Genomic DNA, 126,429 nt, shown 5'->3' on the forward strand with positions numbered 1-126,429 from the left:
ATGGTTGGTTTAGTTTCCTTTAACTTTGCTATTAGTGGTCTGTACCACAATCTACTCCTGGCCTTGGTTTTGCTGAGAGAATGGAGCTTCTCTATCTTCTGTTTCCAGGTATATAGTCAATTTGATTTCTATGTAGGCTATCAGATGATGTCCATATATACAGTCACTTCTTGAGTTGCTTAAGGAATGTGTTTGCAGTGAACAAATTGTTGGCCTTGCAGAATTCAAGTAGACAATGAAGACACTAAAACAGTTCAAGATTTTGCACACCTGGGCTCAATCATCAATTGGACCACAAACTGCAGTCAAGAAAACAGAAGAAGACTAGGACTAGAAAGCACAGCTATGAAGGAACTAGACAAGATCATAAAGTGTAAAAACATATAACTGAATACCAAAGTTAGGTTGGTCCACACCACAGTAGTCCCCATTTCTATGTATGTATGTGAAAACTGGACAGTAAAAAATCTCCCTGCGGATCGAGGTGGGCTGCAGTAAAAAATAGTAAAATACATAATACAGTAAACCATAAAATATCACAATCCCCCCAACCCACCACCAACATAAAACATAACATTTAGTTACAATTCAAAAACAATAAAGTTACAAATTCAGGTTAAAATTAGTTTAAAACAGTTAAAAGATAGGCAGACAATTAAAATGGGTATGGGCAGATGGGTGATCTTGTTATTTTATTGTATTTTGCTGTATGGAATATGCCATTGTTGTAAGTTGCCTCGATCTTGTTGGAGAGGTGGGATATAAATACATTATTATTATTATTATTATTATTATTATTATTATTATTATTATTTTGTGAGAGAAGAGCAGAGAGCTGAGTAAGTTCTCAACCCATTGCCTATTTATAAGAGCTTGGAAAAGTTATATTTTTGGACCAGTCCCAATCAGCATGGCCAACTTTTCCAAGTCCTGGTTATTTAGTCAGTGAACCCCAAATAGCAACAATACATTCTAGCTGGTAGAAAGTGACAAAGAGTCTAGATTACTGAAAAATGTCAAAAAATGGTCTCTACGGGGTGTGGAGGGCATTTCCACCATGTTTGGAGTCCCATTGGACTCACCTGTGTCAAAATGAAATTTGTAAAATTTGCCCATATTTTTTTTTGCCTCAAAATGCTCTCTAGGGTTCAGGAAGGTGCCAGAACATGAACCCATGTTCTCTACAGGGCTTTGTGGTGTATTTGAGGGTAAAATGTTTTATTTTTTTAAATAGGTGCGGTGTGGATCCAGCCCTTCAAGGCCTTTAGGAGTGCTAATGATAGCCATTTTGAAATGGATGGTGTGTGGAAGATGTAACCTACTTTGTGCTGCTGCAGAGGACAGGATCCACACCAATGGATCAAAACAACAAGAAAGACTAAATATTAGAAAACTTCCTGACAAAAAGAACCATTCAGCCATTGAAGAGACTGTCTCAGAAAAAAAGGAACCCTGCCCTGCAACATATGCAATCACTAAAATAAGCAATCTCCAGCTCCCTTTAAAATAAGCAATGCTTTAGTTAGAAATTTGTATTTTAACTCTCACATTTAGTCTTAAATATTATGCATTTTGGTGTTCTTTACTTTGGAATGATTTGCATCTTGTCTTTAGCCACTCAAATGCATTACAAATGGTTTGTTGTAATTACAGAAATAATAGTGCTGTAATAAATTTTGGGCAAAGTCATCTTGTATTTTCAATGTTTCTTTAATCCTTGTGTAGCATTATAAATATGTAGCAGAAACATTTATATTTACCACCATTTATAGCTCCATATATCTGGTATTTTTCATAATGCTCTAAGTTCATGAAGCACAGCAGTACTTAAACTACTGTGACTGATGTATTTTCACAGCAATCCCATCTGCAGATAGCCAGTCTCAAAGAGACTCACTGTCAGTTCTTCAGCAAATAGAAAATCTCTAGAGCCTGAAACAGCAGATCTTTTTCACATGGGGGAAAAACTGTGAAGAACATTCAGCTAAATGCTCTTATGGAAAAAGCAATGAAATATGCATTATTTTGAGATATAATCCAAAACACTAGAGGGGAATGCCGAGAAAGTGGCTTGTTGCCTACATGGTGAAAATCTCATGGAATATTAACAAAATCAAAAAATCCGAGACTAACAAACATATATCTATATCAGACCACCTCCATCCCAAATCCTTCTTAGTGGCCTTCCCGAACACAATGCTTTACAAATATGTTGGAAGGCACCAAGTTGCAGAAGACTGCTTTTTTTCCATTTATGAAAAGCACTCAGTCTTTGGTAATTCTCCACAATTACACAGCAATCTGGACTCTTTGTCAGAATCCTACCAGCTAGAATGTATTGTTGCTATTTGGGGTTCACTGAATAAATAACCAAGACTTGGAAAAGTTGGCCATGCTGATTGAAACTGGTCCAAAAATATAACTTTTCCAAGCCCTTATAAATAGGCAGTGAGTTGAGATTTTGCTCAGTTTTCTGCTCTTCTCTCATGACATAATAATAATAAATTTATTTATATCCCGCCTCTCCAACAGGACATTACAACAATGGCAAATTTCATACAGTAAATTACAATAAAAACATCCCATTATCTCTTCCCTCATAAAATAATACATAACAATACATCACAACAGGCTTGCAAGGTGCCCCAATAGGGTTTGTATAGGAAGCGCAAACGTAATAGGTTGCATGCAGGGGTAGCTGTGTTGGCCATTTAACAAATCCAAACAAAAACCCATCAGTGATACTTTTATTGGCCAGCCAAAATGCACAATATACCTGTTGCAAGCTTTTGAAGCTCCATGGGCTTCTTCATCAGACCAGATGTTACAAACCAAAAAGGAGGAGAAAAAAAACAAACAATTGGAGAATTTGGTCAAGGGCAGTAATTATTGCACAGTTCTTCCAAACTGTCATGGTGCTGCTTCTGTCTCTTTATGCTGGTCTCCATCACCCTGTCTTCCTGCCCTAATGCCTTCCCAGCATGCCTTTCAGCCTGTATTTATTTTTATTTTTAGTGCAGTTGCACAATCAATGACAAGAATAAAAAAGAAAGAAAAACAGCTTGCTTGGGAATAGCAAGGGCGAAAGGAACATAATCACCCCTGCACACACCATATGACTGCCTGCATATTGGAACTGAAGCAGGAGGAACTTATCACATGTGCATTAACAGTGGAAAAACAGTGCAATTGGGAGGCATTGACTGGGTTTGCCCATCATTGACAAGAAAAGCATAAAAAATGGATGAACTACAGACCACCAGCTGGACAGACTCAACATCATACAGTCAGCCCTCCATATCCACGGATTTTGTATCCATGGAGTCAAGCATCCGTGTTTTGAAAATATTTTTAAAATGTTTAAATTCCAAAACGCAAACCTTCATTTTACCATTTTACACAAGGGACACCATTTTTATTATGCCATTGTATTTAACGGGATTTTGTTATCCATGGTGTGTGTGTGTGTGTGTGTGTGTGTCCTGGAATCAAATCTCAGAAGATACCAAGGGCCCACTGTAGTAGGTTTGTCCATAGATGCTGCTATCCTGCTTGAATTCCACTTTACTACCCTTGTATGATAAAGTCCACAGACTGTAAATTGTGAATATCTGTCTGAGATGGCACTGACAGCTTTAAAATATGCTTCAGTACAGAGTATAATTTCTTTTAAATTGTATAATATTCATGAGAAGGGATATTAGCATAATGAATCACTTCTGTTTCCTGTGGCATGTATATGTAGTGTCACTCATGCTCACTGAGAATGGTATGAAACATAGCAAATTAAGTACCACCATTCACAGCCAACATGACCTAAGGATGCAAAATCGAATGCTCAGACTCCTCTAAATCTTTATTACTAGCACTTCCCTACACATTCTAATCTAATCTGTGGCCCAAGAGTTAAATATACAATGTAGAGAAGGGTGGTACAGACTACTCAAGACACATTACCTTCTTTGTGAAATTCTTGTAGAAGATGTATTATTAACACAGCTTTGTAAGATCCTTTCCTCTGGGAATGCCAATCAGCTACATGGGAGGAAAACGATTTACACTGAGCTGGTTTGTGTGTTGACCTTCCTGGCACTGGTGAGTACTTGCTCCAGTCGATTTCAAATTAAAGGGATTCATTGCAATAAATGTTACAGGGCTTGAAATAAGGCTCAGCAGGCACACTGACTATTAGAACTCTTTGTATGAGTAAATGCACACACTGTAGCCTAAGGAATCTTTAATAACAACATCTCTGTCATCAAGTTAAACACATCCCTACTATGCCATGGAGAGATATAAGAGCTAAGCATACTTCCTCCCTCATTCCCTTTCTTTATCCTTAGGGCAAAAAGCAGAGATTTGAAACTGTATCCACAATGTACTCACAGGGAAGGCTGAGAATTTAATTGTTGTTTTAAATGATTAATTTAGCTAGGTCTACTAATTTATCCTTTAGGGGGATAAAAAGGAATGTGAGATTATAAATTCATATGTTGGAGAAAGAGAAACTGATAGATTCACTGATTGAAATACAGGCATTTGGGTGTTTAAAACATTGGGTTTCAGTCTCATGTAATCAATCATGCTACTGAATTAAGGTTCCTACCCCTACCTTCCCCTCTGACATTCTCCTCATCCTTAAGAGCTACATGGCAGCCAGTGTCAGTCTTCACTGAACATGCATGAACAGTGAAACAGAGAAGAGGAGACCAGCTAAGCCTGTCTCTCCAGTGAGCCGTAGCATGTCGAAAAGCATAGATCTGTAAGTCTGGCTATCAAAATGCACATCATAAGAAAAGTGGAGGCTGGTGAAAGAAAAAGAAATCTATAGATGCATTTTGGGAGATGCATTCTAGTGGTCTTGCCAAGTTGAAAATCATTGGACCTATTCAAATTAACTAGGGTAAGAATTTCATTCCCCCACTTTTTAATTTTTAAATAACAACTTAATAAAATTTTCTAGATGATCATTAATAAGATTACAAAAACAAAAAACAAAAACAAAGCAACCCCCCCAAAAAAACAAAACAAAAATGTATGGGGGAATCTGGAGAAAGTGAAAGTGAAACAGACAAATTAGTTTATTTCTAGTTACTCAAAACTTTGACTCCTTTGAAGATGAAGGACAAAATATGATTTAGCAATGTGGATGTGGTGTGTTAGAGTTGAAGTTAAGTAGTTTGTTCCCATTTTTGCGGAAGACACAATGGAGATTATCACTCTTCATTTTTTGCCTGATCTGGGCACTGGCTGGGACCGGGCTTGAACGGGTGAAAATGGGTGTTATCGCACAGCAAAAAGCCATCAATGCTGCCAGGAGACTACAAGCTGTCCCCCAGCCACACTTAGCTCACTGATATTGAAGAAAGGAAACTTTCTGTCTTTCTAAAATCAGAGGGCTAAGCGCATCTGGGAGACGGCTTGTAGCCTCCCGGAGGCATCAGCAGCATTTTGCTATGCCATAACACCCATTTTCACCTACTCCTGTTCCCAGCTTATGCCTGGATCGGTTGAAAAATGAAGTGTGATCATCTCAAATAACAGTAGGACAGGAGCCTCATATTAAAGGCCCTAACTTTATTCCTTTATTCTTCGTGTACAGCAAGAGTAAGTAACTGCACTGGGGCCATTTTTCATCATCCTTGACATACACTGCACCATACTCCTGCCTGCAACAAGACCAGAAATAAAATGATTTCACTTCTGCTTTCAATTTTGGCCTTTTTTATTTTTGACATTGGGCTGTCTTTGGGGTGGTGTTGGGAGCAAAACTGTTGCATTTTGTAAAGGTATTGAGTGTGGGGAGGAATTGTAATCACCCAGAATTGTTTTTACAATTTTGGGGATGTCCAGAGGCCACAAAAAGGGTTTGTGGGCCACAGGTTCCCCAATCTTGATATTAAAAAACACATTAGGGCTAGAATCCAATATGGTTCAGCATAATATAATAATCTTTCATGCAGACATACACTAGGCTAATTGATATATCACCCTGCCATAAACTAAATTTACAACTTGAAGTTGAAGGCTTTCACGGCCTCCATCCATAGTTTTTTGTGGGGTTTTCAGGCTATGTAGCCATGTTCTAGATGAATGTATTCCTGACTTTTTGCCTGTAATCTGTGTGTTGGTCTGTTGGTGAATGCCAAGGCCTCGGGGTAGAAGGCTATGCAAGGAGGATTGCAGATGAAATGTCAGGAATAAATTCTTCTAGAACACTGCCACATAGCCCAAAAAACTCACAAAAAACTGTAAATTTACAATCTCTGAAGACCCCCTGCATGGATCAGAGAAGCATCTGGCTAGGGCCCCTGTAACCAGATGTGAAATGATTACATTAGTGTTGAGATCTGGGGTCCTCCAGAGGTGATGTATAAATTTATACTTTTTTGTGGATTTTTCAGGCTAAGTATGTGGACATTTATTCCTGACATTTCATCTGCATGTGCAACCCTCCTTGCATATCCTTCTGTCCTGAGGCCTTGCTATTCATCAATACACCAACATCTTTAGGTCAAAACACTGCCATGTAAAGCAAGCTGAATGAAATGAGTCCATGAAGCCATTTTGATTATTATTTACTGTGTCGAGTTCATGGCTGACATTTTATAAAATGACAATTAGAATTATAGCCATTCAGGGTGGGTGACATTAGAAGAATCACATTCCTTCCTGTCTGCCCTTGCCCCAGCCTTACCTCTATTTTATATCAACGTTATAAATGTTATGTGCTAAAATGTCTCCCTTGGGATGTTGTCAGTAAACAAATAGTCCAATAATGAATGTCTCAGTTAAGCAGTATGTGCTGTAATTAAAAACAAAAACAATTTTTTAAAAAGCTTCTCTGTCCTGTGAAATGTCATCTGCATTTCAGTTTTTTGAACATATGCATTAAATCCAATTAATGGAATAGAAGTGAGCAGGGTAATTATGTCGTCATAAACTTCACTACATTTGGTGGCAAAAGTCCCACCTCTGAAGAGTTAAAAAGAGCCTGCACCAATCCATTCTCCTTTAAAGTTTCTATGGTAACAAGATGCAATCTATAATGATATTGTACTTAATCAAACATTTCCTCCAGACCAGAACAGCCAGTTCTTCCTCTTTTAATCATGAGAGTTCACTTCAGGGGAAGGAAGAGAAAGAAGTGCTTAATTTCTGGACAAGAGAGGTACCTGGCCTGGAGGCTCTGCAAAAGTCATTCCCTCTGCTCTGGGAACACTGTCCCTGATCCTCTAGATGTTAAGATATTTGTTGCCATTCTGCACATATTAAAATGGTTCTTTTTTTCTCTTATTGCTTGCTTGTAAAGCTTGCATTACAGGGAAAAAGAACTAGTGCTTTGAATGTATTGTGGTTTTATCTATGCCTGTTTTTAATCATGATGTGAACTGCCTTGCCTCTCAGTATGGGGTGGAGGTGGGAAATTAATTAATTAAATTTAAATTAATTAAATTTAAATTAATTAAATGAATTTTAATTAATTATGGGTCCCTAATAAATTAACATTTCTTTCCCCTCTCTGACTGCCATTCCATATTTCACAATGGTACACCAGAGAACAAGACACAACTTTCTTGGTGGCTTCCAGCCTCTGGAACTCCCTGCCACGGCAGGCTAGTAAGGCCACTTCTCTGGCTGCATCTGCACTGCAAAAATAATCCAGTTTGACACTATTTTAACTGCCATGGCTCATTGCTATGGAATTCTGGAAACTGTAGTTTGTTGTGGTACCAGAGCTCTGCTGTAGTGCTGCAACAAACTACACTCGTCCTCTCTGTTTTAGCCAGATAAGCCTTTGGTATCTCACTTAGGCTTTTGTAGAAGGATTCTTTTGATAATATGAGTGCTTTTTCTTTTTTCTTTTTTAAATATATGTGCATTTCAATTGTATTTTTAAATTGGCTTTTTAATGTTTCACTTGTATTTGGTTGCATTTGAATTTTATTACTGGTAGCCACCTTGAATGCTACTCTTTTGTGGCAGAGAGGCGGACCAGAAATGAAATAAAGAAATAAATAACTGTTGACCTCATGCCTGAACTGAGACAAGTTCCTGAAGCAGCTTACAAAATTTAACAATAGGTCTCTTAAAATTGAAAATACACAGCATAAAAGGAAAGACATCTGGAAAGAAGGAAGGCAAGGAGTAGGAAAAGCAAGGGAGCCCTTCCTTTTACCTGCAAAATTATTGCAAGTATTCATCCTGGCAAGGAAGAAGAAAAGAGACTCCCCACTGCTATCCCATCTTTGGCCAACTCATGGGGTTGAGTTAACCACCCACTTGAAATTATGTTTCTTTCCTCTGTGGTGAGGTAGAGGAAACACTCCCGGTTTCTCTTGAACCCCTGGTTGGTTTTTAGAGGCACCACTTTTGCAATTGCAAGACAGCTTTCAGTTGGAGCTGAGTTCCAGGGGCCAGGTTGGGCCTTTTCCTGCCGGGATATTCTTCACAAGAAGAAGGGAATCTACCAACACCTGATATGCCACCTCTCCATTCCCAGTATGGCAGCTAATGGAACCACTGCAAAATGGCAAGCCACCCTGTCATTCAGAGTGAACCAGTTATCATTTGTTGATGTTGCTGGACTGTAAAGCCCAGCATTCCATACTATTAGCTTTACTGGCCAAGGCTGCAGTCCACTGATAGCATGAGGGCCACATGTTTCTCAACTCTGGTATAAATTGAAGTGCTGAACATGGAAATAGACAGTCTGACTAAGCAAAGCAAGGAAGACAAATCAACCAAGCATGTGGACATAGAGAAAGTTGGAGGTTAGAGCCAGAGAGGAAGCCACAAGGGGGTAGGCTTGAATAAAGATGATGGAGCAAATCATCACTTGCCTGCAAACCTCTAAATTTATTATCTAAGGAGGTAATCATAACATATAGTCCATGTCAACCACATTTCTGCTGGGCGTTAGAGAGATACTTGAATATAGAAAGCCTCTGACAGTGAAGCTCCTTTTGACAAAGGCTTTTCACACCCACGGCCCCATGCTTTTTTCCACATCCTGTGTCCATTTGGAAGTGTTTTTTTTTACAGCTGCACTGTAAGGATGCTGAAGGTGTTTTTAGAGAAAAACAGATATTCAGTGTCAGGTTGCAACAGTGTGTCTGTAGTAAACAATGGAATAGATAAAGTATGAGTTATGAAAGAGTGGATTGTACTCTAGCTAATTCTACTGTAGCCATGTGTTATTACCTACACCAGGCAAGATAAACAGTTACTTTCAGAATCTCTTACTAAGCATACATGGACAGCAAAATGTGACAGCACGTAAGCCTGCGTCACCAAAGCATTTTAAAAAACGCAGATCTCTACATTTCGCCACCAAGTTAGAATTCATAATAAAACTGGAAGCTAGTGAAAGAAAAGGTCATCCTTCAGTGCATTTTGGCAAGAAGGTCTCTATGAAGTTCCATTTTTTTTTTTTTTGCAATGAATACTTCACGTGGTTGTTTCATTTCATATGTACATATTGTTCATTGTGAATTTTAAAAATAAAAACTTATTGAATATTCTTTTTGTGTGTGTGCGTGTGGTGTAGGAACCTACCCTGCTTAGTACTAAAGAAACCTGCAAATGTAATCTCAGAGCTGCTGTAAATAATTTTTGAGAATTCTTGGAAGACAGGAGAGGTCCCTGCAGATTAGAGGGCAAATGTTCCCATTTTCAAAAAGTGGGGAGAAGAAGACCTGAGCAACTACTGACCAGATTCTGGAATAGATAATTTAAAAGTCAGTCTCTGAGTAATTAGGAATGTGGTGACTACTAAGATGCAGCATATGGATTTCTCAAAAATAAGACATGCCAAACTAATCTTATCTCATTTTTGGTAGAATTACAAACATGGAGGATCAGAGGATTAGTGTGAAAGTAGTATACAGTCGGCCCTTAGTACCTGCGAACTTGCCATTCGCAGATTCAAGCATCCACAGCTTCCAATAGTAATATATTGGGGGGAAAGATGGGGCATTGACAGAAAATTAATTCAATAATCTCTATAGTAAAACACTACCCTTCAGACTACAAATCCCATCACTCTCAGCATGCCTGGAGTGATAGGAATTATGGTCCAACATATTTGGAAGACTGGTGGAAGGCTGTTATAGATCTCAAAGTCAAAACATCTTTCTGAAACTTTGTCTTCACAGACTAACCATTTTCATTGCACGATATGATATTAGCATTGGAATATTTTTTAAAGACTACAGATAAGACTCTGCATATTAATGAACTTCATCTCTATAATCTTGTGTTTTTCTGTGCAGCAGATTTGTCTTTCAGCATAGAATCTGAAAGCACCTTACCTTATTGGAGTATCCTGTATGTGACACAGATAATATGTCTCTTTGCATTAACTTTGTTCTCTAAGAATCTGAATATGGCTAGGCAGCTCTCAAGAAGAAAAAAAGTACATGGAGGAATGCTACCTATAGTTATGACCCTTCTAGCATATATATTTGGAACTGAAGGGCAATCCACATGATTAAAACAAGTCCCATAAACAGAGCTTGGTAAAGTTATTGGGTGGGTGGGGAGGAGACAGAATACAACTCCCCAAATGGCTCAGCCAGCATTTACTGGTATCTCTTAAAATATTTATATCCCACCCTTTATCATAGGATCTTAGGTGGCATACAATATAAACAGTTTAGGACATTTCCAGATTAAAATCATAAATAATTTAAACAAAGTAAAAAAAAATGTTTAAAAAACTACAGCCATTTAAAACCATGTACATTTTGAAAGTAAATTAGATTCCAAAGGCTTTATTAAAAAGCCATGTTTTGGCTTGGGGTTGGAAAGAAACCAAGGTGGCAGCAGTAGGACCTTCATGACCACTGAACATGGTGTAGGGGGGAGTTCATGGAATTGTAGTCCAGAAGTAACCATTCTAATTTCTTAGTACAGATCCTATTTCCTTTCTAGTTCTTTTGTCCTGTGGACCTCAGAAGAAAACATTCGGGTCAAATAATACATTATATTAAATACAAAGTCTACACTTGCACTGCAGTAACAATCCAGTCTGACACAATTTTAACTGCCATGGCTCAATGCTGTGGAATTCCAGGAATTGTCATTTGTTTTGGCCCAAGAGCTCTCTGACAGAGAAGTTTAAATATCTCACAGAACTGCAGTTCCCAGAAATTAACAGTATTGAACCACGGCAGTTAAAGTGGTTTCAAACTGGATTATTTTTGCAGTGCAAATGCAGCCCAAGATCTCCCAGATCTCAGGACCTGCCTTGCTTCTTTTTTTCCAGTTCTCAGGAGAGTGGGAGGAATCTTAGGGTGAGAGCACTATTTTGAAAATTGTGCATAGGCATAAATTTTCTTCAGTGCATGTGTATTTGCATGTGCTTTCCAGTTGCTTGTCAACTTACAGTGATCCCATGAATTTCATAGGCCTTTTAAAGGAAAGGGATACTCTGAGATGGTTTTGCCAGTTCCTTCCTCTGAAATATAGCCTACAGCACCTGGTGGTATCCCATCCAAGTACTAACCAGGTAGTCTCCTATCCCTGGTGGTCTCCCATCCAAGTACTAACCAGGACTTTCCCTGCTTAGCTTCCAAGATCAAATGGGATCTAATGCTTTTAGGGTATTTAATCGCCCTTCAGTACTTACTTAGACTTAAAAAAAACAAATTGTATGCTCTGTGCTTAATGACATCATTGCAATGTTAGCATTACAACATCACCATGGCCTGCCCCCTGTAACATCACAGGAAAGTTGTACCTGTCTCTTTGGTTTTGGCCCTGTGGGCCTGGGATAGTTCTGACTTTGCAGCCCTAAACAGTCCTATTCCCTTGATCCTCAGGTGTAACCCTGCTCCCACATCTTCCCTTGTGTAGCAGTTAGTGCTGGTAACTGCCATGCGGGGAGAAGTTTTCATGGTTGGGAAGGGAGGTATTGAACCTCAGTCCTTGCTTGCTGTGTTCCAACCCTGGTTTGGGCCCTACAGTTACCTCTTTTTGAGTAGTCCCTGCTCTTGAAGACTCCTTGCAAATGCTCATCCACTGGCTCCCTCTTTTTTCACAGGGCTCAGCCATCTTAGTTTCTAGGAGATTAGGAGTGCAGTAAACCTATATCCAGGACATGATGAACAGGGTCATCCAGAGCTCGAAGTGCCTGGATTAAGATGATGATGATGATGATGATGATGATGATGATGATGATTATTATTTTATATAGCGCTGTAGATTTGCACAGCCCTGTACATAAAAACAATAAATATATAAGAGTAAACCTGCCTATGGCATACAATCTAAGAAATAATAAGATAATACATATAAAATACATAGCAATACAGGAAATGGTTCAATAAAACAGGCAACAAAAAAGAACATCAAATAGCAAATGATAATCATGCAATGCCTGGGAATGCTTCTCTGAACAGGATGGTCTTCAACTGAAGCTGGTTAAAGAAGTGATGGCCCTTACTCGTGGGGGAAGAAAGTTCCAGGAGTGAGGGGCAGCAAGTGAAAAGGGGCGAATCCGAGATGGGGCAGACAAAATCCTGGGCTGGGACAGCCAACCTTGACTACCAGAACGGAGGGCCCTTTCAGGTATGTTAGGAAGTGTCAGATTGTGGCTTCCATGTCAGTGGGGTGGTGAATCTGCTCTGGGTTTTTGTACAAATTTTAAAGAAGCTATTCAGGGTTATGCATCTTCAACAGCTCCCTTAGGGTATGTACTAAGGGTGGGGTGATAACTCCACTGGTATTGGAGCCACCACTGATGCTGGGTGTTTTCCCCTCCCCATGTTGGATGAGATTCTCCAGCCTTAGGGATGCCATATCCTAGCGGCCCCCGGGACAATCCTGCTTTTGGAGGACGCCACCCCGCCCCGGCCCAGGTTGTCCAAAATCCCGGCTTTGTGCCTGGCCGCCGGGCCCGCTCATGCGGCCATTGCCGCGACCACTAATGCGTGCGGCTGGCGGCCACCCACCTCCTCCTCCTCGGCAGCGCTGTCCTCCTCTGCCTCACTGTGCCACGCGGCACTTGCCTGGGCAGGCAACAACGCACGCTCGCCCCGCTAGCGCGCCTGCACACGGGGCTAGAAAAGAGGAGCTCATTCTATTTGGCCAGCCAGCCAGCCAGCCAAAGGGGACAAGCTCCTCTTTTCTAGCCCCAGCGGCTGCAACAGTGCACACTTCCCTGCTAGCGTGCCTGCGCAAGGCGCTGGAAAGGGGGAGCTCATCCCCTTTGGCTGGCTGGCCAATGGCTGAAGAGCAGGGGCGGGGCTGTTTCCAGCCCCAGTGTGCCATTGGCCAGTGCCAAAGAGCTTTGGAGGAGGAGGACTAGGAGGAGGGGGAGGAGGCAGAGAGGAGGACCAATGAGGGTAGGCCTCTGGGCCAGGGGGAGGGGAGAGCGCCATTTCCAAATGGTGCTGAGGAGGAGGAAGTGGAGAGGTGAGTGGCCACTTCGGCTCTGCCTTATTTCTTTTATTTGTTAATTATTTTTTATTCTTAAAAATAAACAACCCTTCCTTTATATTTTATTTTTATTTTTATTATTAAAAATAAACAACCTTTTTATTTTATATTATTTTTATCTGTTTAGAAATAATGCCAAAATGTCCTCCATTTTGATCATGCCTAAGAAACATGCATTTATATTAATATTTTTAAAAAATCATCAATTTTTTCATGTGTCCTCCAATTTTAAAAAAGTGTCCTACATTTGAAAATGTTATCCTACATTTATCCTACATTTGTCCCGGTTTGGAGGTCCTGACTTATGGCAACCCTATCCAGGCTATAAGTTAGACAGCATCCTAACATGAGCCTGGCATTGTTGATTCTGACTGACAGCAAATCTCCAGGCAGGCTTTTCTATCACCTGCTACCTGGTTGTTTTAAGTGGAGACACCAAGAATTTAAACTGGGCCCTAGAGTCTGAAAAGGATGTTAACACTGAGTTATGGTCCTAATGCATGAGTAAAACAGTATCACTGAGTCTTTATTAGTACAAGGAACCATGAGTCGTTTTGCAAGGGGCTCTGCTTGCAAATTCACAATACAGGGGAACCAGAGCTTAGACACTTTTAGTTTTTTTGACCTGTAATTCCTAGAATTCCCCAGCCACATAGCCATGGGGAACTCTGGAATTTACACTTCCTCTAAATGCCCCAGGTTTTAACAGAACCACAGAATTAATTTTGTTCAAAGTGCTCTACTGTGTCAGAAAAAGCTGTGATATGTCCCTCTTTGCCTCAGCTTTCAGCTAGAGAAAATGTGGAAGTAAAAACATTAGCAGAGGTGTTGTACTCATGTCTCAGAATTGTGTCAATGTCAAAACAGGTTACAGCAGAGTCACTTTCATTTGAAAAAAAGGGCAAGAAGGCATTGTTCTGCAGTGGAAATGACAAAAGGTGAGGCATTTTATCTTCAAGCTTCTGAAATAGTATTATCAGAGGAAAAGAAAGAGCAGATTCTTCATAATGCCCTTGTAGCTTTTACACAACATTGCAAAGAGAGAACACAGTATGTAGGAAAAGGTGGAATGCTACAGACTAGTTTTAACTTCCTAATGGCACCTTTGTTTCTCTTTCTAAAGAGCAATTTTAAATTTAGTGTTGAACTAGAACTCTTGGAGACAAGTGTTTATACACCTTCTCAGCCCTGAAAATCTACTGGGTGACCCTGGGCAAGTCATACTTTCTCAGCCTAAGAAGAAGGCAATGACAAACATCCTCTGAATAAAGCTTGCCAAGAGGTATGGTGCCATCAAGACATCCAACTCTACTACTCCTCTCCACCCCAATCCAAGGAGGCTGTCAAGATTCTAAACCAGTGTCTGCCCTCAGTTATAGACTGAATGACAACAAACAAACAGAGAAGATTTTCACACGACATCGCTATATCGTTCCTTTAATGTCCCAAAGTGTAGTGGAATCATCATAACAGATAGACGATTCCAAAAGATTTTCACATGAAGCTGTTAGTGTTCTTAAAATGTTGATATATCAGAATTCAGCAATAAATGATTACAAAACAATTTCAAAACAGTTACATTCACACACTGGACACAGTAACGTTTCAGCAACGATTTAAGAACACTAACAGCCTCATGTGAAAATCTTTTGGAATCGTCTATCTGTTATGACGATTCCACTACACTTTGGGACGTTAAAGGAACAATATAGCGATGTCGTGTGAAAATCTTCAGAAACTTAATCCAAACAAGACATATCTGTGCCTGGTCAGCTGAAAAGCAGATCAGGGAATAGAGATTGGGTTACAGTCCCCATAAAGATGCAGATTCGCAGTTTGGAGGTCCAGGTTTCTGATCATATCACTCCTCTCATACAACAGCTCCACTGGCTGCCAGTTTGTTCCTGGGCACAATCCAAAATGCTTTTAAAGCTCTATATGGATCAGATCCTGGTTACCTGGCAGACCACATTTCTCTATTTGATCTTGCCTGAGCATTGAGATCCTCAGGCCCTTCTATCAGTCCCACCACCTTCAAAGGTACAGTTGGTGTGAACACAAGAAAGGCCTTCTGAGTGGCTGCCCCCAGGCTCTGGAACTCCCTTCTCAGGGAGGACAGAATTGCCCCTGGCTGCTGTCCTTCTGGCACCAGGCAAAGACATTTTCATTTTGGCAGGTTTTTTAATGGAAAGTTTTTTTTAAAAAAAAAAAGGGTTTGGGGCATTGTATTGTTTTTAGACTGAACTGCTTTAATTGCTTTTTATCTTTTGATGGTATTTATCTTTTTAAGTGTAGTCCTAAATAATTTAATATTGGCAATACTTTTAATGTTCATACTTTTTGTATGTTTTTAGCTGTACAGTCAGCCCTCTGTATCCATGGATTCTTTATCCGCGGCTTCAAGCATCCATGGCTTGAAAATATTCAAAAAATATATAAATTCCAAAAAGCAAAATTTGATTTTGCCATTTTATATAAGGGACACCATTTTATTACACCATTGTATTTAATGGGTCTTGAGCATCCACTGATTTTGGTATCCACAGGGGGGCCTGGAACCAAACTGCAACAGATACCAAGGGCCCACGATATATTTTTTAATCGTAAGTCCCCTTGAGTTCCAATTTTGGGAGAAAGGTGTGTTAGAAATACATATAACAACAACAACAACAACAACAACAACAACAACACCGTATGATAGGGTTGTCAGAAGATGGAGTCAACTTGAAGGCACAAAACAACAACAAATATTTTAAAAATCCAGTGTCAAGGCTCTGAGAGGTGTACGGTTCCTTTACTGTCTCTTTTTACTAGGTGGTCTTGTTTTCACAGTTGTTCATACACCAAACGTTTCATTTATATCCATAAATGATAGCCAGGACAGTCAGAAAGACTGTTTCAGCAGAGGCATAAGATGCACCAGGACCCTAGAGATGGTGAAATCCATCCATTTTGCTTTCTCTCATATTTGATTTTTTTTTTTAAAAAAAAACATTTCTGTTCCAAATATATAGCTAGCAAATTTTGGTAAATTCTTAAAAAATGAACTGCAGCAAAACTCTCCCCCATTTGCATCAGATAAATTCAATAGATATACCTGTTCTCTTGACAGTGAGCAGTGCACCATATTGCACTGGTTATCCCAAATAAAGGGGGAAAATGATAAATTCTTATAAAAAATGAAATGAAGCAAAATTCTTACCATCTCACTTACATACTCAAGACCTTCTGTTCCACAAGTCCTACAAGCCTTGCTTTTATCTACATACTCAAGACCTTCTGTTCCACAAGTCCCTTGCTTTTATCATGGGCTCATGAGTTTGAAGTTGTGGGTTGTTTGGTTTTTTTTGGGGGGGTCTACTCTGTGTTGACCAACATAATCATTTCAGATTATTGAAATGGCATTTCACTGCATCTACTGTCCCAAAGCAAATAAATATATAAAAAATGTAAGAAAAAAGCAGTACCATGGTGCAACATAGAATACAGCACAAACAAACCCCAGGCTGAAACCTTATTGATAAGTTCTAAATAGAGTAAACTCAATGAATCAAATTATTGGATGGTGATTCAACATTTAGGTAAAACCAAATGGTTCAATTTGTTCACTCTAATAAAGAGTAACAGTAAGATTTCAGCCACAGAAACTACCAAGAAGACAACTCAATACAGGTTGAGTCTCTCTTATCAGGAATTTCAAAATCTGAAATACTCCAAAATCCATTTTTATCCTAGGTGGCAGAGATAGTGACACCTTTGCTTTCTAATGGTTCAGTGTACAAAAATATAGGAAACATAAATAAATTTAATGTTTAGACTTGGGGCAAGAAAACCCCATGACCGTTTCACTTTAGTGCTGCCATAAGTTAGAAACTTTAGACCATACTAAAGTGAAACATGTAATTAAAATTAAAAGCCATTAAAACTAAAGCAGTTTAAAAAGAACTAATAAAACAGCACAGCACAGAAAAGTCCCTTTTCCCTTGAGCATCCAGCCCTCAGTGGCTGCTGAAATGGAAAGGCCTCCACCTGCCTATGAACAGATAGCAAAGAGGATGCCAATCTAACCTCTCTGGGAAATGAATAGCTTATTTATTTTAATAGCCTATTTGTTAGACTTCTTTTATAGTAGTAATCCTAGTGTTTTAAATTGTTCACATGTTCATGACTTACAGAGTGTTGTGGAGCATAAATTTCATCTCAGTGAAGCAAGGCAAGTTTGAGATAAAATTCAATTCAAACAGGGACAATTCAAACCTCATTAATACAACCATGCCATTGTATATTGCCTGATCAGATGGTATTTTAATATGCTTGATACGTATAAGGTCATGCCTGCAGTTTTTGGACAATCTCATGTCAGCAGAAATTGCAAGGAGAAGGTTGTTTATGCAATGAGAGCCACATAGAACCTTTCAAATAAGGCTTAAACTCAGCCAATGATCAATGGCATACTAGTACAGCTATGAGTAGATATGCACACTTGCAGGATAGATTTAACCGTTTGATTTACAAATGAGCATGTACTGTGACATTTATGCCAGCAATATGTTATGCTTTGAAGTGACTGCTACAGAACACTGATCAGAAAAGTGTGACAAAATGTGAAGGTTTCTACACCTTGTGTTTAATGGAAACTAATGGAATTTATCTTTCTGCTAGTACAGTATGAGAGCCACATTGATGCAATGAATAGAGGGGTGGGCTTACACTTGAAAAATCTATGTTCACGTCCCCACGAAGCCATGAAACTCACAGGATTACCTTGTGCCATGCACATTCTCAGCTTGTGCTACCTTATAGGGTTGTTATAGTGAGGACAGTTGTGAGGACAATTATGTACCTCACCTTGAGTTTGTAAGATCATCTAGTTGACCTCAGGTGCATCCACCCTGCAGAAATAAAGAAGTTTGACATCACTTTAATTGCCTTGACTCTGTCCTACAGAATCCTGGGATTTATAGTTTTGTGAGGCCCCAGAGCTCTCTGACAGATGAGGCTGGATACCTCATGAAATTACAAATCCCAGGATTCTACAGGATGGAGCTATGACAGTTAAAGTGGTGTCAAACTGCTTCAGTGTGGCATATGTCTTAGAATCTATTGCTGTAGAAACCCTAAGCAGGCATCCAATCTTTATTTAAAAACCTTTAGCAAAGGAGGGTCCACAACCTTTTGAGGGAGTTTCTTTCACTGTTGAACAGCATTTACTGTCAGGAAGTCTTCTTAGCATTTAGTTGCAGTCTCCATTCTGGTAATGTGAATTCATTGGTTTGGATTCTGTCCTCTGGAGCAGCAGATAACAAGCTAGCTCTGTCTTCCATGTGACAATCCTGCAGATACTTGATGATGCCTATCAATCTCCTTTTCTCTAAGGCTAAGCATACTCAGCTTTCTTAACCACTGGTATCCAGACCTTGTACTATCTTGGTCACTCTTCTTTGAACATCTTCCAGCCTACCAATATTCTTCTTAAGCTCACTGGAGGAAAGGCAGGATATAAATGTGACAGACAGACAGACAGACAGACAGACAGACAGACAGACAGACAGACAGACAGACAGCTATTCCTAATGTGAAGGTATTTGAAAAGCAGTATGACATAATAATGATAAAAATTAGAATAAGAACCAAAGTGTTTACTATTGTTGCATGTAGCAACACTTTCAAAAATTATATCCGATCTCAGTGCTGTGGCAACTGGTCATCATGTGTTTAACTTTCTTCCCAACTATAATATCTAGAGAATTGCCTACCTTTCTTATGTCATTATGACTGAGTATCTACAGTTCCACACCAATGGTACCCAATAATATGGCATTTCTTATGATCTGCCTCAATTGGTGCTCAGGTTAACAGGACTGATAAAACAGAAGAAAAAAAGTCTGTTCTATGATTATATTACCTGACATTTTATTTATTCTCTAAGTCGTCTGTTTTCTTAGCTGGATTTGACTGCTAACTTACACAACACACAAGACAATGTAGGATCTTGGACAAAGACAGCTGAAAATATAGGTCTACGTGCAACTGTATTTCTGAACTAGAGCAGACTCTTTCTGAAAGTTACAGTCCGCAAGATAACTTTTCCAAGATGTAGTAGAGAAATGCTAAAGATCTGAGGCTGAAGTCTTTGCGACTGATATGAATTACATGAATTACACAGAGGTCCATTTTATTTTATTTTATTTTTAAAAAATATGGAACGCTTCACGAATTTGCGTGGGGCCATGCTAATCTTCTATGTATTGCTCCAATTTTAGTATATGTGCTGCCGAAGCGAGCACGCAGAGGTCAATTTTATAAGTGATGAGTAAAAGATGAAGAACAAGTTGCTAGGAGTCATTCTCTTCTGGAAGTTGTTGTTACATGCATACTAGCCAAAATATTCTAATACCTGGAAATCTAATTATAAATCAAATCATGGTTTCTGTTGGACTGGCACCTAAAAGCATGTCAACTACAACAAAAACTCCATTGGATTAGATGCAGTACAAAATCAGTGCAGGAACCATTTTTGTTTGCAGAACTGTATTCACTATTTGAGTTTGTATGAAGCTTTGGAGAAGGCTGTTCTCTTTTCCCTACTATTTTCCCATGCTCATTTGGGAAAGGCCTTTTTGGAGGCTGCTCCCAGACTTTGGGATTCCCTCCCAAGAGATGGTAGGATGGCTCCCTCCTCCTTCTTCTCTCATCAAGGGAAGACTTCTCTATTCCTATTTTAGGAATTGCCCGTGATGGGCTTTTAATGATATGCTGTTTTGTTGGATTTTTTCAAATAGTTATATAGTTTTTAAATGAATTTTGAATGTTTTAAATCTCTAGGTTGTTTAATTGGTTTTTTTTTAAATTGTGTGTGTGTGTGTGTGTGTTTTATCTGTAGTGGATTTAATAATTCATAAATTGCCTTGAGTTCTATGGTTAGGAAAAATACTACTGCTACTAATTGCTGCATTCATGGCATTCAGAGTTGAATCCTGGATTATCTCAGGTCTGTTCACTTCAGTTATTCACACTGCCAACAATCTTTTTTGAAAACTTGGGGAAAAACCCGGTATCGATTATTCTGGGTAAAGTGGATTTTTGGCAGCCCCCCCCCCCACCCCCCAAACTTAATTTGGGATAAATGTGAACAACAGAGATTCAACCTGGATTCATCCTGGATTATTTTCACCATCTGAATAGGGCTTTAGTTCATCTGAAGGCAGAAGAACAGTGAGCCTTGGCATCAGTCTTGCCCTGCTTTAGTGCTAAGGCCAATTAAATATGGTCAACCTATCATTCCTCTTCTCTGAGAGTCTGTGGGCTTCTCTCTACACATACAGAAACTTCTCTCTCTCCCAGAACATTCTTTCTTACCAGTCATGTCACTAGGTGACCTAATTCCTTCACTCGCTCACATTTATTTTTAGTGAATGTCAGATAAAATAAGAGCATCATTGTGCAGAAAAGAACAAATCAAAGGCCTGGACTTTCTTTTTAGATGCGCACATTCTGTGGGGAAATTAGCACTGATTTATAATTACAATATCACTGATAATAATTGCCTCTGAGGGGGAAAATGGTTATATTTCAGGACTAGGGAATCAACTGAGCACTGTTCCAAATAACATAAACTCCAACATATCTCAAACTAGGTCTTCTCGGTTGAATACTTTAAATATATATAATTGGATAGAGTGAAACCTCCCTATTTTTGCAAGTGATGAGAGAGATTCCAGTTCATAGCATAAGTGTTAGCTAATGATAAGAAAACAGTATGTGTCCTCATTTGAATGTGAGATGTTAATTATTAATGAATGATTAATTTATATGAGCAAAATTCATATACTGTAAATATAGTATAATAAAGCACTATAGCACTATATTCCACAGTGTAGCATTATAGCACTATCTTTCGTGACTGCTGCCACACTGCAGAATTAATGCAATTTGACACCACTTTAACTGTCATGGCACCATCCCAGGGAATCCTGGGATTTGTAGTTTGTTGTGGCACCAGAGCTCTCTGGCAGAGAAGGCTAAATATCTCACACAACTACAAATCCCATTATTCCATAGCACTGAGCCATGGAAGTTAAAGGGATTTCAAATTGCATTAATACTGCAGTGTATGCAGTCCACTTTAACTCTCACGGTAACATCCTATGGAATCCTGAGGATTGTAGTTTCATCAGGCTATTGAGCTCACTGGCTGAATTTTCTAAGTGTTCCTCCTTAACCTGCAAATCCCAGCGTTACAAAGGATGTTGCCCCGACCGTTAAAACAGAATACACTGCAATAATTATATAGTTTGATAGGTCCTATGTCAGTCTACCTTTCAGTACACTTAGATCAGAATGTCACAGTTTCATTTTTAACTTGGGTTGTGCACAGGGTGCATATTATACTTCTGTGGCAACTGGTATTTTACTAGTTTAAAATACACCTTCTTGCGTATAATGACTTGCATCGAGCATACTTTAGAGAAGCTGCATTGTAATGGTAGTTCAAGCCAGGCCATCTTAGCAGTAGATATTAAAGGCAACAACATACATTAGTGAAACTTTCCAAACATCATTGAACACCTTCCGGTGACTTACAAAGACCTTTCCTTTGAATTAGCTTGGCGCTCTGAATTTGCTTATTAGAGATGTGCTGGGCACTGTAGTCAAATATTGATCTTTTAGAAGGACATTCTGCTGGGTGGGACAAATTTGGATGAAATTTGCTGGAATAATTGCCTGCTTCTAAGAGATGAAGCCTGATAAATTTTAGACAAATAAGGGTAAGGGTAACTTTTTTTGTGGTTTTTATATATATACTGTGTGACCGGGGAAGGCAGGAGTGATTTGCACGTGGATTGTTCTGTTGCTAATGGCAGGCCTCAGGGTGGGAAGGTCTGCAAAGGAAGATTAGTGTCTGCTTGATTAATGCTCATTGTGTGCCATTAGCAACAGAACAATACACATGCAAATCACTCCTGCCTTCCCAGGGTCACACAGTGTGTATGCATGTGTGTGCACGTGCACACACGCACACACAACTCCTTTCCAGGCAAACATTCTCTGAAGATGCCAGCCACAGATGCTGGTGAAATGACAAGAAGAAATTCTTCTAGAACATGGCCACATAGCCCAAAAATCCCACAAAAAACTATGGATGCCAGCCATGAAAGCTTTTGACTCCACATTGGTAAGAGTAGCCATTGGGAGTATAAAAAAAGAATTCACATCTCTTTCTATTGTCTTGTGTGTTTGTATATACTTTGCAAATTGTAGCGTTGCTCCTTTGTTTCTTGATTGTGGATTCCTGCATGGCAGGGGGTTGGTCTGGATGACTTGTGATCTCTTCCAACTCTATGATTTTATGAATCCTAGGCATGTCACAAGAAAAAATTCAGAAAGTTTGTCCGAAGGTAATTTGAGTGTCTGGAAGGAAATTATGCAAGGAAATTTTAAAATGTTTTTTGGGAGAGGTGAAAGAGAATTACATAACACAAACTAGTCAGACAGCCTCTCCCTCCTTCTTTCCATAGCCCCTTAGTCCCTGAAAAATGAAATTTTGGGAATCTAAAACCACAAGATGGTAAACTCTCCCTTTTGGTGTGCTAGTTTACCCTTTAATGACCTCTGACAGCCAACCACTTCCAGTCCCCGAACCAGGAAGGACAAACCAGTAGATTTCATCACTTCTCCATCTCAATTTTCAGCCAAATTTTCTGCATCTGTGCAGAGGAAGACATTGACCACCCCATTATTCCTGTCATTCAGCTTAGAGGTTCCCCTAGATAAGCAATCTGCAATGTTTCAGAAAGGTAGAATAGTTAGGATGTTACGATGAATGAAATGTAGAGTGAGTTGTTTCCCCCTATTTTTAGGCTCACCAGCAAATTCAGAGGTTGCCACAAAATTCACATAAAGAACGGCTGAGTAATAGTAGCTTAAACAGTCTGAACTGTTTTGCACTTAGAAAGAACATATCTTAAATTTCTCCTTCTGGCAGTTTAGATCATATCAAAAATTCAAGGAAATTTCAAGAATATTGGTAGCCACTGAAGCTGTTTTGATGAAGGACTTAATATGTCCCCTGCAACCTCTACATATCTGTTGTCCTATCTTCTTTCTCCATAGGGACAGTTTCTATTTTGATTTTGTTGAATTGTTGTACATTAGTTTAAATTATTTGCAATTGTTGTCAGTTGTGCTATTTATTGTAGCTATATGCTCTAACCTTTCACTGATAAAAAACAAACAAACACAGAAACTGGGACACATGGGGCCAAACAACATCAGTGAAATCAAGATGGCAAAAGTTACTGATGAAGAAGAACCCACAAACTAGGAGAGGCTGCAGCAGTTTGCTGTCACCTGAATTTATTGGGAAGGGCAAGATTCTGTGTTTGAGTTGGGTTAATTGAGTAAACTGCTTTTGCACCTTGAATTCAATTGAAGTAAGCTGAGGACAAAGGGAGAAAGTGGGAGGAAGACAGAGAAACTGGGACATTTTAAAAGCAGCTAAAAAAGTGGGATGATAGGATTCATTGGTACTGTCCCTGCCAAACTGGGACAGTGGAGGGTTTGTTGTACCCTATTCCATTTTTAGATCCAAGGGAAGGAAGGAAGAAAGGAAGGAAGGAAGGAAGGAAGTTAGTTTAAGATACTACATGAGACAGTAGCATACATTCAGTGATACTTTTCCTACATGCCTTGTTTGGATTAAAAAGAGTGGCATACCTTAGGAGCGATGGGTTGTGGGCTGGAGACAGGAATAACAGGTTGATAAATGGAGGATGCAGACAAGATTGATGCTAAATGGGCCTTGGTGCAACTCTATTTTATCATAACAAAGCAGAAAAGTCACATGGAGAAAAGAGGTGAGTTCTGCATTTGTGACTAACTGTGCACAAGGTAAGCCTTTTCAACAGTTTGTTTTGTTTGTAATGAATTAATTAAATTATTAGAATTTCAAGTAGATTGGAGTAAGTCCATAATTCTGATTTTCTGATAAACTTGAATACTTACTTTGCTGGTTTTGCTTTTGCTGCTACAATCACAAGATAAGTTCACATCTTAAGTAGTTGGTTGTGAGAATGGGAAGTGTAGAATTTAGAAGCATATATGATAGTAAAGCTGATATCAGCTTTATTATTCTCCCAATCTGCACAGGACTGAGCTGCAAAGCCATGGGAAAGTAGCTGTGTCTCTGTATGTGGATGTGTGGGGGCAAACATAGTTGTAAATGCGCACAGCACATGAGACCAAGGAGAATGCGTTTACTGCTTATGTGGTACCAAAGTTACGGTGAGCACTTTAGGCACATTTGAAGGAAGGTATATGTGCTTTAAACACACTTTTAAATCAAAGTGTTTTAATTCTAGAATAAACCATTAGCTTAGTGAAACTGCTATCCTGAATAAAGATGAATTAATTACAAATGTGGAGGGAGTCAGACTAGTTTAGTGGTTTGAGCATTAGACTGTGACTTTGGAGACCAGGGTTCAAATCCCTGCTCACCCATAGAAATCCAGAACAACCCAAAATAGGTTTGCCTTAGGGTCACCATAAGCTGTGAAGGACTTGAAGGCACAGAACAACAACAACAACAATTTGTACAGATCTGATTCTCACCCTAGAATACATCTCTTTCTCCTTGAACTAATTAGTTACTTGCCATTAATCCCTGTGCCCAGTAACAAAAGTGTAACCAAATCACATTATGATTGTAATGTAATGATGGATACTTAGTTAAACTATAATTTTAAATTTTAATTTAATTTTATATTTATAAGGGTATGTCCCCACTATGTGTAGAAGAGAAATGCTGAAGAGTTGCCTTGTGCTATGCCTCGTGCTGTTGATTCAAATAAATTCTGATTTTCTTTTAAATAGTAAATTTAATTACTTCTGGAAAAGGGAATATGAGGAGTTAATTTCCCCAAAATGTTATGACTGTAGTAGTAACCAACTATAACTGTGATTAATTGCCTTTTAAAAATAGCTTTCCAAGCTTTGTGTGTGTGTGTGTGTGTGCGCGCGCGCACACATGTGTGAGTGTGAGAGAGTGATCCATTCCAATGAATTTACTGTAGTAGCTAAAGGCCATGAAAAATACATTAAAAATATACAGAAGAATACAAAATGTACAAAATACAACACAATGATAGTATAAGCACTATCAAATAATGTTACAGTCAATAGTATAAGAGATTTTCAAAATTACCAACATGAAAATCAAATTAATACTCTGAGTCTCCAAGACAATTTATGGCAATTTTATTTAACTCTCTTTTTCTAATCTTATTTTGCAGTGAAAGCAAAAAAAGCCATCTTGTGGGTCACATAGCCATTGGTACCACTCAAAATAAATTGAATCAATTCTGCAAAAGGGTTGCTACATTTATGAGTCAGCAAGGGTTTCAATACAAGAGACAGATTAACATGTAGTGAATAATGTCTTCCACCTGACATTGGCCACAAATATACAGCTTGTTTCCAAATGGCAGCTTATTACAGCATCCATCTAGACCAGCCATAGGCATAATTTGACATTGCAGTTCAATGTATGTATGTATGACCATGGCCAAAATTGATGTCTCAAGACACAGAAAGAAATAGGCACAGCTAGCATCCTAGGTTTAGCTATACAAATGCATTCTTGGCCACTGCTGAAAGCTGGGCATCCAGACTCAAATCTAAGTCCAGGAGTATGCCTAAACTGTGAACCTGAGATTTCAGGAGAACATTAAATCAATCAAGCTGAATCCCTAGTCCCTGATCTGCCTTCAAGCAGACCTGGGGAACTTCTGGCTTGTCTAGATTAAACTTGAGTTTATTTGCTTTCTTCCAGTCCATTACTGACAACAGATACTGGTTTAGCACCAAATCATCTTCCTTGGAGTTAGATGGAAAGGAGAAACAGAACTGGATGTCAACCAACAGGAACATACTCCTCCAGCCCAGTTCCCTGTGTAGATCATCCACCAAGGCTCCCAAAGCTCTTGTAGTCCCATAGCCAGCCCATTATGCTAGATCGAAATGGATCTAGATAATCTGTTTCATCCAGGAACCCCTGGAAATGGAAAGCCACCACATGCTCTAAAACCTTGCCCAAAAAGCGGATAGAGAATGGCTGGTAATTATCTAGTGCAGGGCATTCGGAGTGGGTTTTTTTTTCCAATCAAGGCCTCACCACAGCTTCTTTTAGACAGGATGGAACCCCTAGAACTGCCAGGAATCCATCCAGATCCATAAACCTCCTTGGCACAGACCATCTTTATTGGCCCCTGCCAAGTCCCTGTGAGTCTAAACCCCAACAGATAGTGATCTGCCCAACAGAACTATATAAAGTTCCTCCATACCCAGATCACCATCATTGTGCCCAGCACAGAAAATGTGGTCCAAAATGTATAGAATGTAACTTGGGAGAGACCTATGGTTGCCATGGATGATATGAAATCCTGAGCCATTCCCAAAAGAGTGGTCTCAATGCAAATGTTGTCGTCTCCTGGGACATCACAAACTACAAATCTCAGTATTCCATATTATGGAGATATAGCATTTAAATAGTGTCAAACTGCATTATGTCGGCAGTGCAGATTCAGCCTTGAAAAGAGAAGAATAAAAGCCATGCTGCTTCTTTCTCCATCACCCTCAGAACAGCCTATACAAACTGGCAAGGTCTTCTTAGCTGCATTCCTCTACCAGCTTCTGTCTGTCACACCCCCTTCCGGGGGCGGGGGGGGGGGATTTGTACCCTCTTGCTTATATTTTTGTGAGCAATTAGTCATTCATTAAGGATGAGAATGTGTGTTAGTGTGGCCTTCTTACATGAATAATGCTTGCCCAAACTCGTTTTCTGTGAATTACATCCCCAAGCATTTCTGCTTTATCTGCTCTTTCACTCAATAGAAGAAATGATGCAAGGTTTGTTTGTATGCTTGCAGTTAACTCTCAGGATCACTTCCACGAAAGTCAGCAGAACTCTTTATTTGAAGAAAGGGATGCTAGGAGCACATCACAAAGCAGGACAGTTTCTCACTTGATTTTTGCAGACACAGGATGGCCCACAAGGGCATCGTATGTTGTAATACTGAAACAGGCCAAGAAAAAGATTGTGAGCTTGCACTTTTTTCATTGTCCAACACAAAGACATTTGGCTTTTTACTCTATAAGAGACACAAGTCACATTTGAGTTCTGTATCACACTATACTGTTAGTTATGCATTTCAAAGGCTTAAATTTGCAAAATGTACATGGAATATAGCATCCAGTCTATAACAATAGTACGAATAATACATACAACAATCTCACTCTACAAACTGTAGGCAGATTTTCCATGTATGCTTGCACATGTTCTTTGGGTCCTTTCACACTACCCAGTTTAACTGCCAAGGCACCAAAAGGTGGGATCTTGAAATTTGTAGTTTAGCAAGTTTTATTTACAATTATTACATGGAGTTAGACCTTCCAAAACTACAAATCTCAGGATTCCAAAGGTTGCAGCCATGGCAGTTAAAATGGTATCAGTGCTAAAATGTGCAGTGCAAAAGGGCCCTACCCACATTCCCACTTTGGAAACCAAATCTACAAAAGTTTCTACATACCTTCTGCTTTTCTCAGCTAAACTCTGGTCTAATCTGCACTGCAAAAATAATACATTTACCCCACTTTAACTGCCATGGATCAATGCTATGGAAATTATGGTATTCTTAGTATGTTGCATCACCAGAGTTCTGTGGCAGAGAAGGCTAAATGTCCCATAAAACTACAAACACCAGAATCCCATAGCATTGACCCATAGCAGTTAAAGTACTGTCATGTCAAACTGCATTATTTCTGCAGTGCAGATTCAGCCCAAGATATCCTGTGTGTGGTGGCTGCAACACTAAATTCAAATTAATTTTTAGCCATAGAACTTTCCAGACAGAACTAGGCAAATCATTATTACTTTTTACCTTACCGTATCCCTTATCTGCAATGCTTGGAAACAGAAGTGTTTCAGAGTTCGGATTCCCCCCCCTAGATTCTGGAATATTTGTATAATGAAACATCTTGGAGATGGGACATAAGACTAAGCATGCTATTCATTTATGTTTCATATACACTTATGCACATAGACTGAACGTAATTTTATGCCCCCCACAGCCTTAGAGAGCACTCAAAAACAAAACATTTTTTGAATTTTAAAATGGGAGAGTCCTAAGGGCCATGATTTGTCCATAAGCTACAGTCCCCTCATTCCTGATTAAGCCAGAGGGGAAGAGTGGAAGTGTACGATGCTTTACTACTGGGGTTTCAGGCAACCCCATGTAAGCAGTGGAGGGTTTAGCATGGGGTGCTCAAAGTATCATCTTCCAGATGTTGTTGGAATGCAGTTCTTGCATTCACATCACCATTGGCTGTGCTGGTTAAGGCTAATCGGAGATGAAATCCAAAAACAATTGGAGCTGAAGAGGTTCATTTCACCCATTCCATATGCATCCCCTTGCCTGGGACAAAGGTAACAATTCTGAGAAGAAGCTAAGCACTACATTTAAGCCATAGAACTCAGCATCTATAACTGGAATGGTCACATATTCTTTACGTATGTAACCCTCCCTTGATTTCCCTCCTGTTCTTCTGTTGTGTATGTTCTTAGATTGTAAGCATGTTGGAAAATGCATTTGTCCTTTTTTTCTTTTGCATAGGTCATGTACATGAATGGTGCTACCTGAATAAATGTATCTTGCAGTCTTTCCTTATCTAGGGTGAAATAAATAAATAAAATAAAAAATAAATGGTTTATTTATATACCGCCCTTCCAGAGATCAGGGCGGTTCACAACAGATAAAAAGTACATAAAAAATTTCAATATACAATATTAAAATACAAACTACAAAAAAAACAACAGCAAATGCCCCCAGGTTAGGTACCCATTGTCTGTGCGGTCATATGGCGGGGGGGGCTTATAAGGACTAATCGGGGAATGCGATGCCAAACAGGTGGGTCTTCAACTCCCGCTTGAATTGGGCCAGGGAGGTGACTGAGCGGAGCTCTATGGGCAGCGTGTTCCAAAGGGCCGGGGCGGCGATGGAGAAAGACCTCCTGGAAGTGGAGGATAACCTCGCCCCGGGAACCCTAAGGAGTTGCTGCCCAGATGTTCTGAGGGTGCGAGGCGGAATGTATGGGGAGAGGCGGTCCTTCAGGTAACCTGGGCCCAAGCCATTTAGGACTTTATAGGTCATTACCAGCACCTTGTATTGCGCCCGGAAGCGAATGGGCAGCCAATGGAGGTTTTTTAGAACCGGTGTTATATGGCTGGCCCTGGACGTGCCAGTGACCAGCCTTGCAGCCATGTTCTGCACCAGTTGAAGCTTCCGGGTTAGGTACAAGGGCTGTCCCATGTAGAGCCCATTGCAGAAATCCAATCTCGAGGTTACCAGGGCGTGTACTACAGTTTCAAGGTCCCTCTGGGTCAGGTATGGGCGCAGCTGGCGAAGAAGCCGAAGCTGATAACAGGTGCTCTTGACCGTCGCATTCACCTGAGCAGTCAGGTGAAGGGACGAGTCAAGAAGCACCCCCAGGCTGCGCACGGAGTCCTTCACAGGGAGCGTGACCCCGTTCAGGACAGGTGGAACCACCGCCATTCCTGGACCAGGGGAACCTATCACGAGTACCTCCGTTTTCTCTGGATTTAGCTTTAGTCGGTTTTCCCTCATCCAGCCCATTACTGACTCCAAACAGGCCACGAGAGGAGAGACGCCATCCTCGGTCACTGCATCAGTCGGAGACATAGAGAAAATGATCTGGGTGTCATCAGCGTACTGATAACCCCGCGCCCCATGTCTCCGGATGATCTCTCCCAGCGGTTTCATGTAAATGTTAAATAGCATGGGAGACAGAATGGCCCCTTGAGGGACCCCAGTTTTAAGGGGTCTCTCATCGGAGCACACGTCTCCCAGCTGCACCATCTGGGACCTCCCGGAAAGGTAGGACCGGAACCACTGGAGCGCAGTGCCCCCGATCCCCACCTCTGCCAGGCGTCCCAGAAGGATACCATGGTCTATGGTATCGAAAGCCGCTGAGATGTCCAAGAGCACCAACAGGGACACGCTTCCCCTGTCGATGCCCAGACGGAGATCATCGACCAAGGCGACCATGGCCGTCTCAACCCCATAACCTGCCCGAAAGCCAGTTTGAAATGGGTCTAGATAGTCCGTTTCATCCAAGACCCCCTGAAGCTGGATTGCAACCGCTCTCTCGATCACCTTCCCTAAAAATGGCAGCAGTGAAACAGGCCGGTAATTATTATGCTCCAGGGGGTCGAGGGAGGGCTTTTTTAACAAAGGTTTAACCACGGCCAATTTGAGAACAGATGGAAATTGCCCTTCCCTCAAAGATGTATTAATTATCCGGTGCAACAATGAGGTTACAACCGGTCCCCCCTGGGCTGCTAACCACGAAGGACAGGGATCGAGAGAGCAGGTTGTCTTCCGAACGCTTCCGAGGATCCTGTCCACATCCTCGGTACTAACCGACTCGAACTGATCCAGCTTAACTAAGTCCACGGAGGCCCTGGACGCCTCTACATTAGGTTCTGCCTGAATGTCGGCGTTAAGACCTTCGCTTATACGAGAAGTTTTATCCACGAAGAAGTCATTAAATAAGTCACAGCAGGCCTTAGAAGGTTCCAGGATCTGGTTCGGGGCAGGAGGGAGCTGAGTTAGCTCCCTGACTACCCTGAACAACTCTGCCGGACGCGACTCCGCGGACGCGATACGAGCACCATAGAACGAATTCTTTGCTGCTCGTATCGCCTCTCCGTAGTCCTCTAACCGTTGGGCTAGGAGAGTCTTGTCGTGTGAGCGAAGGTGTTTCCGCCAACGGCACTCTAGCCGTCGCAGCTCCCGCTTCCTTGCCCGGAGATCTTCCGAATACCAGGGCTTACGTTTGGAAGCGGGTCTGAGAGGGCGCTTGGGAGCGATACTGTGTATAGCCCTCGAGAGACCGGTATTCCAGATACCAGTCAGGGCATCAACAGAATCGCCGTCGCTTCCAACCATGTATCCCTCTAGGGCTTCCTGGAACCGGCCAGGTTCCATTAGCCTTCGAGGGTGGACCATCCTAATAGGTCCACCACCCCCGGGAGGGATCTGGGTGGAGACCTTGATTTTCGCCTCAACCAGGAAGTGATCCGTCCATGGCAAGGGGGAAATATCAGATATTTCCGCCCACGGATTTTCCACATCAGAACAGAAGACCAAATCGAGGGTATTACCCGCACAATGCGTAGGACCCTGAATTAGCTGGGACAGGCCCATGGCAGCCATGGTGTCCATGAATTCGCGAGCCGCACCGGGTGGAACATAGCTGGCCGTGAGTGAGATGTTGAAGTCGCCCAGGACAAGTAGCCTGGGCGTCTCCAACATCAGCTCAGCGACCAGCTGTGTCAGCTCGTTAAGGGAGTCCGTTAGCGCACGGGGTGGCCGATACACCAACAGAATCCCTAGACTGTCCCTAGCTTTAAGGGTCAGGTAAATACACTCGATATAGGACGTCTGTCTAATGTGGTTCCTAGTGAGGGACACGGTGTTCCTATGTATCAAGGCCACACCCCCCCCGCCCACCTAACCTGGGCTGGTCCTTCACCGAGAACCCGGCAGGCAGGGCCTGAGCCCACACTGCATCCCCTTCAGGCCCCAGCCAGGTCTCGGTAATGCAAGCCAGATCGCAACTACGGTCCTCCAACAAGTCGTGGAGGATGTGGGTCTTGTTGTTGATTGATCTGGCGTTGCACAGGAGCAGCGACAGGGTTTGTGGCACGGTTGGAGCGACCCTCAGGTCCCTTAGGTTGGGAGGGGGACCGGAAGGAGAGATGGATATGAGGCATCTATCTCGCCTTCCCCTGGAACGCAAGTCCCTCCTCCCACCACCATACCTCCCCCTGCCCCACACTACCTCAATAGGAGCTCCGCTCAGAATGATGTCGTCCCTTTCCTCCCCAGCCCACGCATTCCCCCCGTCCATGCCCTCCCCCCACCCACCCTACACAAACAAATAAAGGGCAGAGGTAGGACACTGCAGACATCCTCTGCCCAGTCTAACCCACAGCTTCCCTAGCCCCGTAAAAGCTCCGCAGCTGCGCAGCTGCGCAGTTTCGGAGTCCCTCTGGGTGCTCCGCAGTCCGTGGGTGGCACTCCCGGGGCGGTGCGCAGCTGCGCACCTCCGACACCCCGGGAGGAGGCCACCCGGCTGTAGCGCGGCTTGGGCCGCGGGCTCCGGCGAGGAAGCAGGGGGGCGTGGCGGGGAGGTCCGGCGTGCGGCTTAAGAGCTCACCGCTCTCACCAGGTGAGCTCCACTCCCAGCCTTCCCTCCAGAGTCTTAAAGTGCCCCTCACTCCGGCTGCCGCCAACGGGCCAAAGCAGCTTGTGGCAAGAGTCCCTCTGGGTGCTCCGCAGTCCGTGGGTGGCACTCCCGGGGCGGTGCGCAGCTGCGCACCTCCGACACCCCGGGAGGAGGCCACCCGGCTGTAGCGCGGCTTGGGCCGCGGGCTCCGGCGAGGAAGCAGGGGGGCGTGGCGGGGAGGTCCGGCGTGCGGCTTAAGAGCTCACCGCTCTCACCAGGTGAGCTCCACTCCCAGCCTTCCCTCCAGAGTCTTAAAGTGCCCCTCACTCCGGCTGCCGCCAACGGGCCAAAGCAGCTTGTGGCAAGAGTCCCTCTGGGTGCTCCGCAGTCCGTGGGTGGCACTCCCGGGGCGGTGCGCAGCTGCGCACCTCCGACACCCCGGGAGGAGGCCACCCGGCTGTAGCGCGGCTTGGGCCGCGGGCTCCGGCGAGGAAGCAGGGGGGCGTGGCGGGGAGGTCCGGCGTGCGGCTTAAGAGCTCACCGCTCTCACCAGGTGAGCTCCACTCCCAGCCTTCCCTCCAGAGTCTTAAAGTGCCCCTCACTCCGGCTGCCGCCAACGGGCCAAAGCAGCTTGTGGCAAGAGTCCCTCTGGGTGCTCCGCAGTCTGTGGGTGGCACTCCCGGGGCGGTGCGCAGCTGCGCACCTCCGACACCCCGGGAGGAGGCCACCCGGCTGTAGCGCGGCTTGGGCCGCGGGCTCCGGCGAGGAAGCAGGGGGGCGTGGCGGGGAGGTCCGGCGTGCGGCTTAAGAGCTCACCGCTCTCACCAGGTGAGCTCCACTCCCAGCCTTCCCTCCAGAGTCTTAAAGTGCCCCTCACTCCGGCTGCCGCCAACGGGCCAAAGCAGCTTGTGGCAAGAGTCCCTCTGGGTGCTCCGCAGTCCGTGGGTGGCACTCCCGGGGCGGTGCGCAGCTGCGCACCTCCGACACCCCGGGAGGAGGCCACCCGGCTGTAGCGCGGCTTGGGCCGCGGGCTCCGGCGAGGAAGCAGGGGGGCGTGGCGGGGAGGTCCGGCGTGCGGCTTAAGAGCTCACCGCTCTCACCAGGTGAGCTCCACTCCCAGCCTTCCCTCCAGAGTCTTAAAGTGCCCCTCACTCCGGCTGCCGCCAACGGGCCAAAGCAGCTTGTGGCAAGAGTCCCTCTGGGTGCTCCGCAGTCTGTGGGTGGCACTCCCGGGGCGGTGCGCAGCTGCGCACCTCCGACACCCCGGGAGGAGGCCACCCGGCTGTAGCGCGGCTTGGGCCGCGGGCTCCGGCGAGGAAGCAGGGGGGCGTGGCGGGGAGGTCCGGCGTGCGGCTTAAGAGCTCACCGCTCTCACCAGGTGAGCTCCACTCCCAGCCTTCCCTCCAGAGTCTTAAAGTGCCCCTCACTCCGGCTGCCGCCAACGGGCCAAAGCAGCTTGTGGCAAGAGTCCCTCTGGGTGCTCCGCAGTCCGTGGGTGGCACTCCCGGGGCGGTGCGCAGCTGCGCACCTCCGACACCCCGGGAGGAGGCCACCCGGCTGTAGCGCTTTTTGTATAAATAATTTTTAGGCTTTCTACATACCGTATATTGGAAGAATCCTAAATGCTTGTATTTTTCCAGAACACTTCATAAATACTTAGTAAAGTGTGCACTCCCCATTCTTAACCATAAAACAAGTATGTGGTTTACTGTAGTCAAAAGCATTTTTGTGCATAGTGACATAATGAAGAAAAGCATTTAGCTTTTATTGGTTTCAGTGGGACTTAATCACAATTCCCTTTCATTGTACTGGTGGCGCAGTGGTTAAATGCCAGTACTGCAGCTACTCATTCACAGCCGCAAAATTATGTGTTCAATACCAGTCAGGGGCTCAGGATCGACTCAGCCTGGCATCCTCCTGAAGTCGCTAAAATGAGTATCCAGCTTGTTGGAGGCAATTGGCTTACACATTGTAAACCGTGTAGGGAGTGCTTAAATATACTGATGTGTGCTATTGAAATGTACTTGCTATTGCTATTACTACTATGCTCAACTGATAACATAACTGTAGTCATCAGTTGGTGTACAGCCAAATCTTTGATTTAAAAGCGATGGTGTGCTTTTTTCATAAAAATAACTTTAATTTCAGTGAAATGGTACATGTAATAACACTACAATGGACCCTTGGTATCCACTGTGGTTTGGTTCCAGGATTTCCCCATGGATCCTAAAATCTGTGGATGCTCATTTCTTGTTATATACAGTGGCATAGTAAAATGGTGTCCCTTATATAAAATGGCAAGATCAAGGTTTGCTTTTTGGAATTTATATCTTTTTGAAATATTTTCAAGTTGTGGATGGTTGAAACCATGGATAAAGAATCCATGGATACAGAGGGCTGATTGTAGTTTCAGTTTACAGTTCTGTAAATTCTACATATACAGTATTGCAGTTATCAATATTATACCGAAGATGTACATTTTGTAATGCATCATAAGGGTCTTGCAAAATGTGTTGTTAGTGCTTTTGTATTAGAAGTGCACCTTCAAAAAAATGCATAGTAGCTATTGGGGACAGGGAGCAGACACAACTTGTCTTAATTTACAGACAACAGTCCTTTATGGGAAGACCAGTCAGAAGACAATTTTCGGTTGCAATGTGTCCTCTGCTTTAAGCATTGCTCAGTCCAAAGCCAATTTAGGAAGAAAAACCAAAAACAAGAAACTGTAGGCTAGGTCCTTGAACTTATCCACCAACACTTAGTACCTGGGTAGCTGACAGAACAGTCACACAGGTTGCCTGACCACAGACTATCATGCAGGTTTGTCATATATTATATTTCCAATTAAATTACACCACTTCTTTCTAAACTTGCATCTATACTGTGGATGGGAATGCTCTCTCTCTGAAAGTATCAGGTTCATAGTTCGGGAGTGCTTTTAGATCCAGTGTTGCTCCTGGAAAGCCAGGTTGCTGTGGTGGCCAGGAGCACCTTGGCTCAGCTTTAGATGCTGCACCAACTATGCCTTTTTCTGAGGAAGGCAGATTTGGCCACAGTGGCTGATGGCTTAGCTACCTCCCAATTAGACTACTGTGATGTGCTCTATGTATGACTGCCTTTGAAAAATATTCAGAAGCTGCATATAGTGCAAAATGCAGCAGCCAAACTAGTGTCAGGTGTACATTTTAGGGATCATATATACTCATCTTGCAAGAACTATACTGGCTTCCAATTTTCTTCTGAGCTCAAGTCCTAAACAACTTGAGGCAAGGATATCTGGAATATCACATCCTCCCATATGAGCCTGCCAAAATTTCCAGTTCTTCAGAGGAGGTCCTGCTGTGTATTCCAACACATCATGAAGTTAGCTTGGGGGTAACTGGGCTATCTCTGTAGCAACACCTCAACTAAGGAACTCTCCACCCAAGGAAGTTAGGCTGGCCTCATCTCTTTTAAGCTTCAAGCAAAAGCAGTGCTGTTCTGCAAGACAATCCATATTTGAAATTACTGTTTTAACTATTTTAAAACTGAATTGTAGGATTGTTTTTACACTGCCTTTCAGGGTTTTTAAAGAGCATGTAATGTGTTTTAAAAAGTTTTTATCTTGGTATTTTTTAATTGATTTTTATTTGTTCATCACATTGGGAACCCTTGTGGGCTGGGTGACAATACAGAAATAAAACAACAATCAGGAGATGGAATTAGAAGATACAAATTATATAGTTACCAGAGTCCTCTTTTATCCTCTTTTGTTCTTTCTATCTTTATGTTCTTTTGGTAATTTATTTCATCTTTGGGGGCATCATTTGTGTGAGTCACACTAGCCAGACAACAATGAGGATGGACTTCCAAGGCAACAAGATGCTTTGAGAAGCAGTTGTACTCAGGACTGCAACAGTGGTAGAAACAGGTAATATCTTTCTTCCAGCCTACTAGAACCTTGGAATCATCAGCCCATCCAGCAACTGTAATTGCATTAAAATTACAAGAACCATAAATCCTGACTTCAATGGCACATTCTATTTGAGCCTAAGTCCAGTTCCTCCAATTTCCAGTCAGTTATTCATTGGCTGGACTCCAACTACCCCAACTTCACTAAACTCTAGAACAGTACTTATGAGAAATGCATATTCCCCCCATGCATTGCAATAACCTCTCCCTCAGCCATTATGCTTAGATGGGGAGTGGAGAATACTGGTGAAGCATCTGGCTATGTTCTCTCTGCTGAGACCTTTAGAGTATGCCAATGGCTGTGGGGACATAGCCAAATGCTTCTCTGATCCTTCCACCAGTAATGGAATGACCATGGGGGTGGGAAGCTATTGAACCACAATGGTGAGCCCTGGGTGTGGAGTGACAGGAGAACTGTAGTGGAAATTCACATGTAAGACTCTTACACTGTGCTTAACCATGCAGTCTTAATTTTATTTATTTAAACACATTTAAATCCTGCCTCTCTGAAGCTCAAAGTGGCTATGAAGCTCTTCTGAGTAGTTATGACAGAAGTGTTTGCAAATCGATAACCTATTTCTCAGGCAATGGAGTATTCGGTGATTACTTCATCTCAGCTGGGGAGTCAGACTTGGTTTCCCCCACTACTTCCACCTCAGTTGGCTCATCAGTGTTCAGCTCAGTATTGGTTGAGCTTATCACCTGAACGGATCCCCCATGCCACACTGAAGCCAAGTGTGATGTCAGAAATAAAGCATTGGCCTGCTGTGGCACAGTATTTCCCCACTCTTCTCTGTGTTCTCATGAAGTCTGATTTCTGTAGGATGGTATTAATGATCAATCTCTATGTGCATGGATTCCTCTTGATACAAATTGTCTAGGATTTATGTTCATGGGCCCCACTGGAGTACAAATTGTCTTGCCAACCCAGTCATAGGCACAATCGTAGGTGAATTCTCTCTTTTCAAATACTGTACTTCTGAGAAGATTGTTAGTAAGTAATGATAGTGTCTGATCTCTCAAAGAAGGTTAATCATCTGACATAATGAAGATAATAATAATAATAATAATAATAATAATAATAATAAATTTTTATTTATATACCGCCCTGTGGCGAACCAATCCGGGCGGTTTACAGCATTAAAATAACATACAGCATAAAAACAGTTTATTTCCCTCCCCCCTTAAAAAGTAATTAAACAACATATCTAATTTAAAACCACAATAACTAGTTAAAATAACAATAAATTAACAAAATAATACCAACCAATAAACCACTGCAACTTCAGTTCTAAAGAAAAGGGGGCTTTGGAGATATTACTGAGGAGGGGGAAATCCTAAGATCCTGAGGCCGGGATATTTCAGTCTGGGAAGGCCTGCCTGAAGAGATCCGTCTTGACAGCCTTTTTGAAGCTGTCCAAAGATGTTAATTGACGGATCTCATCCGGCAGGCCGTTCCAGAGCCTAGGGGCGACAACAGAGAAAGCCCTCCGGGAGGTCGCCGCAAGCCTCGATTTTTGAGGCTGCAACAAGTTCCTCCCAGAGGACCGGAGAGCGCGGGGAGGATTGTATGGGAAGAGGCGGTCTCTGAGATAGCTTGGACCCAAGCCATTTAGGGCTTTAAAGGTAATAACCAACACCTTGTACTGGGCCCGGAAACCAATAGGCAGCCAGTGGAGGGACCTCAAAACCGGAGTGATATGGTCCCTTCTGGATGTTCCTGACACAAGCCTGGCTGCCATGTTTTGAACCAGCTGTAGTTTCCGAACCAGGCACAAGGGTAGCCCCATGTAGAGCGCATTACAGAAGTCAAGGCGTGAGGTTACCAGCGCGTGCACAACTGTCTCGAGATCCCTTACTTCCAGAAAAGGGCGCAGCTGGCGTATCAGCCGAAGCTGATAACAGGCGCTCCTGACCGTCGCATTAACCTGATCTATCATCAGGAGCGACGAGTCAAGGAGCACCCCCAGACTGCGAACGCAGTCACTAGAGGAGAGTGTGACCCCGTCCAGGACTGGTGGTTGCAACCCAATTCTTGGTTTCGGGGCCGCTACCGTGAGCACCTCCGTCTTGTTCGGATTCAGCTTCAATCTGTTTTTCCTCATCCAGCCCATTACCGCCCGAAGACATTCATTGAGAGAAGAGATGCCATTAGAATTCGAGGCCGATGAACGAGACATGGAGAAATAGATTTGGGTGCCATCAGCGTACTGATAGCACCCAGCACCATAACTCCGTATGATCTCACCCAGCGGCTTCATATAGATGTTAAACAACATTGGGGACAAAATAGCTCCCTGAGGGACTCCACAAAGGAGCTCCCTCTTTCTGGAGCTACTGTCCCCAAACAGCACCCTCTCGGACCTGCCTGAGAGGTAGGACCGGAACCACTGCAATGCAGTGCCTCCGATACCTAATCCCCGCAAGCGGTCCAGGAGGATGCTGTGATCTATCGTATCAAAAGCCGCTGAGAGGTCTAAGAGCACCAACTGGGTCACACTACCCCTGTCGATGCTCAGACGCAGATCGTCAGTCAAGGCAACCATGGCAGTCTCAACCCCAAAGCCTGTCCTGAAGCCAGTTTGAAATGGGTCTAGATAATCGGTTTCATCCAAGACAGCTTGGAGCTGAAGAGCAACCGCCCTCTCGATTACCTTGCCCAAAAATGGCAGCAAAGAAACAGGCCTGTAGTTGTTCATATCCAGGGGGTCCAGGGAAGGTTTTTTCAGAAGCGGCTTAACAGCCCCTTCCTTCAGACAAGATGGAACATGCCCTTCCCTAAAGGATGCATTGATGATATCCGTGAGGAATCTCCTCGATGCATCCCCCCCCTGGACGGCCAGCCATGATGGGCAAGGATAAATGGCCATCTCCTCTGGGAACTTCTCACAGAGAATATTTATTGGACTGTTCCTTTTAGTATTCCCAGTTTTCCGTTATTTCTATTTAGTGTGTCATCTTTAAAGCAGTGACACGGTAAACTGCCTCAAAGGAAGTACACAAGCTTCCAAAGGCTTCCTAGTCATCTCACCAGCTTTGTTCTTTGCCAAGATATATGTTGATGGGCATATATCTTGCTGTTCCAGTAAGGCTCTTGTGTTCCCTGTAAAGTATGTGTTTTGATGTTTCAGGATCAATGTATTCCTTGGCCCATCCAAAGTCTGTTATGTGAATGACACGAATCCTTTCAGCCAAAACAGAAAGAGGTTAACAAACACAAACACACACACACACACACACACACACACAGAGCCTAATCCAACCTGGTCTCTATAAAACATGCCTGGTTGGCACATTCATCCAGGAGCAAGTCCTGAATGGCAGCTGTTTTACCATTCACCAACCTGACATTGAGCAGGTATTGAATTCTCCTCTAGAGTTTCCATCACATGATACTCTTATCATTTTTATCAGGAAATGTGAAATGCCCTGTGTGGATAGCATGTGCTCTACTACCAAGTCACAACTGCATACCATATGCCAACCCTGCCTAGACACAGTCTCTTCACCTCTCACTTCATCCCACTGGCAATTTTCTTTACTGTCATGACAGAATATCGTATTCCACAAAAAGAGAAGAAAGTTAGCATAATATTAATAACAAAGAAGTATAATATTTCCAGGTGTGTGTTTGTATTTATGTGTGTGTGTAGGTCAGAAACCTGGATAGTAAAGGCATCTGAGTGGCCTAAATGCAACAGCATTTTTTTTTTAATTTTAATTCAATACTTTTGGAGTACATGTTGTTTTTTGAAAGGTAAAAGGACAGATTTGTGTCAAGATACTACCCAGTTGATGTACTTGAGTTGCTGATACATTTTTACTGCTCCATTTTAAAATGATACAAAGGGTAATGTGAACGTCAACAAGATTAAATTACCAAGGACAGCTTAGATTGTGGCAAACACAGTGTGAACTTCGATTCAGTATCGCATTGATCATGCGATCCGGATCTGTTCAGCTCAAATACTTAAGTGTGAATGATCCCTAAATCAGCTTCGGTTTAAACTAGTAAAAATGCAAATCTCCCCAAACTGAAAGATAAATGGGGAGGGGGGAGGTTAACATGAGAGATAATAAAATATAGAAACTCTCAGAGATTTGTAGAACAGGTTGTTAGATTATTCATTTGTGAGTCTGAATATCAGACACATATTAGCAAAAACCAGTTGGGTTGAAGCAAAGGAGCGAGAATTTTGTTCAGTTAAAAAAGTTATCAAAAATTGCAAATTAATTCATCAAAATGAGGGAGGGACCTTGAAAATGGGGGGAACTAGAAGGAAAAACTGATATATTCATCCCATCCATCCTAGTTAGGACAAAATATAAGGATGAGATCCTGCATTGTCAATGAAATTTTTTTGTTATTGTTTCGTGCCTATAAGTTATTTCTGACTTATGGTTACCATAAGGTAAACATACTATGGGTTTTTCTTGGCAAGATTTGTTCAGAGGAGGTTTGCCATTGCCTTCCTGTGAGGGTGAGAGCATGTGACTTGCTCAAGGTCACCCAGTGGGTTTCATGGCTGAGCTGGGCATCAAACCCTGGTCTCCAGAGTCGTAGTCTAACACTCAAACTACTATGCCATGCTGGCTCTCCTGTCAATGTAACTACAATAATGAAATTCCATCATTGTAGTTATATCTGAAAATGCCACCCCCAAAAATCCTCTCTTTGCAGTCTGGCAGTGCCCTGTCCAAAGTGCTTCCAAGATACTGGAGATACTGGAGATTGGGAAGTGACATCTGCTATGCTCTCCTGGTTGTGGAGTGCACTGAGAACAGGAATCAGAAGAGATCCCTTGGGATCCTGTGATAATTGCTTATTCCAAGGCACCCTGCAACCAGGAGACAACTGCAGGTGTCATTTCCCAGCACCCTGATCTCCAGTGTGTTGAAAATGCTTTGGTTGGGGTGCCACCAGGCTGTAAAGATAGGCTTTTGTGGTCATGTTTGGTCATTCATAACCAGAATAACAACAACAACAACAACAACAACAACAACAACAACAACTATTATTATTAATGTCATGTGTTAGAATTTTTCCATTGACGAATAATTGCCCGCGATTGCGTATACTTTATTTACCCATGCTTGTGTTCTTAAGTGGAAAAGAGGGAAAGATTTCTTGGTCACCTCTCTCTTAAAATCATTGCTATACAGAGCAGAGACACTATTAAATTGAACTCTAGCTAGAATTTGGGGGCAAGGCTGTAATCCTTCTTATTGTAACTTAACCATGCCAGGGCAAAGACTTACTGAGATCTAGTAATAATAATAAATAAATAATAAAAATTTTATTTATATACCGCCCTTCTTAAAATCAGGGCGGTGCACAACAAGCATACAATGATACAATTATACAAAAAATGGATTAAAACAGTTCAATAAAAATAATAAAATTCATGCCAGCGAGACAGTGCTGGTGGGGGGGGGGGGGATTCATGTCCAGAAGCTTCAGCATAAAGCAGACCCCGCTGTACATTATTTATCTTTAAAGCCTAGGCAGAGGAAGAACTAGAAGACCAGATACTTCCTCAGACTGTGCAAGTTTAAGTGTACAGAAACCTTCTGTGAGAGCCTGCTAATGATCTATTATGTTGGAAAGCACAGAAATTGTTCAGTGAATGTCTGGATACAGCTGCACTGTGATCTCATCAAAGTCCAGAAACTGGCAAGGTCATTAAAAGGCAAGATGAGGGAGGGAAAATCCAAAGAAGATACAAAGCTTCAAAAGAAGGCTTCGCTGACCACATTAGTTCTTAGCAGACATCATTATTTCCCCCTGTGACTCACCTCTAAAACAATGCCCTTGCATGGAGGTTCTTACATTTTATTAGAGCTAGTCTCATAATGTCAGGGAAAATGTTGAGCCTCCAAGGGACCACAAGATCCACATTTTTCTTCAATCTTTGTACTTGCTAGAGAGGAGAGGCTGCATTCAAGCACCACTGAAATCTGAATAAAAAGTTTTGGATACCACAGAAAAGAAAGGGGATACTATAGAAAACAACCTCTCATGGTGACATTCAGAGCAAAGGTGTATCAAGTCCAGCATTTTGTTTTCACTATGGGCAGCCACATGCCTATGTGATGAACACAAACAGGTCATGAATGCAATAGCATGACCCAGAAAGTGGTACTGAGAGGTATACTACATCTGATGTGGAGGTAATGTGTGGCCATCATGATAGTAGCCACTGAGCATTATCCTTAATGTATTTGTCTAAACCCCTCTCCATGGTGAGTGATCCCTACTTACCCTGCAACGTTTACAAGCCACCCACACATACCCTCCAATGTTTCATAGGTGAAAACAAGGATACAGGTGGCCAAGCAACATCAGAGTTTGATCAAGATGGCAAAATTGTTAATGAGGCAGAACACACAAGCTAGGTGAAAAAGTTTCTTTCCCCCTATTAAACTGAGTGCAAACTGCTTTTGTATTTTAAACTCAGGTCTAATTTGCACTGCAGAAATAATGCAGTTTGACAGCACTTTATTTGTCATGACTCCATGCTATGGAATCCTGGGATTTGTAGTTTGTTGTTCTACCAGAGGTCTCTGACAGAGCATGCATCTACACTGTAGAAATAAGGCAGTTTGACACCACTTTAACTGCCGTGGCTCAATCCCACAGAATCCTGGGATTTGTAGTTTTGTGAGGCACCAGAACTGTTTGGCTGAGAAGGCTAAAGGCCTTGTAGAACTACAGATCCTAGGAAACTGCATTACTTCTACAGTGTAGATGTATCCAGAGAAGGTTAAATATCTCATAAAACTGCAAATCACAGAATTTCATAACATTGATCCATGGCAGTTAAAGCAGTTTCAAACTTCATTAATTCTCCAGTGCAGATTAGACCTCAGTTTCTAAATTGAAGTAAACCAAGTACAGGAGGGGAAAGTAGGAGGAGAGAAAATGGGACATTATGAAAGCAGCTGAAAAGTGCAATGACAGAGGATTGCTTAGGACTGTCTGTGCCAAATTGGGTCAGTTGCAGGATATGCCTCTCATCATTTTTTGTATATCTGTCCTTTCTTCTAGTGTTTGTAGTAATGCAAATGATTATGTGATGGGCTAAGGAACTAAACTGCAAATTTTTTGGACAGTTTTCACTCAGGTCCTGAACTAGAGCTGCTAGAGTGGAAACTGGAGAAGGTTTCTGTATCTTTAGTGGTTGTATCGAAAAGGGATTATTAAAGGTGTTGGTTGTTATCCTGTTGCGTGACAAGAAACACCTCTTGAAATTCTCTCATCTACACAATGATTAAAGATAAAGAAACCCTAGAGTTTATTGCACAGGCCCCTGGAATGGGGCTTGTGTGTTACAAAAGGGGTCGGGATAGGGCTGGAACGAGTGGGGGATGTATTTTACCGCAGGAAGTCCCTGTTCCATTCTGTTCTATTCCATCCCCCATCCATCCTACAGGAGGAGATTTCTGAGAACTGTTCAGCAACCATTCTCAAAAATTGCCTCCTGTGGGACAGATGGGGAACGGAATGGAAGGGAACAGAATGGAATGGGGACTTTTGTGTGCGAAAAAATGCATCTCCCACTCGTTCCGCATTCGTTCCCGGCCACTTTTGTTCTGTCCCCAGTCCGTTGTGGTGCGATAAACTTCCCTAACTTTCAGTCTGACAACCCTAATATAAACGAAGTGAGACTGTTACAAGTTCTAAGGAAACTTCCAGCCTTTCTGTTGCTGCCATCTTAATCTCTTCATTCTGAGGATTAAATCCTACTTTTGGAACAAGCACCTACCATTGCGGAAGCCCCAAAGTTCTCACTTACTGGCATAGTTTAGACTTCCAGTTATCCCCGCATCAGGCCAGCTTGGTCACCAAAGATAAAAAGTAATGTATGATCACATAAAAATATGTAGTTCAGATAGCAATACTCTTTGAGCACCTCTTTGAGTCCTGAAGGCCTTGATAATTTCATGAAGTGAAACATGAAAGTTACAAACTTACTGGTTTTTCCTTCTCATTTTTAATAATTTTTTTGAAAAGAAAAGGTTTTTGGTGGGAGGTTTAGTGGTTTACCGCAGGTGGTGGTTTGGGGATTTGCATGGGCAATTTTTCACTGGGATTTTTTTTCACTGGAAAAAATATTAAAGATTTTTAGGGGTATTTTTTAGGGGTTTTGGTGGGGTAAAAAAAAGGGACAGCACATTTTCCATCCTTGTTTTATATTTAGTGATAGGTAGTTCGTGGGAGAATAGACATCCCAATCTGTTAAATCTCCTGGGAGTAAATTAATGTACCATCCAGTACCTTCCTTTGTTGCTTAGACAACTTCTCATTCTTTGGAAACTTTGTCCCCAGTATTTCAGTCCTCATCTTTCTGTGAACTAAATTCCTTCAGAGATTTGAAAGAAACTGAAAAGCCCTTCTCAATACCCTTTAGGATTTGACAGTATAAAGCAGAGTAGGAAACTTTTGGCTTTCCAGATGTTTTGGACTACAATTTTCATCAGTCTGTTAGGTTTCATTTTCCATCCTGAAGAAGTATTGTCTAAAGCTACTTCTAAGTGTCTGAAGATTTTTTTTTCTGTTCAGTTTCCTTCATAGTAAAGTATGTGCCTTAAGATGCTTGTTGACTTAAACCAGTTCCTTGGATATTATAGGATTTTCATGGCAAGATACACTCAGACGCATTTTGCTATTATCTTCCTCTGGTAGACAATGGTATTTCTTGCTGGTTCCCCATCCGAGTACTAACCAGGCTTGATTCTGCCTAGCTTCACAGATCAGATGGGATCTGGTGCCTTCAAGGTATTTAGGGTCTGGTTAGTTTCTATTCCTAGAGGTAAAAAAGGAAAAACACAGAAACAACCACTGTGCTTTTTGTAAATAAAAATGTAAAAAATGAAGAAGAATTTCACATACTCCTGAAATGTCTTAACACCATCCAAATGGACAGTGTGAGAATTTTTGGGGGTGATAGATGTCTAAATCCAGTTGAGTAGGCCCACTGAATGAATGGGTTTTTACATAAATATTTATTTATGATTCAGCAGTTGATGTAGTCTAGTTGGAATTAGCAACTGGATTTAGACCAACATAGACCAAGTACAAAGATCAACTGTGGATCTCTTTTCAAGAGTGAATGTTAAAAAGTGTCCCTAATAAGTTTCATTTCCATCTGGCTAATTATAAACTTTCTAAGTTTCCTGTAAGTAATAAAAGTCCAAGGATCATCATATGCTAAGGTTTTTGTTTTGGTTGCAGCATTAGCAGCAACAGCAGCAGCAGTGGAGGGGGGAAGTATATGACTGGAATGGTTTGGCATGAAATCAGCTCTTGCTAAATGCATTCAAAATATTTTAGTTCTTTTGTAATGTCCTTTAAAAATTGTCTTCCCCCTGCTGTGTAAATCATGCAACAAAGCTCAAATCAAATACCAGGTATAAAAGGCAAACTCTGCCTTCAGGCTCTTAATGAAGTCTATTTGGTAGCTTATTCTTCTGAGTCATGCTGCATTGTAGAAAAGAGGTAGGATATGACCTTTTAGTAACTAACTTGTTGCTGCTGGTGCTACCTTAGGAAAAAGCATGAAGAGCAAATAGTAATTGGGCTTAAAATATCTCTTTATTATCTTTAATTTCCTTTTACTTGATTTCCCATGTACTTTTTGATGAAAACTGGATGTGGCTGAATGCTTTACCTTATTACTTTCAAAATTCAGACCTTATAAGAGTTGCCTTATGATACTGAATGAAATGATAGCCATAAAATCAAAGGCGTAAACAGAAAAGATTCCAGCATTTTGAGTCAATATCTACGTAACCTCTACATTTGCAGAGGGACCAGATTTTATATACTGTATTTTTGCCACAAGCCTGCTTATTGGTTGTACAGTGTGTGTGTGTGTGTGTGTGCGCGTGTGTATAAATATATACATTTCAATGATTTATATGCTATTTATACATTACAGTTACACTACACTGGAGTTATATCAAGAGTGTTTGTTTGTTTGTTTAATTTATACCCCCACCTTTCTCCTGGTAGCTTATCAAAATTATTATCACAGCAGTCCTGTGAAATAGATTAGGCTAAAAGACAGCGAGTGGCTTGATGCCAGCTAATAAGTGGTTACATGAAAAGAAAGACTGCACTCTTGCACTTTTAGCACTCGTATGGAAGAAGGAATTAAAGCAGATGGAACATAACAAGCCACATACTTGGAATTTCCTTTTTCAGACAACTGTTATGTGTACAGGGGCCCTGTCCGCTTTCTCATGTGGCCATCCTATTTTATTTCTGAACAGAGATTTTGACCAAAGTCTTCCTAATCCTAGTCCAGCGTACTAAACCTGGAAAAGGGGTGGGCAAGACTGTGATGTGCAAGAGCCAATTTTTGTTCCAGTGATCTTGCTGGGAACTCACTGGTGCTTTCCTTTCCATTGCATTAGAAATGAAATGGCATCATCTTTAGTTACTTTTAGTTGCTTTTTAGGGACATGTTTTGGCAAGAAAACAGTAGTTGGCAGAGTAGTAGAGCTAAAATGTGGCATATGAGGGCAGTTTTGTTACGTTTGGACTGATATCAGTTGAAAATGTTCCTGGAAATTGTTATTGTTATTGTTGTTGTTATTATTTTATTTTCTTATATCCCACCTTCCTCCCAATATAGGGACTCAAGGCAGTGAACAGCAGGTTTAAAGCAAAACAGTTTAAAAGCAATACAGCATTAAAATGTATAAATATAAAATTAAAAACAAACAATTAAACCATTTTAAAAGTTAAAACAGTTATGAGTTAAAACAGAATATATTAAAAATACAAACCTTAAAATTTAATTAGCACAACATTCCCAGCCCTTATCAGTTAGCCAAGGCCTGCCAGCACAAGAATGTCTTTATCTGCTGCCAGAAGGAGAGCAGGGATGGGGCCATCCTGGCCTCTCTAGGGAGGGAGTTCTAATGCTTGGGAGCAGCCACTGAGAAGGCCCTCTCTCTTGTTCCCACCAAATGCACCGGGGGGTGGGTGGGTGGGACAGAGAGAAGGGCCTCTCTGGATGATCTCAATACTCTGGGGGAGCCTTGTACTTATTATTTTTAACTGGGCTGGGGGAATCAAAGGATTTTGTAGTTTGGTTGATTGCTCTATGGGCTACAAAAATGGCATTTGGGGTACACGTGGGCCATAGCCTTTACTTTTCCCACCCCACCCCTACATCATGTTTGTTGATTGCTACCCATTTGGGGCTCAGTCAGTTTTGGCATAAGCCTTGTCAGTGGCCAAACCCTTCTAGGTGCAAGATCCAAGACAGAAGAAAGAGTATATTTTCTGACATTGAAAATTATCCAGTATATCCAAAGGCTGTCATTTGTTAATTTCTAGCACCACACAGCAGCTTGCCAAATGGCCCAAAGGTTGGGCAGATTCTAAGAGATCCAGTAAGAAAACATTGGGAGCAGATATTATTAAGAAAATGACTTTCAACTCACAATCTTGTGCCTGTCTAAGCACTATGAAAAGTTGGGCTAGATGATGATGATGATGATGATGATGATGATGATGATGATGATGATGATTTATACCCTGCCTTCCTCCCAGTACAGGGACTCAAGGTGGCTTACAAGTCTAAAACAGTCCAAGTTAAAACACTATAAATATGCAAAATACATTATTGTTTTAAAAACAATTAAACAATACAAACAATTGAATGCTATGTTAAATATGTACCATAGAGATGAACTCCTCCACCCCCTAATGTAAACATTCATGGGCCCATATGGATTGGGACAGGGGAGAGGCCTCCAGGCCTTCTCCCACAACTGTTTTTTTTAATTTAATTTGCCCCACTCTTGCTACATTGAAAGACTATAAAACATCCTTAAGTAGCACTTCCCCTATCAATGCATGATAGTCTTGATCATGATTAAGCCCATGCATGCTTCCTTGAGAGCAAGAAAGCAAATACATCCAACTGTATGCTACTTATTTAACACAGAATGCATGGTAAAATCTTATATCACTGAAGCCTCCACAGAGGGCGAGAGGGAGGGGGGAGGCTGCCGCTGGCGGCCCCCGCGGGCCCCTTCCCAGCCTCTGCGGAGGCTTTGGCCTCCACAGAGGGTGAGAGGAAGGGGGGAGGCTGCCAGCGGCGGCCTCTGCAGATAGGGAGGGAGGAGGCCGCGGGGAGGCGGGGAGAGTGGGGCGGGTACGCGCAGGAGGCACCGCCTCCACCTTCGCCTCCTCCGCCCCAGGCCTCGCTGCCCTCCTCTTCCTCTGCCTCCTCCACGCGGCCATGCGTGGTGGAGGAGGAGGAGGGCAGCGAGGCCCTGCGGACGCCCAGAGCAGCGCAGAAGCTGCAGCGGGGGTGGCAGAACCGGGCTGGGGCTGTGGAGGTCTCAAGGCCTCGGCGGGTTGAATCCGGCCCGCGGGCCATAGGTTGCCGACCCCTGACCTAGAGGTTCCTAGAGAGAACATATTAATCAAACCCACAAATAATCAAATCCACAAAAGTCAAAGCTGCAAATGTGGAGGAACAACGGTAATGCAACAGTAGCCCTAGACTGGAAAGAGATGGTATGGAACTGTCCAATTCTAATTTCTGCAGGTGCAAAACCACTTACAAAGTCACAACTCCCCAGTGAGATTCCAGGCATAGTTTAGTATATTTGCATATGACTGCATTATAAGACTATTGATTTTTGTAGGATAAAGAAAGAAACAGTGGGAATCCCGAGAAGCAGCATATAAATAAACAGAAATTTAACATTGCATTTCTAACACAAGAAGCTTTTTTTAAGCTGGTGCCATCTGTATCTGTGAAATATTTTCATTAATTGGATTTCAATAACTGGAACTGTGCTATTTAGATTCTTTGCGCTGATACAAGAGGTAACATTTGCAAGGCTATTGACAATGGGACTTACACTTTCTTTCAAGCTAACCTTGCATTATTGATCCAGTCCCCATGATCCCTTGGCATATAGTTAAGATTATGTCTCATCATGCCTGTTCTGGGTAATTGAGCAAATGCTGAACATTGTCTAAGCATACCAAAATATAACTGATGCTATATAAATGCTGAACACTGAAAGCAAGTGGGCTCTCCTTCTGAGCAGGAAATGTGTCCACTTGTGGTTCCTTTGGCTGGTGATAATCCTGTGCTTTTTGCAAACTGTCAAGGACAAGGAAAGGCACTTGAGTGTGCTTGAAGAGAGATAACAGCTTGGTGCACTACTCTGTAGTCATACTGAATTTGGGTGCGGCAGCTTAAGTGGTTAGGAGATGATCGAATGAGGCAGCTCTAATCCACTTCCCATTTCTGAAGGCCTAAAGTGGAGGGCAGGGCCTGACCTTCTGTCATCTTCATATACTGTCCTGCAAGAAAAATAAATATCCTCACTGTATTATTCTCACTGCATTTCAAAGGCATTTCTACCTGATGAGAGAATGTATACACAGCTCTTTCATAGCTCTTATCATGCAAGTAATGAAATAACTCAGGTACTGAACAAAATATTTAGGAGTATAGCAATGTGTGGACTGTATGCACCCCCTGGACCTAAATTTTGTGTCCCATGAACTAGTTCTGTTTAACCCAATTTTTAAAAATTAAATTAAAAAAAACAACACCTAACCCAAACTCTTGAAATCTCCAGTTTTACACCTGTGTTTTCCAGTTTTATTTTGGAGATCCACATGACATTTACTTCACCCTGAAGTTTCAGTATTACCAAGGACATTGCATCCCCAGTCACCAGGTCAATTTAAATTAACCCAGTATTTTCCAAAATTAAACATACAGTATCTATATTTATCTTGTGTTTTTTACATTCTCAGAACTACTTATAAGATGGTCATGGCTAATATATATACAACTATTGTTTCCAGAACACATATTTAACAGAGACCAGGCGAGGGAAAGAGGAATGCTAGTGCTAAAACAAAATGATCCTAAAGCTTAAGTAGTGCTCAAAAATTAGGGATTGAAGGGAAATTTCACTTGGGGGCAGAATTCTTATTAAGGGTGCAATGGCCCTATTTTGCTTCCCAATGGCTACACACCTGACCTACGTGTTGGATAAACCATGTTTCATTTATAATTGACTTTACTTTTCCTCTCTGTCCTTTATAATATCTGTGTGCAACCCAACTATTAATATCACATTAATATCTTTCAGTTCACATTAATATCTTTCAGTTTCCTTGAGCAGTGATGGGGCAACTTGCTTTGAGATTCTTAAACTTCCTAATCAAGCAAACATACACTTTTAGTATGGATGGGGAAAAAGAATAATTAAATATACAGTTCAGGTCTACATATGTGTTACTTGGGTGCAGGGCATGCAAGAATTCGAAGAGTCTGACTATATTCCCAGCATTGCCTCCAAAATCACACTTACAGGTTAACACCACACCCTTATGTAGATATCCCGATCATGTGGAGTTATAGACAGTTATGAGACCACCTGCTCACCTGCTTCTTTTGCAGATGCCTACAGTCAATGAACAGAGTCACAGATGGCAGGAAAAAATTGTCTGTGCCCTCAACCAAGAGCATTATTTGGCCAAGAGCATTAGCTCCTCACCTGCTTAAGACTTAAACTAACATATGAATAAAAGGTGAACAGGGATGTAACCTCACAAGAATGTAACAATACATACAGTATCTTTTAGAAGGCCTTAATTTGTGTGATTCCACCCCACACCCACCATTGTATGAATTTCTATTAATCATTGACAAAATTCAGCTTGGATTTTGAGCTCTGTATTCTATCTTTATGGTCTTCCTGGGTTTTCTATTTTCAGCCTGTTTGTTTTAGTTATATTATTTCTTTTCCCAACAATGTAAAATACAAATATAATTTAACAACAACAAAGAGAATATGGCAAGAGAATTCTTGCAGAAACCCTGGCATGCATCCAAGCTGTAAGATAAAAATTTCTCAAAAATATAATGCCAGGGCTGGGTGATGCTTTGTAAATAGATGGTTCCATTAACAAAACAAGACAACTGCCAAGTATAACACATAACAACCAGTGAAGAACAGCTTTGGTTATTGTAAAAATCATAGACGAAGGAAAAAAAAACCCACAATAAAATAAATAGTCAGCTCATCTGTCAGATATTGGTGGGTGATTCACCGAATAGTAATACTATTGTTTCTAGTTTAGAAGCACTGAATGGGGGATTCTGGGAACTATAGTTCAACAAGCAACTTTTCCAAGCACTGTTTGAGACTAAACTGAGTGGAGGTTATAACGTATAACCAGAACTGTATTTCAAACATCTTTTGTTAGATCTGTGTCAAAGAGAAATGTTGAAAATCACTGTGCCTGGAAGAGAATCCATTGACTGATCCACAAAAGCAGTAGCTGTCAGTTTTTTTTTTAAATGCCCAAGTTTGAAAAATTCATACACTTCAGAAAGGGTTTAACTGACTGGCCACCATTTCAGTTATGTTCAGTGCACAACTGGTTTGGAAGAAATTATATTTCTGGAGGGAAAGAAAGCTAAACATTGATACACAACTTTGAGTAGTCCTCCAAAGGGGATGAGGATGAGGTGGACTATGTTAGAAGGGCCTCAGTCTTCTATTCGATGGTCACCTAAGGAAGGTTGCAATGAGGCAGAGGGTTCTTTCTCCATGCAAAAATGAACTGGGGCAAAATGTAAACCCACCTTAGCACCCTCTATTATGCCTGTGGAAAATTCATATCCTCCAACTGTCCTGATTTGGCAGGGATAGTCCTGATTAATCCTCTGTCGTCTTATTTTTTCAGCTGCTTCTAAAATGTTCCACTTTCTCCCTCCTCCTTGCATTTCCTACCTTCATCCTCAGTTTACTTCAGTTAATGCAAACTAAGTTCAAAATGTAAAGATACAGTGGGCCCTTCATATCCACTGGGGTTTGGTTCCAGGACACCTCATGGATAACAAAATCCATAGATGCTCAAGTCCCATTATATACAATGGTGTAATAAAATGATGCCCCCTATATAAAATAGCAAAATCAAGGCTTGCTTTTTGGAATTTTATTTTGTGGGGGTGCAATATTTTTAAGCCGTGGATGGGTGAAATCATGGCTGCAAAATCCATGGACATGGAGGGCCTACTATAGTTGGTAATCAGTAAACTCTGTTGCTTGGATGCACATGTCCCAGTTTTCATATGTGAAGTTTTGGAGGGTACGAAAATCCTGCATTGATAGATCCATTGCTGGTGAGAACTCAAGGCATCCTGGGAAGAGGACAGGGATGCCTTTGGTTCTGCTGAATGCAAAGCTCCTCCATTGCTGTGACAGGCCATCAAGTGCAGCCTGTTAGCTATGGCAGTTTGGATTTGAAATTCCAAAACATCTCCAAAATAAAATTGGAAAATGCAGGTGCAAAACTTGAGAAGGGAGGAAGTTTTAAAAGATAAAAAGCACCTTTTGGCTTAAAGAAATACTGTAGATCTCTCAGTAGCAGAGACATATGGGCTTTCTGTGTTCTCATTCAATTTCACGCCATGTTATTAGCTCAGATTGGCATTTTTTCTGTTTTGTTTTTTTTTAAAAAAATCCATGTGAGGTTGCCCATATTTGCACATGCTTGTTAACTTTGTCTGCTCCTTGTCTTTGGGTGCCTAAACTGCATTTCTAAATGTTTAACTGAATGCATTAAACTGAATGAGTTTCTTCAATGCAATATATTTGGGGACTGAAGGAAAATTTAATGGGAAGTGCCAGAATTCTTCTCCCCTCCCCATAATCCCTGATATAGGTCCACTTTTGGACATAGCAGACTCCCCCCCCCCCCAAAAAAAAAAGAAGAAGAAAAAAAGAACCAGAATCCAGGTTTAGTTGTGTTGGACAGGTCTATATTTTTCTGTGTTCTATTAGAAAACATACATATTCTTTGGTTAAACTCAGCAGGGTTCTTCTTCTTTTTGTTGTGAAAACAGATCACAGCCCAAGGAATGTTTCATACATGAAAAAAAGCTAAATAAACCAAGTTGCTTCCCTTATTAGAAACTGTGTGAACACTATCCATCAGTGATATAATTCACTATAGCAATTTGTATGCACATATAGGGCCATTGCTCAAGATGATGAGCACATGGGATTCACTTGCTTCCAAGATAAAATCATTTGTGAAGATACAAGACTTTGTAGGATTAAGGTACCATGAGAAATGGACCTTGATTAACACCAGCTTCATGATCTGCTTCCAATTTGAAAGAAGGTAAACTTGGACTATTCCTTTTCTGCAAGTCTGAGCTAATAACATGGCGTGAAATTGAATGAGAGCACAGAAAGCCCATATGTCCCAGCTACTGAAAGATACTTTATTTCCTTTAGCCAAAAGGTGCTTTTTAGCCAGGAGACAGCCTAATCTTTTAAAACTTCCTTCCTACAAGCCTCTTCCTGCAACTAATCCTTTTTTTGCCTTCTGGCATACTACTTTTGATAATGAGCCTGTTGTCATATCAAGCTAGAATGTATCACTGCAATTAAAGCCTTTTCAAATAATGCATATTGTTCCTGGTATAATTTGAAATCCACTTTAACTCTGATCAGCTAGTGCAAGGCAAGGGATTTTATTTTTTCTATAACAGCACAATTTACTGCAAAACTACAAAACTAACAATATTTTGTTCAAACTGTGCTGAAACTGATAGAGGAGAATTGAAGTTCGCATATCCCTGTCTTCCAGGATAAGAGAAGAATCCTTAGCTCACTCAAATCTGACACTTTCATGCTGACCCAGTGTCTTGATGCAGAGCTAAGAACTCTGATATACATAGAGAATTCCTTTCCTACACAATTTGTCTATTAACTTAAGAGAAGAGGTATATGTCCCCTATAGCAGCTTCTCTTCCAGGTAGAGTAGCTGCTTCATTGAGAATAATTACTTCATTGGGAATAACTACTTCATTGGGTTTGGTGTGGACAAAAAATGTCTTGATTGTGTTCATATTCTGTTTTGATGCTAGAGTAAACCAGTCTTTCAGGTAAGGCATTAGTTATACTTTTTACATACTTTTCTAAGGAGGTCTTCAGTACCCATCTCTAAAATCATGCAGAGTTACTAGCTGCTTTAAATCTGGTTGGGGGAACAGCTCCATTGTGACCCTTAAAAGCAACCAGAATGACCATGGACTACTTTCACTGCCACTGGGTTCTGAGTCTGGTTGAAGGTTGGAGTGATGCAGCTGTAGAAAAGTAAACAAACACGAAGTCTGCAAATGTTCTTGTTTTGCTGTCAAGTCAACTTTAACTTATGGTGACCCAATGAATGAAACACATCAAAAAGCTCCAATCATCAAGAGCCCTGCTCAGGTCCTGAAGATTCAGAGCTATGGCCTCCTTGATTGAGTCAATCCACTTGTAAGGCAGTCTTCCTCTTTTCCTATTGCCTTCCACTTTGTTGTTGTGTGCCTTCAAGTTGTTTCTGACTTATGGTGACCCTGAAATCAACCTATTGTGGGGTTTTCTTGTCATGTTTCTTCAGAGGGGGTTTCTTCTGAGGGAAGGGAATATATAACTTGTGTAAGGTCACCTAGTGGGTTTCTGTGGCTGCATGGGGATTCAAACCCTAATCTCCAGAGTCCTAGTCCAACTCTCAAACCACTATATCACAGTGGCTTTCCTCCCACTTTACCAATTGTTATAATCTTTTCTAATGAACCATGTCTTCTCATGATATGGCCAAATAATTATAGCTTCAGTTTGATTTCTAAGGAAAGTTCAGACTTGATTTGTTCTAAGATCCATTCAACTTCTTGGCCATCCATGGTATCCATAGATTTCTCCAGTACCATATTTCAAATAAATTGATTTCCTTCTTGTTGACTATCTTTACTGTCCAGATTTCACAGTCATAGAGATAAGAATTATGATGGCATGGACAACCCTGGCTTTGGTAAAACATGTAAAACATATATGCTAGCCATTAGTACAGGCTTGCAAAAGGGTAATGAAGCTGAACTTGCTTAGAAGTGATTGGTGGTTTTCCCTTCCCACATGGTAAATTTATTTGCAACTCGGAGAGTCTTTCTCGATCAAGACCTAGGATGAATTTAGGTGTAGGGGCAAACATAAATTATAGTGTTAGAAACCAGACAAGGCCCTGTGGCATCTGGGCAATATCTATTCTTGGCACAAGGGAAAAAATCCCACCCTCTACACCCAATCTATGATTTAAATCAAAGTATTTTTTTAATATAAATAGATTCCAGACCAGGTTTTGTTTGCATGAAATATTGAAGACTTAAGACAGAGGCATGAGATCACTGTCTCAAGAGAGATTTAACATCTTCATAGGAAAAAGAATGTGATTAATCTTAAACAATTTTCTTATATATATGGTGATATTTGAAAAAATAGATTCAAGTATATCTGTGTTCATATTGCATAAATCAGTTCTTCTGCTAGAGTCACTGAAGCAGATTTAATATTATAAAAACCTGAAGATTAACATTAGAGTGTGGGCAGTGTTAATACTAATAGAAAAAAAAATCCTTGTTCGAAAACACTCAAAAGCGATAAATAATCTAAAGCTAAACTAGTAAAAGAATGGTGTGTTGTATTTCCTGTTATGTCCCACACACTTTTTAAAAAATCCATTCCCAGCTTGCTTATAAATGGCACTGCATATGTATCCCACCTGCAACTTCCTTCAAAACAGATGCATGGTATGTTACCTTAGATGTGGGAGAGTTCTCATTCAGAGGGAGATTTGGCAGTTTGGTTTTTAGAAAATGATCTCATTTTGTCCAGCCACCAGTGGAAATGGCACTATTTGCAAAAGGGATCCTTTGGTCTCTCTTCTCTGAACAGATTCCAGCTTGTCAATATCCTTCTTGAGTGCAGGGGGTTGGACTGGATGGCCCTTGTGGTCTCTTCCAACTCTATGATTGTATGATTCTAACTGAATTTTTCCTCTACCTTGTATCTGTCCCCTACACTGAAGGTTTGGCCAATTTTTGAGGACCTTGAGTTGCAGCAGAGAGGAGAGGAAGGTTTATACAAGCAGTAGATTGCTTATGTGGTATAGAATAAAAGCTTGAGATTTTGAAAATTAACTTAAGTGGAAACATAAAGAAGGAATGAATTAAATGTAAATATGGCCAGTAGAAATGCTTCTTCAGGGGTGGTGAATATCCTTTTGATTTTACTACCTCTCTTCCCCCAGCTTCTCTGAGTTGAATGGAAGATCTCCCAATACTAGACATTATTCTGCAGTGTTACTATAGGGGTGGGGTGGGAAATAAGAGTGCTGTCTTCCCCAGATGATTTTTTCCTTTAGTCTCCACATTTCTAGCATCCCTACAAGCAAGGGAGGTCTTTTTTCTGGTCAACTGAGGTACAATATATTGGTGTTTTCACTTCCTCCTTCCTGCGATTTTCAGTGTAACAATCAGAAGCAGGGTCCCTGTTGCAATTCTTCCTTGTAATAGAGACTGCTGGCAGGGACATGTGGCAACATCGGGTATGCTATGTCCCAATTGACAGGAGAACAGACCTCCCTCACTTGCTGCAGCTGCAACCTGGTAAGGAAGGACTGGGAGATTTTTTACAATCATGGTAATAGTGTCACAATCATGAATACAGTGGTCCCATGGTATCTCCTGGGGTTTGGTCCCAGGAATTTCTTTGGATACCAAAATCCATAGATGCTCTAGTCCCATTAAATGCAATGGCACAGTAAAATACAAAAATATACATAATGGCGAAAGGCTTGTTTTTTGGAATTTATATATATATATATTTAATATTTTCAAGCTGTAGGTGGTTGAATTCATGGATAAAGAAACCATGGATATGGAGGGCTGACTGTACTTAGGGATTGTGACTGTGGATCATTTACGAATGTGTAACATCTATAACTGTGGTGGTAAATTCCAGCCTGTATTTTTAAATGCTTAGCTGAAGTTTTAAATTACACCGGTGCTAGAAATTTGGGGACTGGAGCAAAATTTCATGGGTGTGTGTAATATTTTTTTTCTTGGGGCCCCACTATGCTCAGTTTTGCCTCCCCTGCCCCAATAGCTGGAGTCTGAATTATCCCTTCAGAGGCTTGGCACTGGAAGACCTCCAGTACAACTTGGAACAGCTGCAGAAAGATCATCTATTACGTTGAGAGTGGATTTGGCATACCTGCAGCAGCCAGTCCATCAGCCACCCTTTGTAAAATGAAATTATAAACCACAAAATATATCTAACCAGAACACAAGGCTTTTTGTTGCAATCAGTCTTTTCTATAAGGATGACAGAACTTCACAGATTTAATATGTTACTTATTGGTTTTTTTCTTACTTAAAAAATCCCATAGGATTTATAAGAGTGGTATAATACTTTTAAAACTTTGCATAAAATGCCACTAAAACTATTCTTTAAAAGTAACAAGAAAATGTTACACATTTTCCTTGCAATACATTACAGTACTTTTGAAATGTAACTGTTACCCTCTTGTTACCACTCCTCCCCAAATTAATAATTATAGGTTAATATGTCACTTGTGAACTCTGCTTATGACGTGATATATAAATATGCCCCCCTCCGCAAATTCTGGATAGCAGAAGTCTATCTGAATATTGTGCTTAGGAAGAGTGATCCTACAAGTGAAATGGAGCAGTCTGATATTCATCTTACACTGGCTGATGTTGTGCACGATGTAAAAGAAAAAGTGGGAGTCTCAGGATGTAAAAAAAAAAGGAGGCTTATTATTCCAAGAACTAACCCAATATACTTTGACAAGAAATATTTGTATGGCCTTCTTAAGTTTTACCTGATGTTTGAAAAATATTAGTTGCATTTGCAAGATTTGGAGATGTGTCTAAAATCGCTGCAGGTAGGTTCTGAAACCAATTTATAAGCATATAGAGATTCCTGTACTATATGCATATTTCTCTGTTTGTATTACTTTTCACAGACTTTATTTCATGGGTAATCTGAGGTTTATGTGCACATGCAAGTTTTGTACATATCTAATTTATTTCCTTTTAAAATTATCAATGCAGGTATGGTCTCCTGTCCCACCTCTGTTTTAATAGCCCCTGAAAAAGGCTACATAAATATCTCTTGGCAGAAATCTGTTGGACCATATTTTGGAATAAATATATATTTTTAAATAAAAACCCCAAGACCCTGTCTTTTCATCATATCAGATTTTTATCTGTTTCTAGTTTTCCTCCAGTTATTGTTCTCACTCAACATATTTAAATATCTTGGGGGAAATGAAATTGCAATGGTTGTAATGCATGAAGTTGTCCTATAATAGAGAACGCTTGTACCAAAAATGCATTCAAATTAATGTTGAGATTTCTTTGTGAAGGAGGCAAATCTCAGTGGAACCAGAGAACAGTGTAGAAATATGTTCTCTCCAGTGTGCTCCATTAGGGCAAGAATCTCAGTGTGCTAAATGGGCAAGATAGTGCTGAACTGTAGTTTCCACACCACATGCTTAGCAAACATAGTGACCTCCTGCAGCAAAACTTGAAAGATCTAGAAAGCAAGCAGGATACTTTCAGAAGCAGAAGTAGAAAATGGCAATATTTCACTTGTATTTTGAAAGCAGAAAAACATCAGGCGTGTGCATAAACAAAATATATTTGTCATCATGTCATGGTGATTAGCTGGCACCACGGTTGACTGGAAACCCTCTCCTTTCTTCACCCACCAGTACAAGAATACTTTCTCAGGATGAATCTTTTCTTAGAAATAAGAAAAATTAACCTCAGTAGGAAATGGCAGAGCAGAATGCAGAACCATGGCCTAGTAATACTATTCAGAACAAGACATTTGGGAACAATTGCATTGTAAAAGGTCACAATACCTCTGTATGACCATGATCTGACCAAGCACTGGATGTTCCTGATTTTTGCCAAAGGCAGTGAGTAAAATTAGAGGCAATTCTGACAAAACAAGGATCATGCATAAAATGTTTTTCTGCAGCTGGAACTTTTTAAAGTGTTGCTTTGTCTCTGTTGAAACACCATTAGTTAATGGTTCTTTCTCATCAGACATCTTTCAGAGTGTTCTGTTTTGCATCCCCCCCCCCTTTTTTTTTGCATTATACTTGAATTCTTTCCTGAAATACATTTTATTCTTATAAAGGACTTTGAGGACCTGGGTAGGGGGGATCTCCTGTATCCCATTTGTAGTACAAATGGGAGGGTGGGAGGGACTTGTCTTGCTGAAAAATTTATGGCATTTATATGCTGCTTTACTTCTAGTGGGGGACTCATGTTGGCTCACAAATTAAATAATAGAATCTCAAAGTTGGAAGGGACCACAAGGGCCATTTAGTTCAACCCCCTACCATCCATGAATACACAACTGAAGCACTCTTGAAAGATGCTCACCCAACCTTTGCTTAAAGACCTCAAAAGATGGAAAGACCACCAGTCTCTGAGGCAATCTATTTCATCATCAAACTGCTCTTACAGTACATTTAGGTGGAAGTTATTTTCTTATAATTTGAACCTGCTGGTTTGTATTGTAGTCTTTGGAGCAGCAGAAAACAAACTGGCTCCAACTTCTACATGACATCCTTCAGATATTTATAGATATGTATCATGTCACCTCTCAGTCTTCTCCAAGCTAAATATATCCAGCTCCCTAAGTAGTTCCTCTTGGCTTGGTTTCCAGACCTATGACAGGGACGTAGCCAGGATTTTAGGAAGGGGGGGTCCAGACTAATGGCCACCATTATAATGAGGTTTGGGTGCAGTGGCGCAGCAGCACACACCATTCATTTTTCTGACCCCAAGAACCCTCTCCCCCCCGGCTATGTCCCTGCCTTTGATCATCTTGGTTGCCCTTTTCTGGACACTTTCCAGAAATGTAGTCCCCCCTCCTGTATGTGACTTTAAACCATCAGACTAAATGTGTATTCTTCAGAAAAACATAGAACAAGGCAGATGAAGCAGTGCTTTAAAAAATAATAATCTTAAAATCTTTAATAGTTTTTTTTAAAGTGTTTAAAGCCCACTTGCTACAATCACTGCTGAAAATGCAGATTATCACTTTGTAGCTGTTGTTGCTATGTGCCTCCAACTCAACCCTCTCTCTTTGGGCCCAGTTTGTGTCAATATTTACTCAAAGTGGAGAAAGCTGCTCCTTCTCTTGGCTCTTCTAAGACTGGAGAGGACAACTGAACCGTAACAAACATGATGAGCTCGACCAGAGAACTCTGGGAATAAGCACTGACCACATGTTTATTTTTATTTTTTAAATATTAGGTTTGTAAAACACTTCTAATAGGAAATTATCAGTTTGCAAATAAAGCACCTGAACAAACAGGACAAAATAAAACTGCTTTGGGTCACTTTGGAGGTATGCTATTTAAATGACATACACATCTTAAGAGGCCAGAAGCTGCGCCAAAGCTGCGCTCCAGTCCTTAATGGCTTTGGTGCAGCTTTTGGCCTCTTAGGACACATGCATCATTTAAACAGCATACCTCCAAAGTGACCTGAAGCAGCTTTATTTTGGCCTGTCTGTTCAGGCCCAAAAATACTATGCACAAAGACCAATGAAACCACAATGTTCTACTCTAAAAATGCTGCCCCCTCATTCCTTTCTTATGTCAAAGTATGTTGATGGTGTAAGCTAGAAAAATCAAACACAGATTGCACTGAGCAGTTACTCAACAATATTAAACTCTGATACTAAAAACATGTGTAAAGGATTTCTGAAATGATGGAGGTATGATAGTGCACTGTGTTACTTATCCTGAAGTACATCACAGAAATATTCATTAGGTGCCTCAGACACTCATAGAGCCTTACTGTACAATGGGGAAGAGGGAATTGTTGACCTACCATAACCTGTAGAAGGCTCAGAGGGTTTTGGGTTTAACCTAAGCCACCTATGCTTCTCTGGTAGGCTTAACAGATGAATGGAATATTGCCTGATGAGCATGAAGGTCTGTGATATCCCTCTAACAAAAGCTAGATATTGTACCCCCAAAAGTGGGGAACAAATGCCAAACTTTTGACAAGAGAATTTTAAAAATTCCAAATATAGGAAGCCTAGTGGAATCTGCAGTACTCACTAAAGGAAGGCTGAACACAAAGATCAAGTTCTCCTTTGTCACAGAAGAATGAGATAGCAGTTATAAAAAACACACTCTAAGCTTACTCTGTGAACACAGCAGGACTCACTTCACAATAATCCTTCATAGAATGACAAGCATTTTCAGGAATTCTAATCTAGTTAACATTTCTGTTTTCTGTGAAACTATAGCAAGAAAGCCTGAATGAGACAGTCTCCAAACAGATTTTAATGATGAGCACTAACTTAGGGGCTGTGCAGACTGTCCCTAAGGGGTAGCCTGCAGCTGCGCCAGATTGGGGCTGCAGCAATCACATGCCACAGTCCCGACCTGACCTTTCCAGGGTGAAAAAAGCAGCTCCTTTTTGCGTACTGGAAAGGGCACAATAGCGGCTTTAAGGAGCTCATTTGGCACTGTATCGTGTAGATGCAGTGCCAGAGGAACGCAGTGATGCTGCACGTTGTGTAGAGTAGCGCATGGCATCATGCTGCCCTGGGGAGGAATCTGGGCATGCGACATGTGGATGCCATGCCCTGACTCCACCCCCAGGCTAGCCTTTATGGCCGGTGTGCACAGCCCCTTAGTTGTCTCTTTGAGGAACAGCAGTTTTGGGGCAGAAGAGTTGGATGGAATGGGAAGAGATGTGGGCAAACTTTAAGAAGGAACCAAAATAGGGGGAGATGACTGGTGGTGTTTTTGTGGGTGTGTGTCTCAATTGTCAGCAGACCCAGCCCTACCATCCTGTTCAGGGTAGCATTCGCAGGCATTGCATAATTGTCACTTGCTATTGATGTTCTTTTGTTGTCTGTTTTATTGAATCATTTCCTGTATTGCTATGTATTTTATATGTATTATCCTACTAGAGAGGCCCCTTCCCCACCACCACTCCCTTTGTGTTGTGTCTTTTTAGATTGTAAGCCTGAGGGCAGGGAATTTAGATTGTAAGCGCTGTGTAAATTTACAGTGCTTTATAAATAAAGGTTAATAATAATAATAATAATAATAATAATAATAATTGGCAGAGTGAACAGATGCTGGGGAACAGCTGTATTACCTTCCCCATAGTAAACTCTCATGAATTATCTTTTCCCACAGCTGGAGGGTGGCCTGGTTTATGCCACACACCCTTTCCTGAACCTCCTAAATTAGTCCACTAATTCAGGAGCCTGTACTGAAGCCATCCACTCACAAACTATAAGGTTGTGAGTTCAGTCCCAGCCAAGCTCAAGCTTGACTCAGGCTTCCATCCTTCTGAGGTCGCTAAAATGAGTACCCAGACTGTTAGGGGCAATTAGCTTATACTTTGTAAATTGCAGTCTGGCAAATTAGGGTCATCTGTTCTCCCTCTTTCTCTCTGTTTTGCAGTTTACATATGCTTGGTAATGGACTCTGGAGACAGCTGTTCTTTATCTTTCCTGTTGTAGACAAACACACCCAATTACAGTGGGACTGGCTAGAGTAGAATCTCTTTCTTTCCAAAGTCAAGTTTCACTACATTGTTTTCTTCAGACATGTTGTTGCCACCCAATACTGAAGGTGTGTGCTTCTCCAGCCCTCCTTTCTCATTCTCCCAATGTTGATACTGGTTTTTAAAAAAATATTCTAGTTTAAAAGACATTGAAGTTTATCGCAATGCGACAGATTGATGACGAAACGAAAGGGGCCGGGGCCAAGTGCAGAACGAGTGGGGGATGCATTTAAAGAATGTGCATTTAATTACAATCTGAAAAAGAGACAAAATAAAGAGACAAAAATAAGACAAAATAAATCAGATCCCGTGGCTGCCTCCTGATGATGGTAAACCAAAATACATGTATGTGCTTGTCCTATTAGTCTTGCAGACCACACATTGGCTCAATCTGGACCGAATCTCAGTAAATGTAAATTTCTTTTCCATCCCTCACCTGGAAAAACAAGCACAGAAGGCTGTTCATCTTATCTTAGTTAAATGAGTTCCTGAAGATTTGCTTAATTCGCTGAAGATTGAGGCAGGTTACAATAAAAGAAATAAAAATACATAGCACAATATAATAATCAATACATAACCCAACAGAATATTGCTGCAGCTCAACATTATGGAATTCTGGAATTGGTAGTGGAATTGGTAGTCTTGTGAGATACTTAGCCTTCTTTGTCTGAGAACTCTTGTACCACAACAAACTATTTTGGAATTTTATAGCATTGAGCCATGGCAGTTAAAGCAGTATGAAACTACATTATTTCTGCAGTGCAGATGCTGCTCTAGTCAGCTAAAAAAAGGAATTAAAATATTGTATGCACATTTCTCAGGGCTGTCCTAAGATATCTTGCTGTTTGTGAAGAAGGACAAGATGGTACATCTCACCCATTCTACATATAGAACCTGACTGAACTCCATTAAAGCTTTCTTTACACTGATGAAGAGTTAAAATCATCTACTGCACTTTTGGTGGTAGGGCAGAACAGGGACCCACAGTTCTGTCCAACAAAAGGAAATGGCTAGGGGCCACTAAGAACGATAGACTTGAGTCCCTGTATAAGGAGAAAGGTGGGATATAAGTAAATCATCAGCATCTGCATATGAAGCTGCTGATGCTGCCTCCTGGGCAATTGCCTCACTCTGTCTAATGGTAGGATTGGTTGTGATATTTTGCCATCCTCAACCAAATTTCACAACTCCCCCTTCCTTGTTCCCTTCCACACTGCCCTTGCAATTTCCAATCCTTCATAAATATCCCTTCCTATTAAAAATATGGATAGTTTTATTAATCTTTTACACATGAGTCATGTTGTGGCTCCTGGGGAATGTTTCACATTCCAACAGCCTTGCTGGCTAAATTAAATCCCATTTCATGATGGACATGCATAAAGTGAGATAAAAGCCTAAAGGTAGGGGGATGGGTAATATAAAAGCAAGAGAATGAGGTAAGACATTGTTAAACTACATGTTTTATGTTGCCTTGGAGACTATTTTAAAAAAATATCAAGCATTGGAATGTTTGGAATGGTGAAGGCAGTAGAAATATTTGGGTAGTAAAAAGAGTTAGATGACAGCTGATGTAGTGTAGTGGTTTGACTGTTGCACTCTGACTCTGGAGACCAGGGTTCGAATCTCCACTCAGTCATGGAAACCCATGGGGGATCTTGGGCAAGTCGCACATTTTCAATTTCACAGGAAAGCAAATGCAAACCCCTTCTGAATAAATCTTACCAAGAAAACCTTTTGATAATGTCATAAGTCAGAAACAACTTGAAAGCACAGAGCACCAAAAAGGTTTAAAGTAAGTGAATCTTCAGGAACTCATTGAACTAAGATAAGATGAACAGCCTTCTGTGCTTGTTTTTCCAGGTGATGGGTGGAAAAGAAATTTACATTTAATGAGATTTGGTCCAGATTGAGCCAATGTGTGGTCTGCAAGACTTATAAGACAAGCACATACATGTATTTTGGTTTATCATCATCAGGAGGCAGCCACGGGGATCTGATTTATTTTGTCTCTTTTTCAGATTGTAATTAAATGCACATTCTTTAAATGCAAATATCAGAATAAAGCACACAAGTATGTTTTAGTCAGACATAAAAATGTGTGTGTAAAAATGTAGGATCGTGAAAGCAGATCAGTGAAGAAAGCTGACAGGAAGAAAATCAACTCATTTGAAACGTGGCACTGGAAGATGTTCTGCAAATACCGTTGACTCCTAAAAAGACAAATGGACATGCATAAAGTAAGAGAAAACCTAAAGGTAGGGGGATGGGTAATATCAGGCCTGAAGTCTCACTAGAAACCAAGGTGACTAAATTGAGGCTGTCATTATTTGACAATAATGCTTAGTAGAGTGGAAGGCAATAGGAAAAGAGGAAGATTCCATCGCAGGTGGATTGATTCAATCACAGAAGCCACAACCATGCATTTGCAAGACCTGAGCAGGGCAGTTAATGACTGCAGCTCTAGGAGGTCTATCATTCATAGGGCATTGTATGTTGTACGTTGTGCATTGTATGTTGAGGTGAATCTGATGGCAAGCAGCAACAAACAACAAAAATACATAAGCAATGTGTTATTTTAGGAAAATACATACCAAAATACAGATATACTTCAGTTAACTGAGCCGCTGAAGCTCCTTTTACAATAGAATTTATCACACAGGCCCCTGGACAAAAGGGGCGGGGATAGGGTTGGAGTGAGTGGGGGGTGCATTTTGCCGCACACAGGAAGTCCCCCTTCCTTTCCATTCCCTTCCATTCTGTCCCCCATCTGCCCTACAGGAGGCGATTTTTGAGAACTGTTCAGCAACCGTTCTCAAAAATTGCTTCCTGTGTGATGGATGGGGAACGGAACCGAAGGGAACGGAATGGAATGGGGACTTTTGTGTGTGGTGAAATGCGTCCCCCACTCGTTTTGCACTCGTTCCCGTCCCCAATCTGTCGTGGTGCGATAAACTTCAATGTCTTTTAAACTAGAATATTTTTTTTAAAACCAGTATCGACATTGGGAGAATGAGAAAGGAGGGCTGGAGAAGCACACACCTTCAGTATTGGGTGGCAACAACATGTCTGAAGAAAACAATGTAGTGAAACTTGACTTTGGAAAGAAAGAGATTCTACTCTAGCCAATCCCACTGTAATTGGGTGTGTTTGCCTACAACAGGAAAGATAAAGAACAGCTGTCTCCAGAGTCCATTACCAAGCATATGTAAACTGCAAAACAGAGAGAAAGGGGGAGAACAGATGACCCTAATTTGCCAGACTGCTTTAAAAAAAAAAAAAAGCATAGCCCTAAATGTCTGGCTACAAATTATAACAGGGTAAAGGCTGCAAGAAAAAAGTAATTCATGGGTGCATAACGAAAGAGGCCTTCAAGTAATCTCTACGAGGTAAAAACTATTTTTCTTGATTTATGAAAGGATTGTCTGACTTGGGGTGCATCTACACTGTAGAAATAATGCAGTTTGACACCTCTTTAACTGACATGGCGCCATCCCACAGGATTCTGGGATTTGTAGTTTTGTGAGGCACCAGCACTCCTTGGCAGAGGAGGCTAAAGACCATATAAAACTACAAGGAACACATCTATTTTGTTAATTCATGTATACCTGTATTCACATTTTTTTTTTTTTTGCAGGAATTAAACATAATCAAAGAACTGGAAATGGAATTTGATGAGGATGAAAATCCTGATAGGACTCAGAGAAATTTATCAAAAATGAAATTAATAGATTTGCACATCCTTAACCAGGGCATATTTTATTCTCTCATAGTATATCTTTAAATTTTAAAATACATTTTCGTGGATTGCTTATAACCATTGAGCAGACTCATATATATGACTTTCACTTTGAAACCTTGAAGTCTTGAACACACCCCAAATCCCTATGGCCTCACCTCCTAGACCAAGAACAGATTGGCTATTGATCTCATCACACTTCACATACGCTGATTGTGTAGAAATGTATTTCTTGGTAGAGGACGTGAAGCCTATTTAATAATTTATTTACAAGTATTTCACCTCACCTACTTTTCATTTAAATAGACTGGCCACCCTTGTTATATTTAGGCTAGCCACACTCAGAAATTCTGAATACAGGCCTGCATAAAATTATGTGACTGGTAGCAGTAAGGAGGAAAAGCAAAAGCATGCCCTCTCAGAGAGTAAGATTTAAGGCTGTGATTCAATGAAGGAATTTGTAAAAAAAAGAAAAAGAAAAAGAAAAGAGGACTTCTTAATGATTGAATTCATTGTCCCATCTGCCAGCAGGCAGAATTTGAACAAAAGAGCTATTTCCCCATTGTGAATCATAGATGGTATTGATTGTCTCCAAGTCAATGCATAAAGCTGCAGAAGGAAGGTTAAAATCTAGTCCCATAATTCAGATACTGACTGAAATGGGATTTGAGATGCAAAGGCTTTGGTAACGAAGACTTTTATCTGAATTGTATGTATATTCACTCATCTCAAATTCATTTCAGTAAGTAATAGGTTGGCATGTTCTCAGTTCAGCTCCCTTCATTTAAATGAAAGGAACACCCTGTGTGTGTACATGCCTTCAAGTTGGCTGTCGAATTGCAGTGACCCAATGAATTTCATAGAATTTTCTTAGGCAAGGAATACTGAGAGGTGGTTTTGCCAGTTCCTTCCTTTGAAATACAGCCTACAGCATCTGCTATTCATTGGTAGTCTCACATCCAAGTACTAACCAGAGCTCACCCTGCTTAATATCCAAGATCAGATAGGATCTGGTGCTTTTAGGGTAGTTAGGCCATAGAAGGATCATCCTAGATATGTAAAAAAAATCAGTGCATTAGAGGCCATGTAAACTTCTAGACTGGGTTGACTACTACTTCGTCTCCCAGTGGACTGAGGCGTGGAACAGCAATAGATTAAAACACAACATATAACATCAATTAAAATTATTTTTTAAATAAAAAAAATTACTTTAATTGCTCTTAATTTACAGAAATTAATGTTTTACCTATTTTGAGCTGATTGCCCAAAGAACAAACTTTTTGTGTTCTGCTAACATGGGACTAAGGCCAACTGCTAGCCCAAATTCCAGTAGACCCACTGAATCAACTGTTGGATAGTAGGTTACTTTTGTATATCAATTGATTCAGTGAGCCTACTCTAATTGGAATTAATAATTGGATTTACACCTTAGAAAGAAAAACACATCATCTGCAGGTAGAATTTAAAGGCATAGCCATGTTAGTCTGTACAATCAGTATGTAAAGAGATCTTGTAGCACCTTTGAGACTAACTAAAGAAAGAAGTTGGCAGCATAAGCTTTCATAGACTTAAGTCTACTTTAGTAGGCTAAAGTGTATGAAAGCTCATGCTGCCAGCTTGTTTCTTTAGTTATTCTCAAAAGTGCTACAAGATCTTTCTGCAGACATCCTCTGGAGTTTGTCTCTGTTTATAATATGGAGTAGGCATATTTCAGGGAGGGAGCCCTGGCGGTGCAGTGGTTAAATGCCATGAGGTACTGCAACCACAAGACTGTGATTTCAATCCCAGGGCTCCAAGGTTGACTCAGCCTTCCATCTTTTCATAGGTCAGTAAAATGAGTACCTAGTTTGTTGGTGGCAATTGGCTTATAGGTTGTAAACCACTTGTGCTGAGTTCACTGATAAGCAGTATAGAAATGTAAATGCTATTGCTATATTTCAGGGTTTGGATTGCCACATGAGTCATCCCAGATACTATTCTGGGTGACTAGAAGTGATGACATACCGTTTCCAGTGACTCATTGGGCCATTTTTGGTGCATGGGGAAGTTGACTATTTGGGGATGGGGAATCCTACCAGAAACAGCTTGTTATAATCTCATACATAGACTTTTCTTCATTTAACGGTGTTTTTGTCTGGAAAAAACCACACAACATTTTTGGCTGATTTCTTTGTGGGAAGGTATCAGGGCCTTTGAGGGACAGTTTTGGGGCCACAAGGGCCATCCAAAGGGCAAACATGTGTTCCACAGGCTGCATATGTCCTACCTCTGGTTTTCAGCATACCTTTTGTCTTATTCTTTGGTCAAAATTTCTCTTGGCTTACATACAATAATTAATTATTATTTTTAAAGGACAGTCTCTCCCTGTAGGCCTATACTGTGAAAAAACATGTCAGAAAAGGAAAATAGGTTGGAAAGGAAGGAGGTAGCCTTCGGAGGTTTGTTACTCATTTGTTGTTGCTTATATATTTTTTTTTCTGATTGTATCATTTATATGGGTGGTTGGCATTTTACCTGAATGTTTTTAATACCTCAAGCATTAGAATTATTGGCATGGATGACTTACCAAATGTTTAAATAAATAGCTATAAATGAAATCAGGACCTTGTGCACAGGAAATAGTAGTCATTAATCAATACATTCCAAAAGTATGAAAGAAATTATATTCAACTCTCGTTCTTTGAGTGAAAAGGTTATGTTAAGAAGTTCTATAAATCATGAATCATATTAAAATGATTTTAACAGAGGCATCACCATGAGAGTTCACTTTGCTGATTCCTATTTTAACATTTCTTTGGAGTGAAAACAAAAACAGCAATTGGCTTTTACCACCAACCATGCAATTACCCAAATTTAAATAATGCCTCCCCCCCCAAAAAAAGATGGAACTTAATGTTTTCCAAGAGTGATTGCATGGTATAGTTCTTGTCTCAGTTCTAGACTATTAGTATGTGCACTGAACACTGAGACAAAAAGAAGCAGCAGCAGCAGCAAAGCAAAAACTGTCAGGCACTGTAGCATTGCAGTAATTAATTTAAAATAGGACTGATTTGTTCTACCGCTGCTTTCCCTGAGGCCATTATCTGGGAGCTAGTTATACTGAAATCCAGCAAGCTAGAGGAAAAACACCTGTTGAATGTGATTGCACCCTATTAAAATATAATGCATAATTCAACATGGATATTTTCAACAGAGGCATTGTTATCTTGCCACCAACATCTTTACCTTAGGTACAGTCCTCAAAAAGGAAGGGAGTCAGCCCAATTTGTTTTATCCTCAGGATTCCTCCAGTATTTTTCGTGGCTCATCAACATTACATACCCTCCAACTGTCCCAATTTAGCAGGGACAGTCCCAATTCATCCTCTACTGCCTCACTTTTTCAGCTGCCTCTAAAAAGATCCAGTTTCTCTCTCCTCCTCCCACTTTCCTCCTTTGTCCTCAGCTTACTTTAACTGCTTCAAACTGAGCTCAAAGTTAATTCAGCAAGGGAGTGGGGAAGGGTAAGATCCAGACCTTCCCTGTAGACTTAGGCAAAATCAAACTGCAGCAGCTGGTGTGCTCTTCTTCATTAAGCTGTTTTGACATTTTATGCTTGGCCACACATGTTCCAATTTTCATCTGTGAAATATTGGAGTGTACATGATTTGAAGGAACATACATACACACATGGCTTGGGGTGTCAATCAAGCAGATAGAGAGATAAATAGAGGAGAGAGAGATAGATAGATAGATAGATAGATAGATAGATAGATAGATAGATAGATAGGTGATACACAGGACAGTCTTATGGGCCAGGACTGTGAAACTGCAGAAGGTGTGGGGGCAGTTTTCTGCCTCTGGGATCTTCTAGGGGCCAGATTGTCTAAAATGTCGCCTGAAAGAAAAACAAGCACAGCAAAAGTAGAAGTGTCAAGAAACCCACTTCTGCTTCTTGAAAATCAGGCATTTCATTTTTTTAAAGAAAATGGTGCATGGGGACCCTAACAATCAATATAAAATGTGAATGGTCATTCCTGTGACAGTTCCAGGAGAAGGGATTCAGTTTTGTTTTTGCCAGAAAAAGTGTGGCCATGTAGCCTAGAGAAAAGCTGCCCTTTCCCCACCACTACTACAGGCCTTCTAAGCTGGCTGTGGCACATCCTAAGCAGAAGAAATGAAGAGGCTTATCACAAACAAAGAAAGAGGCAATCTTCAAACTTGTTCCAAAATAAATGTGAAAATTAAATAAAAATGACAGTTGCCTGACACATTTCAGTGAAAGCTTTCCTCAGGGACATTGGAAGGATAACAAACCATAACTCAAAATAGTTTAGAACACAAATTGTTTGTGTTAAATACAGTTATTTGGATAAACTGGTAGCTGGTATCCTTTGAGGTCCTGGCAGCAACAACTGAAGGACAATGATGGCACACTGATGTAACGGAACAACGATGGTCACATTCTCATAGAATCCCTAGCAAGTCTTCACAGTGCTGCTTCACAGTGCTGCTTCTGATGATGCCACTGAGCATGGAAAGTGCCAATCAACAACCAACAGAAAGTGTGTTATGATGACATCTCATAACCATTCTTCCAGGTCATTATATAATTGAAACACATTGACATCTAATTATTCTTATTTTCCTTTTTGCTTTCCTCCCCTCTTCCTTATGCATCAGATCTTTTAAAGTTTATGCCTGAAGGCAGGACCTAGGCATTTTGCATTCTTCACTCTAGCAGTGTTAGATACACTGTTAACAACATTCCTGAAAGGAATACAGAAAGCAAAGGGAACTGTGTTATCAATAACAAACTGCCCCCATCCCAAAATCCATACTTGGACTTGACAATAAATGATGCACTGACTCAACTTGGCTTGTGACTTTTGTATTTTGAGTGACCGACATGTTGGCCTAACTTCATCCAGAAAGAGCAAATACATTAGACAATGGGCTTGAGACAGGGGTTGAAATCTACTCAGAAGCCTATCCTTGTTGCACTTTGGAAGAGCCTCCTAACATTTTTCAAAAGCTTTAGAAAGATCCTTCTGCCTCAATTCCGTTGCCTAACACATTTGCTGTCCCCCTCTCCCCTCCCAACCGAGATTTCTTTTTACCTAACTTTGTGCACATCATCTGGATTTTCTAGTTGGGCTGAAACTCCAACCCCATCCCACCACCTTTTTTTCTGGAGTCTAATGGGATCACAGGCTGAACATAAGCCAGCAATGTGATGTGGCAGCTAGGAAAGCCAATGCAATTCTAGGCTGCATCAACAGGAATATAATAGCTAGATTAAGGGGAATATTAGTACCATACTGTTCCGCTTTGGTCAGACCTCACCTGCAACATTGTGTCCAGTTCTGGGCACCGCAATTCAAGAAGAATGTGGTGGACAAGCCTGAGGGTGTCCAGGAGAGGATAATCAAAATGGTTAAAGATCTGGAAACCATACTGTATGAGGAGCAGTTTAGGGAGCTGGGTATGTTTAGCCTGGAGAAAAGAAGGTGATATCATAGCCATATTTAAATATTTGAAGGGATGTCATAGTGAGGATGAAGTAAGCTTGTTTTCTGCTGCTCTAGAAACTAAGGCATAGAGCAATGGATTCAAACTACAGGAAAAGAGATTCCACCTAAACAATAGGAAGAACTTCCTGACAGTAAGAGCTGTTCAGCAGTGGAATATGCTGCTTGAGGTGTGGTGGATTCTCCTTTTTTGGAGGTTTTTAAACAGGCAGGCTGGCCATCTCTCAAGAAGGCTTTGATTGTGTATTCCTGCATGGCAGGGGATTGGACTGGATGGCCTTGTGGTCTCTTCCAATGATTCTATGGCGGGATACATACCGCCATATAGTACGTATTGTATACGTACTAGGGTTAGGAAGGGGCGGTGCTTCCGCACCCCCCTAACCCTAGTACGTATACAATACGTACAAGATGGCGGCGCCCCTTCCACATGGGCGCCGCCATCTTTACGTACTGGACACATAGCGTCCAGACGTGTCGCGGCGCCTATGACGTCGCGAGTCCGCGCCAGGCGCCTCGCGACGTCATAGAGGTGCCGCAAGAAGAAGCTCCGAAATGGAGCTTCTTTTTTGCTCCGCGCGGGAGCCGTGCGGTTTGACTGCTGCAGCTCCCGCGCGGAGCAAACGGTGGCGGCGGGGAAGCGCCGCAAAGCGGTGGTTTGTATCCCGCCCATGATTCTCATCACTTTGCTGGTTTTATTGTATGCTTTGAAATCTTTAGATTGAAAGCAGAATATAAGTATTTTAATAATAAATAGTTATTGCAGAGTTAGGACTTACATTGATCTAAATATAAAACAGCATAACATGATCATTATTTCACAGTAACTTCACTATGCCATCACAGCTTAGAGTTACACTGTCATAAGATATTAAGTTACAATCCTATCTTCAGCTAGCCAGCATCACTCAAGGACAGGACAACACTATCGGCCTGCAAAAATTATATGTCCTTTAGGGGTTGTTAATAAGTTTATCATGTGCAGGATATGGGAGTGGTGTTGTGAAGGGCTCAAATTCACTTATGTGAAGGTTAGCAAGGAGTGTGTCTCCCCTAGAAAAGGAGGATCAAGGGAAACAACCGTACATCAAAGAAACATGAAATATGCATGTAGGTGCATCAACACAGTTATAATACGAGAATGCTAGTCTTGTTAAATTGCCTGTGAAGCATCTATGTACATATTTCAAGGTTTTATTTCTCTGCTGAAGCAAATTGTGGGCTTTGTGAATAATAGTGATCCCTTTATTCATTCATCTGTCCAGACTTCAGAGAAGTCTCCATTCAAGCAGACAATAGCAATTCTTAAAACATTTTGGCAGAGGAGAGCTATATTTCATTTTGGTACAAGTAAGAACATCAGTGCAAACAAGGGCATATCAGACAGTATATGCTAAAAACCACATTTAATTTTATGTCTCCTGCATGTCACATATCCTTTCAACAGCGATGAGACCACAGGAGCTTTCTTGCTATGTTGCATGCTAAGATACATTTCACTGAGATGTTGCAATTTTCATGCTCTTTGGTAAGAGAGGTCTTTTCTCCTGGAGATATTCAAGCACTAAACAATAGGATGAAATCAAGTAGGATCAGCATCTGAACAACAAATTGGGAAGGCTCACAGGTCTCATTTCCACACACAAAGGTTTTTGAATTTGAATTGACATTCTCACTCATCAATGGCATATATAGGTCTGTCCCTGGCTTTCCACTCCACCAAGAAAGAATTTGGCATCATGAGCTTTCATAGACTTAAGTCTACTTCCTTAGACTGAGGAAGTAGACTTAAGTCTATGAAAGCTCAAGCTGCCAAATTCTTTCTTTCAGTTAGTCTCAAAGGTGCTACAAGATCTCTCTACATACAGTGGGACCATGGTATCTGCAGAGGATCTGTTCCTGCCCCCTCGTGGATACCAAAATTCGTGGATGCTCAAATCCTGTTATTCCCGATGGTGGTGCATCCATGCAGCCACACCACTATTAGAGGCAACAGGACTTCAGGAAGCAGGTGCTGGGGGAATTGATAGGGGATGAAGAGCCAGAGTTCTACTCCTCCCAGGAGTCATCCTCTTCTTCCCCAGGGAGCCTGGGAAGTGATGGCTGCTTAGGCAGTGGTGGTCCCAGCTCCACTGCCACTCCTGGAGCAAATGAGGGGGCTCCTGTAGGACCAGGGTGAGGCTGATCAAGAATGGGGAGTCTCCTCTAGAAAGCCAAGTTCTACCTGGTGCTGTTGCAGCTGCTACCACCACTACTTCCTCCCCCTCTTCCTCCTCCTCCTAGCAGTCCTCCTAGTTATCATCATCTTCTTCCTTGCTCCTACTGCCCAAAAGAGCAGCTTCCACTGGCTGCAGTACAGCTCCTCACAGCCCCATGAGCAACCGCCTCTATCTGGCAGAAGGTGTTTTTCTTGGGCAGAGGGAGTGTTTGTGAAGAGGAGCATGAGGAGGATTTCTATGAAGAGTGGGGGCAGGAGGAAGATTGCAGCAGCAGTAGCAGCTGCAACAGCACTGAGGAAGACTTAGTTTTCCAGGAGGGGGACTCCTTGCTTTCTGTCAGCCACACCCTGGCCCTGCAGGAACCCCCTCAGCCGCCAAGGGGGTGGTGATGGAGCTAGGATCCCTGCAGGCATGACTGGTAGTTAATGGCAGCACAGCCCCATGGGACAATGGGGCTTGCCTTCTTGCCATCCACGGATGCTGAAATCTGCAGATGGTAAGCCCACGGATAATAAGGACCCAGGGTACTAAGGTTACGTTATTGTAATCTTTCCCACTATTGTGAAATGATTGCACTGATTATAGTAATGGGCCAGAATCTTCTATCAGCTACTGCTTGTTATAACTTATATAGCCCTACATGACTTAGGTCCAGACTATTTGAAAGGCCACATCTCCCCATATGAACTTGTCAGAGCTTGAAGATCATCAGGAGAAGGTTTTCTCTCAGGAGCCTATTGCATGGGATTAAAACCCTGGCTTACTTTCCCTGAATTCAGTCTTGACATCTAAAAACGGTTGCAAAAGTGGCTTACAGGACCCAGGCTGCACCCAGGTGGTGATTCAGCAGTGAGTTTTGTGCGATAACACCCAACTACCTCCCAAATTAGGACTGAATTCAGAAAAGGTAAGCTGGGGTTTTAACCCCATGTAATAGGGTCCTCAGTCCCACCATCGTCATGGGCTCACCTGGTGAAGACATGAGAGAGAACCATCTCTGTGGTTGCTCCCACTCCCTTTCATGTGAGGCTAGTCTGGCTCCCTCCCTGCCATCCTTTTTCCAGCAAGCAAAAACATTTTTTTCATTTCAGCCAGCTTTTAATATGTAAGCAGGGAAAATTCTTAATATGTAAGTTTAAAATCAGTTTTATAGTATTTGAATGTGCTGATTTTAAATTTGTTTAAAAATGTTATGTAAATGTTTTTAATTTCTTGTGGAAGCCAACTTGGGTCTCATCCTGGGAGAAAGGTAATATATAAATAAAATAAACAAATGAAAATAATAAATAAGTATACTTACTGCATTAAGTTACTTGGACACGCTACAGACTGTCCTTAAAGGACGGTCTGGCGATGGTGCCGTTTGTGCCACCGGCAAGCTGCAGCGGATATACTGCGCGGCTTGGCGGCGGCAAGAAAAAGAAGCCATAAAAAGCGGCTTCTTTTTGTGGCATGCGAGTGATGGCGCACTCGCAATGTCACCTGGGCACTGCAATGTGCGGACGCTAGGCATCCATTACATCAAAATGGTGGTGCCCGTATGAACAGGGCGCCGCCATTTTGTACGTACTCTGTACGTACTAGGATTGCGGGTGTCTAAAAGAGACGCCCCCAGGCAACCCTAGTACATATGGAGTATGTACAAAATGGCCTGTATGGAGAGGGCCTTAGTTAAGTTACTAAATTAAGCATACTTAACTAAGTAGCTGAAACAGGATTCTGGCCATGATTTCTAAATTAGCATCTACACAGTAGCATATGCAAGCAATTCGATGAAAATCTATATTCTCTTTTGTCCCGTCTCTCCATCTCTTTCTCTTTCTCTCTGTGATGTATTTCCTCTTTAGCAATGCATTAGTGGATGCTCAAGCAAATGCCTATTTTTTGTTACTGGTGCTGCTACATTTGTTCTCACTTGCACCAAGCCCTTGGGCAACAGATCTAGTGATGCAAAACACATATCTAGTATAACACATTAGCATGGATGAAGGGAAAGGTGCCATCCTGTTTCTCTGTACATTGTGTATAGTTTTAAGAAACCTGTGTTCCTGTGCAGGCTTTCATTTCCCAGAAATTGCTCAGCTGGTACAGGCAGGGATTCATTTGTTCCAGGACTTATCTTTTTTTCAGTCCCAGGGCTCAGCACTGGGACATACAAAGTAAAGACAACTGACACCCTTTTGAAACAGGATTTATTCTAATAGTCAGCTGTGCAGTTGGCAATATGGACTTTATTCAGGAACAAGATTATTTCTTAAAATAAATAAATGAGAAAAAATATAATTAAAATTACTACTGTTAACTTATAGTCTACATATAGTCTCCTCAGAGTGTGGTGGAGTCTCTTTCTTTGGAGGTTTTCAAACAGAGGCTGGATGGCCATCTGTCAGGGATGATTTGATTGTGATTCCCTGCATGGCAGGGGGTTGGACTGGATGGCCCTTGTGGCCTCTTCCAACTCTATGATTCTATGATTCTACATGACTGTCTTAACTTACCCTCTGGAATCTGATGAATCCAACACAGAGGAGTTGTATTGTAAGAAGTTTCTTGCTCCAGACAAATCCTTCCCCAAATCTGAGGAGCTGGTGGGTGATGAGCCTGAGGGTCTCCCTCCTCATCAGGATTTGACAGACACTGAAGAGACACCCCTGCCCTTTGCGTCTGGTGAAGAAACAAAGAAAAACATTGCCAGAACTGTGGGTTAAACAGACAACGCTGACTAATCAGCCACCTGGCATCCAGAATCAGCCACCTATAAATCTCCCAGCAGTTGCAAGGAACCTTTTCCTTTTGGGGGGCAACTGTCCATCCTTTTCAGCTGGCCATGCTTTAGATGTCTGTGTTTCCTGACATTTTTGAACCCTGGACATGCTACATTTAATGACTCCTTGTCTCCTCCCTTATTGTCTGGATATTTGGACTTATGGCCTGTGTAGCAACCTCTGGACTGGCTGAGATCTTGCCCCCCTGCCTCACTTCACCTTCTTGGATTACCTGTGCATGACTTGAACTAGACTGACTTTCCTGCAGCTGCTTCCCTTAAGCGAATGTGTCTTTTTGGACACTTGCTGTCTGTAGGCATGGGACAAATGACCTTATATTACTAGTACATTATTGAGACTGACCATGGAGATTATCGCACGGACTTGGATGCGACTATCCCCGACAGGATAGATGCGCATTTAACCTGCAATGACAGATCTTACCACACTGTTTTGTGGTCAGGCCACAGGCAGCCTGTTCTTGAAAATCTACAGGATAAGCAAGGTTTGCATACAGGCTGCCTATGGGCTGCCTACAGGAGAGTGCAGGAAGATCTGTCATTGAGGGTTAAATGTGTCTATCCCACTGGGGATAGTAGTATCCAAGTCCTGTGCGATAATCTCCTACTTGACTGGTCCATCTGTGACCAAGGAGGACATGAGCATGAAGATGCTTTGGATCCAGCTGTGTTGCTGTAGGCATTGTCAACAACATCCAACACTCCTTTTATGCCATAGCTGCACAGTTCAATGGCATTTAGTATGGTCCACGTTTCATCGTCAGATTGTGTAATGACTTTTATCATTACCTAAAATTTTGTCTGTTCTGATTGTCCTGCAGGGACAGTGCCAAAGTACTTTTAGGCAATGTTTATTGAGTTTGTCTCTATCATTTTCTATGATGTACTGCCTGGCCATGCAAAATAATGCATGATACTGGGTGGATTGGGGAGAAGTGTCTCCTTGGCACTTGCCTCCAGCAGCTGGAATAAAAATTTAGAATAAACCCCACACCCAAGTATACACAGAATCTTGTATATGTACATGAGACAGTTATACTGGTTTGATACACAGCCAAGGCTATGTCTTATAGAATCCTGGGATTTGTAGTTTGGTGAGATAATCAGAATTGTCTGCTGGAGAATTCTGTTAGGGCTGTAGTTGAGAGGAATGGGCTAGTGTTCTCTAGAAGAGAATTCCAAATACGTACCCAACAAACTACAAATCATAGGATAGAACCATGACAGTTATTGCTATCAAACTGCTATAACTGAATATAAATAGACAAATTTTCTTTCAGACCTGTATGTAATATGTAATTTGGCTTTAAGCACCAGGTATCAAGGTAACAGAAACTAGGAATAAAAGTTTCCTTATTGCTGGAGCCTCTTTGCCCTAGAATTCAATCAATGAGTGCAAGTCAAACTAGGTTATGGTGGACTGCAGCTCCCATCTGTCATAGCCAGTGGCCATGATTTTATGCTGTTTGCATCTTATATAGTCAGAAATGTCTGGAAGGCATCATCTTGGATTAGGGTGCTATAGGCTGAACCATACAGAACTGGGTTCTTATTAAAATTTAAAAATGATGGTTGTCTGTTCATTAAAGCCATAATATGAAAACACAAATCCAGCATAATATTGAAAATTAAAATGATGGCTATTTAAAATTCCATAGTAATGATATTTTATAAAGGGGAAAGATGTGGGAAATGAAAAGTTATTTTTTTAAAGCAACAAAAACTTGAACTAGGTGTGCAGAGCAGAGTCATCAGACAAAGACGGGAGAAGGATGAAAGATGTTAAGATGTCTAGTCTTCTCTGTTGAATAATAGAAGACAGTGCAATGCATCTTTGAAATAAGTACTGAATGTATCATTGATGAGGAAACATTACAAGCAGTTGTTTGGATAGTGTGAAAACATGCAACAGGTTTCCTCTTCTCCAGTGCTTTACTTACTGTTGATATAATGGTGGCCCTTTCATAGCTTTAGGAGAAAAAGAGAGAGATGATGGAATTTCCTTTGAAATAAAGCACATTGGGCAGGATCCAATGGTGAATATTTTTCTGGGGGGATCCAGCAGAACAGGAAGGACCTGTTCTTCTCGTTGCAGTCCTCCCATGCCCCCACTCCCCTGCCCCAACTCTGAAGACATGGGCTAACTTCCAGGTTTGGTTTTCTCCAGAGCTGGTTTTCACCCAGCTTCTGAAGGGTGGAGTGAGGGTGAGGGTGAAAAGTTATCTTGTGATCACCAGAGTTTAAACTAGGCTAGATATGAATTCTTTTAAAATATCTTCTTTTGCTCCAGTACTTGTATGGGCAGGGCTACATTTCAATTCTCCCATGAAGGCACACAATTCTTTTCAGCCGGGAAAACCTTTTATGGACAGTTATAATTATTCTACATGTGAAATGTGCTGGAGGACAGTTTGGCAGCTACACTGGACTATCAAAAGGGAGAGCAAATTAGTCTTAAAGCAAATCAAAATTGAACTCTCATTAGAAGCCGAAATGAGTAAACTGAATCTGTCATTACTTTGGACATACCATGAAACAAAATGATTCACTGGAAAAGACAATAATGTTCAGTAAAGCTGAGGTGATAGCCAGTGTAGTGTAGTGATTTAAGTATTGGACTAGGACTCTGGGAGACCCAGGTTCAAATCCCTCATCAGTAATGGAAATCCACTGAATGACCTTGGGCAACTCACACTTTATCAGGCTCAGAGAAAGATATTAGTAAGCTTCTGAACAAATCTTGCCAAAAAAAGCCTTAGCTGCCTTGGATCTCATCTTGGGAGAAAGGTGGAGTATACATTAAAGGGATAAGGAATAAACAATAAAACAAATAGGGTTGGCAAAAATCAGAAATAATGAAATGCATATGATAACAATGTTGAAGGCAGTAGGAAAAGAGGAAGACCACACTACAGGTAGATGGACTCAGTCAAATAAACCACAGCCTTGAGCTTGCAAGCTTTTTGAAGGGTTGGTTATAACAGGTTCTTTTGTGAGAGCTTTCATTCATGAGGTTGTCATATGTTGAAGCTGCAGTGGCTTCACTTAGAGGGTGGAGGGGGTGTGGGTCACACTGGGTGACACCATCAGAGGAGGTAACACCAGGCAGCAGTGAGGCATCCCAAAAGTCCCTCCTTTAATAAGAAAGGGGGACTTTTTTGTGTGTGCCACTCCTGTTTGGGTGGGGTGAGGGACCTTTCTGATCCTCCCTCATGCAGTCTTCCTTTCTTGGTCTGTTTGGCTCCTTTCTGCTATTGACCTCATGGGAAGGTAGGTGAGCTGGCTTTTTGCTGTGACTTCCTCTTTTCTTGAGGTTGGAGGTCTTTTGGATTTAAAACACTGTTCTTGCTGTCTCGGTTCATGATGGCAGTGACAGCAGGATCCAGGGTTGCCTAGGTTGCCTCCCTTATCCCAGGAGGTCCATGGGGGGGTCACACCATGAGTTACCACACTGGGTGACATTAAGTCTAGTGATGCCACTGTGGATCTTACTTGACAAATGGCTATTCCATCGTTACAGCCATTTTAAAAAAAATTGACTAAAAATACTGATTATAATACTTATTTAGGCTGAGTGCCTTAGTCAGCCCAGTTCTCATTGCAGCTTTTGAGATTACAATTTCATCAGTATTCCATTGCTTGTTCTGGGGTATTCCTTGGTAGCTTGATGAAATCACATATTTTGAATGGTTCACAGGAAAGGCAGATTGTCCACTGGTTGTCTGCTATTTTTCTACAATGTCTCTAATGTTATAAAGGCTCTCTCCTGCCCTGTTCTCCTCACTTTTAGGCCTCCAGGCTATCTGTAAGTGGACATAAAACTTTATGAAAACAGGAACCATTAGTATCCACTGTGACAGTAACTTATATAATAAGATTAAATAATAGGGAACCTTAGATTGCACAGCTACCGCATTATTAATGCTTCACCTGATTTACTTAAATGAATGACTAGCCCTGAACATCAACTGCATATTTCATGAGAAAAGAAATCCTGGCTCCTTAATTGTTTGATATAATTTTACAGTGTCTGATGTTGCTTGGAAAAATTAAAGTGATGAGAGGTACGTACAAGCTGCAATAATGCTGCTAGGGAATAAGAAGCTCAAACACTTATTATTTGTGTTTTGGAAAGATGAATCACATTATCTATTTGGCATAGATAACACAGAGATCAGACACTGAGCTGTAAGCCAGTGCCCATTGGGCCCAGATGGACGATGATGCCTGCAGCTGTTCACACATTATACTGACTGGGTATTCCTTTCATTTTTGTGGTTCCTACTCTTTTGCTCATTATTTCAGAGCCAGGTATGAAGAAAAGATATGAGAATTGTTTGGAAATTTCCAACAAGTATCTAAGAATGTTGTCAGAAAGAATGAACCCAGGATAATGAACAAACATGTTGTACTTAGCAGGTTAGATTGGAATTGGAAAAATACACACAAAACTTTCTTAACTCTTTCATAGAGTCATAGAGTTGGAAGAGACCTCCAGCGCCATCCAGTCCAACCCCTGCCATGTTGGAATACACAATCAAAGCACCCCCAACAGGTGGCCATCCAGCCTCTGTTTAAAAATCTCCAAAGTAGGAGACCCCAGCACACTCCAAGGGAGAGTATTCTACTGTCAGGAGGTTCTTCCTCTCTTCCTGTAGTCTGCATCCATTAGAGATCAAAAGTTTACAAAACACACACACCCATGATTACCAATTTAAGTGCAGCACTAAGTACCTACAAACTTTTTGATAAAGTTTTTTTCTTTTCTTTTTGACTTAAAAATGGAATATACTCTCAAGTTTATCCTGGTGCTTTCCCCACAGATAGCTGGCTGATTAAGCCTTATTTGCCAGGAAACCTTCACTTATAGGATCTCTAGGACATCAGTGTTGGAGAAGGGTGAAAGTCTCTATCCTTTTCTGCCAACAGCTCCTTCTCCCCTGGAAGACTTGACATATGGTCCTATCCAATTGTTAGTCTAATTTAGAGTAAACCCATTGAATCAATGGGAACTTATAAGTTAACATTATGCAATTTCTATTGATTTAATGGCAGTACTGGGGGGGGGGGGATAAGTGCTGCATTTAAGTCATTTCTATAGATGCGTAACATATAAGCCCTACTACTATGCATGAAATTTGCACTGCTACCAATGAAGCTTCTGTGCTGTAACATTTGCTAACAAATACATACATCTTTTTTTAAAACTAAATTCAGTATCAGGAGAGTCTGCAGTTTATATTTCTGCAAAGTGATCCATTTCTGGATTGGGACCACAGTGGAGGGACAAGAGTTAAAGCCCTCTCCTTCCCCTCCACGAGAGTCAGCATCTGGATCAAATCTCTTATACTTTAGTGGAAAAAAAGGAAAAAGAAAAGGCATTGCTGCTAATAATGGCTGCAACCTCAGTGGCAGTTATGAATGTGTAACCTAGAATTATGCATTTGTGACTGATATGTATTCACATGACACTTACATAACATTCACTTATTGGGCAGTGGCCACTGCGATTGAGAGGGTTTGTTTCCCTATTGATCAGAAAGCAGCTGGCTTACATTTTCACCTACACCCCTCAGGCCAGCAATCTCCTAAGCAAGGAGGAATTATGACTAGAACCCTGATTCTGCTTACTGCATGGTAGATAGCTCACAAGAGGGGGTGGAAATGGCAATGTTGCCTGGTAAGTGAGGACTGGGAAGGGATTAATGGCATAGCATGGTAACTATAGTGTTTATACATACACAAATCCCATAGATGATTCCAGCCAGTGTCTTTAAAGCTGAGGTGAGCAACTTCAAACATGTCAGAGGACAGTTTTCCTTCCTGTGCCCACCCAGCAGGCATCAACAACACATTTATACACAAATATTTCTTTATTTTATTTACTTTCAATCCATCTTTTCCCCCGATATAGGGACTCAAAGCATTTCATCATGCCCAAACATAATGTCACTTCCAGCCATCATTTTGAACAATTTGGGGGCATTTTTCTCTTTCCCCCCTCTGTTTTGAGGAGCAAACTGTTGCCTTTTAAGGCAGTTTTGAGAGATTCTGGGTTGTTTGTGGACAAAAAAAAGACATCTTCCTCCTCTATATGAGAGTCTGAATCTGGATTAGGTCTTTATTTTAAAAATTAAAATGGGGGGGGGTGGATCTGGAGGCTTTGAGAGACTTCTGAGGGGGATCCTGAAGGCTGCACTTAGGGGGTCTCAAGGGCCACAAGTGTCCAATGGGCCACATTTTGCCCATCCCTGCTTTATTGGAAGGTGTGGTTTGGCTTTAAGATGCCAAACTGGAGGCTGTGTCCACCCTTTGGAAGCATGACACCAGGCTTTGTGAGCTGTTGCTTCAGTGTAGTTTCTAGAACTCCTTTTGGAGCAAAAAGTCTTGGTTCTCAACAGCCTTTTGCTGTTGTAGAATGTCTCTCACTGGGTGCTGTCATCCCGGTGATGTGTTTGCATTTCATTTGTGTGTTTGTATGAAAGAAAGATAGATGGGCTGGTTGGAAATGCTTAACAGACCATGTTTGGGATGCTCAGGAGAAATATGTTACACATATCTGCCCATATACACATTTGCTCCGTACAGTCTCTGAATGTTGCCAATGATTACTGTCTCAACTGAGTTGGGAGTTTATCAAAATGTCAACATAAAGACTAAAGGGAGGGCAGATTTTCTGCAGTGTAGCTAGACTAATGTTCCCATTCTGTCAAGAAAGACAGTAGAGTGAATGTTGCTGATGTAGCTTGAAGCATTATAAAATGAGAAGGAAGGACCTGTTTGTATAGGCGGTATAGAAAAATACTGCTTCTTTTGACTGCAGCATGACTGGAGGTGTTTAGGACCTTGCAAAATGCCTTCCGCTTTTCACATAATTAGGCTGTAGGTAGAACCCCATCTGGGCTCTATAATGACCTTTCTGACCTGGCTTGTTTCACTGCTGTTCTAATGATCAAGAAAGCTTATTCTAAATTGCTATAGATTGTGTCATTGGAATGTGCCTGGTAAAAATGAACATGTACTGCCGAGCCTTTTACTAATTTACTCATGTAAGTAAGCACAATTGAAAATAAATGCCAAAAATATCCTCCAGCAACCAGTTGTCATCAGTCTATTTTTGCGTTGTTGAGGATGATGTCCCCCAATAGATGCAACTATTCTTTATTTTCTTGAAATCTTAATAGTGTTTGATTTAGAGGTACGTAGGCTAGGGTGAAGTGGGTAGGAACAGGATTTGAACCCTTTTGTATATTTAATACAAAAAGCTCGTGAATAGTTTTATGCAAATAGGAGCATTGAGGGAGAGAACTGAAAATGTCAGTGAATGTACCATTCACTGTAGTATCAATGGAATGGCCTAATTGTCTGGGCTCTAGCAGTAAATTACTTGGCTCTCCTGCAAATTATTCTGCAAACTCACAGCCTGATTGTGGAGCTCTGAACCACCGTAATAGTCCCATTAAACTTTAGTCAGCCTTGTGAATGAGTATCATTTACATTGTTTGATCTCTAATTACGATATAAGTCATTGATATAAGTGCTTTCTAAACTAATATTGCTTCTCAAATGGACCCAAAGTCTTTACTGAAACACACTCCTCCAGACTAGCTGAGGTTTGTGTAAATAGTTTTCCTCTATAGGTCATTATGTTTGAATAGCTAGATAGAGAAGGTGTCTGAAAATGAGTTAATGTGAACAGCTGACAAGGTGGCAAACCTATGTGTGGATTATACTAATAAAGACTGCAAGGGGAAAATCTTCACATGGTGGAATGCTGCTGCTGCATGGACATACACTAGGGATGGAATGTAAGTTTAACAATTTCCAGAATGTGGTTGAATTTGGTGTTCCTGGCCATTTGGAAAAACGTGACAAAGAAAAACAAGGCTTGGAAAGTTCCTGCAATTTATGGAGCATTTGTTGTTGTTGTTGTTCTTGGTGCAGCAAAACAGTGCAACTTTGGCACAGCCTTAAAAGCTGCACAGTTGGAATACACGCAATTATCAGAGACGAAGTTGCACATCTATACTAACTAAAACTGCAGGGTTTTTTTTTTTAAAAAAAATGTCTGAATGGTTCAACACTGAAAAGGGGAGACTGAACATTCCTTGAATGCTAAACCCTAAAGTTGCTAACCTTAACTGTAAAAATGTTGACTATTTTCTATTCTAATTTGCTTCATCCTTGCCCAAGCTGCTCCTCTCCTGCTGCCCTCTCATCTTCAACTTTTTCTCAGTTTGTTTTTTGCTCCGTGAATTCTTGGCTCTGAGTCTGCATTCAGCTTCTTTCTTGATCTGACTGCCTACTCCAATTCCCTGCCTACTTGAATTCCTCACCTCTGCTAATTCTCTTCAGCCCAGTCAAGGCTGCTCCCCACCAGTGGCCTCACTAGAGGGATGTGGGGGTGCAACCCACATTGGGTGACACTTCAGAAGAGGAGTGACACTCAGTTGGGCCTTCCTCCCACTCTGCGACGAGAAGTGGCAAGCATGCCTCACCTGACTTTGCCATGGTGGTGGCCTCCTCCTGAGGAGTGAGCTGGCAGCATGGCAAAGGTGAAGGGCAAGTACACCTCTCTAGGCTTCGCTGTACTGGTGGCCTCTTCCTGTGAAGGCAGTTGTCACCACTGCAAAGGAGAAAGGCTTCACAGTCTTCACAGTCTTCATTACAGCAGTGGGGAGGCTGCTGCTGTGCAGAGGGCAAGTGCACTGTTTTGGCCACTGCCACCAGCACCTGGCAGTTCCCCTGCACTGGGTGACACCAGGTGTGGGACACCACTGCTCCTTGCCTGCTGCCATCTCCTCCACCACCCTTTCTCATCTGTTTTTTTTTTTTTGGGGGGGGGTACAACTTGCTCCCTGAACTCTCCTTCCTTCTTATCCCTGTTGCTTCATCCTCAACAAGGTTGCTCCTTTCCTGTCATCCCCTTCTCTGTCATTCTTTCTCAGATGCCTACCAAGAATCAGAGTAGGCTGGCAAGTGATGAAAAAAGGGCAGCACAGATGCAGAGCACAAGGAACCCACATGTAGATTTTTCAACAAATAAATGCCAAACTTATTCTGCCATGTTTTTGCAAAACTGCAGTTTTTAAAGACTACATTATAGCAAGGAAATATATGGTTAAATTATTCATTCTTGCTGACAAGACTGAAATTTATGAAGACTTACACTCCTTGTCCAAAGATGGATTTACTACTTCATTTGTTTTTTTGTGAGAAACAGGAACGACAGAGATACATCTGTTGAGAAGAAAAGGAGAAAAAAGTATTCTCTCTTTTAAAGAAAATAATCCAAGCATATTTCAAACTCAGTTCTTCTTGAGAGTGATCTTAAATGACACCTGTCAACCTGGTATCAAACTGGTATTATTAAAATTGTGAGAATAAAAACTGGCTCCCAATTCAACCATGTAGCACAAGAAAGAGAAAGAAAGAAAGAAAGAAAGAAAGAAAGAAAGAAAGAAAGAAAGGCAGGCATCATATAGTCAGAATGCTTTGTCCATCATTTATCGAGTGCTGCTATTTATGTACTTGAAGCATCTTCATGCCCCATCTGGGCATCTGTGAAAGTGAAATACATAATTGATTTCATGTGCATATTCCTTCAAATTGCCTGTCAACGTATGGCCAACACATGAATTTTATAGGGTTATGAAATGAAAGATCTCTGAAGATGCCAGCCACAGATGCTGGCAAAACGTCAGGAAGAAACTCTTCTAGAACATGGCCACATAGCCCCAAAAAACCCACAAAAACCCCTAATATAAATAATAATTGTAAGTTGATCTGATCGCCTTTAGGGCTGGAGGGCAGGGTATAAATATCGTAAATAATAATAATAATAATAATAATAATAATAATAATAATTGTCTCAAAGTTGTAGTGCAAAATGACTAGTGTCCTTAAAACTGTTGACTCTGTGGACATCCCCCCATGTCTAAATCAGTGCTGTTCTAGCAGCTGCCCAGAAACATGACAAATCTCTCCCTTTTCTTCTCCTTCCTGCAGCCTTCCATGATGCCCCAAAACCCACTCTGGAGGGTTTCCCAGGGCTTCTACTTGCACACTTGAGAGGAAAATGGTTACAATCAATGTACACTGCTCACAATCAATGTACACTACTGCATGTGATGAGAAGTTACAAGCTTGAAGCTCACCTCTTAATGAGAATAGTTATTGTCCAGACAATATTTCTAAGATGTCTGCTTAGAGTAAATAAACAGTCTATGTTGGTTTGAAAATCCCCCCCCCCCAAATATACAACTAAAGGTATATAAACATAAATTGAAGCATTTCCCCTCCTATTTCATTCCCTGTAGATTTTCACTCTGCATAAAAGTAACCTCTAATTGTTTTGCCTAGCTTGAAAACTATCTATAAAACTTTAAGTGTTCAATAAATATTTTTTTCTCCAGAACTGAAGCAGTTGTAAAGGTCATAAAATATTAATGCACCTTTTAACTCGGTATCTCCAAACATCTCTAGTTTCAAAGAGCTACCCATTTACTCTTCTTTTGGAATGGTTTCAGAAATATTACAAGCTCACAAAAGGCCCCTCTGAATAATGCTTCTAAAATTCTCTCTTTTCTATTTTGTAAAGAGGGGCTTTCCTTCCTTTTAGTTCCACAGGCATGTTCTTCCATTTTCACTTCCAGAATCTACTTTCTCTTTTGGAACAGGAAAATTTGGAGGGGCATTTGCTTCTTGGTGATCATGCATAAAATTCTAATATACCTCAAAGGGAGGGCACAAACATAGATAGAAGAAAGACTTATATTTTGTTGCAGCTGTAATTGTTTTCCAAATGAAAGAAGAATAAAAAAGAAAAGAAAAGAAACCATCATAGAGCATCAAAGTTGCTTGGTTCTTAGCAATAAGATCAACCAGCAGGAGTCTCCTTCTGCCAAATCTCCTTTCTTTGGAATGATGCCAGATTCTGAGCTCCAGACCTGCTTCACGTCCTACGTTATTACTATTCAAGGCACTTCTACTGAGGGAGATAACATAACTCCAACATATAACCAGGGGATCTTGTGTTAGCATACCCTACACCCCTTTTGCTGAATATGGGGTTTCATATTTTCATAGTACATATTTCATATATAAGAGGTGACAATGATCTTTGGAACCAGGAAGTTTCACATGGAAAAGACACACTGGCCCAAGAACATATGGAAGACCTAGATAGTACTACAATAAAGTTAATGTCTTTGCTGATCACTCTATCCTCCCCCGGTTTTTCTGCATGTCCTTCACAGTGGGGACTGAGCAAGTCTTACTGCAAAGCAGTGAAAGACCATATCTCCACCACATTCCAGGATGCGTCCCTATTCACCCCTTCCTATCCAACTATCAAGGGGTTATCTCAAATCCAATCAATATTTTGTCACTCCAAAGATAAAGCCATCAGCCGTTCCAGAATCTTATCATCAATTCCATGGGAAGACCATAAATTCTTTGTTATTCTGGGGGACTTATAAAGTGTAAACTTTATTCTTCAGGTGGAGTAAAACACTATTTCAGAGCAGTTGGAATCTTAGCTCCCTGAAAAGATTGTTGGCCTTCTCACCTAGAGTTGTCAGTGAAAGTCAGGGATAGCACTTTTATACATTAAATAGTTGGATAGAAACAATATGTAAGCAATATCTGCTGAAATTTCCTCTTCTACACAACCGTTAAAGTTACAAGAGCTATGCCCTGTATTTCAACTGGCAATCTACCCCCAACCCATGAAAATATCTGCCATACAGTAGTTTTTTTAATGGGTCTAAAACAGATTAAAGGAACCAGCTTTAATTGTTAGTGTTCCGGACCGAAGATATGAAGTTGCCTTATACTGAGGGAAATAATTGCTGTGTCTGGCCAAGTGCTTCCTGTTACAATTGCCAGCCATTCTCTAATGTCTCAAGCCCATGCTATCCAAGATGATACTAAGTTTCTCCCTGATGAGAAGGCATTGGGAAAAGACACAGAGTACATTTCTTTTGCCACACATCTTGACTCTGACCTTTCCCACTATAAGGTTCAGACATGGGTGAGGGAGATCAACCCAGCATTTTAGTATTCTTCTGGGATTACTGCCTACCTCTGTGTTTGCTACTTTACTTTTGTGTTTAGAATTTTCTTCAATGAAACTGAAGACTTGAGTCTCCCTTTTTTTTTGTCTAAAACTATAATTTCCACCTGGGCCCCAAATAACTAAAATTTCACATGTTGCAGGTACATTCACATATCCAGTGTGACACTTCAGCCCACATCTCCTATTTATAACAGCACTGGTTTTATCTCACCAAAGTATTGTAATGGAAAACTCAAAAGGATAGTGCTGTGAACATTTGAGTTCTGTTTTTGGTTACATTCTCCTATAAAAGTTGCAGTGTTATGGCAAATGTATGCCTGGATCCATTGCTCTCACAGTGTGTCTCGGGTTTGTAGGCCTTTCCATGACTGTAGCAAAGGACTGCTTTCTTTCTGGCTACCTGGTTCTTTGAGGAGGATGTGTATATACTGTGTTGTATAATATTATATGTTGATATAGATTGTTGTGATGCCATTCATAGTTTTGATTATTGTAATAATTCAATATTTTTATTATTCAACTAGGACATTTATCCAGCATTGCCCAGGATTTTACTATGACTTATAACCTGAATGAAACAGAAGTCTGACTGGTAGTATCCACAGTCCTTACAATTTTTTGCACACCAAATTCCATGCAAACATACACAGAACACCAGTTTTTCAACACAAGCTAATGTTTGCTTATCAATCTTGAAATAGCAGAAAAATAAATCTAAATATCAACTCTGGTCAAAATTAGTCCACAAACCTGATTGTTACCACACAGCACACACACACTCATAGAAACATAGGTGTGTGTATTCAGGAGGCACCCAAAATGGTTTGTTGTAGCAGTACCCAAAATCTTACAAACAGTTTTAGTTCCATTAGACAACACATCAAATGTGTAACCTCTGTGATCAAGCATGTGGTTCTGTATAGCATTACAAAGGAACTAACAGACTGGCCAACACTTAACTTGTGGCATTGATTTGTTTTTAATGTTTTTGAGCACTATTGAACAATAAATACAAATATACCGTACTTAAATATATACATTTGGCCTTCATTGCTTGTGGATTGTTCATGGCTAATATGAGAGTCATTAGTCAATACCTTCTGTCTATGGCTAATGTGAGAGTCACTAGTGCGCAACATCATTATTTGGTGGGTGGTAGAGTCAGTAAGGCCATTGTAGAAGTATCTTTTCAGGGTTGCTAAGTTACCTCTCTGTTTTGTGCTGTAAATTTTGATACTGTGAATGCATAAAATCAGAATTATTTAATGCTAGCAGTGTAGTGCTGGTGTAGTTGGTCACCCAGAGTAGCAGTATCAGTGGACGTCCCTGCCTTTAAATTTGATTTTCCTCAGGGTGATATGATGAGTCTAAGGCACACCCTTCCAATGGAAAGGCTGTTGACAGTCTATAGCATTGGTAAGTCACTCCGTATAATGGTAGAAAGTATGTGAAAAGTTTTATTTGTACTTCTTGTTGAATCTGTTCTTAAATGTAACAGTGCAAGCACTGCCTATTACCAAAGTAACATCTGGTAATCTTTTGAAAGGTTTTTGTATGTGTAAGGTACACTTCTGTGTACTAAAAATTTTATTGTATTTGTTTAGATGTGCAGATTATACCAGTACTTAATTTATGAGCTAAAAGATGTTTTTAACACAGTGAATTTATATGTGTTCTTTAGAAAAAAAACATTCGTTAGACAATTACTAAAAATTATTTTTACTGAATGAAATATTGTACATTTTTATGGCAGAATTCAAACCATTAAGTAGGAAATGAGTGTATTTTTAGAAACCTGCAGATAATGATGTTGCTCTGACTAATGGTTTACATATGAAGAACAATATTATGAAAGATTAATATAAATATAATAGAGCCGAATGTATGATGTCCCAGTACCAACTGTTTAGCTCCCTCAAGGGAAGTTGTGAGCACAGATATTTGTGTTATGATTCTATGGACTTTATCAGACAAGGGAAATTGGAAGTATAATCCAATGGCAATCCAAACTCAATCATGGGGTTTAACGTTATTGCGTGATAGACTACCACATGCAATTTCAGGCAACGGGAAGTCAGTCTGAACACAATCATGAGGTTTCACATTATTGTGTGAGAGGTGATCATACACAATTTCGGGCAATGGCACACTATTTTTGGACAATGGGACCTCAGTTCAAATGCAATTCAAATTCATGTAAATTTGCTGAACTAGCGAATTCACGTGAATGCGTTCTGGCCCCACTTTCTTTTCATTCGAAATTAAGAGAAAGTCCTCCCATCTGATAAACTCCTATGAGTCTCCTACTGTTGTTGGTGACTAATGTTGTGTGCACATTATTTGCTGGAAAATGTAAAAAAAAAAAAAAAAACCCAAACCCCAAAACACAAAAATTTAGAGACGTATCTTTCACGGCTGGTTAGCTGTTCTTGAATTCCCTTCCTCTGAAAGTCCAACAAAGCTTGAGCCTTGCTACCTTCTGAAACCAATTTGTAATAAGATTATTTTCCCAAAAGCTTCACCTACAGTATAGTCCAAATAAACATGTTTAGTAAAACTTTGCCCAAGTAATTCTGGGAATGTTAGGGTTTTCCCCCCAGAATATTCAGAGATCATTCAAAATTTTAAACTCCCTACAGATAGATGATTTACATTCAGAATTCATTCAGACTTTTTTGGCTGCATCTGCACTGCAGAAATAATCCATTTTGATAACATTTTAACTGCCACGTCTCAATGCTATGGAATTCTGAGATTTGTAGTTTGTTGTGACACCTGAGACAGAGACAGCTAAATGTTTCATCAAACTACAATTCCTAGAATTCCATAGCATTGAGCCTTGGCATTTCAAGTGGTGTCAAACTGCATTATTTCTACAGTGTGGATTCAGCCTAACATACTGGTTCTCAAGCTCTCTGATGTGGTGGACTAGCAACCCACCTCCCCCATTCTACCATATTTGTGCCATATTATCATCATCATATTTACATAGTCTCCTGGAATCTCAGTGTGGATTGGTAGCCAATAGACTGGTACCAGCCTGTGGGCCATCACTTTCAGTACTACCAGAGAATGCATAAAAACTGCCCATTGTTTTGCCACAGAGCACTGTAATCATCAAAGAAACATTTGCTGTAGGGAGTTAGAATTAGACACAAGCCTCCTCCAGCAGGATTGCTCTCTTGCCAGTAGAACTTTCTTCTGCCAGATGATCTCAGAGCTCTGGCAGAACTGCTCTGCTAACTACAGTATCTCAAGCTGTAGAGCCAAAAAGGGAGTGAAGAAGAGGCAGGATAAGGCTGAGTTTTGCCAGACCTAGACTTTCCCCAGCCCAGGGACACAGCCACTGTGCCAGTACAAAGTTAAACTTGACTGAGGTTAGTCCTAAGTAATTTCCAACATCCTAGTTTAGGAGGGATTTAGAGACAGTAGAAATTCAGATGGCCTGATGTTGTTGGCTCAAATGGCCCTTGGCTGTCTTTGCCAGTGAGGTTGCACAATTTGGGGATTAGAGTGGTCTGGAATCAGTTCTGTGAGGGAATGTAAATAGTCCTTCAGAATGGAACATCTTAATTTCTGAATATTCTCTTTTCAAGAAAAAAATACATATTACATATTATCAGGAAATCTAGTACTAAATTATAAAAACAAAGCATAATTATTGTATGTGAATTAGTCCTTGTGGAGCTCTTTGCAATCTGGTTACAGTCTGGCTGATCTGTTTGCTTCCATCTCATTTCCTGCGTTGGTTGATGTTGTAGCAATGGATATTGTTGTCAAAGCATTTCCATCTGGAAGGCACCAGATTGCAGAAGGTTGCAGTAGTGTCTTCTGAGGAATGGTCTGTTCTGAAGAATGCACTACTGCTTATGACTTTGGCACACTATCTAGAAGTTGCACTGACTGTCCACCTTTTCATCTGGAATTTTAAAGACTAACAGAGCAATTCTAAGTAGGTTTTGTGGGGCTAGTGATGTGGCAGAACCTCTGCCCCTTCCAAAGCTCTGCCAACTCATTCCAAGGGATCACGGAATCATAAAATCACAGAACGATAAAAGTTGGAAGGGCAACCTAGTGCCATGTAGGAATACTCAGCTAAAGCATTCCTAAAGATGACCTTTGTATGAATCTCTCTGATGAAAAAAAGTTCCATTACTCTCCAAAACATTCTGTTCTATGGTCTAGCAGCTCATACCATCAGGACAGTCTTCCTAATGTTTAGACGAAATATCGCTTTCTTGAAATTTGGATCCAATGGTTCATGTCCTAGTCTCTGGAGTAGGAAACAATTTCTACATGGCATCATTGACATATTTAAAGATGATGGCTATAATGTCGATTCTCAACTTCTCCAAGCTAAACACACCCAATTCCCCAAGCCATTCCATATGAGGCTTGAAATCCCAAAATGTCCTCCAAACTGGACATGTTTCTAGTTCATCCATATTCTTCTTGGACTGTTGTGCCCAGAACTGATCATAGTATTCCCGGGGAGGTCTGACTAACCAGAATACAGTGGCTGTTGATGCAACCTAGAAATGAACCAAACTTTCCCCTTGTTCAGTGATTATGAATCACAGGAACTGGGACAACAATCTCAGTTCTCAGAGAGGACAGTGTTGGTCTTGGAGGATTTTGTGGATGGAAGGACATCTGTTAGCTTCTAGAGAAAGAAGATATGTGTGGTGGTGATAGGTGATTCCCTGCTAAGAGGAACAGAGGTAATGGTCTATAGGCCAGACACCATTTAGGGAGGGGTATTTAGAATTCATAGTAAGAGTGCTCAAGTACTTTACCAAACTACAAACTCCAGGATTCCATAAGACAATACCATGGCAGTTAAAGTGGAGTAATAGCACTCTAATTGTGTGGTGTGGTTGGACCACTGGTAAGAATAGGGATCTACCTCCAGGTAGGGCTAAGAAAGAAACCTGCCTCAAAGTCTAGAGAGCTGATGCTAATGAGGTGAAAATGTTAGGCTAGATAGGTCAATGGTCTGACCCAGTAAAATGCAGTTTCTTGTATACCCATTGAATCAGTTGCTGAATGATAAGTAAACACTTGTGTAAATCCCATTCCTAAGCAATGAGCTAATGAATTAATAAATATCAAGCTTTAACATTCTTCTATTCATCTAAGAAAATAAATCAGTATGCATTTGTATAACTAGGCACTTGCTTCTCTGTAAATATAATGCAAGACATTAATTATAAGTGCTCTTCTACAGGAGCAAGCATTCTGAAAAAGCATTGCTCCTTTTGTAGACAGAGTGTGTGGATACTTACAGCAGAGGCAAAGCCCTGGAGAAAAGAAAATGTCATGTTTATAAGGGCATCCTATTGATGGACTAATTGGAAGTATACTGACAAAATTCTCAATGGAAATATTCTACAGTACTTTCACAGTCAATACTCTTCTTAGCTGGCACAAATATTTCTTTTAATGGCATATAAATCCATTTAAATTGAAAGTGCCATCTGTCAAATTTCTTAATCTGACCTGAGGTCCAAGAACAACCAGTAGCCATTGAGCAGATGATAAAATGGATGTCAACTCCTCCCATCAAATTTGTATTAAAGATAGATGAGGTTCTGAGCCTCAAGCCTGTTTGTAGTTAAATTAGCAGGAGGCTTCCTATGATGCTTCAGTGAGAGTAGGGTGACACCCTTTATTTTTATCTTGTAGTGAGTGCTTTAAAAAACAAAACAAAACTCCCAACTATCTCTGGAATGAGCTTCCCAAAACTAGGAGTATCTTTTCTGTCCTTTCCTCTGTGATGTTCTCTGAAAGATGCTATTGTATCGTATTTCAGAGACTGGGGAAAAAGCTGGATTAAAGAACTGCTGAAAGCATCAGATGGTTAGAAAAGGATGATTATACAGGGAAGAGCTTCTGTTTTGATGGTAATCCTTGACACTAAGGAGTAAAGATAGTAAAATGTGAGAGGTCTCCCTGTCTAGAAGCAAATAGGCCTGAAAAATATGACGTATAGCAGGAAGGGGGGCATTTTACTTTTCTTTTGAAACTACCAGCTTTTTGCTTGAACAAATATAATGCCAGTGAAACAAATATTCAGCCCTCAGATTCCTAGCACTGCAGTAACATAAAACATCAGTTGAGAATTTAGAAATACAGTTTAGGCATCCAAAGAAAGGAAGGCAAAATGACCAAGGGAAATGAGAACACAGCAAAAATGAAAGTTCTAAGTATGAATGATTTTCATTATCTCTTGCTTTGCAGTGATAGAAATATGGGGACCAAAGGAAAATTTCATGGGGGAAGTCAGAGCTCTTGTTGAGAAGGCAATGCCCTCATTTACCTCCTTGCATAGCAACAGTGAAATGTTTATCTGGCATCTTCTGCTCAGTTAATTGGTCTTATGTGCCCATAGCAGCACTCATTTTCTATGGAACAATGGTCTAAGAGAGCTTCCTAGTAAGTCAACATGCTTTATCTGTAGCCATTTTGATCACAAGTTGGTGACCTCAAAATACTTGGGGCATGATCCAGTAATACTTAAGAACTTTTAAATCCTATGGCTTAACTGGAGAGATTTAAGATATGTGCTTAATTCTGCTCCAGGAAGAAATGTCAACTTAAATGTCTTGTCTTTGCCTGCATTATGACCACAGTGATTGCATGGTGAGTAGCTGTGGCAAACTATTGCAGATTTCTGGATGTGCATGAGAAATGTCCCCTTCAAATACATGAGAGATATTTTTTGTCATGAAAGCTGATGTAGCTGTGGTCATATAGCTAAACTCAATTGTGATCAGGAGAAAAATACTATGGCTGAGGGAAATTTTCTTCTGTTTCACAGCTTCTTTCTCAAATCCTAAAGAGAGGCACTGATGTAGGAGCTTAGCACACAACAAAATAAAGTGACTTACCACTCCCAAATTCAAGCCAAATTCAGGCTGCCCCCTGGTGTTATCACATGGCTTTTGCCCCTCAAAACACCATCCAGGTACAGCCCAGAACAAATACTGGTCCTTGAACTTGCTTTGCCGGCCATTTTTCAAAGTCAGATTTTCCATTCTTGAAAAAGTGCTGGAGAAGCTTGGAGTTGCATACGGGCTGCCTACTCCCTGGGCATGGGGCATGTGATAAGATCTGCCAGAAACAGATACAAACTGCATGTAACTCATGCCTGTTTTCCCATGCCATAATCTTCCCAGTGTAGGCTGCACCTCTGCACCCCCCTTAGTGATGCCACTCCACAGCACATAGATCTTGATTCAACAGTACATTCTGCAGCTGAATGCAAATGAGAAAAGGAGGGGCCATGACACTCAAAAGTGTTTCAACAGTAAACATTCATTAATCAGGCAACAGTTCCAGTAAGCTGGTAGACCATAAATATTCTAGCAATTCCCATAGCAGGTCATTGCTGACAACCAACAATTCCAGAGAAAGCAACACTTTAGTCTTTTTATTCTTGGTCTGTGTTTTCAAAGAATCTTGGACCATGCGTCGCAAACTTGACATTCTCTTGCATGCACACCTTGGATTTATTGCTCTAGCCCACTGACCTTGGACTGCTTCAACTTTGAGAACTTTATATGCCTGGTTGGTAAGCTCCTGTACATTACTGGGACTGATACTGTCTCAGTTGATGGACTTTGCTTGGTACTTTGCCCCTCTCAGGCTCCAAGACCAGGACAAAGCCAACAGGTACCTTTCTGAGGACATTTGTGACATTCCCCTATTGATTGTCAGCACTCATTTCTGACCTATGGGAGTATTTTCAGTCTTAATTTTTCTGTGCTGAATATTGATGCATCTTTGAAGAGTTGATGTGTTAATTTGATTCCACCCTGTTTTGCAAAGAAGTCTTTGACTGAGAATTGACTGAGAAAGATATGTGATTGATGAATTCCATAAGATATGGGAATTGTTAAAAACCAACTAAGGAAAAGATAGTCTCGCCCTTCAGTATATTTTATGTCCTATACAAAATGTATGCTCTCTCCAGGCAGAATAAATCTACTGTGAAAGATTCTACTGTGAAAGATTTGCATTGGTTTCACATAAATTGTTCTTTTTCTGGGCTGACTGTATCTGAAAAGCCTGCACATTGCTAATATTAGCATGGTTTAGATGTTCAGTTTAAAATACATTTTGACAGTTTTTTACTTACTACAGAAAATGGGATAGTTTTTTGTGGGTTTTTCAAGCTATGTGGCCGTGCTCTGGAAGAGTTTATTCCACTCTTCCAAAACACAGCCACATAGCCCGAAAAACGCAGGAAAACAATGGATGCCAGCCATGAAAGCCTTCGACTTCACAAAAAATGGGACACTAATGCATCTTACTTTGGTGGAAGTAGACTTACATAGGCTATGACACATCTTAACTTTAATTTCACATATGTTGTGGCCAACTTCTTCTGTTTCTCTTCATGCTCATATTTCTTTCTTCATATGTTCATATGTTAGTAAACAGCATATTGTTTTAGGATGTGTGGGTGGGAAAATGAATGTTCAGGGGAACAGACACAATAATTGCAGGTTACAGCTCAGCCAGGATTGAATGGTGTAAGAGATGTGTAGTACATTTTTCTTCCTGAAATTCATCACGCAACCTAACGCACTAAAGGGGTCAATTTCTGCTTGGGGAAGATTATGGTGAAGACAAAGGGATGATGGGAGTGAAACAGCTGAGCACAAAATTGTCATCAATTCTGTCTTTCTTTAATATGCCTTAAAATTTGAGCATGGTGTGTTATGCATTGGTCAACAAAATGCAAATATTCTTGATTTAATTATGTGTGTTGCTCTAGCCCAGGGTTGGAAATCTCATAGCCCTTCAGATGCTTGTGGACTGCAGGTCTCATCATTCCTCACCACTGGTTTTGTGAGCCAAAACTGTTAGAATAACATCTCAAGAGTTGTATTATTCCACCCCATGTTAAAATACGTTGTTATGTGCCTTCAAGTTGACTCCAACTTACTTTGTCCCTATCTTAGGATTTCCTTGCAAGATTTATTCATGGCAGGTTTGCCATTGCCTTCTTCTTAGGCTGAGAGAGTGTGACTTGCCCAGGGCAAACCAGTGGGTTTCTGTGTCTGATGGGCATTTAAATCCTGGACTTCCAGAGTCTTAGCTGGAAACTCAAACCACTAAACTTCACTGCCTTTGTGGTAGCATATAGTATTCAGTAAAAATTTATTTTGCTATACTTTAAAGCAAGGTTGGGGAACCTCTAATCTAGACCCTAAACTTTATGCTGTATGTGGGGGTTGCCCATCTGGCCCAGAAGCTTCATTCTCTTCAGCTGTCTCTACTAACTGATTGAATTGAAAGGCTATTTAAAGTCCAGGGAGCTTTTGCATGGACCAGTCCATACACATGGTTTTAACTAGTTTAGCCTTTTCTGTTGTTTTAATATGGTGGTTTATTTAACATGCTTTTATCCTATTAAATTATTCCTTTGTTTTTATCTAACTTTTTAAAGCTGTTTATATTCCTTTAATTGTATGCTTCTCTGAAATCTGACAATACAGAGATTTAATAAACAAATAAACTGATTTGTAGTGTATTGCACAGTTATAGCAGCTTGATATCACTTTAACTATCATAATTCCATTTTATGGAAATCTGGGATTTGTAACTTCATGCAATACTCGGAATTATCTGTCAGAGAGCTCCAGAGATTTGGCTAGAGAATTCTAAATCTCTCATGAAACTACAAATCCCAGAATTCCATAGGATGGAAACATGGCAGTTAAAGTGGTATCAAACTGCTATAATTGTGCAGTGTAGATGGTCTCCTGGTTTGCAGCTCAGGAACCTGTTACCCTTCCACTTACCCCTGTGTAGACATGCATAGAACTAGCATTTCATTTGTATGCTTGGTGATATAATGTCCAAATTGGTATGAATTAATCAGGATTCTGAAACAGTTACAACTATATTCCTATTGCACAGAGAACACAAAGTGAGGCCAGGCTCAGTTTCTTTGTTCTTTCCCCCCTTCTTCAAACTCTCTGAATGTAATCTATCATTGCATTATTTAGTCCTTGCTTCTCCCAATGACACTGGTAAGTCTTATTTTGCACAGGAGAAGAAAATCAGGAGAAATCCCAACTCCCTCTCTTTGCTCCTGACATTTTGGTGCACATGTGTTACATATGGGAAATACTGAACAAGGTTGGGGTGATAAAAAAAATCTGGTGAGGGAATTCTGTTGTGACAACATAATGACCCAGGCCTCTTATATTGGCAAATTTGTAGCAATGCCATTGATAAAAGTAACTTACAAAAAATACACGGTTTATACAAGCAACAAATTAGATTAACTGAAAATAAACTAAGACATAGATAAACCAGTTAAAGAACTCTGTTGCAAATTATTTGAAATGTCATATATAATCGTATTAGCTGGAAGTTATTGACAATATTCACCAATAGCTAGATAACTGTCATCTGAAAGGAGAAATTATTGAAAGCCTGTATCAGTTGATTATTTTATTCATTTACTGCAATTATATAGAATTATAGAGCTGGAAGAGACCGCTAGGGTCATCCAGTCCAACCTCCAGCCATGCAGGAAATCTAGCTCAAAGCATCCCTGACAGATGGCCATCCAGCCTCTGTTTAAAGTCCTCTAAGGAAGGAGACTCCATTACACTCCAAGGAAGAGTGTTTCATGGTCGAACAGCCCTTAACGTCAGGAAGTTCCTCCTAATGTTGAGGTGGAATCTCTTTTCCTGGAGCTTGCATCCGTTGCTCTCGGTCTCAGTCTCTGGAGCAGCACAAAACAAGCTAGCTCCCACCTCAATATAACATCACTTCAACTATTTAAACAGGGCTATCATATCACCTCTTAACCTTCTCTTCTCCAGGCTAAACATCCCCAGCTCCCTAAGTCATTCCTCATAGGGCATGGTTTCCTGACCCTTCACCATTTTGGCCACCCTCCTTTGGACATGCTCCAGTTTCTCAACATCCTTTTTGAATTATGGTGCCCAGAACTGGACACAATATTCCAAGTGGGGCCTGACCAGAGCAGGATAGAGTGGCACTATACTTCTATTGATGCAGCCTAAAATCGCATTGGCCTTGTTAGCTGCTGCATCGCACTGTTGACTCATGTTCAACTTGTGGTCTACTTGGACTCCCAGATCCCTTTCATACGTAGTCTCTTTCAGCCAGGTGTCACCCATCCTATGTCTGTTCATTTCATTTTTCCACCCTAAGTGCAGTACCTTATATTTCTCCATGTTGAAATTCATTTTGTTAGCTTTGGCCCAGCTTTCTAATCTATTAAAGTCATTCTGAAGTTTGATCCTGTCCTCTGGAGTATTAGCTGTTCCTCCTAATTTGGTGTCATCTGCAAATTTGATAAGTATGCACCCACTTCTGTCATCCAAGTCATTGATAAAAATGTTGAATAACACTGGCCCCAGGACAGAGCCCTGTGGGACCCTTATCTCCAGGATGAAAAGGAGCCATTGTTGAGCACCCTTTGGGTTCAGCCGGTCAACCAATTACAAATCCATGTAACAGTTACATTGTCTAGCCCACATTTCACTAACTTGTTTGCAAGAATGTCATGGGGAACCCTGTCAAAAGACCTTTCTGAAAACAAGAGATCTTGCTCTTCTTTTGGGCAGCTGACAATGGCTTACAGGACATTCATAAAAACTCCTATTCAGGCTCTGACAAAGCTGAACACTTTCTCTGATGCTACCTTTGGCATAAGAGCCATTCCAGTACAGCTTTCCCCCCTTGTACTGGGAAAGCAACAGATGAAGCCCCAAGCTGCACAGGGATGAGCCCATAAAGTGACCTTTTCTGACACCAGGGATACAAAGCCAACATTAGCTAGAGAAAACGCTGCACTAGAGGCAAATCACAGGCTATGTGGCTGTGATGTCACCTAGTCAGGGTCAGTTCAGGACATATTGCTGCTTAAGGTAAAGATGCTTCCTGTTTCACAGCACAGATATGAGACAGAATACAAGCTTAACATTACTGCTTAGAAGGGAGCAGGCTAGCTTAGGGGATGAAAGGCAAACTACAGGATGAACACAGCTGTCTCTTCCAGAATCTCAGTATCCTTTCTTGCTGTTTCTAATCATGTTCAGGTCACTAGCAGGAATTCATCATATACAACTCAGGGTGGATGTTATACCATCTCAGACAATGCTGAGTGAGCCATTTGCTCCAACAGGATCTTAAGCGCACGTGAGTCTTTTAAAAAAAAATCTTCTTGGGCCATTCTAGCCCACTTGGGCACGACAAATTCAGAACCCATAAAAGATTTTCTTTTTAAAAAATCCTGGAACCCCTTAAAAGGAGAGGCATTGTCAGGTCGTGTTCCTTGGGCTTCTGTTGGGTATGCAGTTGGCATTGCTGCACTGCTTCCAGGGTTTGTGAAAGTCTTGGGGAAGGATGTGCTGTCCTAGTATTAGAGCTCTCAGTGTTGGTCTGATCTTATGGATCTAAGGATTTTGGGTGTCCAGAAGTTTTGGTTTGGAAGCCAGTGGTTCCCCCAGCAGTGCTTAGATCCAGTGTTTCATCTATTGGGACCCCTAGTTTCTTAGGCCCTAAGTCCAAGTTACTGTTGGACCTCCAACTGTCTGATTTGGCAGGGACAGTCCTGATTAATTCTCTGTCATTCCACTTTCTCAGCTGCTTTTGAAGTGTCCCAGTTACTTTCTCCTTCTTCCATTTTCCCACTGTACCTTCAGCTTATTTCAGTTGCTTCAGACTTAGTTACCAGTTTGCACTCAATAAGCTCAGCAGGGCATGGACGAGATGAGAGGAGAAGGCAGACTCTCACTAGGCTCAGATAAATCCAAACTACTGCAGTCTCTCCTAGCTTGTATGTGCTTTCTTATTAATAATTTTAGCCATTTTGACTACACTCTTGTGTTGGTTGGCCACTGTCATGCCCAGCCTGGCTGAGGACTCAGAGGAGGACTCTGACTCTGAGCCTCAGCCTGACCCTAGCTCTGCCCTGAGAGCTCCAGCAGAGACTGCGGCTTTAGAAGACAACCAGGAGCCAAACCTCTCAACAGCAGGGCCTTCTAGTACTGTGGACATGGAGGAGGATCACATAGGCGCGTTACAGACCACCCAAAATGGGCGGTCTCGTGCCGCTGCCAGTTGCTGCGTCCGGGAACTGCAGCAGCCAAACCGCGCAGTTTCCAGGCGCAGCAAGAAAGAAGCGCCAAAATGGGGCTTCTTTCTGTGCTCTGGAAGTGGTGCCGCAAGGCGCGCACTCACGGCATCACTTCCGCCGCGCGACATCTGGACGCTATGTGTCCGTGATGTCAAAATGGCGGCACCCATCTGTATAGGACGCCACCATTTTGACGCACTCGTTGCGCGCGAGGGGCAAGGCGCGTCAGGAAGCGCCACCCCTCGCGCGTAACAACAGTGCCTCATGGGCCCGTCTGTAATGCGCCATACATACCTTTAGCCAAAAAGAGAAAAAAGGTACTCAAGGAAGCTTTATTAAAAACGCAGTTTATCAAGACCACCTGCACTAATGAGGGCTGATGATAAAAGACTGGGAAGTATGCCAAAGCTTTTGTCAGACGTTAGCTGAGTTAGCTGGTGAAAGCATGCTGCCTCCTTACCTTCATTTTGTAGTCTTGGTTTGCACCTTTGATTTACGGACTGCCTGATCATCTTGCTTCTCTGGAACCCTTGACCTTCTTGGACTGTTTGACTAGCTCTTGGTTTGACCCTTTGGCTTGATCTCATGGACCTTGATCTCATGGACTCTGCCATTATTTGTAAGTTTGTTTTTTGAGGCTGCTTTAACTCCACAAGCTCTATAAGGAACTCCTTTGTTTGGTTGTTTTTTGGATTGCTAGCAGCATCTGGCTACTTTCTCGGACAGCCACATACATATCTCCCAGATTTTATCTGTGAAATGTTAGAGGGTATGCTGGAGGGCCATAACATACTACTTCAGTATCTACATCAGAGATTGGAACTACGCTCATCCCTCCATATTTGTGGATTTGATTATTCACAGGTTTGATTAACATGTTCTCTTTAGGAATATCTAGGTCCTCCAGTGCAACTCTATGGTCAACTTTAACTAAACATTGCACTGAAAGACCTAGAGATTCCAAGAGATGACACTCTACTAGGCCTTTGTAACTCTTCCAGTGCAGTTCTATGGTCAGTATCTATTGGACGTTGACCACAGAGTTGCGCTGGAGGACCTAGAGATTCCCAGAGAGGTGTCCTCTCAATTAAAAACATGGTGTTTTTGTTATTTGCGGGTTTTCCATATTCGCGGGGGTCTTGTGCTCCTAACCCTAGCGAATATGGAGGGACAAGTGTATATGCTCATTCTGATGGTGTTTGACTCCAAATCCCAGTTGTCACCATATGGAATGCTGAGAGCTGCAATCCAATAACATCTGAGAACTGCATGATTCCCACTCTTGAGCCTTGGGTGGTTACTTTACCCTGTCTAATGGTAGGGACAAGCCTGAAAACAGAAAGATACAGGATGAAACCATTTGAAACCTACATCATGGCGATAATGTGAGAAGAGCCTTTCAGTCTGTTTAGCTTTATTTGTTCATATTTAACAACCTTCAGAGCATTCTCAGAATTACTTATTAAAAAATATGAGGTGTTATATCACCCATTGTTCTTTCAGCTCTATGAAGCCTGAAAAGTTGGTGGTGTCACACTCAACCTGTATACTAAAACTAATAAATACACAGTGCCTTTTGATAAGAGTGCAACATATTTTATAAAACCATTAGCTACACATTACTACTTTAACTCAGTACTCTAAGGCAGTGCTAAGCAAAGTGGTGGTCTGTGGACCAGTTTTAGTCCACAAGCTAGGTCTTTGGAAAATTTTCAGGAAAGAAATAGCTGTGGTCAGTGGGGACAAATATGATGCTGGCACACTGGGAGAAAATAAAATTGCCAGTCCATCACATCAGATAGCATGAGATGCACTAGTCTAAAGTAAGTTAAACTTTGCTAATGGGATGGAAGGAAGAATGTGAAGTAGTCTGGAAATATGTTGCTCTAGTAAGCTCCTGCTTAGATTAGCACAGTGGTATAAACAAAAGATTGCATTCTTCTATGTATACTAACCCAAATCCTGAAATCCTTTTCAGAGACCCAGCTTCAAGTGTCCCTTCCAAGCTTCCAGGAACAGAGTCTTTTCAGTGGTAGTACCCCAAATCTGGAACATTGCTCTTTGAGAAACTTTCATTTATGGTATTCTAATGTGAAATGAAACAATGTTTTCTCCCAGACATTTTAAAAAAAGTGTCCAGAATGATTCTTTATGGGACCTGCAGTGGCATCACTAGGGTTGGTGTTACATAGTGTGGTAACTTATGGTGTCACTCCCCCCCCCCCCATTGATATTTTCCTATACCACACCATACAGAATCCTTAGGAATGTTTGTTTGTACTAATCAGTATGTAATTAGTATGTAGGGAGACTTTTTAGCACCTTTGAGACTAAGTTGTCAGGATGAGCTTTCATAGGCTTTACTTTCTCAGATGCATCTTTCTTTCAGTTAGTGTCAAAGGTGGTACAAGATCCCTTTACATACTGATTTTATAGACTAACATGACTATATCTTTGAATTTGACCACTGTTTATACTAATGTTGTTCATAAATTGTAAATCCCATATATCAATGAATGTAATAGTAATAGTTGTGACATAAACAACTAGCACAACTAAAATTATTTTTAAATTACAATATCATACACACAACCTAAATGTATTTACATATACATAGTTTCGTGTGCTTACAGTGAAAATTTGGTAAAATGTGATTTTTTTTTTTAAAAAAACCTTTTAAAATATATATTTTAATTTTTTATTTGAAATTTTAATCTAACCCTCCCCCCCCCCCCCGAGCTTCTCCTTTCTCCTCTCAATGCGCCTCAACCCACTCACCCCATCTCTTCAGTGTTTTAATGGGGCACTTCAGATGGTTGAATCAGTAGGAATTATTGGGCTTCACCAAAAAACTGACTACCATTTTATTGTCTTGCTGTGGATTTATGGACAAGTGGGGTATTTGCATAAAGCATGTTTTCCACATTATGGTGGAGGTGGATGATTCGAAGGATCATTCCGAATTCCAGCAGATGTAGAATATGAATAAACTAGGATAAAGAAGATGACCCTGAAAATTTGTTGGTGTGATAGTTGTAGGAAGATACTTCTTTAATAGATTTGTCAGAACATTCACAAAATTTTAGATCCTTGAGGATCATCTGTTTTAACATACATGCATAAATGTGTGTAAGAATGACAGAGTGGCTTGAGAGTAAAGTATTGCTGGATTGGAAATAAAGTAGATTTAAAGTAGAGTCATTACAAAAATAAAAGCAGATTTCAACTATTTGACTCCATGACTTTATATTCCAACTGAGAATTACATAATTTTTGTGATTTCTAGGTCAGAGTGATCTCCCAACAGCAACTTCACAGATTCCCCTCCTTCCCTGAAAAACAGTATGAAACACACAGTAGGAAAAAATAAAATATAATGACATCACAGATTCCAAGGAAGGTATTGCATGATTCATTTCTCTCCTGGTATGCAACTGCTACTATAAAAGGTTTACACAATCAGGCCGGATTGTTCTAATCTATACATCTGGTATGCTGAAATACTGTTACAATATGAAAGGTTCCTTGTTCCCATCTCACTGAGCCCCTTTTACTGTGTTATATCATCCATTTGTTGTTGGAATAATTGCCCTGATCTTCAAGCAGAATAGGATGCAAATAAATGGAACAGAAAAGCGGCAATGGAGTGCAAAGCTGTGTGGGTACATCATTTGGCTGGAGATGTAGCTTTATGAAAATCAATTACATCCCTCTGAGCCAAAACTGAGAGTACACAGGTAGTGTTGAAAGGGGAAAAAAGAAATAGTTTCATAAATAGACCAAATTTACAAAATCTGATAAAAGAGAAAATTTATCCATATAAGTCCATTGTGACGTAAATAATTTCCTAAAGTAGTAATACTCATGTATGTATTTCATTCCTGTGTTAATAATAAGGTATTGTTGGATCTTGCAAAACAAAAGGTTTACTACTGGCTTAATTTGTCCATACAACTCTGAACACACTTGATCTCACCCAATTTCTGAAACTAAGGGGATCTACAGACCACACTAAGGGGGAGCAAGATGCTGCCCCTTTCCTGGTCAGATTGGGGCCGCAGCAACCTCACTCTGCAGTCCTGATCTGACCTTTCAAGGGTGCAAAAAGGAGCTGTAAAAAGCGGAGCAGCTCTATGGTGCCCCTTTGATGCTGCATCATCTGAATGCAGTGCTGGAGGCACACCATGATGCTGCATGCGATATGGAGTGGTCCATAGCATCAGGGCATTCTGGGGGCAGAGTCAGGTGTATGTCGTCAGGATGCTGTGCCCTGATTCTGTCCCTAGGAAAGCCTTTCAGGCTGGTCTGTAAACACCCTAAGTAAGATCAGGCCTGGTTAGTATGTGAGTAAGAGATAAGGTCTCCCAAAGTTCTCTCAGAGATCCAAAAAGTAGGTCTAAGAAAGAATTTTGCTTGAAAGTCCAAAGAATCACTGCTGCCAGTTAGAGCTGCCAGTAGTGGGCTAAGTGGACCAATGATCTGACTCAGAGTAAGGCTGATTCCCATCTTCCTTTGATGGTTTAAATCTGCATTTTCAACACTGCTATTACTTTCATAAAAACCACGCAACCTGAACCATCCTCTTTGTCTGCTACCAGACATATGTGTATTCTAAGAGGAGAGAGAAATGGTGGTGGAAGTGGACCGAACCTTGGGGGAAGATGTTCATACAGCCTAATTCTAATATTGCTTAAGCAATTTCATTCTCATCAGATCCAGCCGGCATTGTTTCTTAGCATGCACAGGATTGCAATTTTGGTCTCAGTGACAGGAATATTTACACAATAGTTGTTGTTGCTGTATGCCTTGAAGTTGTTTCTGACCTACGGTGATTCTAAGGCAAACCTATAGTTGTTAACAAGGCCACTTTAACTCACAGCGACCTTGTGAATGAGATATCTCCAAGACCCCCTGTCTTCCACTGTTCTGCTTAGGTACTGTAAATTCAGGCCTGTGACCTACTTGACCGAGTCCATTCATCTGGTGTGTGGTCTTCCGGGCTTTCTATTACCTTCTGCCTTTACCAGCATTATTGTCTTTTCTAATGAGTCATACCTTTTTATGTTGTGGCCAAAGCACGGCTGCCTCCATTATCTTGGTTTCCAGGGAGATTTATTATTATTTATTGTTATTACATTTTATTTAGAAAACACTGTAAACAAATCAGGCTTGATATGTTCAAGGGCCTATTTGTTTGTCTTTTTGGCCATCCACGGTATCATCAGCACTCCTCTCCAGCACCACATCTCAAATGAATTGATTTTCCTCTTGCTCAGTTTCTTCACTGTCCAGCTCTCACATCCATACATTGTGATGGGGAATACAACAGCTTGGACAATTCTAATTTTAGTGCTCAGCTGTATATCTTTACTCTTTAAGATCTTGTCTACTGCTTCCATAGCTGTTCTTGTCAGTTCTAGTCTTCTTCTGATTTCTTGACTGCAGTCTCCATTCTGATCAGTGTTTGATCCAAGGTATGGGAACTCTTTATTTTAATTTTCTCATTGTCTGGGTTGAATTTATGTACTGTATATACTCATGTATAAATCTATAAATTTTATTCAAAACATTGACCCCAAAAACCTAGGTTGACTTATTCATGGGTCAATGCAAATACTATACTTTAATTCTTATCAAAAAGGGAACCATTCCCTGATGAAAGGCAAGAGTGCAATCTGTCCTGGAAGCACTGAACTCCATCTACTCTTTTTTCCATCCAGCCTTTAGTGTGAACCAAAATAGTTATACCTGCCATAATTTTGTAGGTTCTTTGGCATTGTTTTCCTTTGCTTCATCATTTAGATCCTTTGTTGCATGTCCCTAAGTGTTACCCTTGACTTATCCAAGGGTCATAAATCCATAATGTTGTCCTCAAAACCTTCCCCCGACTTATACATGAAGTCAACTTATAGTCGAGTATATACGATACATACGATAGATAGTCATTATTTTGTTTGTTTTATGTATCCTGGGGTTTTCATGGCAAGATTTGTTCAGAGGAGTTTGCCATTACCTTCCTCTGAGGCTGAGAGGATGTGATTTGTCTATTCCATAGCAATAGACTGGTCAAATTTGATAACAAGGTCATCTGGCACAATCAAACCAATGATCAGCCATATCTGAAATTATCCATTATCTTCCTGTTTGAACTTGTCTAAGCTCAAAAACTCAGTTCTCTTGAGCAATGCAGTTCATCTCACCACTCTCACAGGCCAATTTGGTGGGAACGTCAGAGAGAGTCTTCTGGGTGGTAGACCCTAGCTCTGGAGCTCTTCCTAGGGAAGCTACCATGACTCCCTTTTTGCTGCGATTTTCTTGCAAGGTCTTTACCTTGCAAGACCTTTTTTATTCTGTCAAAGCTTTGGGAATGTGACTCTTTCACTTTTGTTTCACACAGGACTTTTTTTTTGAGGTGTGTGTGTGCAGTATACCACTTATTCCCAGTATTTTTATTTTATTTGTTTAATTTACATTCCACTTTTTCTCCCAACAAGGCATCCAAGGCAGCTTAGAGCAAGATTAAAACAAGATGCATCTAAAAACGTGATGATTAAAAAAAATTCAAAAAAGGACATATTAGCTATTATGTTAAAAATTCAGATGTTGTTAATGGTTTAGATGCTCAGTTGACCTTCCATGGATAGGCTCAATCCATTTTTGGAAGGCACAGAGGATGGGAAATGTAGCAATATCAGGGAGTATGCAGCTTGATGGGGGCAATTAGCTTACAGTTGTAAACTGCTTAGAGCAGTGGTTCCCAACCTTCCTAATGCCACGACCCTTTAATACAGTTCCTCATGTTGTGGTTACCCAAACCCATGAAGTTATTTTTGTTGCTACTTCATAACTGTAATTAAATAGGTGTTTTCCAATGGTCTTAGGTGACCCTCATAAAATGGTCATTCGACCCCCAAAGGGGTCTCGACCCACAGGTTGGGAACCACTGGCTTAGAGACTGCTTAGTGTGATATGAAGCAGTAGATAAATGAAGCTGCTATTGCTATCTAGACAATTCCAACAGAGCTACCAGTATTACATCCATGCTGGCCCCAGTCCTTAGAAGATATTCATTTGAGGGCAAAGGAAGAAGTGGAATTGACAGATATTGTGGCATGTTGTTACTGATATAGCACAGGTGTAAGTTGCATTATGCATATGGAGTATTATTTTTTTGGACAATTAATAAAGGTCATAGCCAGGTGATGGCAGCATAAGCAGAATTGTGCATGTGGGACTGCTGCACATGTGGTAGCATAGAAAGTATACAGAATAACATGTGAATATACATTGCCCCTATGTGTTGTTTCTACACGTGGCATGTTGCAGTTACATGACAGGTTGTCAACCATGTGCACTGATCATTAACCAGATATGTTTCACTCACTGTGTTGGTGTTCAGTATAAAGGATTTGTGTAATATAACTCTGCTAGTGGATATTTATGCTGTGCTGAAGCAATATACGATCTAAGCCTTGTGTCCTTTCCTTCTGCCAGAAAGAGTATCCTGTAAAAGAGAAAAAAGGATCCAAATTGCTAAAGAGCACAATGACAGATTATAATAATAATAATAAGTTTTATTTATAAACCGCTATTCCGTGTTGATCATAGCGGTATACAGGTAAAAATTGCAATATCAAATACAAAATACAGGATAAAAATTGCAATACATAAAAAAACTTCAATAAAAACATTTCAAAATACAGATTAAAACCATACATCAAATCCAGGCCAGCTAAATGTGCTCGATAATGCTGTACATATAGGGGGGAGTCATATATCATCAAGCAGCATCGGGGAAGGCTTGCCGAAACAGGAAGGTCTTAAGTCTCTTTTTAAAGAGATCCAGGGAGGTGGCAAAGCGGAGTTCCTCAGGAAGGGTGTTCCAGATCCCAGGGGCCGAGATAGAAAAGGCCCTTTGTGGGGTTGATACATATCTCGTTATTGGGATCCTCAACAGATTCTTCCCAGACGACCTGAGTGTGTGGGGCGGACTATATGGGGAGAGGCAGTCCTCCAAGTACCCTGGGCCCAAGCCATTTAGGGCTTTATAGGTTATAACCAACACCTTGTATTGTGCCCGGAAGCGAACAGGCAGCCAATGGAGATCATGCAGAATCGGTGTTATATGGTCGGCCCTGGGACATCTAGTGACCAACCTAGCTGCCATATTCATAGAATCATAGAATCATAGAGTTGGAAGAGACCACTAGGGCCATCCAGTCCAACCCCCTGCCATGCAGGAAATCCAAATCAAAGCATCCCTGACAGATGGCCATCCAGCCTCTGTTTAAAGACCTCCAAGGAAGGAGACTCTATCACCCTCCGAGGGAGTGCATTCCATTGTCGAACAGCCCTTACTATCAGGAAGTTCCTCCTAATGTTCAGGTGGAATCTCTTTTCCTGTAGCTTGCATCCATTGTTCCGGGTCCTGTTCTCTGGAGCAGCAGAAAACAAGCTTGCTCCCTCTTCAATATGACATCCCTTCAAATATTTAAATAGGGCTATCATATCACCTCTTAACCTTCTTTTCTCCAGGCTAAACATCCCCAGCTCCCTAAGTCGTTCCTCATAGGGCATGGTTTCCAGACCCTTCACCATTTTTGTCGCCCTCCTTTGGACACGCTCCAGTTTCTCAATGTCCTTTCTGAATTGTGGCACCCAGAACTGGACACAATATTCTAGGTGGGGCCTGACCAGAGCAGAATACAGTGGCACTATTACTTCTCTTGATCTAGACACTATACTTCTATTGATGCAGCCTAAAATAGCATTGGCCTTTTTAGCTGCCGCATCACACTGTTCACTCATGTTCAACTTGTGTTCTACTTGGACTCCTAGATCCCTTTCACACGTAGTTTCATTCAGCCAGGTGTCACCCATCCTATATCTGTGCATTTTATTTTTCCGCCCTAAGTGCAATACCTTACATTTCTCTGTGTTGAATTTCATTTTGTTAGCTTTGGCCCAGCTTTCTAGTCTATTCAGGTCATTTTGAATCTTGATCCTGTCCTCTGGGGTATTAGCTATTCCCCCTAATTTGGTGTCATCTGCAAATTTGATAAGTATGCTCCCAATTCTGTCATCCAGGTCATTGATAAAGATGTTGAATAGCACTGGGCCCAGGACAGAGCCCTGTGGGACCCCACTGGTCACTTCTCTCCAGGATGAAAAGGAGCCATTGTTGAGCACCCTTTGGGTTCGGCTGGTCAACCAATTACAGATCCATGTAACAGTTCCTTTGTCTAGCCCACATTTTACTAGCTTGTTTGCAAGTATGTCATGGGAAACCTTGTCAAAGGCCTTAGTGAAATCAAGATATACTATATCCACAGCATTCCCTTCATCTACCAAGCTGGTAATTTTATCAAAGAAAGAGATTAGGTTTGTCTGGCATGACTTGTTTCTCTGAAACCCATGTTGACTTTTTGTGATTATGGCATTGCCTTCTAGATGTTCACAGACTCTCTGTTTAATGATCTGCTCCAGAATCTTTCCTGGTATTGATGTCAGACTAACTGGACGATAATTGTTGGGATCCTCTTTTTTCCCCTTTTTGAAGATGGGGACAACGTTTGCCCTCCGCCAGTCTGCTGGGATCTCTCCTGTTTTGCAGGAGTTTTCAAAGATTATTGCCAATGGCTCCGATATTATATTTGCCAGTTCTTTTAATACCCTTGGATGTAGCTCATCTGGTCCTGGAGACTTAAATTCATTTAGGTTAAACAGGTATTCCTGTACTATCTCTTTACTTTTTCTGTGCTGAAATTCCCCTATTCTGTCCTCTGTTCCATTTTCCTCAGGTTGAGCACCCTTTTCCTTTTCTGAGAAGACTGAGGCAAAGAAGGTGTTGAGTAATTCTGCCTTTTCTCTGTCTTCTGTTAGCATTTTGCCATCTTCTCCACGCAGTGGCCCTACCGTTTCCTTCTTCTTCCTTTTGCTGCGGACATATCCAAAAAAGCCCTTTTTGTTGTCTTTAACCTCTCTAGCAAGCCTGAGTTCATTCTGCGCTTTAGCTTTTCTCACTTTACCCCTGCACATGCCTGCTATTTCTTTGAATTCCCTTTTTGTGATTTCCCCCTTTTTCCATTTCTTATACATGTTCCGTTTCAAACTTAGCTTGCTTGAAAGTTCCTTAGTCATCCATCCTGGTTTCTTGAGACACCTCCCATTTTTCTTTCTCACTGGAACTGTTTGAAATTGTGCCTTCAGTATCTTCCTTTTGAGAAACTCCCATCTGTCCTGAACTCCTTTATCTTTTAGTATTTCTGACCATGGAATCGCCCTCAATACTTCTCTAAGTTTACTGAAATCCGCTCTCCTAAAGTCTAGGATGCGTGTCTGACTCTGCCTGGCTTCTCCTTTCCACTGTATTACAAACTCCAGGAGAACATGGTCACTTCCACCTAATGATCCCACCACGTGCACCCCATTAACCAAGTCATCCTTGTTGGTTAGGATCAGATCTAAAATAGCTGACCCCCTTGTTTCCTCTTCCACCTTTTGGACCATGAAATTGTCTTCCAGGCAAGTGAGGAATTTGCTAGGCCTTGAGGATTTTGCTGAGTTTGACTTCCAGCAAATATCAGGATAGTTGAAGTCGCCCATCACTACTACATCTCTCTTTTCTGACTGTGTGGTCATCTGTTCTAGAAAGATATCATCCAATTCCTCAGTCTGACTTGGGGGTCTGTAGTAGACTCCCACCGTAACATCCTTGTCGTTTCCCTCCCCTTTGATTCTTATCCAGATGCTCTCCACCTGGCTTCCATGACTGATGTCCTGGATCTCTTCACTGGTGTAAATATCTCTGACATATAGTGCTATTCCTCCTCCTTTCTTGTTTGGCCTATTTCTCTTAAAAAGGTTATACCCCTCTATTTCCACATTCCAATCATGAGACTCATCCCACCAGGTTTCAGTGATGCCTATTATATCATATTTGCTTTGTTGTACCAGGAGTTCAAGTTCATCCTGCTTATTTCCCATGCTCTGTGCATTAGTGTAGAGACATCGCAGACCATGGTTCCCTTTTACTTGCTGCCTGTGCAAGTTTTTTTGCCTCCCACTGTTGGGTCCTTGCACTGTTTGCCTTGTTTCCTCTATGTCAGTTTGACTATTTTCGCCATCCCTTTCGCCTTCCTTAATATTGTCTCCCTTCCCCTCGGAACTCAGTTTAAAGCTCTCCTGATCAAGTTCTTGAGACTGTTGGCAAAAACATTTCTTCCAACTGGCGTGAGATGCAACCCGTCCGTTGCAAGAAGTCCCTCCTCATGGAACCGCAACCCATGATCGAAGAATCCAAATCCTTCTCGGCGGCACCATCTGCGAAGCCAGTTGTTCACATCTACTATTTTCCTCTCCCTTCCTGGACCATGCCCTTCAACTGGCAGAAGAGACGAGATGACAACCTGTACATCCATTCCTTTCAGCTTCCTACCAAGCGCCTCGTAATCCCTTTTGATGTTCTGAAAGCTGTGTCTTGCAGTATCATTAGTTCCCACGTGGACCAAAAGGAAGGGGTATTTGTCAGTAGGCTTGACCAGTCTTGTCAGCCTTTCTGTCACATCACGGATCTTTGCCCCTGGAAGACAACACACCTCTCGAGACATCTTGTCAGGCCTACAAATCACTGCTTCTGTACCCCTCAGCAAGGAGTCCCCCACAACGACCACACGCCTCCTCCGAGGCTTAGCAGCGACTGTTCCCTCGGGTGGGACTCTCAGGCTCCCCTGCTCTGTCCCTGAAGTCTGTCCATGCTGCTCTTCTTCATCCTCCTTGATAAGGGAAAGAGCTTCGAATCGATTCTCTAGCTGCAAGCTCCCCGAACAATTCCTTCTTGGTTTACTTCTCTTTGTGACATTCCTCCAGCTGTCTGCCTCCTCTGTTTGGCAAGTGACCTCTTCCACCCGAGCATCTTCCTCTGCGTGGTACTCATCCAAGATGGTTAGTTCTATTGTGTCCAGGAAATCCTCTTGTTCCCTAATATGCTGAAGTGTAGCTACTCTGGACTCCAGCTGCTGCACTTTCTCCTCCAAGAGTGTTACCAACTTGCACTTGGTGCATGTGAAGTTCTCCACTTCTGTAGGCAAGAAGAGAAACATCCCACAAGAGTTGCAGGTGACTGCAGCAGATCCCTCGTTGTCCATAGTGCAAAGTCTTTAGTAATGAATATAACAGTCAATCTACTGGGAATACTTCTTTAAAGGAATGTACTGGCTGCTATCTTACCCTTAAAGGGAAGGTTCTGTTTCAATATCTGATTCTAACCTGATGCCACTTGAGCAGAGTTGTTGAGTTAAAGAAAACTAAAATTCGCGCGCCGTTAGGCTCTGGAAGGTGGTATATAAAGCTAGTCTGCTAGCTCCGCCCCCTTGTGACTCACAGATGTGACTCACAGAAGCTCCGCCCCTTCAGCAACAAGCACACGGTCTCAAATGGCTGCCAAGCAGCTCCTCTCCTTCTCCTCTCTCTGGCTGGACTGTTCTGGAAGGCTCTGGAAGGTGGTATATAAAGCTAGTCTGCTAGCTCCGCCCCCTTGTGACTCACAGATGTGACTCACAGAAGCTCCGCCCCTTCAGCAACGAGCACACGGTCTCAAGCACATGGTCTCAAAATGGCTGCCAAGCAGCTCCTCTCCTTCTCCTCTCTCTGGCCGGACTGTTCTGGAAGGCTCTGGAAGGTGGTATATAAAGCTAGTCTGCTAGCTCCGCCCCCTTGTGACTCACAGATGTGACTCACAGAAGCTCCGCCCCTTCAGCAACGAGCACACGGTCTCAAGCACACGGTCTCAAAATGGCTGCCAAGCAGCTCCTCTCCTTCTCCTCTCTCTGGCCGGACTGCACTAGCTGAAGCTTCCGGGTTTGGTACAAGGGTTGCCCCATGTAGAGCGCATTACAGAAATCCAACCGAGAGGTTACCAGAGCATGTACCACTGTTTCAAGGTCCTCCCGGCCTAGGTAGGGTCACAGCTGGCGTATCAGCCGAAGCTGGTAACAGGTGCTTCTGACTGTCGCATCCACCTGATAAGTCAGCTGGGGTGACGAGTCCAAAAGCACCCCCAAACTGCGAACTGAGTCCTTCAGGGGGAGTGTGACCCCATTGAGGACAGATGGACAAATTTCACCACCCAGACCGGGCGAGCCTATCTCTAGTACTTCCGTTTTCTCTGGATTCAAGCTGAGCTGTTTTTCCTCATCCAGCCCATTACCGACTCCAAGCAGGCATTTAGAGGAGAGATGCCATCCCTAGTTACTGCATCAGTCTGGGACACAGAGAAGCATATTTGGGTGTCATCAGCATATTGATAACACCGCGCCCCGTGTCTCCGGATGATCTCTCCCAGCGGTTTCATATAAATGTTAAATAGCATGGGGGACAGAATAGCTCCTTGAGGGACACCAGATGTAAGCGCCCTCTTATCGGTGCAGTGCCCCCGATACCTAACTCCCTCAGGCGTTTCAGAAGGATACCATGGTCAATGGTATCAAAAGCCGCTGAGATGTCCAAAAGCACTAACAGGGACACGCTTCCCCTGTCCATGCCCAGACGGAGATCATCAACTAAGGCGACCATGGCAGTCTCAACTCCATAGCCCGCCCGGAAGCCAGTTTGAAATGGGTCTAGAAAATCTGTTTCTTCCAAGATCCCTTGAAGCTGGAAAGCAACCGCTCTCTTGATCACCTTCCCTAAAAAAGGCAGCAGCGAAACAGGCTGGTAATTATTCCGAATCAGGGGGTCCAGGGAGGGCTTTTTTAGCAGAGGTTTTACTACTGCTGATTTTAAGCTCAATGGAAAACGCCCCTCCCTGAAGGATGAATTAATTATATGGCGTAACATAGAGGTTACCGCCATTCCCCCCTGGGCCGCCAGCCATGAAGGACAGGGATCGAGAGAGCATGTTGTCTTCCTAACATTATAGGATTATAGGATTGTCCTTTCCTCTGCAGAAGTAGCAGTGGCAAATAAAGGGAGAAAGTTCTCAAAATTCAATGTTCTTCTAATTCCTTCTGGGTTTCTATTGCTATGATTATGACAAGCTCATCAGTTGTGTCAAAATGAAATGCAGTGGGTTGAAGGAGCTGATTATAAGGTATCTGAGCATTAACCATCAGGAAATGGCAAACATCCTAATAGACATGAGAGTACATGATTGATTTGTACAAATAGGCTGTGCATGTGTTAAAATAAAAGGCCAAGTTATCTTATCTTGTAGTTTGTGCTAGTTGCTTGATTGGCTATCATCCTATACTTACAAGTATGTTTATGTTCCTTCATAACCCCCCCTTCCGAGAGACTGTGGTCAGCGATTAACTCTTGGACCTTTGGTATGCAATGCCTGTGCCATTCCTCTGAGTGATGACTCTACGTTGACTCTTAGGTTTGGGGCTAAACCAGGGATGTTTCTGTGCACTCTTGTGGCTGTATTGCTTTTTTTTTTTTTTTTTAGGACTAAAGGACTGCATTCTGAGCTACCTGCTTCTCCTTTCAGTTCATCTTTCTAAGCAACAACCCCTCAGGCTTTGGCTTTGTGGAGGCTAGAATGTCACTAGATGCTGCATTTTGTGTTTCATTTTCATTGTCCTTACCTACTGAGCTGCCAGGCAGCTCACACAGCTTCTGTTCTTCCTTGTGCACCTTTCAATATGCTGGTTCTCCACACAGAGAATAACAATACTAATGAGTTTTGTGCAGTGTTCTAAAAATTGTCTGTACCGAGGCATTGTTCCACAGGAAAATCCAACCCTCTCCCCTGGGATGCCTCCAGATTCTCAGTGCAGGCCTATTTGTAACGTTACGTGCTGACTGGAAAGTGCTGTGGTCTCTTGATGATGACCTGGTTATACTAGCACGATGACCATTTATACATGAATGAAAAAAGGACAGAAGAGGATATAAATATACATATATTGTGATTTGAATGTACTGATGCATATTTAGAAATTATTATGTTTTAAAAATACCAATGCAATACATCTCACCATGCTAGGGAAGATTGTGACAAGGTGGCCCATGTGTGTACTTAGTATATTGTTTACGTGTCATTGGTGAGAAACTTCATAGCCTCTATTCTCCTTTCTTGTAGTTCTTTGTGGTTCTGTTAGACTTCAGCTGAACAGCTCATTACAATACACCTTCAAACTGAGGGCAGTCCTCCATAAAGTTAAATACATGGCCAGTCTATGCCTGAGTGAGTTGAGGAGTATATATGTACTTTCTTGGATAACAGGATTGAACTGTTGGGCTGTTACCGTGTGCTTGTTAGTGCCATCTGTTCAGGCTTAATGTGTGCACATTGCTGGTGTGCAGTGTCATGATTAATTGGTGGTACCTGGGTTACCAGATGTTGTCGAAGTGTTGCAACCTTATCTTTGGTTTTTGTAGCTATTGTGCTCTGCTACTGACCAGGGATCGATCATATCGGATCATATCTGTGTTTTGATGTAAACTGCTTTGATCACCAGAAAAGCGGTATACAAATAAAGGTTTATTATTAAGCTCTATTATAACTAGAATTCTGACACTGGTGTTGATAGAAACTGAAGTGACATTTGGATTTGTTCGTTCAAAATGTCAAATTTTACTTTGAAATCTGAGCAGTGGGTGTAAAATTAATTACTACTATACCTCAGATAATGAAGTAAATGCAATCCTGAGTAATACTTCTTTAATAGAAAATTTGATGCCAGAGGCAGAAGTAACATGGAAAGAATAAGGCCAGCTTATTATAACAAAAAAGGGAAGAGCTGTTCATGTTTCAGCACACAACAAAGTTTATCACACGGGCCCTAAAATGGGCCTATTGCGTTACAAAACGTGGGCACGCACAGAACGGGATGGGGCTAAGAACTGTATTTTACTGCACGAGGGAACGCTGCTGCTGCCGCCGGGTGTTCCAATCCCTTCGTTCCAGAGGGCGCAATTTCTGAGAATGCTTTAGAACAGTTCTCAGAAATTGTGCCCTCTGGAACGGAGGGAGGATGCGATTGGAAAGTCCGGCGGCAGCGGCCATGTTCCCTCATGCAGTAAAATACAGTTCTTAGCCCCATCCCGTTCCGTGTGCACCTGTGTGCCACACGTTTTGTAATGCAACGGGCCTGTTTTAGGGCCTGTGCGATAAATTTCAGTTACTCAAAACTAACAATATATACATGTGAAATGAGAAAAGGAGGGCAGGTTAGCCTTGCATGAGAAAAGAAAAACATTTGGAACCTTCTAGAGATCACTTGATGGTTTCTTCCAAAATGCATCCAACAATGATCTTTTCTTTCAGTAGCCTCCACTTTTCTTATGATTTCCATTGTGCTAGCAAAACTATACAGCTATTCTTTTTTTTAAAATGCTGGTTGAAGCATTTCTTTTCGCAATGCTTGATATGGTATTCTGGAGGCAGCTGCTGGTTACTTCTTGATGGACAAAACATACATGGCTACAGCAGAACAGAATCCTGCTCTTTCCCAGTCAGGCTTTGTTTATTTTGTTGTTTGCTGTACTGTGGACATGCTGCTGCAACCCAGCAATGAAAGTCTGTGTTTCTCTAGCCCTCCTTCACCATCTTCCTAGTATCAATATTGATTTTAAAAAACCTTCCAAGTAGGTAGAGGATGATGAAGAAAGAGAGTCTGGGTGAGTGTAAAAAGCCTTAATTGTCAGAGACTTTATTAGCTAAGGTATTCCTGCAATTAATTCTAACGATGCTCACATTTCTTTAATAGGTATCCAAAACAAAAATGAGGAATAAGGATATTTTCAGGGAAACGAGATGCTGTTCAGTTAATCTCCATGCAGTTTGCAAAGAGGTATTACAGTGGGCCCTCGGTATACGCGGGGATCCGTTCCGGACCCCCCCGCGTATACCAAATTCCGCATATGCTCAAATCCCTATTGTCCCCAATGGCGGCCCTTCTACGGAGTCACCCGGCCCTTCTACGGAGGCGGCAGCGAAGAAGTGGAGCCGCTGCCCGGCCTTGGCCTCACCGCTGCCTCTTGTCCCTTTTGTGGAGGCAGCGGCAGCAGCTTCGAAGAGGCCAAAGCCTTCCCTGCAGCCCGGCCTCACCACTGCCTCCGCGGGAAGGCCGGGCGGCGCTGGAGGCCAAAGGGCCTCCAGACAGCCACCCGGCCCTTTTGTGGAGAAGGCAGCCATGAGGAGGCTGAAGCCTGGTCTCCAGGCCGGCCTCCTCGCAGATGCAGCGTCCGCAGAAGGGCCGGGTGGCTGCCTAGAGGCCCTTTGGCCTCCAGCGCCGCCCGGCCTTCCTGCGGAGGCCGAGGGCCATGCCTCCTCGCTGCCCTCTCCACAAAGGTGGCGGCGGCGGCGGCGATGAAAAAGGTAAGCGGGGAAAGGGAGGGAGGGAAGGAGGGAGGCAGGAAGGGAGGGAAGGAAAGGGGAGGGTAAGCTAGGGACTTTTGTCCCCAATGGCGGCGCGCGTGCACGCGCGCCGCCATTGGGGACAACTTCCGGGTTTGCCTTCCGCGGATGCTCAAATCCGCGGAAGGCAAATCCACGTATAAGAAGGCCGACTGTACAAAGGCCCCATACAGACAGGCCAAAATAAAGCTGCTTTAGGTCACTTTGGACGTATGCTGTTTAAATGATGCATGCATCCGAAGAGGCCGGAAGCCATGCCAAAGGCACGATCCAGTTCTAAGGACTGGAGTGCAGCTTTGATGCAACTTCCGCACCTTTAGGACACATGCATCATTTAAACAGCATACCTCCAAAGTGACTTGAAGCAGCTTTATTTTGGCCTGTCTGTATGGGGCCAAAGTGTTCAATGCTTACAGTATGTGTACATTCCTGTCGTAATGCAGTCTCAAAAGCTGACTTTCAGCCTTAGAATGAAACATCAGTTCATCTTTTAATCCAATTTAAAGATGTTTATTATGTACATACAGTAACTTCAATTTCTTAATATCTCATAAATTCTAAATACTGCCCTTTGAGTGAATGCAATGCATGGTATGATTTAATCCACAATGTGTATAGCAAATTGTGGTGTTTTTGTCTTCATGTATCTTTTCTAATGTTAAACTTACTGGTGCTTCATATTGTTTGCATTCATCTTTTCTGAAGTCAATTTTTCACGACTTCTGCCAAGATATTTTGCACCTTTCCCTTTAAAGAACATAAATCTATTGTAGCCCTAAAATAAAGCAGAAATCTACCTTCTCTCTCCATTTACTATACTCTTGAATGTTCCCAAGGCATTTGGAACTGCAATATATTGGCACTGTCCAATTATTTTACAAAAAGCCATCATAGAAATAATCTCCAACCTCTCCCCTCAGCATTGCCCCAAACAGATCAATACATTTCAAAACAGAATGGTGTGAGTGCAATGGGAGAAGGTGTGGCGACAGCAACACCAAATTTCCTTTTTGCTGGTATCTGCTTCCCACAAGCCCCTATTGTGTTCACATGGCAAATACAACCTCCTACCAAACACTTCCCATAGCTTCTTACTGATTGATTCAACAACCAATAAAAGGGTTGTTTGCTGAATTATTCTCTCTTCTGAGATTATCTGATCTATACAAATTATATTTCATCTAGCACAGCTACTTGTTTGCCTCCAAATTATTGCAAGTGTCTACAAATGGCTTTCATGAAACTGAGGCAAGAAAAGTATGAGTCTGCTGGAATATAATGATTTTTATTTTATTTTATTTATATCCTCTTCCCAAAATGGGATCCAAGGCATCTTATGAAAGATGTTAAAACAAAATACAGTTAAAACAATGCATAATACAAAGTTAAAGAACAATTAAATAAACAGTTATATTAAAACATTAATTTACAATCATTTTAAAAGCAGTTAAGACACAATAATGATAATTAAAAATACAGTATGCAGACGGATCTTGTAGCATCTTTGAGACTAATGGAAAGAAAGAAGCTGGTAGCATTATTTTTTGTAGACATGAGTCTGCTTCCTCAGATGCATGGAGTGGAGTGTCCAGGGACAGACCTATATAATCAGGCTATGAGTCTGCTTCCTCAGATGCATGGAGTGGAGTGTCCAGGGACAGACCTATATAATCAGGCTATGTGTGAGAACAGCAATATAAATGCAAAAACCTAGGCAACATCATAAAACTGAATTTGTCACCTCATCACCATACCCACAAGTTTTGCATTTCTATTCTATTGACATACGGGACTTTGGATCTATGTGCTTCCATCCCGAAAATGGTTAAAGTGTTGGCATCCCAGAAAAGCAAGCAAATTCGCTAATGCTTATCACACACAGAGCACAACAAGGGGTTGAAAGCACATTACTTAGACAAGAAAGTGGGTAGAAAGCGAATTTGAGTTTCAGACAGATGAGGACAAATCCCTGTTGCTAGCTTGGAAATAACTTTTTTGTGCATGCTCCAAACTGTCATTTCCACAAGTGCATACATGCATATGTTCCAGAGAGGGAAGAGAAACTGGGGAGGAAAATCCTCTTTGCTCCAGAAACTAAGGCTGAGGTTTCCCTTTGCAAACTCCCATAAAATAACACACACACATACACACACTAGAGAGAGAGGACAGGGCTGGTCCATAAACCTGCCTGGTTTCAGCGAGGGCTGAAATTCGCAGGTGCTCTTTTTCCAGGACATATCCTCCATTTCTCCCTCTTGTACAGGAGGAAATCCAAAATGTACTCTCTCTCTGCCTTCTCCCACCAGCTGTTCCCTTAGACTTAAGGCTTAGAAGCTGCAGGAAGAGGAGACCAGCTGTGCGAGGGAAAGAGGTGTGTGTGTGTATCCCTTTAAGAACAAGGCTCCCTCCTCTCCTTGGCACAGCAAGGAACCCTGGGAAATCTGAGAACAGGGAGAATCAGGGACATGGTTTTCAGACTGCTGCAATTATGTAAAAAAAAGTGAATCCGTGAATGAAATGGAAATGAAAACATGGTATTTTTGCGAAAATGCTTATTCCCAGATTCACCTCACTTTCTGTCTGGATTCTGTTTGTGCACAGCATCGTCTGAAAAGCAATTGTGAAATTGTCCCTAATGCCCTGAATGACCCTGCATTGTGACCAGTTTAACCTTCCAATTTTCCCCATGTGAAAAAGTCCATGGTCTACTAATATGGGCCTGTCCTTGGACTCTTCACTCTTGGCATTCGAGGAAATAAACTCAAGTGTACAAAAACTCATGCTACCAGCTTCTTTCTTTCAGTTAATCTTAAAGGTTCTACAAGGCCCCTTTGCATACTGATTTTCCAGACTAATATAGTAATATGGTTGAAGTCTTTAAAAAAAAATACAGTACATTTCCTAAAGATCACAATAAGCAACATCTTTCTTTAAAACTCCTCTTGTTCTTTTTTCTCTTCTTTTCTTGCCATTCTTGTCTTTATTTTCTGGCATCTTCTTGATTTCTCTCATTAAATCAAAGAATAATGTTCAGTGAACAGATGTGTTACATGCCACATTACTGTGATCAAGGATATTCTTATCCAAGATTAGAAAGCCCCTAGTATTCAAGCTAATACTGTACATTTCCTCAGATGATATTTTCCCAGTTTGAAGCTAATAAGAGATCAACACTTCCGCTGCCAACACTGCTTTGCTCATGTGGAAAGTAACAAATCTGGAGGAGAATGTGTTTGTGTAGGGATGCTCCCCATGAGAGCAGGAACTTCATGTCAGACGTCTTGCTTTCCACATCAGGAAAGCAACAATGTGGATGGCATCAGTTGCTCCTTTCTTGAAGTGAGGATAGAGAAGTACCCTTCTCATTAGGCATTACCCTTTTCAGGTTAAAACCAGATATATTCAGAACAGACACATAACACCAAACAAAGCTAATGCCTCCAGTTTAAATGTCTGAAGAGAGTATATGTCACCACATATATTGCATGGATATACTTTTGGAATAATGATGCCAGATCAGTTGCACATAGTCTCATACTTCAATTTTCATCTTCCCAATGTACAGTATGTACACTTCAAAGTGGTATTATTGCTCTCTCTTTTACTTAGTGCTTAACTACTGCTTCCATTGCTCTTGAAATACTATATGCAAATGACTATGGGGATGTTTACACCATGATGGATACCACAAGACACACCACACTAGCTAAAAGGCCACCTTCTTCCATCGATGTCTGTTTAAGATCCTCTTTAAAGACTCTACTCCAAGTGCCCCCAACAAATGAGGCCACTGGGAAGAATGACACTCCAGTTACTGAACAGCCTTCCCAGAGGCTGGCACAATGATTTTTTTTTTTAAATCCAGTTAAAGACCTCTATACTGGCCCAATCTTTTTAAGCACCTTATAGTCTTCTGGTTCTTCCTAGTGGTCATGTGTTGTCTGGGGATCTCAGTCAGGTGTCTTTTTGTGTTTAATGGTTTGTACTATTCTATGATGTGTGTGTTTTTGAGCTATCCGGAAAGCATCTGTTATGGTGCCACTATAGGAACATAGTGTACACATAAAAGGTATACACTTCTGGACTTTGTGTTTTTAAGAGCTTTGGTAAGATTTGATTTAAACTGATTTCTTGCTCATATTATTTTTTGGTCATTGCAAATATCACCCAGCTCCCTGTACCAGGTCCCTTGCATGTCCCATGGTGAAGACATGCAAGAGAGCCTTCTCAGAGGCTACTCCCAGCCTGTGGAACTCCAGGGCCCCATTTCCACTTGCAAATAAATTGGTGTGTGATCCAAATTGATGGATCGATTCGACAGCGGAGCGTGGTTCCCACTACATTTGCCCTGCTTGCATTTTCTCCCACTACATTTGCCCCCATCACATTTTCCCCTCTAAAATAATCTACTTGTGGTTCCCATTCTGAATTAATTGATTCAAAATGATTCGGTTCCAGCCGGCCAAAGGGGAAATTTAAATAGATTCCGATCTGCGTGTGGTTCTCACTTGCACAGATTCAATTTATTGAAAAAGAAGCAGAAAAAAATCAGCATCAAAAAGACGTGGGTTAAATGAGTGTAGCACATGGCCCCCCTCTTGGAATCGCTCCAGCGATTCAGATTAAGTGGGAACCACGGCCATTTGAACCTGTTCAAACAGATTCACGATCCGATTTAAAAGGCAGTGGGAATGAGGCGCAGGTCAGCCTTCTCACAGCTCTTTCCACTGACAGGTAATGTAATTTTGGTTATTAACTACGGCAGAAGGCCCTGTGGGGAATATTGTAGTTTTGTTCTTATTGCTATGTTTTTAAATGCTTTTAAACTGTTTTAAATTAGTGCTTTTTTAAAAAGGTAGGAGAGCTTATTTTCCGGATTTTAAAACATTACAAAGACTACTTTTAAAACTGTATTTTGTTTTAAGCAGTGAGTTGTCTTGGGTCCCATAGTGGGAGAAAGGCAGGTTATAAATTAATCAACATTTCCAAATACTTGTGATATTTCCACCAAATTCTCCTCCTAATAACAAGGCTGTCTCCCCGACATCTGACATGCACTTCAGTGGCAATACCACAGAACATTTGTAATGTTATGAAAAAAGGGACTGCTGATACCAGTCTTTTTTTTAATGCATTGTATTATTGTTAAAAATTGCCATATTATTTCCTGTAGATTTTTAGAAAATGTGAATTAGAAACATGTAATAACATCCCAGCTCAATTCTTTAAAGTCTTGGCTGCATACAATATAGTGAATTTCTGGCAACCTTCCAAAAGGAAGTGGTTTATCCTTCCCAAGAGCATAGCATAGGGAACTAGAATTCTGTTGGGCTAGGTGTGATGGTGTTTGTACAGAGATAGCATTTGGAAATAGCCTTCACCAACTTATTGAAAATCTCAGAGAAACAGAGGAATTAAAGTTTTGGGTGACTGTTAACATAACTGGATACGTAGCTGTACTTGGAGGAAAGGCATTATCAACCTGTGTTTCAGGGAGCTGGTGGGGAACTCCATTAAGATTTGAGATTGGTACCTGAGTCAAGAGAATTGTGTGATAATGAATGATTAAGTGACTACATTCTACATTTTAGTATCTAAGAACTCTACTAGATAGTAGTGTATTCAGGGAGTCCACATCTTCTTTATCTGCCATCTAGAGCAGACCAGTACAAGTGAAATGGTACCAAACTAATATTACTTACAGTTTTGTTTGAACACGTTACGTATCATATTCAACCTCATTTTCCCAGCCAGCACTCTTCCACTGTCTTGTATATTGACATGTGTCTCTACAGTACTTATGTCATGATAAGTCCCAGCTATGGGGCATTTAAAAAATACATGGGTTTAGTCTCAGCGAGTATTTGACCATTCTGCTAAGAAGATTAACAGTGGAGAACAATGATCACTCAGTTGGCAAAATCACTGTAAAACAGGATGCCAGGGAAGTAAATCTTTCAGTGATTAAATGATGGCAATAGCTTGTCTCGTAAATCATGACTCTGGAGGAAGATCTATATATTCATTTGTCTATATAGATAGGGAGCCAGAATGGTGGTGTGGTCTGAACATTGGCCTAGGGCACTGGGAGACCAGGGTTCAAATCCCTGTCCAGCTGTGGAAATGTACTTGGTGGCTTTGGGTAAGTCACATACTCTCAGCCTCAAAGGAAGGCAAGGACACCCCCCCCAAACAAATTCTGTCAAGAAAATCCCTTGATAGGGTCATCTTAAGGTTGCCACAAGTCAGAAATGACTTGAGGGCATACAGCAATAATCCATATAGAGATAGCCTAAATGAAAAAGAAACTTTGGAGCTGTGCATACTGGCCATTAAGGCTGGCCTGGTGGCGGAGTTGGGGCATGGCGTCCACGACGCATGCCCTGACTCTGTTCCTAGGGTGATGTGATGCCATGCATGGCGCAAGCCAT

At 41.4% G+C, this 126,429-nt stretch overlaps 2 pseudogenes; both read right to left on the reverse strand.

Annotated features, from left to right (window-relative positions):
• Positions 1-19,637: 19,637 nt before the first annotated feature.
• On the reverse strand, positions 19,638-19,730 carry LOC149314893 (U6 spliceosomal RNA; annotated as a pseudogene).
• Positions 19,731-37,302: 17,572 nt separating this feature from the next.
• LOC149314894 (casein kinase I pseudogene) lies at positions 37,303-118,645 on the reverse strand (annotated as a pseudogene).
• Between the last annotated feature and the right edge of the window lie 7,784 nt (positions 118,646-126,429).

The sequence above is a fragment of the Sceloporus occidentalis genome, unplaced genomic scaffold (genome assembly GCF_023333645.1).
Source record: "Sceloporus occidentalis isolate IW3139 unplaced genomic scaffold, rSceOcc1.0.p SCAF_4, whole genome shotgun sequence".
NCBI classification, from domain to species: domain Eukaryota; kingdom Metazoa; phylum Chordata; class Lepidosauria; order Squamata; family Phrynosomatidae; genus Sceloporus; species Sceloporus occidentalis.